The sequence below is a fragment of the Zingiber officinale genome, chromosome 10A (genome assembly GCF_018446385.1).
Source record: "Zingiber officinale cultivar Zhangliang chromosome 10A, Zo_v1.1, whole genome shotgun sequence".
In the NCBI taxonomy this organism is placed as follows: Eukaryota; Viridiplantae; Streptophyta; class Magnoliopsida; order Zingiberales; family Zingiberaceae; genus Zingiber; species Zingiber officinale.
Genome location: NC_056004.1, coordinates 79,239,730 through 79,364,828, shown reverse-complemented (window position 1 = coordinate 79,364,828; position 125,099 = coordinate 79,239,730). Strand labels below are relative to the sequence as shown.

The 125,099-nt window shown below is 39.2% G+C and overlaps 1 pseudogene; it reads right to left on the bottom strand.

Annotated features, from left to right (window-relative positions):
* Positions 1-10,580: 10,580 nt before the first annotated feature.
* LOC122026722 lies at positions 10,581-111,284 on the bottom strand (annotated as a pseudogene).
* Positions 111,285-125,099: the final 13,815 nt, after the last annotated feature.

Below are 125,099 nucleotides of genomic sequence, written 5' to 3'. Positions count from 1 at the left end.
TTTGTATGCCACGATAGTGTGGACGTATACAAAATCAAAAAAAAGATTTTATCCATTAATTTTATTATCTCGTCAACTTTACTTTATGAAGAATAAAATTAATAGTTGATCTGTCTTTGATCAAATATTTGATCAAAACTTTTTAAATTTAAAATAACATTGATTCCTCAAACAATATTATTTAAATTCACCAACACCTCAAACACCGTGAATTTTGCATGCCACGATAGTGTGGACGTATACAAAATTTAAACATTTGTAAGAGGAGGGTTTTACCCATTAATTATCTTGTCAATAAATCTTTATGATAAAATAAAATTACCTCAAACACCGTGAATTTTGTATGCCACGATAGTGTGGACGTATACAAAATCAAACATTTGTAAGAGGAGTTTTAATTTTATTATCTTGTCAACTTATTTATTTGACAAAATAATAGTTGGTTTTCTTCGGTCACACAAACAATAGCAGTGACTCCGATGGGGAGGATACTATTAGACGTGCCTAAGTGTATACCATTACTTGACACTAAGTCCATTAATAAGATTGTGCCCCTTCCGATGGGGAAGATCACACGCTCTTAATTAACTTCCTATAGTCATCCAAAATGGAAGTTTAAGCTAGTGATCTGCAAACAAGCTCATCCGATATGGAGGAAGGCACTCAGAGCCAACGCGCAAACTTGTTGCAACACTTATAAACCAGTAATGGAGACCGTGGAATTTATTTAAAAATAAATCCCTCTTCCACTTAGTTATTTAAAGTGAGGAATTTTGACTATGCTAGCCTACTTAGCATGTATACTAACAAGCACACACAACACAGCATAAAAAGCAATAAATAGAAAAATTAATTTTCAACTATTATGGATTTTATCTATTGTTGTCCTCCGTGTGTCGCCAACCCTAGCTGCTGCCATCTTTGGCCACCGCCACCGGGTCTAGTTGTCGCATCCATCTTGCTCCTTGTTCTGCTGCGCCTCTGGTCCTCAAAAGGTTCCACGCCTTGCAAGATTCGATCCGCGACATAAATAGAATTTTACATTTTTCGATCCTATATTCCTCGAAGGAATGTACATGTAAACTAGATCGAACATAAAATTTACATCCATCGATCCTATATTCCATAAAAGGAATGTACATGTAACTAGATCAAAAAATAAAATCTTAATAAAACTAAATACAGCTCCTGCTGTATTTTATAATACAATCATGCACACAGAATAAAATGCCCTTGACATGTCCAAGGGTCCAATCACACACATAATAACTATAAGCCATAATAGTTGGATCTTGCATCCACAAAGTTAGCACATCCAACTATTAACCTGCCTAAATTATGTATGACATGTGCATAATTAAACTAATACCAAATACACAGAGGCAAAACCCTAGCTCTGATACCAATTGTTGGTTGCTACTCGGAAAACCTAATGGTTCCACTGTACAAAAATTTTGTACAAAGATCTGAACCTTTTCCTAGCTACCATGTGTTCTTTTAAATTAAACTTGGATCGCCCGCGAAACTTAACACGTTTGATCCAAAGTTTAATTTATTTGTTCTTTTAGGTTTAGACTTGGATCTCCTGCGGAACTTAACACTTTCGATCCAAATCACCTAGGTTATTAATTCTATTAAATATTAATTTCCAAAATTGGCTTCCAGTACTGACGTGGCGAGGCACATGACCTTCTTGGATATGGGAGCAACCACAACCGACTAGACAAAGTCTTTTAAGGAAAGCTAATATTTAATTTCCTTAAATAACTTTAGGTCAACCAAAAAAAACAATCAAATCACAAGGAAAAAGAAAAACAAAAGAACACAACATCGAAAATAAATTCGAAATACTAGAATCGCATGCCTCTTGTATTTGGTATTTTTACAAAGAAATAAAACTAGCATGATGCGGAAAAACATTACTAGTTATACCTTTCTTTTGAAGACAAAGACCTCTTGATCTTCTACCATATTCCTCTTCTAACCTCGGACGTTGTGTAGGCAACGATCTTCCGAGATGAGAACCACCTTTCCACCTTCCTTCTTTCTTGTAGATTTCGGCCACAATAAATTTCTTCAAGGATGAAGAATTTCGGCCACCACCAATGCTCCAAGGGATGCTAGAGACGAGGTTTGCTTTCTCTTCTTCTTCTCCTTCCTTGATCCGGCCACAAACAAGAGCTCCACCAAGAAGATAGGTTTCGGCCAACAAGAGGAGAGGAGAGAAATAGGGCCGGCCACCAAAACCAAGGAAGAGAGGGAGGAAAAGAATAGAGATTGTTCACCCTTGAAGGCTCCTCTACCTCCTCTTTTATAATCCTTGGTCTTGGCAAATTAGGAAATTTAATAAAAACTTCTTTAATTCTTTTGCCATGAAAAGGAAAAATTTATTTAATTAAAAATAATTTTTCTTCTCATTACTATAATGGCCGGTCACACCAAATCTCCAAGCAAATAAAAATTTTAAACACAAATTAAAACTTCCTTATTTGCTTCCGGAAATTTTATAAAAAATTTCTCCAATAATTTTTATCCCTTCATGATTGGTTAAAAGGAAATTTTATAAATTAAATCTTTCTTTAAACATGTGGATAATTTCCGGAAAGTTATCTCTAAAAATTAAAATCTCCTTTCAATCTACAAATAAGGAAAGATATCAAATCTTTTCTTAATCTTTTGTAGAAACTAATAAAAGAGAATTATTAATTTTTTAAACTTTCTTTTAAATCTTGAACATGGTTAAAAGGAAAGTTTTTACCAAAATTAAAATCAACCTTTTAATCTACAAATAAGGAAAGAGATTTAGCTCTTCTCTTAATCTTTTGTAGAATCTTATAAAAGGAAAGATTTAAATTTTTAAACTCTCTTTTAAATCATGTTATCCACATAAGAAAAATTTTAAAAAATAAAAATCCTTTTTATTTTAATTTGGGCCGGCCACACCAAGCTTGAACCCAAGCTAGGGCCGGCCACCTTGAAGCACCCATGAACCAAACTTTGGCCGGCCCTAGCTTGGTCTCCAAGCTAGCTTGGCCGGCCCCTATGGGATGGATAAGAAGGTGGGTATAGGTGGGAATAGTACTCTATAATTAAGAGGCTACGATAGGGACCGAGAGGAGGAATTGGTTTTGGTCTCCCGATAAAATTAAGCATCCAGTGTTCGCCCCGAACACACAACTTAATTTTATCAATAATAATTCAATCCACTAGAGAACTATTATTGAACTACCGTACCAATCCCAAATTACATTTTGGGCTCCTTCTTATTATGAGTGTGCTAGTCTCCCTGTGTTTAAGATAATAAATGTCCACTAATTAAGTAAGTTACAGACAACTCACTTAATTAATATCTAGCTCCAAGAGTAGTACCACTCAACTTCATCGTCATGTCGGACTAAGTCCACCTGCAGGGTTTAACATGACAATCCTTATGAGCTCCTCTTGGGGACATTCTCAACCTAGATCACTAGGACACAATTTCCTTCTATAATCAACAACACACACTATAAGTGATATCATTTCCCAACTTATCGGGCTTATTGATTTATCGAACTAAATCTCACCCATTGATAAATTAAAGAAATAAATATCAAATATATGTGCTTGTTATTATATTAGGATTAAGAGCACACACTTCCATAATAACTGAGGTCTTTGTTCCTTCATAAAGTCAGTATAAAAGGAACGACCTCAAATGGTCCTACTCAATACACTCTAAGTGTACTAGTGTAATTATATAGTTAAGATAAACTAACACCTAATTACACTACGACCTTCCAATGGTTTGTTCCTTTCCATCTTGGTTGTGAGCTACTGTTTATAATTTATAAGGAACCGATAACATGATCTTCTGTGTGTGACACCACACACCATGTTATCTACAATATAAATTAATTGAGCAACTACATTTATCGTAAATGTAGACATTTGACCAATGTGATTCTTATTTCTAGATAAATGTTTATACCAAAAGCTAGGCTTTTAGTATACATCCTAACATCAAGGACATAAGCTAGCATCTCATCTTTCAAAATAATTCTCAAATTTTGAATCCAGTCTAAGAAATTTGGCCCACTCAGTTTGTTTGAGTCCAAAATTGAATACAAATTAATTGAAGTCATAATTAAATGATTAACCTAGAAATACAAAAATAAAAATGTATAAGAGACATGATTTTATGTAAATAATTTACATGTAATAAAATTAAACACCACTTATTTATCAAATTTAAATACCCTTATTTTGAATTTAGGAGATTGTAGGTTTTTCTCCAAGTGGGTTGATATCCACCATAGATAAGAATAACCTTGACTTTGGCCAACAAGTCATTTTTAGTAATAGCGGTAGGTAACATGTTTACCAATTGCATATCACTTATATGCAACTATCACATTATGCTAGCAATTAATTGATTTTCGTATAAACATCAACTTGTTAACACATTAACTAGTATACATCAAATGCATATCACCTAACTTCACCTCTATCCACATTGATTATGGCTTTGGCACAACAAATCAACGCTTCAAGTTTAAAACTGACCCGTTAATAATGAGATTACATCTCTATGGTTTGAACATATTTAATTTCAAGTTGAGCTTGATTTTGATCAACAATTCAAACAAGAACTTAACCTCTGATTCTTACCATATTAAAGGAAGGTGTAGGTTTTAATATTGAGTAAAGATATAGGTCTCATCTACATCATGCAAAATTTTATCTACATGACATTATACGCATGACTTAATTGATGACATTACACATCACATGCATATCATAGTATGACACATCACACACATGCCACAATCTAATCACATCACATGTATGACGAAAATATAATTATATAACATACAAATGACATTAGATGCATATCTAATTTTATAGTTATCATTATTTTATTTGTATATAAAAATATATGTATGGATTTGATTTCATAAATCATGATCCATAAAGATTTTATAAAATATCCTTGAAAGATTTTATTTCACAAATCAAAATATTTTAATTATAAATTATAAAATATTTGTAAAAGATTTGATTTCACAAAACTAAATCTTTTAAATTCAGATTTGGAAACAAATTTTCAAAATTAATCACATATTTTCTTTAGAGAAATAATTCCTAATTAAGCAATTCTAAATTAGGAAACAAATTCCCTAATCACTATTTTAGGAAATAAATTTTCTAAATATAATTTTTGAACAAATTCCCTAATTATAATTTCCTAAAAAATTAGGAAATAATTAAAATTACCTCAATTAAATTGGAATTACCAAAATTAGAAATTTTCAATTTTTGTTTCTGAAATAATAGTAGAGTTGATAAGCTAATTGATACAGGATATCTGGATTGATTGGTTGATCGATTCAAAAGCTCTCTGTTTGAAAAATCTCAGCCTGAATCGATCGGCCGACCGATCTAGGACATCTGGATCGATCGATCTAGGGCATCTGGATCGATTGCTCGATCGATCCAGAAGCGAACAGAGACGGAGAAATATTTCTCCGCCACTGGATCGATTGGCCGATCGATTCAGCCACCTTTAATCAATTGGCCAATCGATCCAGCTCGATTTTGTTCATAAAAATTCTCTTTGAATAAATTGGTGGATCGATTCAAGGTAGGAAATTTGATGCGATTTTAGATGAATCGATCAACTGATCGATCAGGACAATCCCAATCGATCGTTTGATCGATTGAAAATGGTTCTATTATGTTTTCTAATTTCGGACCAAAAAATAATTTTTCCAATCCATATTTCCCTAATCATCCAAAAACATATAAAACTATAAATAAAAATATTCATAAACTATTTTACGATCATATCGAAGCATGATCAGACTCTAATACCACTGGTGGTATATGCCCTATGCGGTGTGTGCTAAAATATATTTCGTAAACATGCATAGTGAAAGACTAAACGTAAATAAATCTAATTTATTACAACATACATACTACACGCATGCAGGATACAATCACATAGGAAAAGACCATGAAACAAAATTCAAAGGAATAATAATTACTCTAGGTTATACCTTACGGATGATCTGTAACGAGAAGGGCATCAACCGTAGCGATATTGTCGAACCTCGCCTCTATTTGTATCTATGCTGAACTCCTCAAGACAACTCCATGAGTACAAGTCTCACCTTTGGAAGGTAGTAGCCACGAGCGAATGAGAGGGATCAAGAGGAAAAAGAGGAAGCACATAAGGAAGAGAGTTCTTCCTTGTGGTGGCTCACGGCAACAAGGAGAGGCTTCTCCTTGTTGGCATCGGGAGAGAGAGAAGGGGAGAGGGGAGAGGGGAAAAATTGGGTTAAGGGTTTCCAAAACCCTTACAAGACAATTAATGACCTCATGTATATAATTTTCTCTCAACCATGTCAATATATAGCTCTCATTAATGAGTTGGATTAGAAAGCCCAAATCCAAACCATTATCCCTTAACAAATAATTAGCCCATTAAACCCTTGTTTGGTTCACAGCTAAACCAAGTCGGGTCATGACTAATTTAAATTTGGTCTAACTCTTCCATAAGTGATGTGGCCTATACGCACTTCCAATTTGACAAATATTTTCATATTTATCTTATATATGGTCGAACCAAATGTTTATCTCTCGATCTAAGAATTATATTCTTTAACTTGTTTTACTTCTTTTAGACACTCATAATGTGTGTAACCCAATAGGTTCCTATGACCATTCATAATTAACTACTTAATTATGAAACGATCATGAGTGAAACCTAGTAGTTGATCATGATCTCCAATTAAATAGAAAATCATAGTTGATTTAAGAATTAATTCTGAACCCTTGAACAGCTAAAGTGAGTCGTGTCTCGTTCCTTTCACTCGTCTTATATCTACTTGGTTCAGGACATGGTCTATGTGTCTTCCCCCACTAGACTGATTATGTCACATCTAGCTCAATTAATACTTCCTCGTTCTACGGATTCAAATTACTCGTACATGTGTACTAAAGTCTCATACTCTTAACATGTGATTTTTTGACCAAAGACTTTGAGTAATAATTCTAACAAGTGGTCATAGGGTATACCTCTCCTCTCAAGGAGTGATGAATCCTCTATGGGCTATCCAAACATCTTTGAGCACTTTGACTTATATCCAATCATCCCAGGTTCACATCTCAATAAGATGCTTACTTAAGATGTCAGAGTATAAGTCTCTATGACCAAGATGACTTGTATACCTCAAGTCAAAGAAAACTTACACATGAGCTGTAGTAAGAGCTTCACAGACATATCAATATATATGTAGATAACCATATGAAGTCTTACAGTGAGTCACTCCAATGAACTAGTTACCATAACTAGCATCCACATTTAACTTTCAACATCCCAATGTCTCTAGCTAGTGAGAAAATAGCTGCTTGGTGAACCAAAAAGTATAACCCATGCTAGTCTTATAGAATTGATGATGTCCGAATGCATCATTTCAATGATTAGGGAAATTCCAATACGTTCATAATTGCACATGTAGAGAAAATCACTTATGATCCAATCACAAATTCTCTCATACTATAAATTATATTGTGGGCATTTAGTAAATGTGTTTAAGACAATCAAATATATAATATGTAGTCAAATAGTGAATCTATATTTATCAAATAAATAATAAAAACCATAAGGCGATTGCCTTAGAACATCTCTCAAATTCTAACTCTCCCAGTTGGCCTAAAGCCAATTGCCACGGTGTCCTAAACTGTAAGCGCGGACATGACTCAAACATGATTTGTGGTAGAGCCTTTGTCAAAGGATCCGCTAGGTTCCTTTCAGTGGAAATTTTCTCGAGTTATATTCCTTTCCTACTAATGATCTCTCTGTTCAGATGATAGCGGCGACACACGTGTTTTGATCGCTGATGAGACCTAGGTTCATTTGCTTGTGCAATGGCTCCAGTGTTGTCACAGTAAATAGGTAATGCTCCAACAATGGATGGAACCACTCCAAGTTCAGTAATGAACTTCTTGATCCAAACTGCTTCCTTTGCTGCTTCTAAAGCTGCAATGTATTCCGCCTCACAGGTAGAATCTATAACAATGTCTTTCTTGGAACTTTTCTGACTAACTGTACCTCCATTTAATATGAATATGAATTCAGACTAGGACTTGGAGTCATCCTTGTCCTATTTAGGGAAAAAAGAATTGAACTATAAATTGCAAGAAAAAACAAACAAATAAATAAAACTATGAATTTATAGAAACCAAATTTGCAAGAAGTATCTCATAAAAGCTAATGAGACTATAATGAATGATTACTTACAAGTTAGGTGGAAATATATTTTCAAGCTTAATTAAAAGGATTATTTAGATGATCAACGGTACACTTTTTGTGGCTTGGAGATGAAGCACTTATTCTTTGGGTGCCCTCCTATTGCGGAATTATGGAGGGGATTAGAGACTAGCTCCATATGCTGCCCGAGATCTCCACCTATTGATGGACGTTGAGTCTTTGAAAGACATTAAGTTCACTATCTTGCAATGTCATCTATCATTCATTTTGTATAGAAGGATCGAAATAAAAGTTTCTTTGATGAGGGACAATTAGATATTGAAAGGATCTTCAGGTGTGTGCAATTTCATGTATACCGGTGCCTAGGTGTTTTCTCTAATTTGATACTTCATCAAACATAAGGAACTCTTAAAGACTTATTTTTGTACTTTGATTGGTGATATAAAATTTTACTTATCCAAAAAATTAGAAAATTTACCTCTTCTATAACATACAAGAAGAAGTTCACAAGATCTCCAAGAACCACAGGAAAATGAGCCCAAAGCTCTTCTCTCTGAAATGTTTAACAATATATTTTTCATGAATAGATAAACAACAATAAAATTTAAAGGAAAATGTTCAAAATGAAAATACAAAAAATAAGAATATTGTTATTACCTGATTGGCAAACACCAATAGGACAATTGTTGTCAGCACCCATGGCAACAGCCATGCATTAAGTGATTCAAATTTAAAGTTCAATTCATCAATATCTAAATGTAATCTAAAATCTCTATAGGAGTTCAGATGTATTTAAAAAGAAATTAAGCAAACAAACATCTATTATAAAACCAAATAATGTTATTTAAACATAATTAAGTAATTAAAACAATTAATCAAACTATATTAATGGCGGACACCAAAAGGAAAAGGGTCAAATTGCAATTTATTTTTATTGTAAGTCAATATTTTTGTAAAGGAGCATGGTATAAAAATATTATGCCTTCATGAGTTTTTATATCATAAATTATTAAAGAATCAACTAGCTTAACAAATTAATATTACAATTGCTCCATAAAAACTAAATTTTACTAACTTACTGGAACAAGAGAGCTCCAAACTAGTATATTATCCTATCTGGAATCTGAGTCAGACAGATTGCCGGGTGAGGTGAATGGAATGTTAATCGAATCATGACATCCCGGAGGGGGGTATGCTGAAATTGCTTCTATATTGACCAAGTCGTCAGAAGTCCTATAGTCAACGCTACCTGTAGCCAGCAACTGGGTCAACCCGGTTCCGGGTATCTCGATGCTCGAAGTAGATCCAACAAATATATAAGTAACAGACTAAGTCATAAAATAATGGAATGCTTATAGAATATGAAAGGAAAACGTTCCCCAACCCAAGAGGCGCCCTCGGATGGGACGCTGCTCGAGTTGTCGCGACCCGAAAGAGCAGGTGCATGGGAGTCGAATGAAGAGCTAGATCTGTTGACGCAGAGCCAGACGCGGTGACACAAAATTGGATGCGATCTCGGTGCGCAGGCTGGGCTATGACATCGGCACGCAAGCCGGGATATAACTTCGGCATGCAGGCCGAGATATGACTTTGGAACATAGGTTGGGATACAATATCGATGCACAGGCCGGGATACAAAACGACACGAAGGCCGGAACATAAAACATCACACAGGTCAAATAGTAGCAATGGCACGAGGTCTGGACACGACAAATCAAATCATAACACAATAGCAATGAGGGCTCGGAGGCCCGATCCACAGTAAAGGCTCTTAGCACTAAGGAAGTGGACAACCATGGAAGTTGAAAGGCCCAACCGGTGCCGAAAGCATACGACTTTGGCAGATCCATACCGGCATTGGAGGTTATACACTAGATCGTTGATGAAAGTCGCTAACAAGGTTGGCTCAGCGTGGAAAATGTCTGTTGAATGCGGACATGCCAAGGGAGTAGGAGACGACATGTGTGGCAACAACCTTACCTACAGTGAGGATTGAAAGAGGGTCATGGCAGTGACCGGAATGCTGCTGCGGTGGGGAAAAAAGGAGAGCTGTTGCACAAGCTGACCATGGCTCCTCATGGCCGGCGTCGAAGGCTTGGCCCGAAGTGACAGGGCTGCTGGTGTAATGAGAAGAGGAATGCATCCCTGGCGGAGGAGTGTGTTCCTGGTGCTGCGACGTTGCGTGAAGAGAAGATGGAGCGAGAGAGATAGATAGGGTATCAGTGGTTTGCCAGCGATAAGGGAGAAGGCGGTGGCAGTGAGTGTGAGGAGAGGCGTCCCCTTTCTCTTCCTAGTGGTGACGGCGGAAAAACAAGCCGAACCTCTCCCCCTATGGCGGCGATGTCTTGAAAAACACAGAGGAGAGAAATAGAGCGAGAGATAGAGGAGAAAAAGGGAGGAGTGTCGTGCCGACAATGAGGGAGGAGGCGGCGAACAGTTGCTCATAAACCCACAAAACCCTCAACCTATGAAGAGACCAAAACACCCTCCATTTCTCTCTAATTCTTTCTCCACCCTTAACCCATATCCACATCAGTATAAATTTATGAGTAAAAAACAAACTCATACTAAAAATAACTTATTCCATTACTATCCAACCTACAACCTACAGGAACAAAATAGAGCAACAATAGAGTACAAAAAATAAGAATGATAAAGAAAGCTTGATTCAAAAGTATTTGCATGTATAGACCAGAATTACATAATTATAGGGGTGTATCCACGAATGGTGAAAATGTCAAGCAAGGCAACAAGTGTTATAAGAGTAAAGTGTTGAGGAAAACCTGGGCAGTGTCCTGGCTGCCACAATTTGTGATAGTGAAGGAATGAACAACCCAGTCTAATTAAAAAGCTTGCTCGAACTTCCGAAGAGGAAGGCCGCTTCATCGATTTAGATGACCTGTATACCAGCAGCCTCTAAATCCTCAACCTTTTTCTTGATACCAAGCGCAATTTGGTAGAATGTCTCAAGTCTTGATGGCATATATAAGGGCATTAATTAGATACATAAGATGAATTGCATGCCTATCTCTAGTTTATAGTGAAACTGGCTCACCTGGGTTGGTCATTCCTTACAAAGGACCAGTTGAGAATTGTGACAGGACTGTTAACATACCCTTCATTCGGCGAGAAGTCATGCTTGGAGCTGTTTTAGACCAGAATACAGTACTTGTCACATTGGGTCGGGTAAACATCACTGATACAGGTGGTAGAAAAAGGATAACGACAAGATCACGGGATAATTAAAGTCATGATGATGTGACGGTCAATGACAAAAAGACTAGGCGATCAAAGCAATAGGAGAGAACGGTTGAGTTTTGTGTTTAATTCAAAATATTTTTCTTGATTTTAGTTGTTATGGTAATGCATATATGAATGCTTTAGTCCCACATTGCTAAGCTAAGAAAGTTGGAAGACCTTATATATGGATCCCTTCCATCCTTGCTTAGCAAAGTTAAGGGGACCTACGCGCATGCGCGGGCCGAGTCCAAATTAGGTGGTTTCGGGGGGTTCGAGCCGGAAATCCATATATCGGATGCACGCGATCATCGTGCGCAGGGGGGGTGCAAATCCCCAGCTCGTGGGCCTCACTCTTGCAGGCGGCCTGGTTTGTTTTTGTCAGTCTATCCCGTGTAAGCAGTGCACCTCAGTTCCTCATTCAGAATCACTCGAACATTCTGCTCTTCTCCTTCTTCCCTCTCTCCGCCCGGAAGATACCAATTTCTGAATTTTACTCTGTACTCTCGTACAACAACAATTTTAGAGAATTTATTGCCAGCATCAATAGGCATGATGAATGATAGGGTAACGGGTTCTGATGAGGCTAGCGCCAGACCCGAGAGATTTTTCGGGCAAAACTTCAGACGTTGCCAACAACGGATGAAATTTTGGCTTACTACGCTAGGGCTATTCTCCGTTATAGAAACATATCCTCCTTCACCTGATGAAGAGGAACCTGCCTATAGTGCTATCTTATAGAGGTTTAAGCAAAGGGATTATCTCTGCCATGGGAGGGTCCTGTCTGTCCTCTCAGACGCACTATTTGATGTATACTGCTTAACGGCTTCGGCTAAAGAGCTATGGAAATCTTTGGATAAATAGAAAAATATACTGTGGCAAAATTCCTAAACTTCAAAATGGTTGAAGGCAAATCTGTGGTTGAGCAGACACATGAATTCCAAGTTCAAATTCATGGTCTTGCTGAAGGAAATATGCCATTACCCAAAAAATTTCAAGTCTTGTCTATCATCGAAAAATTGCCTCCGAGTTGGGAAGATTTTGGCATGACTCTTAAACATACGAGAGGTAAAATCTCTCTAGAAGATTTGATGATTGCCATAAATATCGAAGAAGAACATCGGAAGCAACATAAAGATGATGATAAAAGAATGCCTATGGATTTTATTCCAAAGGTAAACGTAGTATCTCATCTGATAAGAAAAAAATTCAAAAATCAGAAAATGAAGAACAAGATGAAACCCAAACCAAAGGTTCAAAAGAAAAATAGAACTAAGTCGTGTTGGGCATGTGGACAAGTTGGACATTATGCCAAATTCTGCCCTAAGCAAAAGGACAAGAAGAAAAACCAGAGCAATATATCCAACACCAAGGCACAAGCAAATGTTGTGACTAATGTTGTGACTGCTAGTGATGGCACCAGCGATAGGTTTGTTACCTTCAAACCCGAATTAAACCTGATCTATCAACCCAATGAATGGTTAGTTGATACAGGTACTAATGCGCACTGTTGTGTTGATCGCTCTACCTTCCTTACTTATCAGGTAATTGATGGCACTTCCGTGACCATGGGGAACCATTCTGCAGCCAGGGTATTTGGGATAGGACAAGTTGACCTGAGGTTCACCTCTGGAAAAGTCCTGTCACTGCATGAGGTGCATCATGTTCCAGCGGTCCATCGAAATTTGATTAGCGTGTCAAAGTTAGTCCGCGCTAGTTATGAGTTGAACTTTAAATGTAATAAAGTTGTAATATTACATTTAGGAATATTTATTGGAAAAGGTTACCTTAATGAAGGTTTATTTAAACTCAATGTAGAAAATGCTACTTTAAATAAATCTACTGATATTGGTTGTTCATATAACATTGAGTCTTATGACATATGGCATGACAGATTAGGACATGTCAATTTTAATACCGTAAAAAGGATGATGAATCTAGACATGATTCCTAAGCATGCTATAAATGATAAGAAAAATGTGAAATTTGTGTGCAATATAAACAACCCCATAAACCCTTCAAATCAATTAATAGAAATTCTGATATTTTAGAATTGATTCATACTAACTGTTGTGAGTTTAACGGTGTAATAACGAGAGACCATAAATGGTATTTCATTACCTTCACTGATGATCAATCTCGTTATTGTTATGTTTATTTGCTGAAAATAAAGGATGAAGCTTTAGATAAATTATGATTTTTAAATCTGAAGCTGAGAATCAAACAAATAAATCTATTAAGAGGTTAAGGTATGATAGGGGTGGAGAGTTTACCTCGAACCTATTTCAAAAATTTTGTCAAGATGCAGGTATAATTCACGAGGTAACTGCTCCATATAGTCCTCAATCCAATGGTATAACAGAACGAAAAAATTGAACCCTTGAAGATATGATTAATTCCATGTTAGGCAGTTCTGGGTTACCCAACTTCATGTGGGGGGAGGCTCTATACACTGCCTACCATGTGTTAAATAGAGTCCCCATGAGGTCAAGGGATAAAAGCCCATATGAGCTTTGGAAAGGCCGGAGAACAAGTTTGAAATACCTTAAAGTGTGGGGGTTCCTTGCAAAGGTACTAGTACCTGAACACAGAAGGAAAAAACTTAGTCCAAAGACCGTAGATGGTATCTTCTTGGGTTATGCTCAAAATAGTATTGCATATAGGTTTCTGATTATTGAATTTGAAATTTCTAGAATAGATGCAAATACTATTTTAGAACTTCGTGATGCTACATTTTTTTAGGATATATTTCCTATGAAGACGAGAACACCTCAGTCTATATATGGTATTCCTACTAGAGATAAGAATGTTGCTGTAGAGGTCCTATTATCCATAGTAGGTACACCTTCCTCAAGTCACTCTAGACTAGATGAATCTATTGAGTATACAGAACCGAGAAGGAGCAAGAGGCAACGTGTGTCTACAGATTTAGGACATGATTTTATCACCTATAATATAGAGGGTGACCCTGTGACATATAGAGATGCTATGGCTTCTCCTGAAGCCAAGCACTGGAAAGAGGCCATTAAAAGTTATCTCTAATGACACTTGGGAGTTGGTAGATTTACTTCCTTGGTGTACCACTATAGGATGTAAATGGGTGTTTAAGATAAAACTAAAACCTGATGAGTCAGTAGATAAATTCAAAGCCCGCCTAGTTGCTAAGGGATTCAAACAGGAAGAAGGGATTAACTATTTTGACACTTATTCTCCTATTACCAGAATTACTACAATCCGAGTGTTAATAGCATTGGTATCTATATATCATCTTGAGGTCCATCAAATGGATGTCAAAACGGCATTCCTTAATGGAGATCTTGAAGAAGAGATATATATGGATCAACCTGAGGGACATGTAGTCTCTGGAAATGAGAATAAAGTCTATAGGTTAGTCAAATCTCTTTATGGTTTGAAGCAAGCCCCAAAGCAGTGGCACGAAAAATTTGATAGAGCTATGCTATCGTTTGGCTTTGAAATGAATGACTCCGATAAATGTGTGTATGCTAAAATAAAAGGTGATAATTGTATTATCTTATGTTTATATGTAGATAATATTCGACTTTTTGGTTCTAACCTTTCTATTATTAATGAGACTAAGACCCTCTTAAGTGGTAAGTTTGATATGAAGGATATGGGTTGTGCTGACATGATTTTAGGGCTGAAGTTGACTAGTTCAACTGATGGAATAGCAATTTCTCAGTCACTCTATGTTGAGAGAGTATTAGAGAAATATGGCTATAGCCAAGTTAAATCTGTCGTCAAACCCTATGATCCTTCAAAAACTCTCCACAAGAATAAGAGTGGTGTGTCAGTGTCTCAATTAAGATACTCACAAATCATAGGTAGTCTAATGTATTTAGCAAATTGTTCTTGACCTGATATTTCTTTTGCTATAACGAAATTGAGCAGGTTTACCAGCTATCCGGACAGAACGCATTGGGATGCATTAGACAGAGTACTCAGATACCTAAAAGGCACTATATGCTTGGGCTTGTGGTATGGGAGATTCCCTACAGTCCTGGAGGGATATAGTGATGCTAGTTGGATAGCTGACACTGCTGAGTGTAAAGGCGTTACTGGTTATGTCTTTACACTTGGAGGCGGTGTAGTTGCTTGGAGATCTATTAAACAAACGATTATAACCCGTTCTACATCTGAGGTAGAATTGTGTGCTTTGGATACCACAGTAACTGAAGCTGATTGGCTTAAGGGCCTTCTTTCTAAAATTCCCTTGATGATGAAGCTAATACCTTCTATTTCAGTACACTGTGATAATCAAACAATAATAGCTCATATTAGAAGCTCCAAGTATAACCAGAAATAGAAGAGACATATAGGAATAAGATTAAAGTCTATTCGTGAGCTAGTGTCTCTTGGAGTGGTGTCATTAGACCTTGTAAGTTCAAAGGACAATATTGCTGATCCACTCACTAAAGGACTTGATTCTGAGAAAATCAAGAGATCCAGTAAGGGAATGAGACTGAGGCCTATCCTGGTTTCACCTATAGCGACAACCTAACCTATCTGATTGGAGATCCCAAGAAGTAGGTTCAATGTGGTATAAACAAGTTATAAGGGTGAATCGTAAGCATCAAATTGATTGAGATGTAATCTCATAGTCTCTTCCCTGGATAGATGCTTGACTGCTAGTAAGGATGAGCTTAGGAGCTCTTAATGAGTTCAAGGTCTTAATGACAGGATGCTCGCAGTACATCCTTAGAAAACTCACCTATGTAAGTGTAACTGTGTGGCCACAGTATGGGGGGTCTAGGCAACTCTCCTTAGCACGTATGAAATAAGATTTGGTGGCATGACCGTAATGCACCAACCCAGAAGGATTCAACCGTCACCCGTGATGAGTTGTTACCAATTGATTTTCACATATAAAAGGTTTAAGTTCAAGACTGAGTTCACTTCAAACCTATGTGAATAAGATTGGTGTACTTAGGTGAAAATTCAAACCGGAAGGTATTTTCACTAAAAGCTCATTGCAACCAAGCCTCAGGAGAAGTCTCTGTTTTTCGACCAAAATAATTCGAATTAGTGGGGGATTGTTGAGTTTTGTGTTTAATTCAAAGTATTTTCTTGGTTTTAGTTGTTATGGTAATGCATATGTGAATGCATTTAGTCCCACATTGCTAAGCTAAGAAGGTTGGAAGACCTTATATATAGATCCCTTCCATCCTTGCTTAGCAAAGTTAAGGGGACCTACACACATGCACGGGCCGAGCCCAAATCAGGTGGTTTTGGGGGGTTCGAGCCGGAAATCCATAAACCGGGCGTGACACACGCGATCATCGCGCGCAGGGGGGGTGCAAATCCCCAGCTCGTGGGCCTCACGCTTGCAGGCGACCTGGTTTGTTTTTGCCAGTCTTTGGTTTGGTTTGGTTCTGTCCCGGAACCGATGCACCTGGCGAGGTTTGGTTCTATCCCGCGCGTGAGTAAGCGACGCACTTTGGTTCACTGGCGAAGCAGTATCCCGCGGAATTGACGCTTTTGCTCACTGGCGAAGCAGTGCTTACTGCTTCGAAGTGAATAAATACTGCACCTCTGTTCCTCATTCAGAATCACTCAAAAATTCTGCTTTTCTCCTTCTTCCCTCTCTCTGTGTGTCTTAAGGCTTGGTTCCGTGACCTGAGGTTGAGTCCGAGTGCGCCGTTCGTCTTGGAGTGCACCTTCGGACGGTGCGAGTGGTTGTCGGATCTTGGGAGGATTTTGCCGGAGAGCCTCTGTACCATTGGCGGCAATAAATTCTCTAAAGATAGTCGGCACGCCGACGCTTCAACCGGAAGATACCAATTTTTGAATTTTACTCTTTTATTTACCTATTTATTGCATGCTTGCTACGAGAGTACTAAACAAGAACATCCTCCATTTAGCTGCTTAGTCGCTCAGAACCAAGGTGGGTAACACCAAGGTGAACAAGTTAAAGCCTGCCTGGGATAAGACTGGTTGACCCAACAACCCTTAAAGGGCAGCTCGGGATAAGACTGCTCGAATCGACTGACCTTCAAGCTGATTGAACATAGGGAGGGAAGTGCTTATAGCTTCCACTCTCAGAATAAATAGCTAGTGCCCAACTAAGCCTCAGTATGACCAGTAAATGAGGCCAACTGGAATGTTTGACCAGTTAATGAGGGGTAATTTCCATGAGTTTCTTGGATCTCATTATGAGTGCGCAGTCAAATAGAGCTCAGCCAGACTTAAGGCGTATAAAGCACTCAGTTCCACAAAAACTCTTTATGAACTCGACTTCATGGAAAGTATATATGCATGTCCGAATGGATAAGGGGTGGTTGGGCCTGAGATAACTTAACCTTATAAAGTCGTCTATGTACGCCCGACCGGGTAAAGGGTGGCTAGGCCTATGAGGCTCCGCTTCAGGTCAGATCCTAAATGGATTGCCAGTACACAGAATATATCATGTGGTCCCTTGAATACATTTCCAGCACATGTAAAGCCTTGTATTATTTATTGTGTATTATTTGCCTAACAGAATGTTGATGTTGTACCAAACATAGTTAAGCAACTTAAGTACTAGAGCAGATATAATACCAACCTTACAAACCGACTAGGATATATTTGACAAGATCGACTAGCTGTATAGGTCAGTCGAAATATGTTCGGCTAGCATCATCATCAGACATTCAGAAACTAATAAGGTGCCCCAATAAGATGGCCGACCTTATGAATCGGTTGGAAGATACTAAAGTCGACCGACCTTATAGGCCGACCGAGATATATTTAACTGACAAGCAGTCGACAATATATTTACGGCCTACCAGAATATATCGGGGAATATTACTTTGGGATCCATCATGGATGTTATCATGTCTCTCATCAACAGACTAACTATGATAGCATATTCCTTTAACCACTTCATTAAATGCTTAAGTTATACATGACAAAAGAGGTATACAATTGTAACACCCGAAAATTCTCAAAATAATTATTAGAAATATCCTAGTATTTTTCTGTAATTTTAGGATATTTTTATGGAATTTTTAGAGTAGCGGAAGTAGCAAAAATAAATAGAAAACGAAAATAGCCTACGCGGGAATTGAACCCGAGACCTATTGGGTCCTACGACTTATAGCGGACTCTAGTAACCAAGTGAACCCAGCAGGGTCGTGCTGAAGGGAAAGGGAATCAATTAAATTTATATTAGAGTTGGGCAAAATAACCCAATTAATATAAATAGGGAATTAATAAGTGAGGAGTTATGAGATTTATTCGTGACTTTCTCCTCCTCACCCTAACCTCACGCCGCCTCCTCCCTTCTCCTCTCCTTCTCTCGGTGCCAACCACAAGAACAAGCAAGGGTTCTATCCCAAGGGTTCCAAGGGCAAATTCTGGCGACGACTTCGACACGTGGACGCTCCCCTCCGCGAGAGGAACGCATAGACGCAAGGAGATCGTCGAAAGGATCTTCCCCACCGGAAATCTAGCGATTAGAATCGTAAGAAACTTCAAGCAGGAGGTAAGAAACCCCTCACCTGTAGTATAAGTAGCTTCCGTGTGAATTCCATGATTTAGTTAGTAGTATATAGCTTTTCGGCACAAAGGATGAGAATTAGCGCATACCAAGTGTTCGATTAAATTACTAGCACAGCTAAAATGCAAATTAGGCATTCCATTAGCTTGGACAAATGCACTAGAAGCATTTACACAGCCTATTTAGTCTTGCTTCAGCTTTTACAGGACCAGATGTCCGGCTCCCACATTCGCCTCTAGGTTTAGATAACCTAGTTCTGGGTTTAGACAACCTAGTAAAAGCAAGAAAAGAATTTATTAGCTTATGTTCAGTATTTTACTTTCTCAGTAGCACTGTACTGGATTAGATATCCATTGGGTTGGGCTTCCACAGTCGTCCCTAGGTTCAGCTAACCTAGTAACCCTGCTAAATTCAGGAGTTGCAAACCCGGGTCTAGTTAGGGATGCGCGCACAGCAAAGTACAGTTGTCGGGCCCAAACAACAGCATGATTATGTATTTTCACCTATTATATGTATATAGTTTTTAAACTCCCACAGAATAGCTAGGTGAAATCAGTACAGTTCTAGCATTTGATAGAATTAGCTCAGTTCATGCTTCAGTTCAGTTCACTCTTATGATTATGTATGATAGTTCTATGTTCAGTTTTATTACACCTGTTTTAGATGATAGTATGCCATGATCAGTTAGCTTTCTATGTGTTGTATGCCATGCCATGCTTAGCACATTCAGTATGTATTTTCAAATAGCATGTTTTAAAATCATAAATAGCATCGTATGCATGTTTTAGTGAGGTAGATGGTTTCTTACTAAGCAAAAGCTTACAGATACTTTTTCCTTATACTGCAGATAAAGGTAAAGGAAAGATGGACTAGCGGAGGCTGGAGGGCAATGCTATGAAGATGTGTGTGGGCAGGAACTTGGAAAGAAGATCTTAGGAAACTCTAGCAAATTGTTTAAACATTAGAACTTTTCAGTGTTCTAGTATTTTGCACTTCAGTATGTTAATTGCCATGAATTAGTTAACCATGCACTTTATTATGCTTAGAACACTTCTTTTATGATATTAGAATGTTATTTGTTAGTAGTAGAGTGATTCCTAGTCGTTTTAGAACTTGTAATAGGATTGAGGCACGAAACAGTGCTGAAATCAGAGCTTAACTGCAAAATCAGAAACCCCAATCGATCGATGGATCGATTGGGGGGGTCCCAATCGATCAGCTGATCGATTGGGCAAATTGCTCCGCGAACAGTAGGTTTCTGGATCAATCAGCCAATCGATCCAGCAATTTCTGTCGCGAACAGAGAGCTCTGGGATCGATCACTGGATCGATTGACCAGCCTGGATCGATCAGCCGATCGATCCAAATTATTGCCCGAGCACAGTAGCGTGCTGGATCGATCCCTGGATCGATCCGACGTTCCAATCGATCAATAGATCGATTGGGAGGTCTAATATCAGCAGGAAAATGTCTAAGTTCAGTTCCTTGGCCATGGGGGAAGTAAAACATGTTATGAATAGTTAGTTTACATCCCTTAGTAGGTATAGAACCAAGAAATGTTAGCAGCTTAGAAAATTTTCAATTAGTACAGCTTCCGCATTTAGATTTAGTGATGGTCAGGGAATAGTTAGCACAGATTAATGTGAAGATCGGCCTTACAGCCTAGTCAGTAGAAGGCGGGTCGTTACAGAGTGGTATCAGAGCAGTTTCCATACTTCCTTCACACACATCAGCATTGAACCTGCAGCTTCCAAGTAAGAATAGCTCTCACTTTGTTATGTTTATTGCTTTCATGTTCGTAGATAACTAAAGCATGCTTGTTTAAGATAGTAGTTAACATGATAACAATAGTTACTCCCTTATGATTGTGTTAGTCATGTATATCCTCCATGTCTTTAGAAATGGCACGAGGACGCCCAGCTAGAAGGGCATCAGCTACTGAGCCCCAGCATGAGGCAGGCAGTTCAGTGCCTCCCCCAGACCTGACAGCATTAGTGGCCCAGTTACAGCAGCAGCTAGTTGAACAGCAACAGGAGATAGCCACCCTAAAAGCTAGTCAGCAGAATACCCCCACAGTCACTCCAGAACCAAACTTAGCAACACCAGTAGTCTTAGAGGTTCCACCAGTCCAGCCTACAGCACCAGTAGCCCCAGCAGCAGAGGTAAAAAGAGAAGTCTATCTGATCCAGTGGCAAAGAGTCAAGCCAGAGAGTTTCTCAGGCACCAGTGAACCATGGGATGCTCAGGCCTGGTTCAAAACACTGAGGAGTACGATGGAGCTTCTGGACTGGCCAGAACATGAGAAGGTGAAGTGCGCCTCCTTCTGCTTGACAGGAGATGCACGCATGTGGTGGGAGAGAATCAGAGCGAAGCGCCCAGTAAACCAGATGACATGGGCAGACTTCGAGAAGGAGTTCTTTGAAGAATTCTTTCACATGCGGGTCACAAACCGCCACTACGACGAATTCACTGAGTTTCGTCAGGGCAACCTATCAGTTGAGGAAGCCGTGAAGAAATTCAACAGGTTGGCTCGTTTATGCCCTGAACTAGTCAGCACAAAGAAAGAAAGAGTCCGGTTGATGCTCAAGATGCTGAGGCCGGAAATAGCAATGAACGTGGCTGGCGGCGTTCATAGGCCACAAACCACTGAAGAACTAGTCAGCAGTGCTCTGACCACTGAGCACTACCAGAACAGTATCAAGCAGCAGAAGCAAGTTTTCTCAGAATCCAAAGGTCAAGGAGGCTCAGGTACCCAGAAGCAGCAGGGTCACAGCTCCCACGACTCTAACTGGAAAGGGAACTCCAGCAACAAGCGCAAACCAGGGAGTTACCCAAAAGGAGGACTAGCCAGCAAGCAGCCCAATTATCCAAAGTGTGCTACTTGTGGGAAATTCCACCCTGGAGTTTATCGTAAAGGCACACGAGGATGCTTTGAATGCGGACAAGAAGGGCATATGGCTAAGCAGTGCCCAAACAAGACCAGTCTTCCTCAGCCACAGCCGATTCAGTACGGAGGCCAGCCAGCTCAGTTACATCATATGCAGGCTGCTTTAGATGGTCCATACATCAGCCAGGGTAGATTAGAAGCCCCTCCAGCTACGACCAATGGGAGGATCTACTCACTCACCAGAGAGGACGTAGCAAATGCCTCGACAGTTGTTACAGGTCAGATTCGTATTTTACAGCAAAGTACAACTGTCTTATTCGATACTGGGGCAACCCATTCATATATATCCAGGGCATTTGCCGAGAAGTTAGCAGTACCTCCAGAGGTACTCAGCAGTCAGTTTCTAACAATGCTACCTTCAGGAGAAATTATGGCATCCACGCACTGGCTCAGGGCAGTGCCAGTCATTATAGCAGACAGAGAACTCTTTTGTGATCTGATAGTGCTAAATATGACTGACTACGATGTCATCTTCGGGATGGATTTCTTGATCAAATACGGTGCCTCCATCGAGTGCCGTAAGCAGAAAGTCACATTCCAACCCGAAGCAGAGGCACAGTTCGAGTTCATCGGAGAACCCAAGAGAAAGGCCAAGAAGTTTCTCTCAGCTATGAAGGCACAGAGGTTAATGGATTCAGGATGTACGGGATTTTTAGCACATATAGTCAATACCAGTCAGGACAAGGACCAACAGCTAGCAGAGGTCCGAGTCGTATGTGACTACCCAGCTGTTTTCCCTGAAGAGTTACCAGGCTTAGCACCAGACAGGGAGATCGAATTTGAGATAGAGCTCATTCCCGGTACAAATCCTATCTCCAAAGCGCCTTACCGCATGGCTCCAGCAGAACTGAAGGAACTTCATGAACAACTACAGGAGCTGCTTGACAAAGGCTTCATACGTCCTAGTCACTCACCATGGGGAGCGTCTGTATTGTTCGTGAAGAAGAAGGATGGGAGCATGCGCCTGTGTATAGACTACCGAGCGCTGAACCAAGTCACCATCAAGAACAGGTATCCTCTTCCCAGAATTAATGACCTGTTCAATCAGCTAAAGGGAGCAGCAGTGTTCTCTAAGATAGACCTCAGATCAGGTTATCATCAGGTGAAGGTCAAAGAAGGGGATATACCTAAGACAGCCTTCAGGACTAGATACGGACATTACGAGTTCGTAGTCATGCCCTTCGGCGTGACAAATGCTCCAGCTACCTTCATGGACCTCATGAACAGGGTATTCAGAGAATACTTAGATAAGTTCGTTAACGTGTTCATTGATGACATTCTTATCTATTCAGGAACTCAGGAAGAACACGCAGAGCACCTGAGAATAGTACTGCGGACCCTTCAGCAGAACCAGTTGTACGCCAAGTTCACAAAATGTGAATTTTGGTTAGACCAGGTAGCCTTCCTGGGTCACATCATCTCAAGGGATGGTATCATGGTAGACCCCAGTAAAATAGAAGCTGTGAGTAACTGGAAGAGACCCAAGAATGCCAGTGAGATCAGAAGCTTTCTGGGATTAGCAGGCTATTACAGAAAATTCGTAGAGGACTTCTCCAGGATAGCCTCCCCACTAACAGCTCTTACCAGGAAGAACAGAAAATTTCAGTGGACCGAGGACTGCGAGAACAGTTTTAGCGAGCTAAAGAGAAGATTGACCAGCGCACCTATTCTGACTCTACCAGAAAATACAGACAGCTTCGATATATATAGTGATGCCTCTAAGTTGGGACTAGGAGCAGTGTTGATGCAAAGTGGCAAGGTGATCGCCTATGCCTCCAGACAACTCAAGGAATATGAGAAGAATTACCCTACTCATGACCTTGAGCTTGCAGCGGTGGTGTTCGCTCTCAAAATTTGGAGACATTACTTGTATGGAGCTCAGTGCAGAGTGTATACAGATCATCAGAGTCTGAAGTATTTCTTCACTCAGAAGGATCTGAATATGCGACAGCGCAGATGGCTAGAGCTGGTCAAGGACTACGATATAGACATCCTCTACCACCCAGGAAAAGTAAATAGGGTAGCAGGAAGTCCAGTACTGCCCTATCATCTCTAGCAGCCATGTCACCGCCCCTACAGAAAGAGCACAGATTTCGGTCTCGAACTCATAGTCGGACAGCTCTCTACTATGACCTTAGAGTCGACCTTGCTTGGTGACATCCAGACAGCTCAGGAACAGGATCCTGAAATTCAGAAAATCAAGCAAGGATTAGCAGGAACATAAAGCGGAGAGTTCAGAGTGTCAGCTAGCGGGGTGCTGTATTTTGGCGATAGATTATGTGTTCCAGATCAGGAGGAACTCAGAAGGAAGATTTCAGATGAGGCTCACAAGACTCCCTATGCGATGCATCCAGGCTCCACCAAAATGTACTAGGACTTGAACAAACGTTTTTGGTGGCCTGGGATAAAGAGAGACATCGCTCGATATGTCAGCACCTGCCTCACCTGTCAGAGGGTCAAGGCAGAACATCAGAGACCAGGGGGAGTTTTGCAGCCCATTCAGATCCCAGAATGGAAGTGGGAAGACATTTCTATGGATTTCATAGTGGGACTACCCCGGACTACGAACGGTTTTGATACCATCTGGGTAGTAGTTGACAGGTTAACTAAATCAGCCCACTTCTTAGCTATCAGAATATCCTACTCCATGGAATAGCTAGCTCAGTTGTATCTCAAGGAGATCGTTAGACTACATGGAGTCCCACGAACCATTATTTCAGACAGAGATAGCAGATTCACATCACACTTCTAGGAGTGTGTACAGTCAGCTTTGGGCACGAAGTTAAAGTTTAGTACAACTTTCCATCCTCAGACAGATGGACAGACGGAGTGGGTAAATCAGATACTCGAAGATATGCTCCGAGCATGTGCCCTAGACTTCAAAGGAAGTTGGTGCAAATATCCTAGTTTAGCAGAATTTGCATACAACAACAGCTATCAGGCCACCATCGGCATGGCACCTTACGAGGCTCTCTACGGGCGGAGGTGTAGATCTCCAATCTGCTGGTATGAGAGTGGTGAACAGAAAGAACTAGAACTCCAGACAGATCTAGTGGCAGATACCACAGCAGCTATACAGCAGATCCGCCAGAGCCAGAAAAGCTATGCTGATACACGGCGCAGACCTTTAGAGTTCTCAGTTGGGGATTCAGTATTCCTCAGAGTAGCTCCCATGAAGGGAGTAATGCGTTTTGGAAAGAAGGGCAAGCTAAGTCCCAGATATGTGGGACCATACCTTATCAGCAAAAGAGTGGGCAAGGTAGCATATGAGCTAGAGCTACCTCAGGAAATGTCAGCTGTCCACAATGTATTTCATGTCTCTATGCTGAAGAGGCATACCCCAGATGCCACCCAGGTGATTGAGCCCCAGTCGGTACAGATCCGCGAAGACCTCAGCTATGATAGTCGGCCTATTCAGATAATAGACCGAACAGTTAAGAAATTACGGAACAAGGAGGTACCATTAGTAAAAGTCATTTGGCAAAGTCACACAGCAGAAGAGGCAACATGGGAGACAGAAGCCAGCATGAGACAGAAGTACCCATAGTTATTCTAAGTTCGAGGATGAACTTTTTATAAGGTATGGGGGATTGTAATGCCCGAAAATTCTCAAAATAATTATTAGAAATATCCTAGTATTTTTCTGGAATTTTAGGATATTTTTATGAAATTTTTAGAGTAGCAGAAGTAGCAAAAATAAATAGAAAATGAAAATAGCCTACGCGGAAATTGAACCCGAGACCTATTGGGTCCTACGACTTATAGCGGACTCTAGTAACCAAGTGAACCCAGCAGGGCCGTGCTGAAGGGAAAGGGAATCAATTAAATTTATATTATAGTTGGGCAAAATTACCCAATTAATATAAATAGGGAATTAATAAGTGAGGAGTTATGAGATTTATTCGTGACTTTCTCCTCCTCACCCTAACCTCACGCCGCCTCCTCCCTTCTCCTCTCCTTCTCTCGGCGCCAACCACAAGAACAAGCAAGGGTTCTGTCCCAGGGGTTCCAAGGGCAAATTCCGGCGACGACTTCGACACGTGGGCGCTCCCCTCCGCGAGAGGAACGCATAGACGCAAGGAGATCGTCGAAAGGATCTTCCCCACCGGAAATCTAGCGATTAGAATCGTAAGAAACTTCAAGCAGGAGGTAAGAAACCCCTCACCTGCAGTATAAGTAGCTTCCGTGTGAATTCCATGATTTAGTTAGTAGTATATAGCTTTTCGGCACAAAGGATGCGAATTAGCACATATCAAGTGTTCGATTAAATTACTAGCACAGCTAAAATGCAAATTAGGCATTCCATTAGCTTGGACAAATGCACTAGAAGCATTTACACAACCTATTTAGTCTTGCTTGAGCTTTTACAGTAACAGATGTCCCACGGGTGGGCTCCCACAGTCACCTCTAGGTTTAGATAACCTAGTTCTGGGTTTAGACAACCTAGTAAAAGCAAGACAAGAATTTATTAGCTTACGTTCAATATTTTACTTTCTCAATAGCACTGTACTGGATTAGATATCCATTGGGTTGGGCTTCCACAGTCGTCCCTAGGTTCAGCTAACCTAGTAACCCTGCTAAATTCGGGAGTTGCAAACCCGGGTCTAGTTAGGGATGCGCGCACAGCAAAGTACAGTTGCCGGGCCCAAACAACAGCATGATTATGTATTTTCACCTATTATATGTATATAGTTTTTAAACTCCCACAGAATAGCTAGGTGAAATCAGTACAGTTCTAGCATTTGATAGAATTAGCTCAGTTCATGCTTCAGTTCAGTTCACTCTTATGATTATGTATGATAGTTCTATGTTCAGTTTTATTACACCTATTTTAGATGATAGTATGCCATGATCAGTTAGCTTTCTATGTGTTGTATGTCATGCCATGCTTAGCACATTCAGTATGTATTTTCAAATAGCATGTTTTAAAATCATAAATAGCATCGTATGCATGTTTTAGTGAGGTAGATGGTTTCTTACTAAGCGAAAGCTTACAGATACTTTTTCCTTATACTGCAGATAAAGGTAAAGGAAAGATGAACTAGCGGAGGCTAGAGGACAATGCTACGAAGATGTGTGTGGGCAGGAACTTGGAAAGAAGATCTTAGGAAACTCTAGCAAGTTGTTTAAACATTAGAACTTTTCAGTGTTCTAGTATTTTGCACTTCAGTATGTTAATTACCATGAATTAGTTAACAATGCACTTTATTATGCTTAGAACACTTCTTTTATGATGTTAGAATGTTATTTGTTAGTGGTAGAGTGATTCCTAGTCGTTTTAGAACTTGTAATAGGATTGAGGTACGAAATAGTGCTGAAATCAGAGCTTAACTGCAAAATCAGAAACCCCAATCGATCGGTGGATCGATTGGGGGGTCCCAATCGATCAGCTGATCGATTGGGCAAATTGCTCCGCGAACAGTAGGTTTCTGGATCGATCAACCGATCGATCCAGCAATTTCTGTCGCGAATAGAGATCTCTGGGATCGATCACTGGATCGATTGACCAGCCTGGATCGATCAGCCGATCGATCCAAATTATTGCCCAAGCACAGTAGTGTGCTGGATCGATCCCTGGATCGATCCGACATTCCAATCGATCAATGGATCGATTGGGAGGTCTAATATCAGCGGGAAAATGTCTAAGTTCAATTCCTTGGCCATGGGGGAAGTAAAACATGTTATGAATAGTTAGTTTACATCCCTTAGTAGGTATAGAACCAAGAAATGTTAGCAGCTTAGAAAATTTTCAATTAGTACAGCTTCCGCATTTAGATTTAGTGATGGTCAGGGAATAGTTAGCACAGATTAATGTGACGATCGACCTTACAGCCTAGTCAGTAGAAGGCGGGTCGTTACAACAATGGGTAAGCGGAAGATTCCTCGAACCATTATTGTATACTACCCAGGTTGTACTTTTTCCATTACCTAACAAACTCTGACGCATGGGGACAACCTCATGATTACGAAGATTACGAGAGGTGGTATATAAAAGGAGGATCCTCTCCTTTGTCAAGGTATGAAAACATTTTTGCATCTGAAACCTAAGCTCTCACATATCTTCTACAGTTCTTCATTTTCACTAGAGGAGGATTGGACTGACTTGAGTGTCGGAGGGTCTTGCTAGGGATCCCTTCCTTTTCTTTGGTCACTAACGTCTGGTTGTATCGTCTAAGTGTGCGTAGGATTTAAGGAAGACATTCCTTGGAGGTTAAGAAGTCTTTTCTCTGTCAACAATCAAGCCATCGTCACCAGTGCAACCTTTCTACAGTTCTCAGACAGGATCAAATTTAGCATCATCTATGGAAATCTTAGCCTGAATTTGAGACTTGGAGATGGAAGAGACTAAATAGCTCACTACTGTTACCTTAACACAAGAAAATCTAGAGATACTCATCAATACTCGAACACAGATGTCACGCCCCAGAGGAGTCCGTGCCCTGCAAACAAATAGCATCTCCCCTGTTACTGTGACAATATGAATCATGAATACAACCACAAGGCTACTCAGAAGCTATATCATCAGCCCTCACGGCTAGAACATACACAACCATGTAGTTATATACACATCCCACTCGGCAGGAACAAAATGATCACAACCACGCAGTTATATAATAAACAGCTCACATGACTGTACTAAAAACACAGTGAAAAATGGAAGGAAATCCCATACAATCTAAAAAGATACAATGTGTGTCGAAAAGGTTTAAACATAACCGATTACCAAAATGGTAACGTAGCCACAAGGCTAAACACCAATACAGTGCCAATACCATAAAGAAAATGTGTAAGAAAATAAGGGTGAAGTAAAGACCATCTTCTGATGTGACGAGGGATCGACAGATGAGATACACTAAGCGACTCCATAATCACTACCTGTACATGAGGAAAAAATAATACTTAAATGTGGTGGTGAGTGCGGGTCACTCAGCGGGTAATAGAAAAGATAGTACATGATCTATATAAAACATAGAGATCAAAGTATAGAGTCTCATCAAGGAAATAAGAACATGATCATAAACTGACATAATGAATGCATCTAAACATTACTGGCATAATGAATACGCATACTCAATCTGGATCTAACACATCATATCATGATCACCCATGACATAATAAACATACATACTTAATCTGGAATCGACAGATACAGTATAATGATCAGTAAACTCATCGGGGATCTGCAACTTATCTGTTCGTAACACCTGAGCAATATAACTTATAGCATATATATGTATAATAAATGACATGTATGACAACTACATGCAACAATCAAAATTCAAATAGTACAACATATCACAATCACATTTAGCAATAATCTACTAGACATGTATGCAGATATATCTCCATAGATGCACCATGCATCATATGTAAAAATGTACGTGCATGCTCCATGGTCACCCCTGTTGGGACCTTGACATCCGCTAGAGGGGGGAGGGGGGGGGGGGGGGGGGTGAATAGCATCTTACCCAAATCAATCACTTCCTATAATATTAGTGCATAGCGGAAACACAAAAATAAATCTAACAAATGGAATGCTAAACCTAGAGGTAATAACCTAGACAATCAAACCTTTAACACGTTTATGTAACGTGGTTCGGAGATCACTTACTCCTACTCCACGGCTGTCCATAAGGTGGACAATCCCGATCCATCGGTGAATGACTCCCCGGAAAACCTTCGGCTAGCTCAAACTCCTAGTCAGTGGAGAAACCTCGCCATAAACACTTGAATACAAGCACACCAATCACACGAGAGCTTGGGAGACTCTAATCGGTTTTAACCAAGTCTATTTTGTCAACCTTGCCCAAGAAGCCCGAGCTCAAGTAAATAAAGCTCGAGAGGAAAACACTAAGCTATTTTCCCGCTACCAGTCGACTAGTGTATGCACCAGTCGACTGGTCACTTAAGTGAAGCCGACCGTTATCCAACGGTCGGCTACTAGTCGACTGCTACAGTGTCGCTATAGTACTACTACAATACATGCTAAAATCAAAGGATTTTGCCCGGAGTACAATCACTTAGCACTCATCCTCACCCGACCAACACAGACCTAGCCTTCTAGCCTCCTCCATCTGTTGGTTAGTCCTAGGAAGATCGTACCGGTTCCACTGTACAAAAATTTTGTACAAGTGTCGAACCTTTCCTAAATAACCTATTGTGTTCTTTAGAAGTTAAATTAGGAATCGCAAATGGAACTTAACATTATTGATTCCAAATTTAACTTATCTGTTCTTAATGGTTTAGACTTGGATAGCAAGCGGAACTTAACACTATTGATCCAAATCCACCTACATTATAAATTCAATTAAATATTAATTTCCAAAATTGGCTTTCAGGTTAAACATGCCAAGGCACAAGACCTTCTTGGATATGGGAGCAACCACCACTTCCTAGACAAAGCCTTTTAAGGAAAGCTAATATTTAATTTCCTTATATAACTCTAGGTTTAACCAAAAAGAACAATCGAATAACAAATTTGAAAAACAAAGAAAAACACAAACACGAATTACTAATTCGAAAAACTAGATCTAATGCCTCTTGTGTTTGGAATTCATACAAAGAAAAATAACTACCATGATGCGGAAAACAATTGCTAATTATACCTTTTCTTTGCAAGATAATAACCTCGAGATCTTCTGCCGTATTCCTCGCCTCGCTTTGGACGTCATGTGGGCGACGATCCTCCAAGATGAACACCACCCAAAGCCTTCTTCCTCCTCCTCTAGAATTCGGCCACCACCACCACCAAGGAGCAAAAGAGAGCAAAGGGAAAAGAGAGGGAGAGAGGGGCCGGCCACCAAGAGGAACTCCACCAAGAGAATAAGAATTGTGTCTCATGAGGCCTCCTCACCCCTTCTTTTATATTACTTTCCCATGGCAAATAAGCGAATAATTTTTACAAAAATTAAAATCTTCCTCTAGTTTTCTTTTTCCCTTTTTATTTTTCCTTTTCTTTCCTCTTGATTGAATCAATCACCAAATCAATGACTGGCTTGATTTAATCTTGGCCGACCCCTTTCTTGGGCACCAAGAAAGGGTGGTCGGCCACTTATAGGAAGGAATAATAATTTTCTTAAAAATTTTACAAGAAAAAAATCCTCTTATAAAATTTTACAAGCTCTCTTTCCTAAAGTGGATGTTAAAAAGGAAAATTTTAAAAATTAAAACCATGTTTTAAAATTTAAAACTTCTCTTCAAAAATTTCCTTTTTTTTAACATGAATAGAAAATTTAATTTTTAAAACTTCTCTTCCTTTTTTCTAAAACCATGAGGATGGTTAAAAAAGGAAAGTTTTAAAACTTTTAAAACTCTCTATTAAACCATGTGGCCTAATTCAAAAAAGGAAAGTTTTTAAAATTAAAATCTCTCTTTTAAAACTTATAGTTTTCTACAAACAGAAGATTTTAAAAATTCAAAACATCCCTCCTATTTAATTTATTATAGCCAGCCCCTACTTCCTTGGTCACAAAGCAAGAGGGTTGGCCCTCTTAAGGAGATGGTGGCCGACCATTGCTTGGTTACCAAGCAATGGGCCGGCCTCCTTTCTTGGACACCAAGAAGGGCTTTTAATGAGTGGTTTATAAGGCACTAATGAGCCTACGACAGGGACCTAGAGAAGAAATTGGTTTTGGCCTTCCGATGAGCTTGAGTATCCCGTGTTCGCCCCGAACACACAACTCAAGTTCATCAACAATAACTCATTCCACTAGAGAGTTATTGTTGAACTACCGCACCTATCCCAAATTACATTTATGGGCTCCTTCTTTTCATGAGTGTGTTAGTCTCCCTGTGTTTAAGATAACGAATGCCCACTAATTAAGTAAGTTACTGACAACTCACTTAATTAATATCTAGCTCCAAGAGTAGTACCACTCAACTTCATTGGCATGTCGGACTAAGTCCACCTGCTAGCTTTAACATGGAAATCCTTATGAGCTCCTCTTGGGGACATTCTCAACCTAGATAGCTAGGACACAGTTTTCTTTTATAATCAACAACACATACTATAAGTAATATCATTTCCCAACTTATTGGGCCTATTGATTTATCAAGCTAAATCTCACCCTTTGATAAGTTAAAGAAATAGATACTAAATATATATGCTTGTTATTATATTAGGATTAAGAGTACACACTTCCATAATAACTAAGATCTAGTTCTTTTATTAAGTCAGTATAAAAAGAATTCACCTAAAATGGTCTTACTCAATACACTTAGAGTGTACTAGTGTAATTTATTAGTCAAGATAAACTAATACTTAATTACACTACGACTATACCAATGGTTTGTTTCTTTCCATCTTGGTCGTGAGCAACTGTTTATAATTTATAAAGAGTTGATAACATGATCTTCTATGTGTGACACCACACACTATGTTATCTACTTTATAAATTAATTGAACAACTATATTCAACAAATAAATATAGACATTTGACCAATGTATTCTTTTATTTCAAAAATAAATGTTTACAAAAGCTAGGCTTTTAGTATACACTCTAACAATCTCCCACTTATACTAAAAGACTAAGATGCCATATATGCTGTCATACATCTGATTCCCATCCCTTCCACATGCCGATCAAAAACTTTCGCCGGAAGGGCCTTAGTGAAAGGATCTACTAGGTTATCTGCTGATGCAATCTTGCCGATGACAACTTCTCCTCGCTTGACGATGTCTCATATCAGGTGGTACTTGCGCTCTATATGTTTACTTGCCTTATGGGCTCGTGGTTCCTTTGAGTTTGCAACTGCACCGCTATTATCACAATAAATTGTGATGATTTTAGGCAAATCAGGAATCACATCTAAGTCCATTAGGAAGTTCCTGAGCCATACAACTTCTTTGGATGCTTCAGAGGCTGCCACATACTCAGCTTCCATGGTTGAGTCTGAAACGCATTTCTGCTTAACACTCCTCCATGCAATGGCTCCACCTCCTAAAGTAAACACATAGCCTAATGTAGACTTATTGTTGTCCCTATCTGATTGGAAATCTGAATCCGTGTAACCCACAGGGAGCAAATCGTCTGCTTGGTAAACTAGCATATAATCTCTAGTCCTTCTCAGGTACTTCAATATATGCTTTGCAGTAGTCCAATGTCCTTATCCAGGGTTACTCTGATATCTGCTAACCATGCCCACGGCAAAACAGATATCAGGTCTCGTGCATAGCATTGCATACATAAGGGTTCCTACAGCCGAAGCATAAGGAACTACCTTCATATCCTCTATCTCCTTTGATGTCTTCGGAGACATCTCTTTAGATAAGGCTACTCCATACCTAAAATGTAAGAAACCTTTCTTGGAGTTCTGCATGCTAAAATGAGCAAGGATTGTATCTATATATGAAGCTTGAGATAGGCACAACATTCTTTTCTTGCGATCCCTTATAACTTTGATCCCAAGAATGTGTACACATTCTCCTAAGTCCTTCATATTAAATTGTTTGGACAACCATACCCTTATGCCCGATAATACCTTGACATTGTTGCCAATTAACAAAATATCATCTACGTATAGTATAAGAAATAACACCACGTTTCCGTTACACTTCTTGTATACACAAGACTCATCCGGACACTGAATAAATCCATATGACTGGATCACTTCATTAAACTAGATGTTCCAAGATCTTGAAGCTTGCTTCAGTCCATAATGGATCGATTCAGCTTGCATACTAGATGCTCTTTGCCCTTTTCAATGAACCCCTCTGGTTGCTTCATATGGATGTTTTCTTCAAGACTTCCATTAAGGAAAATTGTCTTGACATCCATTTGCCAAATCTCATAATCCATATGAGCAGCAATAGATAAGAGTATTCGGATAGACTTTAGCATAGCTATCGGTGAAAAAGTTTCCTCATAATTGATTCCCTCTTTCTGAGTATACCCTTTTTCAACAAGCCTTGCTTTGAAGGTTTCTACCTTCCCGTCTGTCCCTCTTTTCCTTTTGTAGATCCATTTGCATCCAACAGCTTTTACACCATCTGGTGATTTTACAAACTCCCAGATCTTATTAGAATACATAGATTCTATTTCAGAATTCATTGTCTTTTGTCAAGATACTGCATCTATATCTTGGAGTGCTTCGTCATATGTTCGGGGATCAGGTTCATGTTTACCCGGGATCAAGTCCGAAGACTCTCCCAAAAACATGAATCTCTCAGGTTGCCTTACAATCCTCCCACTACGACGAGGCACTGTCTCTGGTTGTGTATCATGTGTGACACGTGTTGCAGTCTCTTGTGGTACTTCATCTTGTACTATTGGATAAAGTTGACGTGTTCTCTCTCATTTCTTCTAGAACACTTTTCCTTTTGGGCTTGTGGTCCATTATATAGTATTCTTCTAAAAACTGGGCATTGGTGCTAACAATGGCCTTCTGGTCTTTAGGACTATAAAATAAACCACCTTTCGTTCCTCTAGGATAACCCATAAACACGTGAACTTCTGTACGAGATTCTAACTTATCAGCATCAGCTTTCAACACATGTGTTGGACTACCCCAAATCCAAATATGTCTTAGACTGGGCTTTCACCCATTCCACAATTCTGTGGGAGTAGAAGGTACTGATTTAGAAGGTACTAAGTTCAGAATGTGCGCTGCTGTTTCCAGAGCGTATCCCCAAAATGAATTTGGTAATTCTGAATAACTCATCATCGATCTAACCATCTCCATAAGAGTCATATTCCTTCGTTCTGCCACACCATTCTGTTGGGGTGTACGAGGTGCAGACAACTGGGATTCAATCCCGGCCTCTAATATGTAATTCCTAAACTCTCCCAAGAGGTATTCGCCACCACGATCAGACCGTAATGTTTTGATACTTTTACCAAGATGTTTCTTCACATCAGCCTTGTACTCTTTGAACTTTGCAGCACATCAAGTAAATGTATCCGTATCTCGAATAATCGTCTATAAAAGAGACAAAGTATTCAAAACCACCTCTTGCCTGGATAGATATAGGACCACACAAATCAGAATGAACCAGTTTTAACACATCTTTGGCTCTATACCCCTTGGCCTTAAAAGGTCTCTTGGTCATCTTACCTTCCAAGCAAGATTCACAGGTTGGAAAATTTTCCAACTCTAATGTACCCAAGAGTCCATCGGCTATAAGCCTTTGAATCCTACTTAAGTTAATATGACCAAGCCTTAAATGCCAAAGATATGTTTGGTTCATCTCCGAAGGTTCTTTTCTCTTATTAGAGTTAGAAGATGTGTTATTAATTTATATTTGTTTCTTTATGGGAGAAATTGGATTTAATGTATATAAATTGTCAACCAATGCACCAGAATAGATAATAACTCTATTTCTCTTTATAACTACATTGTTACTGAAAGAAATAGAATATCCATCCAAATACAGTTTAGAAACTGAAATTAAATTCTTTCTAAAACTGGGTACATAAAGATAATTTCTTAAAACTAAATTTCTATTCCTAAAAGGTAAGTAGACGTCTCCCACTGCAACAGCCGTCACCTTAGTAGTATTTCCCATGTATATGGTTATCTCTCCTTTAAATAGTCGTCGGGTTTCCCAGAACCCCTACAAAGAATTGCAGACATGATCAGTGGCTCCTGTATCTACACACCAGGTGTTGTTAGATAACACCGCTAAACATATTTCAACTACTAGAGCATGAGATATACATTTATTGTTCTGATTTCTACGAGGACAGTCCGCCTTCCAATGTCTTGACTGCTTGCAAATGAAGCACTTGCCCTTCGGCTTCTTCATTCCAGCTTTTTGTCCTATACCTTGAGGTTTATTCATCATCTTTGCTGAAAAGACCTATTTCTTCTTCTTCTTACCTTTCAACTTGGAAGTAGAACCATTTTCAGCATAGTGAATCTGAGAGCTGTGACGAAATATTCCTTCTGCTACCTGTAGTTCTGTCAGAAGTTTCGCTAAGGTATACTCGCTTTTATTCATGTTATAGTTCAGGCGGAACTGCTCAAAACTTCTGGGTAGCGTTTGGAGAATTATATCGACCTGGGTTTCCCTATCGATATCACCTCCAAGGACTTGTATTTCATTCAGATAAGCCATCATTTTGAGGATATGATCCCTTACGGGTATTCCCTCTGATATGGTGGTTGTCATTAACTTTCTCATTGCCTCTTGCCTAGCAGTACGACTCTGGTGCCCAAAGAGTTCTTTGAGATTGTTAATTATACCATAAGTTGTTGGTAAGTCCTGATGCTGATGTTGTAATACATTTGACATTGAAACCAAAATATAACACTGTGCCATCTCATCTGCCTTTACCTATTTCTTATGATACTCAATCTCCTCTAGGGTAGAGTCACCATTAGGTGTATCTGGGCATACCTCTAACAGTACAAACTTATAGCTTTCAGCAGTTAAGATAATATCTAAGTTTCTTTTCTAATCTATATAGTTGGAACCAGTAAGTCTATTCTCTTTCAGAATAATGGCTAGTGGGTTGAAAGTCATCCTAAGAATCAAAAAAATAAATTTTGGTCAAGACTCTAAATTTAAAATAATATTGATTCCTCAAACAATACTATTTTAAATTAACCAACACCTCAAATCATCGTGAATTTTGCATGCCACGATAGTGTGGACGTATACAAAATCAAACATTTGTAAGAGGAGGTTTTACCCATTAATTTTATTCTTGTCAACCTAACTTTATGACAAATAAAATTAATAGTTGGTTTTTCTTCGGTTACACAAATAATAGCAGTGACTCTTAGACGTACCTAAGTGTATACCATTACTTGACACTTAGTCCATTAATAAGATTGTGCCCCTTCCGATGGAGAAGATCACACGCTCTTAATTAATTTCCTATAATCATCCAAAATGGAAGTTTGATCTAGTGATCCACAAACAAACTCATCCGATATGGAGGAAGGCACTCAGAGCCAACGCGCAAGTTTATTTGCATCACTTACAAACCAGTAATGGAGACCATCGAATTTATTAAAATTCCTCTCCCACTTAGTTATTTAAAAATGAGGATTTTAACCTATGCTAGCATATCATACAAACATACATCATAGTAAATAAAAGTAATAAATTTAGAAATTAATTTTTCAACTATTATGACCTTTTCTATCACTGTCTTCAGTATGCTCCAACCCTAGCTGCTGCCATCTTTAGCCACCGCCATCATGTCGAGTTGTCGCATCTATCTTGCTTCTTATTCCGCTGCACCTTTGGTCCTCCAATAGCACCACACCTCGCAAAGATATGATCCGCGACAAATATAGAATTTTACATATATCGATCCTATATTCCATAAAGGAATGTACATATATTCTAGATCAAACAAAAAAGTAAAATTCTAAAAATAATACAGCTCCTGCTGTATTTAATACATACAATCATGCACACACAAAATAATGCCCTTGACATGTTCAAGGATCCAATCGCATACAATATCTAAATGTCATAATAGTTGGAGCCTGCAACCACAAAGTTAGCACATCCTACTATTATCCTGCCTAAATTATGTATGACATGTGCATAATTAATTTGAAAACCAAAACACACAGAGGCAAACCCTAGCTTTGATACCAATTGTTGGTTAGTCCTAGGAAGATCATACCGGTTCCACTATACAAATATTTTGTACAAGTGTCGAACCTTTCGTAAATAACCTATTATGTTCTTTAGAAGTTAAATTAGGAATCGCAAATGGAACTTAACATTATTGATTCTAAATTTAACTTATCTGTTCTTAATGGTTTAGACATGGATCGTAAGGAGAACTTAACACTATTGATCCAAATCCACCTACGTTATAAATTCAATTAAATATTAATTTCCAAAATTGGCTTCCAGGTTAAACATGGCGAGACACAAGGCCTTCTTGGATATGGGAGCAACCACCACTTCCTAGACAAAGCCTTTTAAGGAAAGTTAATATTTAATTTCCATATATAACTTTAGGTTTAACCAAAAAGAACAATCGAATAACAAATTCGAAAAATAAAGAAAAACACAAACATGAATTACTAATTCGAAAAACTAGATCTAATGCCTCTTGTGTTTGGAATTCATACAAAGAAAAATAACTAGCATGATGCGGAAAAAAATTGCTAATTATACATTTTCTTTGCAAGCTAATGACCTCGAGATCTTCTGCCGTATTCCTCGCCTCGCCTTGGACATCATTGTTGGTGCAGGAAGCATCCGACGATCGAACCTTAGTTTTGATAATGGCAAAGGATTCAAAGTTAAGTTAGTGTGTGATCTAACAGTGCTGAATAAGTGTTTCAGGAAAGTCCTAGCTGCGGTTAGGCAAAGGGAAAATCCTAAGGGGTGGCAACCTTAGGTCCTAGGGGGCGGTAACCCTAGGTGAGGGAAAACCCTAAGGGGTGGTAACCTTAGGTCCTAGGGGGCGGTAACCCTAGGTGGCGGAAAACCCTAAGGGGCGGCAACCTTAGGTCCTAGGGGGTGGTAACCCTAGGTGGAGAAAAACCCTAGGGGGCGGTAACCCTAGGTCCTAGGGGGTGGTAACCCTAGGCGGAAAGTCCAGTCGGTCTGGAGGACCGGACTGGCATCAGGTAATCTCTCCTGAGGGGAGTAGGTGAGGACGCGTTCCCCGTAGAGGGAACAGTAGGCGTCGGGTCGACCTAGGGTTTTCGGTAGGAAATCCGAAGTCAGACCCGGACAGTCCGAAGACTGTCGTTTATTCTTTACTATGTTTTATCAGATTCTAATGCTGTCTTGCAGGATATTTTGCTCGGACTAACCTTTGTTTGCAGGTGAGGAACCTGCTGGAAAAAGGTGGTCCGGGCGCCTGGGATGGATCTGGGCGCCCGGAACAGGTCCGGGCGCCCGGGACCAAGTTTTATCCCCTGCACGACTTCGCCACGTGGAGCATCCTGGTTGGTTGGCCACGTCACACTCCAGGCGCCCGGAAGGGATCCAGGCGCCCAGAATGTCATATAAAAAGAGGGTCGGGGGTGCAGCCAAAGAACAACAAGACATTCTAAGCTTTCTTCTGTGAAGTGCTGCCATCTAGACGACCTTAAAGTTCTACGACTCGACGCCGACGACCCGAAGCTCAGACTCTTCGATCTTTCGTTGTCGGTATTAGTTTTAGCTTTACATAATTACAATTTCTACTGTATTCCAGTTGTAATATTTTACGAGCTTATTGTTGTTGCCCACGGAAAACGATCAAGGATCGCGGGCCTTCGAGTAGGAGTCGTCCCAGGCTCCGAACGAAGTAAACTCCCTGTGTCGTTCTGTGCTTGCTTTACTTTTTCCGCTGCGTTACTTAATCTTACGATTCCGATATTTCGGAAAAAGAAATAGCCACGAGCGCTATTCCCCCCCCCCCCCCCCCTCTAGCGCTTTCGATCCATCAATTGGTATCAGAGCGGGGCCATTTTGAATCGGTGCAACCACCATTCAAAATAATTTTTCGTGGTATTTTTTTTTCGGAGTCGATTAGAATTTAGCCTCATAGCTATATTCTAATTCTTTTTCCCTCGAATCGGTTGTTCTCGGAATTGGTGCAACACCACCCGAGTACGTGATTTATTTTTCTTCCTTCCACACTACTAAGCCAGGACCAAGTCCTGGGACATTTTGATGGTTATTTTTTGTTTTAGGTAAAACAGAAATGGCCCTTCAAGAAGGCTATAGTACTGCCCGCCCTCCGCTATTCACCGGAGACGACTTCGGGTACTAGAAAGGTCGGATGGAGGCATATCTCCAGACTCACTTTGAAGTCTGGATGAGTGTCAAAACCGGATTCAAACTGCCAACTGACACCACCAGCAAACCACTACCGTACGAGGACTGGGATGCATCCTTAATCAAGAAAGTGGAAGCTAATGCCAAGGCAACCTGCACCCTCCAGTGTGGCCTATCAAAAGAAGAACTCAACCGCGTCGGCCCCTTTAACAGCGCCAAAGAATTGTGGGAGAAGCTAATTGAACTTCACGAAGGGACATCCGACACCAAAGTAAGTAAAAGAGACTTAATTTTTAATAAATTATTTAACATCAAATTGCAGGAAGGTGAAACAGCTGCACAACGCCATGCCCGGATTCAAGATCTGCTCAATGGTCTTCATGCGATTGGACAGAAGGTAGACAACCGGGACATAATAAGGTATTCTCTAAACTCCTTTCCAAGGAACACCTTGTGGGCATCCATGGTAGATGCCTACAAGGTCTCCAAGGACTTGTCTACCATTAAATTAGATGAATTGTTTGCAGAATTCGAACTTCACGAACAGACTAATGCACACCCGACCGAGAAAGGGTTGGCTTTGGTTGCAGGAATAGGGAGATCGCGCGAATCAAGAATCAAGCGGAGAACCGAACCTGAATCAGAAGAAGAACCTGAGTCAGAAGACGACGATGAACTTACAACCGAGATAGTCAACTTAGTTAAGAAGCTCTGCAAAAAGAAGGGCTTCAACAAAAAGGATCTCAGAAAGGCCATCCAGTCTAAAGAAGCCCAACCAAGCTCGAAGGTTAAATTCGAAGTGACCTGCTATGGGTGCAATCAGAAGGGTCACATCAAGGCAAATTGCCCGAACCAGAAGGATTAAAGAAACCCAAAAGAAAGAAGGCATTGAAGGCAACATGGGACGAGTCTTCCTCCGAGGAATCTGACGACGAAGAACAAGAACAGACGAACTTTCTTGCCTTGACAGCCCGGGACTTCACCGACGGATCCGGAAGTGAGGACGAATCGGAAGCCGAGTCCGAGAGAAGCCACGGATCCGCATCCGTTTCCGAAGGGCCGAACCCCTCTGTAAGTAAAAGTCGTTTATACAGTTTAATTAATTATTTAATGCATAAAGTAGCTAAGTCCAAGATTCGAATCAAAGCGCTTCTGAAGGAAGTAACACTCCTTAAAGAAACGCCAAACAACGAATCCTTAACTGATCAAGTTCAGACTGGAACCTCAACTCAAGTTCAAAAACTTGAGGAAGAGAATTCCAATCTGAAAAGTCAGGTAAAGGATTTAAAAACTACCCTAGAATGATTTTCCTTAGGATCCAAGAATCTTGACTTGATTCTTGGAACACAAAGGGCAATCTACAATCGAACTGGACTAGGATATAAAAAGAAATATAAATCTTACCTATCCTTAATAAACAAACCAAATGGAAAAGTGGTCCAAGCATGGGTTGCCAAATCCAACCTGATCAATCAAGTTGGACTTGGACATTATTGGGTTCCTAAGGATCAAATACATTACCTCAATAAACCTTATCGAGGCTATGATCCAGGGGGAGCTAAAACAATAAAAACTCGAAATTAATCTAAAAACTCAAATTTAAAAATTCAAAATTAATCTAAAAACTCAAATTTAAAAGTTCAAAATTAATCTAAAAAATCAAATTTAAAAAACTCGAAATTAATCTAAAACTCAAATTTAAAAACTCGAAATTAATCTAAAACACAAATTTAAAAAACACGAAATTAATCTAAAACTTAAATTTAAAATTAATCCAAAACTCAAATTTAAAAATTCGAAAATAATCTAAAACTTAAAGATTAAAAAAAATTCGAAATTAATTCAAAACTCAAGTTCGGAATTAAAAATTCAAAATTCAAAATTAATTCAAAACTCAAAATTCATAATTAAAATTTAAAATTCAAAAATCAAATAGAAGGAGGGTCCAGAATAGCTGGCAACTCTGAAATCTATTTACCCGACAGGGTAACAGAACTTAATCTACCCGAAATGGGTAAACAAGAGTAGATCACCCGGATAGGTAAATAGGGATAGATTAAAAAGGGTTAAAGTTTAACTTGAAGCACAGTACTGGTGAAATTTTTAGATGATAGTACGTTGGGAAAACTTGGGCATCGCATGTCTAGGAAGATATGGCTTCGACCTGGTGCATTTGGCCAAGTGGAACTAACCGAAGCTACCCTTAAATGGATCCTAACTAGTTAGACCAAGGTTTAGTATTAAGCTCAATGGGTAGGACTATTTGGGAAACCTCGAAGGCATGGTTACTTTAATGAGCTCCTTGTGACTCACCATAGCCCAGAAGTTTATCCAAAGAACGCTTACTTGTTGAATCCAAAGCTAAACCCGAATCTAACATAAAGTTAAATAAAACCCGATAAATTGAATTAATTCATCTCACAAAAAAATAGGATCCCCTGATTGAAAACATACATCGGGTGAGATGACTAAGCAAAATTAAAATTTAAAAATTCCTCCAAAATTACTTAAACTAAATTTCAAATCAAATTAACTTAAACAAATTCAAATTGAATTATTTTAAAATAATTCTCAATTAAACATGTTTAAAATCAAGTTTACTTAAGCATCTTTAAGTTAATTAAAACATTAAAAAAAAATTTATAAAATATACAAAGGTCAAAAACTGGGGGTGAGCGCCCCCGGTATTCAGACCCCGGGCGCCCGCAGCAAACCCGGGCGCCCCGCCTCACACGACCCCGGGCGCCCGGAACAGGTCCGGGCGCTCGGACTCCCTTATATATAGGGGGCAGGAGGCGCACCCTACCCTTGCACCCAAGTCTTCCTTAAGCTTCTTCTTAGCTTCCCTGCGAAGACTTTCAAAATTATATTTTTCCGCGGTTGATACGAAGTCGTAACTCAACCGAGGTCGTCAGTTCTAAAATTTCTAACAATGGCTCCTCGGTAAAATTTCTATCCCCTCCTAAACTTTATTTCTCATAATTTTTTTCCTTTTCTTAGTATAATATTAGTTTCAAATTTAGGAAGCGTACTAAATCTGGTGCTGGACCCTCTACACCTAGCATTAACCCTAGGTTTCCCACCGACGAGCTTAGGATTAAGTTTATGTCAACCAATTACATGGCCATTAGAACCAAATGTATAGATAGATCGTTCTTTCTACGCTCTTGTATTCCAGTCTCCGAGGCCATAAACCACTATAGGTTGCGAAACCTTGTTGAGTGCACCAGCCCAGTAAATATAAGTTTATGTGTCGAATTTTACAACAACCTAGTGAAAGTAGACGACTACTCCTATACCACTAGGGCAGCTGGCACGGATATCACATTATCTCCCACTACCATTCGTGAGTTTCTAGGGTTACGAGAGTCACCCTGTACCTTTTTATGCTATCCTCCTAGGGAGCTACCTTTTGGAGATCCCTACTCACATATTACCCTTGATACGATCTATTCGTATTTCTTTGAGGACCAGCGTGATCCCACTGAGACTCAGTTTAGGTCACTTAACCTTAGAATTCTGGACTATGCCCTTTATAGGGTTCTAGTGCTTTGTATTCTACCGCTGACCACTCACGACATTGCGGTGATGCGTCCATTTCACTCCTTTCTTCTCTATGCCCTATGTCATAGGTTAGACATAGACATCAGCCTACACATCTTTTCCACTATTATTTACGCAGCTGGATACGTGACCAGCAGACGAGTACATATGCCTTACTGTTACATTTTGACAGCTTACATGTCCTCATTGCACATTGATGTCACCGGAGGTGACATCCGCCACATGACCGAGTTTGACATCATAGGAGCTAGGAACTTTTTCCTAGCGAATATCCATATAGACGATGAGGGTACCATGTCCTGGCGTAGGGGGGCACAGCATCAGCAGGCGGAGGAGGCAGAGCAAGATGAGTTCATGTTGGCACTATTTCCTGAGGAGGCTGCTCCTGCCCCACCACCACCTCGAGCACCACACCCAGCTCCCCGCACTCTAGCTGATCGAGTTTCCGAACTAGAGAGGGCTATATCGAGTCTCCAGCATGAGAGCTCCGAGTTTCATCAGTCCATGCGGCGAGAGGTCTCCGATCTTAGACGAGAGGTCCGACAGGAGGTCTCCGACTTACGACGAGACGTACGACAGGAGCTCTCCGACCTGCGCCGAGATCTACGAGAGGACGATCGGGCTCATCACACTGAGCTTCTGACACTACTCCGGTCGCTGGGTTCCGAACCACCTCCCTCATCATCTCAGTAGCTCCTACTGTAGCTCTATTATCACTCTAGTACAGCTTGTAGCAGCTCTATTATGACTATTTTATCTATGTCGACTTTTTAATCTAATAGACTGTTTTACTTCAGGCTTGATTGACTATACCTTAATCTAATAGATTAGTCTTTTAGTCACATTTTTTAACTTCTAGGCAAAACTGATTTTCCAAAATCCCTACTTTACTAGACTTTCGAAAGTTGGATTTAGCCTAGGATTTCCCCCTAGAAATCATGTTCCCCCAGGACTCAGCCAAAGCATCTCACAAACACCTAGGTTTACCTTGATTGTGTTTGTAAAACATAGAACGGTGTGAGATGCATAGGGTACAGCCTGGACTCGAGAATGCTTATTTCTGTGCATCAATATGAGTCTGGGCGTTAAATATGTGATTAACAGTAATCAAATCAAGTCTTCCAGCCTTAGTCAAATCTAACTGGATCAATTGACTTGACTTGACTAACCAAGTGAACACTGTTGCCCTCTAGGCAATCAGCAAGTAGCTAAACGGTTAGACAGTGGGTGAAGGAAATAATAAGTTTAAGCATGTCTGTACTTAAGGGATCTGACACCTAATCAAAACAAATCTTTACTCATGCTTGGACTTTAGGGCTCTGATACCTTACTAAAACATAATGACAAGCTATTAAGAAATAAGGTTATCGCTTCTCCCTTGCCTTAAGTATTTTTGAAATACATTTCAAAAACATGCCTTAAGCAGCTTTCTCAAAAACTTTCTCCAAATTTAAAACTTTCAAGTGTTCTCTACTTTAAAACTTTAAATTTTTTTTAAGTATTATTTTTTCAAGTATTACTTTTAAGTTAAAAATTTCTAAAGCAGTATTATTTAAAACTTTGAAAATTTTTTTCCTTGGAAATTTTCTTTAAACCTGAATATTTTCTTTCAAGAAAATTTTTGAAGTTGAAAACTTTGTTTGAAAATCTCGGAATTTGAAAATTTTGTTTGAAAATTTTTGAAGTTGAAAATCTTGTTAGAAAATTTCTAAATTTGAAAATTTTGTTTGAAAAATTTCTGAAGTTGAAAACTTTGTTTGAAAATATCTGAATTTGAAAATTTTGTTTGAAAATTTTTGAAGTTGAAAATCTTGTTAGAAAATTTCTAAATTTGAAAATTTTGTTTGAAAAATTTCTGAAGTTGAAAACTTTGTTTGAAAATCTTTGAATTTGAAAATTTTGTTTGAAAATTTTTGAAGTTGAAAATCTTGTTAGAAAATTTCTAAATTTGAAAATTTTGTTTGAAAAATCTCTGAAGTTGAAAATTTTGTTTGAAAATTTCTAAAGTTGAAAATTTTGTTTGAAAATTTCTGAAGTTGAAAATTTTGTTTGAAACTTTTTGAAGTTGAAAATTGTGTTTGAAAATTTCTGTAGTTGAAAATTTTGTTAGCAAATTTCTAAAGTTGAAAATTTTGAAAAATATTGCTATGTTACCTCGCTCCTTGCCTAAGTTAAAAGGTTTTCTGCTAAATTCTGTCTTGAAAAATTAAGTTTTTCAAAACTATCTCATTTTTGATATATGGCAAAGGGGGAGAATAGAGAAATTCAAAGAAAGAAATAAAATAGAAATTCAAATTCAAAGAAAATATTTCAAAGGGAGCTTGTATTAAGGGGGAGCTATGTTTATGCTTATTTTGCTATCACGCCTATCTTGTATCTTGTGCTTATATATAACTGCATATTTTTTACTTAACATTGAATTTCAGTTGCCATTATCAAAAAGGGGGAGATTGTTGGTGCAGGAAGCATCCGACGATCGAACCTTAGTTTTGCTAATGGCAAAGGATTCAAAGTTAAGTTAGTGTGTGATCTAACAGTGCTGAATAAGTGTTTCAGGAAAGTCCTAGCTGCGGTTAGGCAAAGGGAAAATCCTAAGGGGTGGTAACCTTAGGTCCTAGGGGGCGGTAACCCTAGGTGAGGGAAAACCCTAAGGGGTGGTAACCTTAGGTCCTAGGGGGCGGTAACCCTAGGTGGCGGAAAACACTAAGGGGCGGCAACCTTAGGTCCTAGGGGGTGTTAACCCTAGGTGGAGAAAAACCCTAGGGGGCGGTAACCCTAGGTCCTAGGGGGTGGTAACCCTAGGCGGAAAGTCCAGTCGGTCTGGAGGACGCGTTCCCCGTAGAGGGAACAGTAGGCGTCGGGTCGACCTAGGGTTTCCGGTAGGAAATCCGAAGTCAGACCCGGACAGTCCGAAGACTGTCTTTTATTCTTTACTATGTTTTATCATATTCTAACGCTGTCTTGCAGGGTATTTTGCTCGGACTAACCTTTGTTTGCAGGTGAGGAACCTGCTGGAAAAAGGTGGTCCGGGCGCCCGGGACCAAGTTTTATCCCCTGCACGACTTCGCCACGTGGAGCATCCTGGTTGGTTGGCCACGTCACACTCCAGGCGCCCGGAATGTCATATAAAAAGAGGGTCGGGGGTGCAGCCAAAGAACAACAAGACATTCTAAGCTTTCTTCTGTGAAGTGCTGCCATCTAGACGACCTTGAAGTGCTACGACTCGACGCCGACGACCCGAAGCTCAGAATCTTTGATCTTTCGTTGTCGGTATTAGTTTTAGCTTTACATAATTGCAATTTCTACTGTATTCCAGTTGTAATATTTTACAAGCTTATAGTTGTTGCCCACGGAAAGCGATCAAGGATCGCGGGCCTTCGAGTAGGAGTCGTCCCAGGCTCTGAACGAAGTAAACTCCCTGTGTCGTTCTGTGCTTGCTTTACTTTTTCCGCTGCGTTACTTAATCTTACGATTCCGATATTTTGGAAAAAGAAATAGCCACGAGCGCTATTCACCCCCCCCCCCCCTCTAGCACTTTCGATCCATCAATCATGTGGGCGACGATCCTCCAAGATGAACACCACCCAAAGCTTTCTTCCTCCTCCTCTAGAATTCGGCCACCACCACCACCAAGGATCAAAAGAGAGCAAAGGGAAAAGAGAGGGAGAGAGGGCCCGACCACCAAGAGGAACTCCATCAAGAAAATAAGAATTGTGTCTCATGAGGCCTCCTTACCTCTTCCTTTATATTACTTGCCCAAGGCAAATAAGGGAAGAATTTTTACAAAAATTAAAATCTTCCTCTAGTTTTTCCTTTTCCCTTTTTATTTTTCCTTTTCTTTCCTCTTGATTGAATCAATCACCAAATCAATGATTGGCTTGATTTAATCTTGGTCGGCCCCTTGCTTGGGCACCAAGCAAGGGTGGCCGGCCACTTATAGGAAGGAATAATAATTTTTTTAAAAATTTTACAAGAAGAAATCCTCTTATAAAATTTTACAAGCTCTCTTTCCTAAAGTGAATGTTAGAAAGGAAAATTTTAAAAATTAAAATCATGTTTTAAAATTTAAAACGTCTCTTCAAAAATTTCCTTTTTTTTAACATGAATAGAAAATTTTAATTTTTAAAACTTCTCTTCCTTTTTTCTAAAACCATGAGGATGGTTAAAAAATGAAAGTTTTAAAACTTTTAAAACTCTCTATTAAACCATATGACCTAATTCAAATAAGGAAAGTTTTTAAAATTAAAATCTATCCTTTAAAACTTATAGTTTTCTACAAAGAAAAGATTTTAAAAATTCAAATCACCCCTCCTATTTGAATTTATTATGGCCGACCCCTACTTGCTTGGTCACCAAGCAAGAGGGCCAGCCCTCTTAAGGAGATGGTGGTCTGCCATTGCTTGATCACCAAGCAATGGGTCGACCTCCTTTCTTGGACACCAAGAAGGACTTTTAATGAGTGGTTTATAAGGCACTAATGAGGCTATGACAGGGACCTAGAGGAGAAATTGGTTTTGGCCTTCCGATGAGCTTGAGTATCCCGTGTTCGCCCCAAACACACAACTCAAGTTCATCAACAATAACTCATTCCACTAGAGAGTTATTGTTGCACTACCGCACCAATCCCAAATTATATTTATGGGCTCCTTCTTATCATGAGTGTGTTAGTCTCCCTGTGTTTAAGATAACGAATGCCCATTAATTAAGTTACTGACAACTCACTTAATTAATATCTAGCTTCAAGAGTAGTACCACTCAACTTCATTGTCATGTCGGACTAAGTCCACCTGCAGGGTTTAACATGACAATCCTTATGAGCTCCTCTTGGGGACATTCTCAACCTAGATAACTAGGACACAGTTTCCTTCTATAATCAACAACACATACTATAAGTAATATCATTTCCCAACTTATCGGGCCTATGATTTATCAAGCTAAATCTCATCCTTTGATAAGTTAAAGAAATAGATACTAAATATATATGCTTATTATTATATTAGAATTAAGAGTACACACTTCCATAATAACTAAGGTCTAGTTCTTTTATTAAGTCAGTATAAAAAGAACTCACCTAAAATGGTCTTACTCAATACACTTAGAGTGTACTAGTGTAATTTATTAGTCAAGATAAATTAATACTTAATTACACTACAACTATACCAATGGTTTATTTCTTTCCATCTTGGTCGTGAGCAACTGTTTATAATTTATAAAGAGCTGATAACATGATCTTCTGTGTGTGACACCACACACCATGTTATCTACTTTATAAATTAATTGAACAACTATATTCGACAAATAAATATAGACATTTGACCAATATGATTCTTTTATTTCAAAAATAAATGTTTACAAAAGCTAGGCTTTTAGTATACACTCTAACACCATCAGCCTCGCGTCCCTTGGATGTCTCTCCATTCTTCCCGCCTTACCTTCTGGAGCATCCTTCGGCCTTTTCCTTGTTGTCAGGTCTTCCTTTGCCAAGAGGCTCCTCAGCTCCGGGACTTCAACCATTGCCAAGTCACACTTGAACTTATGTTGCCAAGACTACATGCTTGGACTTACACCGCCAAGACTCATCCTTGGACTTTCCTCCTATGCTAAGATCACCCTTGGACTTTCCTTGTTGTACCTGTATCCTACATACTCACATTGCATATCAAATACAAAAATAAACCTAACTGAAACCTTTGCCCAAATATCAAAACCTAGGGTATCCAAATTGCTCCAACAATCTCCCTCATTTTGATGTTTGGCAACCCGTTTAAGTTAGGGAAACAATATAGAAATACATATGCAAATAAATATGTAAATCAGCTCATGCATAAATAATTCAACTAAATCCCTAGGCACCCCCTTGACTTAAGTGATGTGCGCAAATATTATGATCAGTTATGCATATTTTAGCGCACATTCACTTGCTTTATTCATACATATTCTTTGCATAATCGGCTCCTTTAGTGCATACTCATCATAAATATTCTTTTGTTCAGAGATATGCTCTTTGTGTGTTTTCTTGTTGACAGGATGCTAATTGGAGCGAAAATGGAGCTAAAACGCACACATGAGCTTGGGTCGTGCAACCTTGCACGGCCGTGTGGTCGAATAGAAGGGAGACAGTGCACGGTCATGCAACTCTTGCATGGCCGTGCATCCACAACCGAAGGAGAACCATGCTTGGCCATGCAAACCTGTACGGCTGTGCCAAATGGCACGGTCGTGCCAAACATTCCAGTGGCGAGGAAGGTCACGGCCGTGTGAATCCACACGGTCGTGTGACCTCGACAGAGATGAAGAAGGCCACGGCCGTGTGACCCCACACGGCCGTGTGACTCAACTTGAGAGGAAGCCATGTGAGGCCGTGTGGATTCCACACGGCCGTGTGATGAAGAACGCGGGTCGTGCCACGACAAAACAGAGTTGTGCTGAATTCTGGGCAGATTGCAGACCGATCGTAATTCGGCCATAACTTTGTGCTCTGTTAGAGTTTCGGGCTGTTCTTTATACTGAAATGTAGCTGACTTCAAGATCTACAACTTTTCTTCAGATACAACAGAGAGAAAGAATTGTTTACCCATGATAAATGGCACGGCCGTGCCTCCCAACCGCGGGTTCAACTGGACCTCCGCCCAGACTGCAGACCAAAATTTAAACCGCAATAACTTTCGGCTCGGTTGGACCCAGGGCTCGTTCCAAGTATCAAATTGAAGATAATTTCAAGGGATACAATTTTGGTTCAGGGTGAATCCGGAGAAAACCTGGTTTAATAGGTGAAAAACCTGGTTTACCGGACACTTGTAATCCTAGTTTTCCTGGGCAACGTGGAGGAGGTATAAAAGGGTCAAGAACCCTATTCTTTAATTATCTTTGGTTCGGGGACTTCGTCCCTATCCTTGGGAAAGGGTTTTCTCCTTCGGGGGAAACCCTAGAGCTTCATCCACCGCCGTCCCTTGATGTTCTGTCCATCTCCAGAGCAAGGAGGCATCCCCAAGACATCAGAAATCTCGGCAAGCATCGCTTCTTCCCTTCCTTCTCATATCAAGGGTTGTAAGTATGTTCTTCTTTATGTTTTGGGATTGTTCTTCCCCCACAATAGAGTAGACATCCTCTTCTAGGATTAGGAAGTATTTGTAATATGATGGAGATGTAGAACTATGTAGATTTTCTTTGTTTCTATTCGATGACCTATTGATGCCTTGTTTCTGCTTGATGAGTTGCGTGTGTGCCATGTTTACGTTTCTATGCTTTGATTGCTTGATGTGGAGGATTGTTGATCCTGTAAAAGGGATACCTTAGAGAGTATTGACCAAGGTACCCTAGTGACAGGGGTAACCCTTTCCGGACGTTTAAGACCTTCCCTTAAAAGGAGAAACAATCCCTTAGGAACTGTTGCTCTCGTAAAGAGAGTGCTCTAGATCGTATACCCGAGGGGCCCTAGTGACATGGGTAACCTATTCACGGACATCTAGGACATTCTCATGAAGGAAGAGGCAATTCCTCCATAAGGAGGTAGGTAACCCTTATCATTATTGTTATTTACTAGATGTGTATCCCAGTGATCTACCGAGGCCCCTCGTGACAGGGGGGGTTAACTGTTACAGGATTTCATAGGGATTGTCTCTATTCGATACTTAGGGATATTGACCAATCTAACTTTCTACAAGAGCATGGATATAGAGGGCAGAAACTAAGCAATCTATATAGTATCTCCTAGTATTACAATGAAATCGAAATCCTAGAATTCATCTCCCGAAGCTCATTCCATCCAAGATCAGTTCTTTCTCTTTCTCTCATCCTTCTCTTTCCCTTTTCAATCACCCTCGTTAGTTTGCAAACATCAAAGCTAGCTTTCGACCGTCTAGATAACTTACCTTGTGACATCTCTAGTGCTTAATCAACAGTCCTTGTAGATTCGATATTTTTATTACTGACGACGAAACCGTACACTTGTGATTGTGTAACATTAAGCTCCCCCTTGGTTTATGATTTCTCGCAAAGATAAACTTCTCCCTCTTTGCTAATAAATGAGCAATCACTTCCCCTTCAACTAAGATCTCCCTTAAGCTAGGATTTCTTGCAAAGGTGTATAGGTTTCCCACTTAAACCTAAACTTTTCCCCCTTTGTCATACATCAAAAAGAGCTCCAACAATCTCCCAATTATTAGACTCTATGACCTCTAATGACCATAAATATCATGTATTAATGTCTCATAAGATTACATACATGTTTATTATCCTTTTGGTCACTTTCTAATGCAGAAAAACACTTCCAGCCTGGTATCAGTCGACTGCACTAGGTACCAGTCGACTGCCCCCTTCGGCTTCAACTCACAGAACCCTCTGTGTTCGAAATACACTGTTACCAATAGACTAGTATAAGTACCAGTCGACTACCGTCATCAAAATGAGCTTACAGAGGTATTCTGTGCTCAAAAACACTGTTTCCAGTCGACTGGTACCCTATTTTTGAAAAAATTAGCCTTTTCTGACCAAATTCAGAAATGCACCAGAAATTCCACAAACCTTCAAAAATTCCCAAATTTTGTGGAGATGTCTATTTTAACCTTTTCTACTTGGGAAAAATATATATAAAAATATATTTATTAAATATCCCAAGATTTACATAAAATTCAAAACTATCTAAATGGTTCAATTGAACTTTGACCTAAAGTCTTAGTTTTGGCTTCCTCTTAATGTATCTCCCCATACTAAACCATAATACATCCCTAGCATTGGTTTATATGACATCTATACATCTAAAACTAATTTTCATGCAATATGAACTCAATTCATATTTCCTTGCATGAAACTCAACTCAATTGTGTCAATTTCTTGAATTTGAGACTCAAGTCTGTATTCAAATCACTTTTGCACATATTGGTTCATTTGAGATTCATTTACCATATGTCCCAAAGACTCTTTAAGCTCCCCCTAGAGCTCTTACTCTTAGCCACCTCTCTAGGTGACTCATCCACTATGGCTATGCCACTTCGGTGCACTTCGGGTGACACTTGGCCTACAAAACTCACCTTCTTAACCTTAGACACCTTGTTTTAGGTTAATTTCTTCTTGTCATTGACCTTAGACACCTCATCTTTGATAGATCATTTGGAGTGATAGAGGGGGGTGAATATCGCGCTTTTAAAACTATTCTTTTCTTTCAAATCAAAGTCTTGCAGCGGAAATAAAAAGGAGACAAAGTATTTTACTTCGTTCGGAGTCTAGCTCGACTCCTACTCGAAGGCCCGCAGTCCTTGACTGCACCGATGGGCAAAGCACTAAAATCCTTCTTTCCAAAATCCTCGGAAAGAAGTGAATCGTAGAGTTACAAGAATGTTAAGATAGTAACACACCTACTATCTTATGTAAATTAAGTGCAATATAAAATAAGTATACCGACAATAAGATTTGAAAGATGAAGCTTGGTCGGCACGAATGAAGTTGCTTGCTGAAATCGTAGGCGTGAGCAGCTTGCAGAAGAGCACCAGAATTGATTAGAAAGTTGTATCCTACCTCTGAGTTCGAGCCTTAATTTATAAGAGTACTGGAGGTTCGGTCGACCGATCCCTTTTTTCGGTCGACCGAACCAGCTCCATTCCTTCCTCGCTGAAGACTGCAGCTGGCTCGATCTGTTGCAGTAAATGCTCATGAATGGTTCGGTCGACCGAACAGTCTATTTCCCTGTTCGTCGAAATCTGCCGAGATCCTCATTAATGCTGCAATTAATTTTGATTGGATCGGTCGACCGGTCATCCGGTTCGGTCGACCGATCAGCCTTTTTCCCTTTTCTGCTGACCGATGTTTGTTAACTTGGTCTGTGCTGAGTCACCAGGGATCGGTCGACCGATCTTACTGTTCGGTCGACCGATCAAGCTTTGATCGGACTTTGACTTTGATCTGGTCTGAGCTGTTTGCTTTCTGATGTTGTCTGTTATGCTTTGTTCGGTCAACTGATCCGCTGGTTCGGTCGACCGATCCAGTCTGACCTGCAGTGCAGTGTTAGAACAAAAACTTCCTGCAACATAGATGTTAGCACACAACATAATAATGAATGAATAATAAAAGAACAGTAAAACGGTTCTTGATCTCAACTTGGAAACCTTCCCGATTTCTTCAGTTGGATCAGCGACTTAGGGTTGTTCCCTTCTGGAACTCGACCTCACTGTCGCTCCTCCAGTTGTTAACCTCAACCTACCCGCCAAACTTAGATCCTCCAGATCTAGTTTGGACTTTTCACTTAGCTCTGATCGGCTCGCCAGGACTTTTCCCTTGATCTTAGGTCCTCCAGACCTCTCGATCATACTGCCAAGCTTCAGGTCCTCTCGACCTCCTTGGACTTGCACCTGGGTTCCACGATCTGTTAAGATTTCTCCTGCCTAGCCTCCAACTAGGTCTTTCTTGGTTGAGTAAACATCCTGCATACTCAATCAACTTGTTAGATCATAACAAGACTTAACTTGAACCTTTGACAACATCAAAACTCAGGTTTGATTCTGGTGCAACTTGCACCAACAATCCTTGCCATAATTATATGTCACCCTAGCATATTCCTTTTTATTGGCCTTGGATGATTTTTCCTTGTCCTTGGTCACTCCTCCCTTACCAATGTCATGTGTCACCTTAGCACTTGACCTCCTTTTGGTCTGGGAGGGACCCAATTTGACATTTTTGGATCTTTGGCCACCCAAATATATGTCAAGTCCTTTAGGTCCAATAATGAACCTCTCTAGGATTTTCTCGATTTCCTCAAGCTTTGCCTTCAAGGCTTGATTTCTAACTCTAGGGTTCTAACCCTAGAGTCAACATGCCTATCATGGACATTCCTAGACCTACCCTTCCTAGGCATGTGTCTCCCCTTTTTGGGATTAATGTCTAGGTTTTCAACCACCTTATTCTCCTTAGCCAAGATAGGTTGTTTGCTTTTAGGTCAATCATTTGAAAATGAATTCCTAGGATCATCACCTACATTAACCCTATTTCTATCATTATATCTAAAACCATAAATATGCATGGACAAATAATTCTTATTATTTCTAACATGCATGGAGGAATTTGAATTTGAACTTGAATACAAGTTAGGATTTACCTCCCTTACCCTTGAAGCTCTCTTCTTCTCCCACTTCTTTAAGTGCGCCAATTTCTTGAGCTCTCCTTTTCTTGGGAACTTTGTGTGGTAGTGACCCCACTCACCACATGTGAAGCATCGAATATGCTTCTTCTCCTTCTTCTTCCTACAACTCACATTAGTTTCTAAATTAACATTAGTGAGTTTAGGGTTTACCTCCTTTACCTTCTTGAGCCAAGCACACCTACTCTTGTAGTGCCCCAACTTACCACACTCAAAGCATTTAATGTGATTCTTTGTGCTCTTCTTGGTAGTTGACGTGGAGGGTTGAGTGTTACAAACCGCAAGTGCACGGATTCGTCGTCAGTAATATATAAGATTGTCGAACCACAGAGACGGTTGATTAAGCACTAGAAATGTCGTAAAGTAAGTTATCTAGACCGTAGAAAGTTGGCTTTGGCGCTTGCAAACTAACGAGTGTGATTAAAGAGAGAGAAAGAAGGTTGAGATGAAGAGAGAGGAGAGAGAGAATTGATCTTGGAGGGAATGATTTTTGGGAGATGGATTCTAGGATTTCGGTTTCTTTATAATACTAGGAGATACTGCATAGATTACTTAGTTTCTACCCTCTATGTCCATGGTCTTGCAGGAAGTTAGATTGGTCAGTATCCCTAAGTATCGAATAGAGATGATCCCTATGAAATCCTGTAATGGTTAACCCCTATCACGAGAGCGCCTCGGTAGACCACAGGAATACATGTCTAGTAAATAACAATAAGAATAAAGGAAGATGGTACGATTTCCTACTTTCTTATGGAGGAATTGCCTCTCCTTTCGAGAGAATGTCCTAGACGTCCGTGAATAGGTTACCCTTGTCACTAGGGGCCCTCGGGTGTACGATCTAGAGGACTCTTTCTACGAGAGCAGCAATTCCTAAGGGATTGTTTCTCTTTTTAAGGGAACGTCTTAGACGTTCGGAAAGGGTTACCCCTGTCACTAGGGCACCTTGGTCAATACGCTCTAGGGCATCCCCTTTGCATAATTAACAATCCTCCATATCAATCAATAAAGCATGTAAAGAAATATAAATATCTCACACACATAATTCATCATGAATAAGAAATCAACAAGTCATTGAATAGAAATATGGCGAATCTACATAGTTCTACATTTCCATTGCATTACAAATACTCTTTATTCCTAGAAGAGACTATCTACTCCATTGTGAGGGAAGAACAACACCAAAACAAAAAGTAAAACATACTTACAACCCTTGATGTGAGAAGGAAGGTAAGAAGCGATGCTTGCCGAGGTTTCTGATGTGTTGGGGATGCCTCCTTGCTCTGGAGATGGACGGAACATCAAGGGATGGCAGCAGATGAAGCTCTAGGGTTTCCCCTGAAGGAGAAAACCCTTTCCCAAGGAGAGGGACGAAGTCCCGAACCAAAGATCCCCCCAAAAGTAGGTTTCTTTAGCCTTTTATAATCTAGGGCACGACCGCCGAATGACCCGCGCCACGGTCGTGTGAGTTGACACGGCCGTGTACATCTTCTGCACTGATTGAGTGGCATGACCGTACGAGTTGACACGACCGTATACATCTTCTGCACTGGTTGAGTGGCATGGTCATGCGAGTTGATACGGTCGTGTATATCTTCTTCACTGGTTAAGTGTTATGCTTTCGCAAGTGTACGGATTCGTCGTCAGTAATGGTCTTTGAATAAGCACTAGCAATCGTTCACCTAGGGTTAGCTAGACTACCAATGGTCTTTGAATAAGCTAAGGAAAAAGAAAGGTTGAGAGAGAGAGTCGGGAGGCGCAAGGTCGAAATATTCACTTGGTGATGAGGAGTTCTAGGGGGTCAGTTTCGTCGTGGTAGTATTAACGTGTCTCGTTTTATCCTACTCTCGCTATCCTTGTTCATGCTATTGCCGAAAGTTAAAGCAGATATTCTTAAGTGCCAGAATAGGGTAATGCTCTAAGAAGTCCTGTCACGGTTTACCCCTGTCACTAGGGCACCTCGGCAAATCTTGAGGGCACGACTCTAATTGGCAGATTAAGAATAGTGAGTAAAGCTAAGCCTGGTCTCTCGCTCCCTTGGGGAGAATTTGCCTTTCCTCTCAAGGAACTATCCTAGATGTCCGTGAACGGGTTACCCCCGTCACTAGGGCCCCTCGGGTATACGATCTAGAGGTAATCCTCTACGAAGCTAACAAGTTCTTCACAATCAAAAGCAAGCAATTGAAACAAAGCACAAAAGTTCATCCAACAAGTATAGACACAATACGAGTTTTACATCAATCCGTACCACGACTACTCCCTAAACCCAGAACAAGGGATCTACTCCATGAATGCTAGAGAAATATCCGGAAACATAGTATAGACAAACATATAATTCTCAGCAAGTAAGAGGGAACAGTAAGCATGCTCTCGCTCCTCAAAAAAATCCAGAGCTGGCTTAATGACCGGACGAATCCTAGACTCCCAAGCCGTTTTGGCAGGTTATAATCGAGCATGATCATGCACCTCAGAAAAATCTAGAGACGATATAATGAATGGGCAAATCCTAGACTCCCGGGCCTTTTGGCGTGGTTATAAGTGAGCATGCCATCACGCCTCAGAAAAATCTAGAGCTGGCTTAATGATCGAGTGAATCCTAGAGTTTCAAGCCGTTCAACAAGGTTATAAGAGAGCATGCCCTCGCGCCTCATAAAAATCCAAAGCTGACTTAATGGCCAGGTGAATCCTAGATTTCTGAGTCGTTTGACCAGGTTATAAGCGAGCATGCTCTTGTGCCTTAGAAAAATCCATAGTTGGCTTAATGACTGGGTGAATCCCAGACTCTTGAGCCATTTGGCTGGGTAATAATCGAGCATGCTCTTGTGCCTCAGAAAAATCTAGGGACAGTTTAAGGACCGGGCGAATCCCAGACTTCTAAGTTGTTTAACCGAGTTATAAGAAAGCATGCTCTCGCGTCTGTGAAAAATCTAGAGTCTGCTTAAAGATCAAGCAAGTTCCAGACCCCTGAACCATTCAGTCAGGTTATAAGCGAGCATACTCTCGTGTTTGTAAATAATAGCTCCTGACTTAAAGACCGAGCAGGTTTGAAACCCCTGAGGCATTTGGTCGGGTTATAATCGAGTGTATGCTCTGAATGGATGTCAGGTATAATGATTTCATTACATTCTCTGACTTGATTACTATACTTGGCATGATTCAAACGTTCGATATACTGATCAGTTCAGAGATGTGCTAGAAAAAACTACCTTGTAGGTCAGATCATAAATGCATCCACAAAAGGGTAATGGTCTGGCCTAATTTCTTTCGCGTGATGTTACAATACACAGCCAAGATATCTCTTTTAAGTTTTGATAAGGAAATATACTTTCTTATCCTGATTATGTCACCCAATAACATTATCTCGGTCGGTTGGTGATTCAATCTGACAATTAATCATGGAAGATTATCATTGCATGAAGAACCTTGCTTGGCTCATTATGTGGATTAATATACAATGCACGAAGAACAAATATGGGAGTTTATTTTATAAGATGCATTCATGGTTCTGAAGATATGGGTTATGAAGATATGCATGAGAGACAGGTGTTATCTAACCTTACTCAATACCTATCTTATCATATCTTAAATGTACATTTTAGCACATCTCAATGATTAAATTTATCTCTTTTCAATGATTATATACATACACGATTACACACTAGAGTATTTAACATAAAGGATATCAATCAAATTTGCTCAAGAGTTCTTCTTAGAGCTCATTGAGAAGTCGATGATGATCTACAAACTGCCTAGGAGGTTCATTCGATAGATAACTGCCCTCCTGTAGTTGTCGGACCACTCCTTTAGTAGCATGGTTGAGCATTCTGGTAATTTGTTTAGCTAATTTTCTTTTAAATTTGAGCGAATCAAGATGAGCTCTTCTTCCAGCCTCAAGGTGTTCAACTTTTCCTGCTTTGTAGGTGGCTAGGCTGGTATTTGCAACCTCTAGTTTAGCTTGTAGTAAGTCTATTTGGTCTTGTTGCGTAGCCAATATTCCCTATTGCTCTAGGATAATAAATTCTTTGAAGCCAGCAACTGGATCGAGTCCTCTGCTTTGTAGTTGGCCAGTTCAGTCTTGGCATAGTTTAGTTCAACCCCCAGTTGGGTCCTCGTAGAGCTTAGTTCAACCTGTAGAGATCCTATCTAGGTCTCTCACGTGACCAATTCCCTTTGTTGCTCTAGTAGCAATAAGTTCTTAGTAGCTAACTCTTGGGCTAGTTTCAGAGATCTGGATGCATGCGAGAGGGTCAATTCTTCTAGTAGAATAGTTTTGATCTAAGTTGAAAAGAGACTTGTCTTTCAATGCACTCTCCACTCGAAGCCTGGACTCGTTAGATTGCAAGAGGAGTTCCAATTTTTTCTTATCCCTCTGATGAGAGTTCACTAGTTGTTGAGACTCTTTCAATTTTTGTCCCACTTCCAATAGGAGATCGGCTTGAATGCCAACTTCTTTTTGTAGAGTGATTACTTTAGTATTAGGAAGGGAGGCGGTTGTTTCCAGTTCTTTTACTCGTTATTTTAGAGCCTAGTTAGCTCACTCCAAGTCCACGACCATCTGACCTAAGTTTAGCTCTGAAGCGTAGGACTATGGAAAATAACAATGAGGTTATGATTTATGAAGGAAATTTACAAGAAGAACTTAGTGGTGGACTTACCCCAGTAGCATGTTGAGTGTGCTTATCGACCCATTCCAATATGATGGCCCCATCCGGTGGCTTGTGTGATTGTACCTAAGATTTTGCTAGTGAATCCTTTAACTTCACTAGTCCGAACGAGGAAGAAGCAGTAAGCTCTAATCCTTATTGAGGAGATAACGCAAAAGACTATTTGAAGCGGCATTAGGAACTAGTTTAAGAAGTCGACCTAAAAGGAAGAGCGAGGGAGATCCCAGGGGAAGGTGATTGAGCTGGTGGAAGTTCTAATATTTGCCCAACCGGGTCAGGGCCTCGTTCGGGTATTGGCCACTCGGGTATATGACTAGCCGGTCGTGTGTTGGAAGTTCGTTTGGAATAGGCGGTGAGTAAAGAAATGCCCAAGGCTGATGATAGAGCTGGTCGAGGGGGTGCTAGGGTTGGCGCCGATTTGAGCGGTTGGATGGCAGGGGTGATCACATGAGACGAATATATAAGAAAGCCGAGCCTCATTATAGCGAGTTTAAAATGAGAGCGACTATGATTTTGAGATCCAGGATCTATAGCTCAAGTGAGAGAGGCCTTGCTGGTACCAAGGGGAGTCTGTTCAGGGATTGTAGTGTTCTCAGATATCTCTGGACTTGAAGTCTCTGATCGAGGCCTTTTGCACCTAAATACGAGCAGAACATCCGAGCCTGAGGAGCTAGAAGATGAATGAGGGGAAGGTTCTACTGGGGGAAGTAGACCCACGGAGGTGAAGGCTTGCCCAAGTTGACGTTCCTTCAGTAAGTTTTCACCAATCCGGTTCAAAACCTCTTTTGGTCATCGAGTGTTTTTAAAGAGAAAAGCTGGAGTAATGGCCTCCGCTATAGAAATAAGTGAGTGAAGAGAAGTTTTTATAGAAATTAACTAATAGATAAGGAGTAATTAAGGGAGGATAAGAATTTCTTCTTACCGAAGGTGGCACTCAGTCATAGGTCAATAGGATTGAGGCAAAAAACATACAGTGAGCTTTATATGGTCAACCCGGGCAAGTTAAACTTTACACCTTTTAGTTGATCTAGGGCTCAATAAAGGGTCAGGTCCACATGAATATTACCTAACTCAGGAATAGGAGGAAGGTTTGGTTGCCAAGTTGTAGGATAATGCAAGAAGTTTCGAAGGTGAATGAAGAAATATTTTTCCCTCCACTCATCTTGGGTTGGAACCCTATTGAATAGAATCGCTCTAGGGCGAGCTTGGAAACTAAACAAATCATCTACTATTTATCGAGGAAAAAAGTAATAGTGGAATATACGAGGGGAGAAAGGAACATTGAACAAACCAAAAAAAACAACGACACCACTTAGGATATGAAGATAGTGAAGAATAAACTGTTGGAGTCGAATGCCAAAGTATTTGTTGTCGCAGCGGGGCCTGCAAGAGGGGAGGTATGAATTGCTTGCAAATTAAAAGTACACTCCTCAAGACTTTCAACTCAAAAATGCAACAGTAATAAAGTAAACTAACAGAAATAAAGAAAAAAACTCAGCAATTTACTTGGTTAAAACCAAGAAGGTTGTTAATCCAAGGCATTAGAAAAAGCTCTGAAAGATCTCCTTCTCTGAAGGCGGAGAAGCCTTTTACACACTAGAAGCTCAGAACTATTGCTAAAAATAAATACAGAGTTGAATGCTTGATTGATTAAAGATTTTGGACCAAGGCTATATTTATAGCCTTGGTCGGGGCGGCCCAAAGGGTTTCAGGCACCCTGGGGGGATAAAAATTTATCTCCAACGAATAGATCGTGGTTTGACCGCGATTTCAATAAGAAGGCATTCCAGGCATTCGGAATGGTTCCGGGCGCCCGGAATGGATCCGGGCCCCCGGACTGTAAAGTCAACCAAGTTGACTTTTCGGTCCGGGCCCTCTGCTCTGTTTTGGCTCAACTCGGTCCGGGTCTCTTCCGCTCCGGCTCCGCATGCTTGGGTGATCTCCACTATCCGGAATAGGGCTCACTCGAACCCAACTCCCAGCCTTCTCCTCAAGGTAGCTTCCATCCCGACTTTACGTCCCTCGAACGTCACGCACGTTCTTCTCGCCCACCGGTGTACTCTTCCGCAGCTCTCTCATCCTTTGAATGCACCGAGTTCGTCGGCTCCCTTTTTGTGCCGTCCTTCTCGCTAGCTGCGTCTTCCGCTTGACTTCCATCGCTCCTAAGTTCCTGCACACTTAGACACGGGGATCAAATAACAAGCAGGACCTAATTAACTTGGTTGATCACATCAAAATACCCACGGGGTCCAACAATCTCCCCCTTTTTGATGTGCATCAACCCAAGTTCAAGTTAAGGTAAAACAGACAAGTAGTAATTTTGAAGAGATTACTAAACTAACATTTTAAAGAATAAATTTGCAAGTAAAAACAAATTGCAACATAAAATTTAGCTTCTGAAACCAATTTTTGAAGAAAATATCATTTTCCAAAAATTCTAACTCCCCCTTAACTTGTGTCTATCTCTCCCCCTTTGATCACGACAAAAATGGGGTCTAAAACATGTTCAAAATTCTAAGTATTTCTAAGTCTTTTGCAAACATATTCCGAAAGATTTCTTAAAAAGAAATTCTAACTTAAGCAATTTTTTTTTAAAAGTATTTCCAAATAGAAACTTTCTAAAGCATTAACTAATTCTGATTTTAATGCTTTATCAGAAAGTTTATTAAACATTTTTATTCCAATATTTTGACTTCCAGGTAGTGGCGAGGTATTAGGCTTCTTGGTTATTGGAGCAATAACCACTTTCTTAGACAAAGCCTCAAAAAGAAATCTTAATGTTTAATTTTCTCGCTGAAAGCTCTTAAGTTAAAAAAAAATTAAACTAGCAAAGATTTTAGAATCCAGTATACATTCCTTCCTACTAGAATTTTTAAGAACTTAGGGGGTACATAACTTTTGGGAACTTTTCTAAGTTGACCCTGGTATTTTCTAATATACCAATTCAATTTTTCATAAATTTTAATTTTTTATTTTGGAAATTTATTTAAGCATGCATGATTATTTTTCAATTTCAATTTTTAATTTCTCATTTTCTAATTTTAAATTATCATACATTTCAAGTGGGCATGCTTTTGCTAATTTTAATTTTAATTCAACATTTTCTTTTTCTAATTTTTCTAGATCTTTCGTAAGCACTTTGATAAATTGAAAAGACTGAGTAGGGGTGATATCACGTACCTTACTTACCTCTCTTGGTGATGCTCCCCCTTCGTCGCAGCTTTCTTCTTCTTCTGAGGATCCTCCCCCTTCATCTATTCTCATCTCTGAGCTTGAGTCGTCTTCAAAGAGATGGTTGGCCATCAGCGCTACTCCTGAGAAAGCTTCGACTTCTGATTCGGAGGATGAAGAAGCATCCCAAGTGGCCTTCAGACTCTTGCGTTTAGTAGATGTCGGTCTCTGAGACTTGTCCTTTTTCTTTAATTTGGGGCAGTCACCCTTGATGTGTCATTCCTCGTTACAATTGTAGCATCGAACCGTCCTTTTACTGCATTGATGCTTTTTTGACTGCGATATAAATTTGTTAGTTTTAATAAATTTATTTAATTTTCTTACCAAAAGAACTGCTTTAGTTTCATCGATCGATGCTTCAGAATCGAGATCGTCCTTTTCGGCTTGTAGGGCAACATTGAGGTTTGTCTTCTCCATTTGTTTAGGCTCTGCAATTCGAGACTTGTGAAGTTCAAATGTAGAGAATAAATTTTCTAAACTACTTACCTCAAGGTCCTTAGAGATATAGTAAGTATCTACTAAGGACGCCCACTCTGGAGTTCTTGGGAAGGCGTTTAGTGCATACCGGATGGAATCTCGGTTTGTTACTGATTCGCCAAGATTTGTCAGTTGCGTTATCAGCTCCTTGATTCTCGCTTGGAGTTGCACCACCTTCTCGCCGTTGTTCATCTGGAGATTCGTCAGCTGAGTCCGGAGGATGTCCCGCTTTGCTAGCTTCACTTCCGATGAGCCTTCGTGGAGCTCCAAGAATTTATCCCAGAGGTCTTTGGCGGAGTCGTAGCTTCCGATCCGACTTACCTCTTTGGGCGGTAGAACGCTGAGCAGGTGGAATTCTGCCTTTTCGTTGGCCATGAAATCGGTCTATTCCTTCCTCATCCAGTTGTATTCTTCTTTATCTTTTGGCGTTGTATATCCATATTTCATTATTAAAAGGATATCAAATTCGGTCTTAAAAAATACCTCTATTTTTCGCTTCCATGTGCGAAGTCTCCATCGAACTTCGGGGATGAATGTTTGCTCCCGCCATCGTCTTGATCTTGTACTCCAGTCAGCGGTTAGTCCTTCTAAGGCTATCGGGCTCTGATACCACTTGTTGTCGCAGCGGGACCGGCAAGAGGGGAGGTATGAATTGCCTGCAAATTAAAAGTACCCTCCTCAAGACCTTTAACTTAAAAATGCAACAGTAATAAAGTAAACTAATAGAAATAAAGAAAAAGACTTATCAATTTACTTGGTTATAACCAAGAAGGTTATTAATACAAGGCAGTAGAAAAGGATTTGAAAGATCTCCTTCTCTGAAGGCGGAGAAGCCTTTTACACACTAGAAGCTCAGAACTATTGCTAGAAATGAATACAGAATTGAATGTTTGATTGATTAAATCTTCTGGACCAAGGTTATATTTATAGTCTTGGTTGGGGTGCCCCGAAGGGTTTTGGGCACCCTAGGAAGATAAAACTTTATCCCCAACGAATATATCGTGGTTTGACCGCGATTTCGATAAGAAGGCATTCTGGGCTCCCGGAATGGTTCCGGGCGCCCAAATTGTAAAGTCAACCAAGTTTACTTTTCGGTCTGGGCCCTTATCTCCGTTTTTGCTCACCTCGGTCCGGGTCTCTTCCGCTCCAGCTCCGCTTGCTTGGGTGATCTCCGCTATCCGGAATAGGACTCACCCGAACCCAACTCCCAGCCTTCTCTTTGGGCAGGCTTCCATCCTAACTTTATGTCTCTCGAACATCGTGCACGTTCTTCTCGCCCACCAATGTACTCTTCCGCAGCTCTCTCATCCTTTGGACACACCGAGCCCGTCGGCTCCCTTCCCGTGTCGTCCTTCTCGCTAGCTGCGTCTTCCGCTCGACTTCTTGTGCTCCTATGTTTCTGCACACTTAGACACAGGGATCAAATAAAAAGTAGGACCTAACTAACTTGGTTGATCACATCAAAATACCCACGGGGTCCAATAGTATTGGCTAACCTCAACAAAGAAATGATAAAGAGGGAAATGAAATCAGGCTATGACCTATTCTCTAAAGACGATGATACTCTTCGTCGAGGAAAGGTGAGGGCAGTCTTGGCCGGTGGGAATCACTACGTATGAAGGAAATCTGTAGTTGATGGTAAGATCATAGGCATCCGTGACAGAGAAATTGGAGGAGCATTGGGTGTACCACGTGTTAGTTTCCGCCATGGCAAGGAAAAGGATGAGAAAAAGGAGAAGTACAAAAGCAGTGGTGATAGAGAAGAAGTAAGAACCCTAGGGTTTTTCAGGAAATTCTTATATGGAGTTGTTAAAATCACCTATTAATTTGAGCCATTGAAAATGGCAAAAAGGCAAGGTACATTTTGAATTGTTAGATGATGAAGACAAAATGAAGGGTATAGGAAAAGGTGTATACTCATGATGATGAATACACATGTGGCACCAATCAGAAACCTATTACTGTAACTAATCTGATAGACATTCGTCTCAAAGCATTGGTGCTTTTATCAAGGCTAGCTTGGTTTTTGGTGCAATCTTTGTAAGGCTAACCATCAGCTCGTGCGAACTTTTAAGGCTCGTTCGGGATAATATGTCAAGACAATTCAAGACTTCAAATAAGGTTAATATCGACCAGATTTCCTTCAAACCGGATGGCCATGAAAAGTGGGAAAAGTCTTATATATTATGATCCATTCGGCCTTAAAGGTGCGTGAGTTTTACTTCAAAAGGGGTTTAAGAAGGACTAATCCGAGGGATTAGTCTTCCCCGTATTATATTCTTGTCTCATTCTGTCAGAGTTCTTGCTCAGCCGAACTCACATTTTGTCCAGGTTTAGGCTTGGTCGGAGTTATATTCTGACTTGTCCAAGTTTTCGCTCGGTCAAACTTACATTATCCTTAGTATATACGTAAATTCTGGTGCAACCAAATTTCATAGTAAAGGCATCTAATGAAAAGTCAAGTTATACTTTATTTAAAAACACACGTCTAACTCATCATTTACAAACAACAAAGGAAGCACAAGATAAATTACAAGAGTTTCGGAAACAGGTCAGACGGAGAGCTATTAGTTACCTTGTTGAGATCTAAAAAGCTGGTGGGAGGATCAGAGGTTAGGAGTCCACCTTCTTTTAATTGATCTATTGCCCCCTTTGCCCTAAGAAGAAGTGCTCTGCTAATAGAGAAGGTAATGAGTGCATTGAATTCACGTGTCTCAAAAAGATCTTTTTTCCTAGCCTCAAACCAAGCGTCTTCCCTAGCCCGGTAAGTTGCCAACTCCACCTGGGTGGCCATTAATCTATTCCGAGTAGTCATTAAATCTAAGCGCAAGGAATCTCACTCGACCTTTTGAGTTGTTAGCTCTGACTCTTTAGCAGCTAGCTGTTAGAGTTTATACTAAAAGTCTACCTTTTGTATAAACATTTAAGAATCACATTGGTCAAATGTCTATATTTATATGCTAAGTGTAGTTGTTCAATTAATTTATATTGTAGAAAACATAGTGTATGGTGTCACACATAGAAGATAATGTTATCAATTCCTTATAAATTATAAACAGTAGCTCACGACTGAGATGGAAAGGAGCAAACCATTGGAATAGTCGTAGTGTAATTAGGTATTAGTTTATCTTGACTGATAAATTACACTAGTACACTATGAGTGTATTGAGTAGGACCATTTAAGGAAATTTCTTTTTATACTTACTTAATAAAAGAACAAGGCCTTAGTTATTATGGAAGTGTGTGCTCTTAATCCTAATATAATAACAAGTACATATATTTAGTATTCATTTCTTTGACTTATCAAAGGGTGAGATTTAGCTCGATAAATCAATAGGCCCGATAAGTTGGGAAATGATATTACTTATAGTGTGTGTTGTTGATTATAGAAGGAAACTGTGTCCTAGAAATTTGGGTTAATAATGTCCCCAAGAGGAGCTCATAAGGATTGTCATGTTAAACCCTGCAGGTGGACTTAGTCCGACATGACAATAAGGTTGAGTGGTACTACTCTTGGACTAAGACATTAAATAAAATGAGTTGTCAGTAACTCTATTAATTAGTGGGCATCCGACATCTTAAACACAGGGAGACTAACACACTCATGATAAGAATGAGCCCAAAATATAATTTGGGATTGGTGCAGTAGTTCAATAATAATTCTTTAGTGGAATGAATTATTATTGATGAAATTAAGTTGGGTGTTCGAGGTGAACATGGGAAGCTTAATTTCATCGGGAGACCAAAACCAATTCCTCCTCTCGGTCCCTATCGTAGCCTCTTGTATATAGAGAATTATACCCACCACATACCCACTTCTTACCCACCTTATACCCATCCTAATGGGGCTGGTCAAGCAAGCTTGGAACACAAGCATGGGCCGACCAAAGCAATTAGGATGAGTAAGATGGTGTGACCGGCCCTAGCTTGAACACAAACTTAGTGTGGTTGGCCACATCATATTAAAAGGATTTTTTATTTGTTTAAAATCTTTCCTTATGTGGAAGCAATGATTTAAAATAAGAGTTTAAAAAATTAAATATTTTCTTTTATAGTTTTCTACAAAAGATTAATAGAAAGATTAGATATCTTTTCTTATTTGTAGATTGAAAGCAGATTTTAATTTTAGATAAAACTTTCCTTTTTGAAAATCATCCACATGTTTAAATAAGAGAGATTTTAATTTATAAAATTTCCTTTTATAACCAACCATGAAGGGAAAATTTGTTGGAGAAATTTTTATTAAAATTTTCGGAAACAAATTAGGAAGTTTTAATACTTGTGTTGTTAAAACTTTCCTTGTTTGGAGCTTTAAGGTGGCCGACCATATGATTTAAGAAAAGGAATTTGATTTTAATTAATTAAATTTTCCTTTTCATGGCAAAGAAATTAAAGAATGTTTTATTTAAATTTTCCTTATTTGCCGAGACCAAGGATTATAAAAGAGATGGTAGGGGTGCCTTCATGGCTAACAACTCTATTCGATTTTCCTCTCCTCTCTTCTTCCTTGGTGTGGCCGGTCATATCCTCCTCTTCTATTCTTCTTTAGTGGCCGGTTCATCCATCTCTTGAAGCTCTTGTTGGTGGCCAGTTCTAGCTAGGAGAAGAAAGAGAGAAAGGAGGCTTTGCTCTTGCATCCCTTAGAACTTGAAGGTTGGTGGTCGGACCTCTACATCCTTGGAGGAGTTTTGGTGGCTGAAACTTGGTGAAGAAGAAAGAAGGGCTTAGGTGGTGCTCATCTCGGAAGATTGTTGCCCACACAACGTCCGAGATTAGAAGAGGAATACGGTAAAAGATCAAGAGGTTGTTTACTTGCAAAGAAAGGTATAACTAGTAATTGTTTTCCGCATCATACTAGTTTTTCTTTGTATAAATTCCAAACACAAGAGGCTAGTGATTCTAGATTTTCGGATTAGATATTTGAAGTTGTGTTTCATTTATTTTATTTTGATCTTGTGATTCGATTGTTCTTTTTGGTTAAACCTAATGTTATTTTAGGAAATTAAATATTGAATTTCGTTAAGAGGCTTTGTCGAGGCAGTTGTGGATGTTCCTATACCCAAGAAGGTCATGTGCCTCGCCATGTTTGACCTAGGATCCAATTTCCGAAATTGATATTTAATTGAATTTATAACATGGGTGGATTTGGATCAATAATGTTAAGTTCTATTTATGATCCAAGTCTAAACCATTAAGAACAGATAAGTTAAATTTGGAATCAATAATGTTAAGTTCCTTTTGTGATTCCTAATTATTTTTGAAAGAACACAATAGGTTGTTTAGGAAAGGTTCGACACTTGTACAAAATTTTTATACAGTAGACCCGGTACGATCTTCCTAGGACCAACCAACAATTGGTGTCAGAGCTAGGGTTGCCTCTGTGTGTTTGGTTTTCAATTTAATTATGCACATGTCATACATAATTTAAGTAGGATAATAATAGGATGTGCTAACTCTGTGATTGCAGGCTCCAACTATTATGACATATAGATATTATGTGTGATTGGACCCTTGGACATGTCAAGGGCATTTTATTATGTGTGCATGATTGTATTTAACTAATATAGCAAGAGCTATATTAGCCCTAGGATTTTACATTTATGTTTGATCTATACATGATGTACATTCCCTTATGGAATATAGGATCGATGTATGTAAAATTTTATTTTTTATGTCGCGGATCATATCCTTGCGAGGCGTGGTGCTATTGGAGGACCAGAGGCGCAGCGGAAAAGGATGCTCGATGGACCTAACGGCATGAACCCTAGGGCTGGCAGCACGCAAAGGACAGTAATGGAAAATGCCATAATAGTTGAAAATTTGATTTCCATATTTATTGTTTTTATTTACTGTTATGTGTGCTTGCTAGGTTAAAATTCCTCACCTTAAATAACTAAGTGGGAGAGGAATATTTTAATAAATTTCATAGTCTCCATTACTGGTTTGTAAGTGATGCGACAAACTTGCGTGTTGGCTCTGAGTGCCTCCCTCCCCATCGGATGAGTTTGTTTGCGGGACCACTAGATCAAACATCCATCTTGGATTATTATAGGAAATTAATTAGGAGCGTGTGATCTTCCCCATCGGAAAGGGTACAATCTTATTTAATGGGCTAAGTATCAAGTAATGGTATACACTTAGACACATTTAATAGTATCCTCCCCACGGAGTCACTGCTATTATTTGTGTGACCAAAGGAAAACTAACTATTAATTTGTCATAAAGATAGGCTGACAAGATAATAAAATTAAAACTCCCTCTTACAAATGTTGAGATTTTGTATACGTCCATACTATCGTGGCATACAAAATTCACGGTGTTTGAGGTAATTTTATTTGTCAAGTTGACAAGATAATAACATTAATGGGTAAAACCCATCTTACAAATATTTGGATTTGTATACGTCCACACTATCGTGGCATATAAAATTCACGGTGTTTGAGGTAATTTTATTTGTCATAAAGATAGATTGATAAGGTTATTAATGGGTAAAATCCTCCTCTTACAAATGTTTGATTTTGTATACGTCGACACTATCGTGGCATGCAAAATTCACGGTATTTGAGGTGTTGGTGAATTTAAATAATATTATTTTGAGGAATCAATATTATTTTAAATTCAAAGTTTTGACCAAATATTTGATCAGAGATAGACCAACTATTAATTTTATTTGTCATAAAGTTAGGTTGACAAGATAAAAAAATTAATGGATAAAATCTCCTTTTTAATTTTGTATACGTCCACACTATCATGGCATACAAAATTCACGAGGATTTTAAGGTGTTGGTCTTGACCAAATATTTTTGTGATTTTTAGAATTTCAAATATTTGTCAATCCCCACTATGTGAAAATCGAAAATAGACTTCGGATATTATCCGAAGTAATGGGCAGATAATTACCGAAGTAGACGCACGTGAAGTAAAAAGGTCAATTTTTTACTTCACCACACTTTCACTGAAGTCTATCACCGGTCCAAAACCGATTAAAAATTGGACCATTTTTGAAGTAAAAAAACTCTATTACTTCATCGAGACTAGTAAAATGACTGAAGTAGTTGATGTTATATTACTTCATAGGTTTCGTTGTTTGATGAAGTAAAATAGGTATACAACTTCACAAATTTTGAATTCTGGTGCAGTAAAAGTTTAATTTTACTTCTGCATAATTTGTCTTGGTTAAAGTATTTATTATTGTATTACTTTATCGTAATATAGCAGTAATAGAGTATATTTTACTACAACAACAAAATCAGTGGATGTTATATTACTTCATAGGTTTCGTTGTTTGATGAAGTAAAATAGGTATACAACTTCACAAATTTTGAATTCTGGTGCAGTAAAAGTTTAATTTTACTTCTGGATAATTTGTCTTGGTCAAAGTATTTATTATTGTATTACTTTATCGTAATATAGCAGTAATAGAGTATATTTTACTACAACAACAAAATCAATGTAGCGAAGTAATTTATACGAACTATTTCATAAATTTGATCAGTAGTGAAGTAAATAGTTTTTTTAACTACACCACTATTTAAATTTAGCGAAGTCTTGTTTGTCGTATTACTTCATCATTTATTTATAGTATCAAAGTAATTGACCATATTTTACTGCAATACAATTTTAATTGACAAAAATTTAGATTATAATATTTTACTACAACACAATATTTTTGCCACCAAAATTAAACAAATATATCACAAATATGTATCAAATATAATCCAAAAGTGTATTCATAAAAGACATGTTTAACTATAACCCAAAAACTTTTGTATCCAAAAATCTCTAAATACATGTCTAAAATTTATATCATAGCCTACACTTAGCCACCTACATAGAAATAGACGAATTTGCTCCATTCACTTCTGACTTCATCATACTGAGATTGATTGTAATCTGTTTATTTTTTGATGCTGCAAACTGAAACATTAATAGAAGTTTGAGGATCAATAAAAAATGACTTAATATTTCATAAAGAAAATATTTCATAAAGAAGAAATTCACCTTCCTCTCCAATTGTGGATCTTCATCCAAGACTATCTCTTTCATGTACTGCATCACACAATATTCACATTGAACACCACTATTTTGTTTAAGATTACCCTAATGAAATTGAAAATATCATGCAAGAAGTCACAATCCAAATAATAAAAATTATTAATTATTGTCTAAATACATGGTCACAATACATACTGTCAATTGTTTAAAACCTGGTCCTTTTAAAATACCCCTTGATGCATTGTATATCTTGACCCCACTACATTGTAAACAATAGAAAATTATTTTTACAACCTATAATGAATTGAATGCATTCCAAATCAGTATAATCTACTACTTACTTTGTCACAATAGTTTGCCAAGCATAGTCTTGGTTCCTGTTACTCAAAGAGTCCAATAAATATATCATATTCTTATCTTCATTAATTATAGTCAAGATCCAATGGTACATGTACAAATGAAAATATAACATTGACTAGCATGTAGTAGGAATATATATGGAAAACAAGTCCAAACACTTGAGAAATTGGAGGATGACAAGAAGATTCTATACCACTTGAGAAATTAGAGGAAGATATTTATAATTCTGTTATAAGGAATATTCTCAAGGAACAAAAACATTTAAGTAGGGATGTGATATGGTTAACTCAAGGGGAGATAGAGTAGCTAAGTTTTTTATGCTTGGGGACCTCTTGAGAGAGTCAAAGCAGAATGATTCTTCCATTAGCTTCAGATGCCTTGCAAATTCATGTGCATTGGCTTTGTTGAATTAACACAACACTCATATGCATAGCTTAACATATTAAAACGTAACAACTTAACAATCTGTTGACTGCTTTGGTATGTCCGTTGAAAACGAACATTAATAAAAATATACATTAATACAATCCTTAACTATAAAGACTTGTAAGCAAACCAACTATATTCCAAAGAATTACAAATGTAAACGAGCAAATAAAGTCTTTTCAATTTGTAAATACTTGGAACCATGACCTTAATAAAGAATTACTTGTAAGCAAACAAATTAATATTGCAGGTGTTAGCATACTTGGAGGTGTAAGCATATGTTGTTGTAAGATATACTTGTTGAAAACGTGTAAGCAAACAAACCTTAATATTGCAGGTGTAAGCAAACAAACATTTCCAAAACTAATTTAATACTTTGGTATTTTGCAGGTGTAAGCAAACAAACATTAATATTGCAAGCAAACTTTAAAACATGTAAGCAAACAAGCTTTAAAATGTGTAAGCAAACAAACTATAAAGACTTGTTGCAATCCTTAACACCATTACGTGCTGCAATCCTTAACTATAAAGACTTGTAAGCAAACAAATTATATTCCATAGAATTGCAAATGCAATGAACAAATAACACTACACAATCAATAAGTGCAGGAACTTGTAAATGCAAAAGAACAAACAACACTATACTTTAAGAGTTGCTACAATCCTTAATGTCTAACATCAAGCATTATCTAACATCAAGCATTATCACTCTTCTCTATAAGGATCGTCTTTAAGAAAAATCAAGGTCAAATCTAAATTTACCCCATGTAAACCAAAGAAAAGCATGTGAACAAAGCAAAGCATGTTGAAAATACTAGAGTTCATCAATAGTGCTGAGACATCTCATAAGCACCAATAATCATCTTAAACTAATGAATCAGATTCCAGTACATATTGACACTGTTAATGATTCCATAGTAGTAAAAGGTCCAACCACATTCATAGCTTTAGTTTGATATGGGAAAAACAAATTCCAAATCATTTGAATGCGATAAATCTTGAGAATGTTGAACAAAGAGTCTTGTGCTAGTGTAAGAACACATATAGCTTATTGAACCAAAGTTATGGGACTGATCTTATAATGAAAGGTTTCAAATCCCCTGGTATTAAACATACTAGCTTTTGATGATATATAAACTAAAAAGAAATAAAGAGATTGTTATTGAGATATGAACAAACATGCATTATGCCGTCACTGCTAAGCTTGGATGTCTAAATACAAAGTAAAGCAGTATTTAAATAATTTAACTTTATAGCATGATCATTATGTTTGCTTTTAACAAATCTAGCCACCAGAAATGTGCAACTTACACTGGAATCACCTTACAAGAACATTATGTCTGTTTATGATAAATTGGAATGCATGAATTTTGTATAGCAAATATCCTTTCTACATGTAAGTGCTTTACTTAGAAACAGAAGAAAAGATGATGAAACACAACTGGTTAAAATATATGAGAAATCCTATACTACAATCTTCACACAATAAGCCCAACTAATAAACACATTATGCAGATTAAATGATCGAACCCTTAGTATAATGCCTTATTGAACAATGCATGTGAATAGTATACATGTTTAAGGAAATCATTATTAGAAAAAGCACATGCCAACAGATGCATCATAAACATCACATACCTTTAGAGCACAATGTAATTAGTGTACCTATCGATCCTTTTGTATATCTTATCATCGCCCCTTCGCTAGGCTTGAACTTGCCCTTGAGAGCCTCCTCTGCCCTCTTCAGCACCCACTCGTGGATGGTGCCCCTCCACCAGGCTTGGACTTTCCCATGAGAGCCTCCTCTGCCCTCTTCAGCACTCACTCGCGGATGGCGAGTGCATCCTTGGAGAACTTGATCTTCATCTTGAGCACAGCCAAGGCGCAACTGTCATGCTTGACCTAGATCTCCATGACAAATCAAACTGGAACAGGGAGCCAACCTTGGAGGAGGACGAAGAGAAGGAAAGCTCAGCGAACTTCTTCATCGTTGGATCGGAAGACAAAATATCATCGATGGAGACTTCCTTGTTGGAGTCAACTTTTTACTCTTGCGGATATTCTTTGTGTCCTTGGGCTTGCGGAAAAAATTGTAGAAATTGCTCATGTTGCATCTTCTTCCCGTGGACAGGAAACCTCAAAGAGGATGACCTATCAAAGGGTGATCCGCCGGCGACACTACTGTAACGATCACCCTTCTTACTATTACTATTCTCTAAGGATGACCGTTACTTAACTATTAACTCTACCTAACCGGTATGATCGAAACCACGAGGAGTCTCTACTAAAAAAATTCAGCAGCATCTCCCCTATACCGGTGACCATAAACTGAGATACATACATAGTATACATCAGCCACAGGCGGCTGGAACATATATCAAAAAATCACGTAGTTAAATAAGTGTCAAACTTATCTCAACATACAATCTAAAACAAAATAATCTCCAATGATAAGAAATGTAAGCTACAATCTCAAATATTTATTAATCACTAAAATGCGGAAACTTAAAAATGTCCAAACCTCTCCCATAGTCCTGGCATCATACACCATCTGCGCCACCTTGTCGCCTTTCTTTATCTGTAGTAAGAGGAAATGCAATCTATAAGCAAAATGCTTAGTACATATATCTATCTAACTCACAAAAACTCGATATGCATGTACATATATCTATAACATGAACTAACTGAATGCTTACTGAAGAGTACTCATGTTCATCCAATAGTAAAGGAATCAAACAGGCTGAAATGCTAAACATGTAAAGCTACTCATGCTCTTCTAATAGCAAAGGACAGTAAGCTAATCTAAATAACATGCTAGCATAAAAGAAAACTAAACTTACTGATTTAAAACAAAATGAAACTTATTTCATTTGTTCTAAACTTATTCTTTTATTCCACTCGTTTAAAACTTATACTTTAATACTTTTATACTTATGTGAAACTTATTTTACTTGTTCAAAAGCTTATACTTATAATACTTCAAAATAATAATCAACTTTCTTCTTGGGCCCAGGCGTAGTACCATCTTATGTGCGTTCCCTAATAGGTTGGGATAGCGAGCCACCAATCCTAAAAGAGCAGACCTCGGTCTACCAGGGCCAAGACCTCGGAATTGGACACCTGGATTTGTTTAACGACAACCTCGGAAGTCGGGTACTAGCCTCTTAAATAAAGTAAAATACTTGTTATCTTTTATTACTTCTAATATATAATGTCTCGGCATTTTCTTTAGCACCTTGTGTGCCAAAATCCCTAAAGTCTAAACTTTGGGATCTACTTAAGGCCTTGGCCTTTTTCTTTCTTTTCTTTATCTTTCTTATACTTGTTAATACTTCTAATAAAAGAATGCTTCTTAAAAAGAAACTGAAATGTTTAAAACAATATCTAACATTGAAGTACTAAACTGCACAACCAAGAGATCTAAACTGCACTAAAACTAAATCTGCATACAAGCTTAATCAAATCAGCTCTAAGATTGGAGTTAGCAAGTAAAGTACAAACTGCATGCTAAAAGAAACCGAGGCTGTTCCTGTTCGGAACTCATGGAAAATCCAAGGTTAAAATACTAAACTTAAAGCTAATCAGGTTCATGGAATTAACAAGGACAACTAATCTACAAAATACACTATGTATGGCTGTTCGTGCCCAGTTTTAGTAAGGACAACTAAGCTACAGAATACACTATGTGTGCTGTTCGTGCACATCGCATAGCACAGAAAACTATAACTAAAATTAGCTAACTTGTGTAAAGAAAACTAAATTAGCTAACCTGCTGAATTTGTAACAAAAGGAATCATTCTTGCTGAATTGAACCTTAAGAAATCAAACTTGCTGAATTGAAACTTTAAGTAATCAAACTTGCTGAATTGAACCTTAAGGAATCAAACTTGCTGCTTTTTAAATTTCAATATGATTAACTTTAAACCAGTAATTAAAAGCCTAACTATATGCTAAATCCATTAAAACCCCTTCTCCTCTTCCTATAAAAACTCACGACATGATTCGGAAACAAGAAGTAACAAGAGGAAACAAGGTCTGAAGCAACCATTCACAAGCTAAATAGACAACCCTATTCCCTTTTTTGAGGCACACAGCAACAAGAACAAAATAGATAATCTGTACAGTATGATCTGAAAATAGAGAAAGCAAGGAAACTCATGCAAAGCTTCGGGAACAAGGAGAGGATCAAGGATTAAACCTCGGAGCTATCCTACTGCAGGTGAGTAGCAACTTACCGAGGTGTTCTTGGACTTACAACCAAAGGAGAAGGCTTTAGCGTTTCGGGTGAGCTCCAAATCTCGGTCTCTTCTTGTGCTCACGGCTCGTCCTCGACGCAAGGGATTTGTGATAGTGAAGAAAATCCCATGGAGAACCTTGGCCGGCAGTCGGAATCGTGCCCTAGTTGCTTGCTGCGTTTCCGCCCGAGAGAAGCTGCCGCGGACACAAGAGGAAGAAGGGAAGGTTTAGGGCACGGGGAATATTAAGCCCTAAGTTACGTTCTCTTCTTATAACCTTAATATTCTGTTAACTATCTTAAATAAATTTGCTATCCATTTCTAAACAGAACCGCTCGCGTGAACACTTGGTCAGTCGTGCATTGCTTAAGGCTTGGCTCGTGGGTTCAAATCTCGGCTGCAACCCTTTTCTTCCTATTATTTCCTGTTATTAACTTCTACTACTTAAATACATTTCATGCTTCTTTTAATCAGCAATGTTCGCTGGAACACTTGGTCAGCCGGAGGTCACGGGTTCGAATCTCGGCTTGGGCATTTTTTTGTCGAAACTTCTTTCGTTTAGTAAAATATCAAACGACCTCCAAAAATTACATAAAAATACTCTAAAAATTTCTAAAAATCTCTAGAATTTTTCTAAAGTATTTATAAATATTTTTAATCACTATTAGAACTCGTAATGAGGAAATTTTGGGTCGTTACAACTACAGAGATGAAGAACCCTAATGGTGTACAGAGAGGCAATGAAAGACGAGGATGGGAGAGGGAAGAAACCTAGAGTGTAGAGAGGAACGGAAGTGAAGATGTCTCAAAGCAAAAGTTGTGCATCGGGGAAAAATGAGAAGGCTAACCGTTGGGTAAAATGTGAAGGCTTGAATCGGGGAAAAAATGCCAAGGATTGCGTCGGGAGGATGTTGTGAAGTGCTTTCGGCGAAAAACAAATAAAACAAAGTAAAGGATGACTTAGGGTTTTAGCAGAGAATAGGTGGAAAAATAATAAATCCGTTCAACATAGGAAAAATTTTAACCAATTTAAAGTTATTACTTCATCATTTAGACATATCAATTTTATTTAATAACTTACTACTTCATTAAATATATATTACGAAGTAAAATGTCAGATAGAATTAGAAGTGAGGTTCGTATTTTTTAACCTACGAAGTCTAAAATCATATTTACTGTATCAAATTTATTAGCGAAGTTGATTATCGTATATTACTTCGTTATTACTAATTACTGAAGTAAATAATGGCGAAGTCTATTACAGATTTTTACATAGTGCCCCTAGCTGTTATACTATAGAATAGACTTTGTAGTCTCAATTATGATTGGAAACAAAACTTGGACTTTAAGGTGGACTATCCTCTCATAAATGAGAACAATAAAAGTGTATTTAATTCATTAGTTGTTGAAACATGTTTAGTGGTATTATCTATCGGTACCTGGTGTGTAGATATGGGAGCCACTGATCATATCTGCGATTCATTGCAGGGGTTCCAGGAAACATGACAACTATATGAAAGGGAAAATACCGTCTACATGGGCACTACTGCAAACATAACAGTTGTTGTAGTGGGAGATGTTTATCCTCTAATAGGAATAAAACATAGATTTTTGTGAAATTGTCTTTACGTACTAAGTTTAGAAAGATTTTAATTTCGGTTTCTAAATTATTAAAGAATAGATATTCTGTCTATTTTGGTAACAAAGTTGTTATCAAGAAAATAGGAAAGTTATCTATTCTAGTACGTTGATTGGCAATTTAAAATCCAATAACTCCCACGATGCAACAAATGAAAATTAATAACACATCTTCTAACTCTAAGAGAAAGCAACCTTCGGAAATGAACCAATCATATCTTTGGCATCTAAGGCTAGGTCATATTAACTTGAGTAGGATTCAAAGGATAATAGTCAATGAACTTTTGGGTTCATTGGTGGTGGAAAACTTTCCAACCTGCGAGTCTTACTTGGAAAGGAAAATGACCAAGAAGCCTTTTAAGTCTAAGGTGTAAGGAGCCAAAGATGTGTTGGAATTGGTTCATTCTAATTTGTGTAGATCTATGACTATCCAGGTAAGAGGTGGTTTCAAATATTTCATCTTTTTTATAGACGACTATTCGAGATACGGGTACATTTACTTGATATATCACAAGTCTAAGTATTTTGATAAGTTCAAAGAGTACAAGATTGATGTGGAGAAACATCAAGGTAAAAGTATCAAGACACTACGGTTAGATCGTAGTGGTGAGTACCTCTTAGGAGAGTTTAGGAGTCACTTATCAGAAGTCAGGATTTAATCCCAACTAACTACACCTGGTACACCCCAATAGAATGGTGTAGTAGAAGGTATAAGACTCTTATGGAAATAGTTAGATTAATGATGAGTTTTTCAAAATTACCAAATTCGTTTTAAGAATATACACTGGAAACGGAAGTGAGCATAGTACCTTCTAAGTCAAAACTCTCTACTCCCATAGATTTGTAAAATGGGCATAAGCTTAGTCTAAAGCATATTCAGATTTGGGGTATTCCAGCACATGTGCTGAAAGGAGATACTGATAAGTTGGACAGGAGTTCACTTGTTTGTGGGTTATCCTAGAAAAGCGAAAGGAGGTTTATAGTCCTAAAAATCAGAAGGACATTGATAGCACCAATGCCCGATTTTTAGAAGAGGACTATGTAATGAACCACAAGCTCATAAGTAAATTTGTTCTTAAATAAAAAAGGACACGTCTAATTTAGTACCAACAGTACAAGATGAAGTACCACAAGAAATTGCAACACATGTCACAAATAATGCACAGTTACAGACAGTGCCTAATCATAGTGGGAGGGTTGTTAGGCAACCTGAAAGATTCATGTTTTGGGAGAGTCTTTGGACTTGATCCCTAGTGAACATGAACCTGATCCTTGGACATATGATGAAGCGTTCCAAGATAAGGATGCAAGCATCTTAGCAAAGAGCAATGAATACAGAATTAGAATATATGTATTCTAATAAAGTCTGGGAGCTTGTAGAACCACCAAATGGTGTAAAAGTCATTGGGTGTAAATAGGTCTACAATAGGAAAAGAGGGATAGACGTGAAGGTGGAAACTTTCAAAGCAAGGCTTGTTGAAAAAGGAAACTTTTTCACTGGTAGCCATGCTTAAGTCTATCAGGATTCTTTTATCTATTGTTGCTCATATGGATTATGAAATTTGGCAAGTGGATGTCAAGACAGCTTTCCTTAATAGAAGTCTTGAAGAAAGCATCCATATAAAGCAACCAAAGGGGTTCATTGCAAAGGGCAAAGAGCATTTAATATGTAAGCTCAATCGGTCTATTTATGGACTGAAGCAAAGTTTCAAGGTCTTGGAACATCCGGTTTAATGAAGTAATCCAAACCTATGGATTTATTCAGTATCCGGATGAGTTTTGTGTATACAAGAAGTGTGATGAAAACATAGTGGTATTTCTTGTACTATACGTAGATGACATTTTTGGTAGTTGAAAACAATATCAAAGTGTTGTCGGAAGTAAGGGTATGGTTGTCCAAACAATTTAATATGAAAGACTTGGGAGAATGCACATATTCTTGGGATCAAAGTAATAAGGGATCGCAAGAAAAGAATATTATGATTATCCCAAGCTTCATATATCGATACGATCCTAGCTCGTTTTAGCATGCAAGACTCCAAGAAATGTTTTCTACCTTCTACACATGGAGTAACTTTATCTAAAGAGATGTCTCCGAATACATCAAAGGAGATAGAGGACATGAAGGCAGTTCCTTATGCTTCGGCTGTCGGAAGCCTAATGTATGCAATGTTGTGTACGAGACTGTATATCTATTTTGCCATAGGCATGGTTAGCTGATATCAAAGTAACCCTGGACAAGGACATTGGACTGCTGTAATGCATATATTGAAGTACCTGAGAGGGACTAAAGATTATATGCTAGCTTACAAAGTAGATGTTTTGCTCCCTATGGGTTACATGGATTTTGATTTCAAATCAGAAAGGGGCAATAGTAAGTCGACCTTGGGATTTTGTGTTTACTTTAGGAGGTGAAGTCATAACTATGGAGGAGTGTTAAGCATAGGTGTTTTTCAGACTTCACCATAGAAGCTGAGTATGTGACAACCTCAGAAGCAGCCATAGAAGTTGAATGGCTTAGTAACCTCATGATGGACTTAGATGTGATTCCTGGTTTGCCCAAAATTATTTGGTGCAGTAGCAAACTCGAAGGAACCACGAGCCTATAAGGCAAGTAAACACAATAGAGCGCAAGTACCACCTAATACGAGACATCGTATAATGGGAAGAAGTTGTTGCCGCCTAGATTGCATCAGATGATAACCTGAGAGATCCTTTCACTAAGGTCCTTAAGGCAAGAGCTTTTAATGGGCATGTTGAAGGATTGGGAATCAGATGTATGGCAGGATATATGGAAGCATAGTCTATTAGTATAAGTGGGAGATTGTTAGAGTGTATACTAAAAGTCTAGCTTTTTGTATAAATATTTAATAATCACATTGGTCAAATGCCTACATTTATATACTAAGTGTAGTTGTTTAATTAATTTATATTGTAGATAACATAATGTGTGGTGTCACACATAGAAGATAATGTTATCAATTCCTTATAAATTATAAACAGTAGCTCATGACTGAGATGGAAAGGAACAAACCATTGAAATAGTCGTAGTGTAATTAGGTATTAGTTTATCTTGACTGATAAATTACACTAATACACTCTGAGTGTATTGAGTAGGACCATTTAAGGAAAGTTCTTTTTATACTCACTTAATAAAAGAACAAGACCCTAGTTATTATGGAAGTGTGTGCTCTTAATCCTAATATAATAACAAGCACATATATTTAGTATTTCTTTCTTTAACTTATCAAAGGGTGAGATTTAGCTCGATAAATCAATAGGCCCGATAAGTTGGGAAATGATATTACTTATAGTGTATGTTGTTGATTATAGAAGGAAACTGTGTCCTAGAAATCTAGGTTGATAATGTCCCCAAGAGGAGCTCATAAGGATTGTCATGTTAAACCCTACAGGTGGACTTAGTCCAACATGACAATAAGGTTGAGTGGTACTACTCTTGGACTAAGACATTAATTAAAATGAGTTGTCAGTAACTCAATGAATTAGTGGACATCCGACATCTTAAATACAGGGAGACTAACACACTCATAATAAGAAGGAGCCCGAAATGTAATTTGGGATTGGTGCGATAGTTCAATAATAATTCTTTAGTGGAATGAATTATTATTGATGAAATTAAGTTGGGTGTTCGGGGCGAACACGGGAAGCTTAATTTCATCGGGAGATCAAAACCAATTCCTCCTCTCGCTCCTTATAGCCTCTTGTATATAGAGAATTATACCCACCACATACCCACTTTATACCCACCTTATACCCATCCTAATGGGCCCGACCAAGCAAGCTTGGGCCGGCTAAAGCAATTAGGATGAGTAAGATGGTGTGACCGACCCTAGCTTAAACCCAAGCTTGGTGTGGCCGGCCACATCATATTAAAAGGATTTTTTATTTGTTTAAAATCTTTCCTTATGTGGAAGCAATGATTTAAAAGAAGAGTTTAAAAAATTAAATATTTCCTTTTATAGTTTTCTACAAAAGATTAAGAGAAAGATTAGATATCTTTCCTTATTTGTAGATTGAAAGGAGATTTTAATTTTAGATAAAACTTTCCTTTTTGGAAATCATCCACATGTTTTAATAAGAGAGATTTTAATTTATAAAATTTCCTTTTATAACCAACCATGAAGGGAAAAATTGTTAGAGAAATTTTTATTAAAATTTTCGGAAACGAATTAGGAAGTTTTAATTCTTATGTTGTTAAAACTTTCCTTGTTTGGGGCTTTAAGGTGGCCGACCATATGATTTAAGAAAAGAAATTTGATTTTAATTAATTTAATTTTCCTTTCATGGCAAAGAAATTAAAGAAGGTTTTATTTAAATTTTCCTTATTTGCCGAGACCAAGGATTATAAAGGAGACGGTAGGAGTGCCTTCATGGCTAACAACTCTATTCTATTTTCCTCTCCTCTCTTCTTCCTTGGTGTGGCCGGTCATATCCTCCTCTTCTATTCTTCTTTAGTGGCCGGTTCATCCATCTCTTGAAGCTCTTGTTGGTGGCCGGTTCTAGCTAGGAGAAGAAGGAGAGAAAGGAGGCTTTGCTCTTGCATCCCTTAGAACTTGAAGGTTGGTGGCCGGACCTCTACATCCTTGGAGGAGCTTTGGTGGTCGAAACTTGGTGAAGAAGAAAGAAGGGCTTGGGTGGTTCTCATCTCAGAAGATCGTTGTCCACACAATGTCCGAGATTAGAAGAGGAATACGGTAGAAGATCAAGAGGTTGTTTACTCGCAAAGAAAGGTATAACTAGTAATTGTTTTCCGCATCATACTAATTTTTCTTTGTATGAATTCCAAACACAAGAGGCTAGTGATTCTAGATTTTCGGATTAGATATTTGAAGTTGTGTTTCTTTTATTTTATTTTGATCTTTTGATTCGATTGTTCTTTTTGGTTAAACCTAATGTTATTTTAGGAAATTAAATATTGAATTTCGTTAAGAGACTTTGTCGAGGCAGTGGTGGATGTTCCCATACCCAAGAAGGTCATATGCCTCACCATGTTTGACCTGGGAGCCAATTTCCTAAATTGATATTTAATTGAATTTATAACATGGGTGGATTTGGATCAATAATGTTAAGTTCCGTTTATGATCCAAGTCTAAACTATTAAGAACAGATAAGTTAAATTTGGAATCAATAATGTTAAGTTCCGTTTGCGATTTCTAATTTAATTTCTAAAGAGCACAATAGGTTGTTTAGGAAAGGTTCGACACTTGTACAAAATTTTTATACAGTGGAGCCGGTACGATCTTCCTAGGACCAACCAACACTAGCTCAGTACTGTGTGCAATTTGTAATTCTTGTAGTTAAATGGACAATTGTGAAATCTTCGCAATTTGCTCGTCTAGCTTCGTCTTCATTTTTGCCCGAAGACTTGTTTCCGATTGAAGTTGATCTTCAGAGGCATCTAGGGTGGTCTTCAATTTAGTTTCCTTCTCAAGCTCTACTTTTGCCAGCTTCTGGGCCTCTTGAAGCTGAGTATCTAATTCTCGTATCCGTTCGGGGGGGATGTATGGAAGTGGCAACAGGTAGCTGTTTCTTTAGCAACTCATTTTCTTGAGCTAGGTCATGCAGTTGCTAGGCCACACCCATGTTGATCACCCAACGCTGAAAGATAGAAACCCTTGTGACCAATTGATATGGGTAAAAAAGCCAAAATACATTACCTTGGTTTGCTCGTAGGAGAATTCGTCCGCTAAGGCCATAGGCACGAGCTCCCCAAGATGATTTCTTGCATCTGCCCAGGCCTCTGTTAGACAACCCTCTAGAAATAGGGGGAGGGTAGATGAATAGGGTGTTGTTGATACAACGATGTCCCTGGTAGATGGCAGAGCAAAAATCATCGATGTAGTGGTATCGATCTTTGCACGAAAAGACATAAAAAAGGATGATTCGGGGAAGTCACCCATTGAGAAAGGGCCTTCGGTATTGGACTGGTTATTGGGATTGGTGCCAACCTCCCTACTACTCTCTAGAGGTGGACGCTACTTAACTACTGACTCTACTTAACCGGTATGATCGAAACCACGAGGAGTCCTTATCGAAAAATTTTGGCAGAGTCTCCCCTGTACCGGTGACCATAAACTGAGATACAAACATAGTATACATCAGCCACAGGTGGATGGAACATATAACAAACTCCCACGCAATTAAATAAGTGTCAAACACCAAAATAACTACTTATTAAACAAAACTCATCTTAGCATGCAATCTAAAACAAGGATGAACTCAAATGACATGGAGTGTAAAATACAATCTCAAATGACATGAACTATAAAGTACAATCTCAAATGTTTACAGTCCACTAAAACACGGAAAACTTAATAACGTCCCAAGTCTCTTCCATAGTCCTGGCATCACACACCATCCGCGCCACCTTGTCGCCTTCCTTTGCTAAATCTTTTCCTTTCCTTTATCTGCAGTAAGAGGAAATTGCAATCTATAAGCAAAATGCTTAGTAAGCGCTATCTAACTCACAAAAATCTCGATATGCATGTACATATATCTATAACATAAACTAACTGAATGCTTACTGAAGACTACTCATGTTCATCCAATAGTAAAGGAATCAAATAGGCTGAAATGCTAAACATGTAAAGCTACTCATGCTCTTCTAATAGCAAAGAACAGTAAGCTAATCTAAATAACATGCTAGCATAAAAGAAAACTAAACTTGCTGATTTAAAACAAAATGAAACTTATTTCATTTGTTCTAAACTTATTCTTTTATTCCACTTGTTTAAAACTTATACTTTAATACTTTTATACTTATGTTAAACTTATTTTACTTGTTCAAAAGCTTATACTTATAATACTTCAAAATAGTAATCAACTTCTCTTGGGCCCAGGCGTAGTACCATCTTATGCGCGTTCCCTAATAGGTTGGGGTAGCGAGCCACTAATCCTAAAAGAGCAGACCTTAGTCTACCAGGGCTAAGACCTTGGAATTGGACACCTGGATTTGTTTAACGACAACTTTGGAAGTCGAGTACTAGCCTCTTCAAAGTAAAATATCTTATTATCTTAATTACTTCTTCTTTAAATGCCTTGGCATTTTAATAAGCACCTTGTGTGCCAAAATCCCTAAAGTCATGACTTTGGGATCTACTTAAGGCCTTGGCCTTTTTCTTTCTTTTCTTTATCTTTCTTATACTTGTTAATACTTCTAAAAGAATGCTTCTTTAAAAAGAAACTGAAATGTTTAAGCAAATTCTAACTTTGAAATGCTTAAACCAAAAATCTGCCTACTATGCTAATAAAATTCTGCATATTAAGATTAACAAAAATCTGTTCTAAGATTGGAGTTCTGCATGCAACACTTATCAAAATCTGCAAGCAATACTTATGAAAGTCTGCATATCATACAAGCTTAAACTAAATCTAAAACTTGTTGGATTTAAAACCTATACTGCATGCTTCAAATTAAAAGAACTCAACTAGTTGACTCTAAACATATGTGAAGCTTGCTGGAATAAACGGTATCAAGGAAACATATCTAAACCTCACGTTAGAACTCAAATATGTATTCTAGAATGAGTGTGACAAGAAAACATATCTAAACCTCATGCTAGAATAAAGAACCTCAAATCTGTATACTTGAATGAAAGTAGCATATCTAAACCTCAGATCTGTTTACTTAAATGAAAGTAGCATATCTAAACCTCAAATCTGTATACTTGAATGAATGTAGTAAAGAAGCATATCTAGACCTCATGCTCAGATTCAACAAAAAGAAATTCTGAAACTGAACTATACTACTCGACCAATGGGTCAAAACTGCTATGCTAAACAATTCAAGATCTGAAATGCTAGACAACTCAAAAAAAACTACAATGCTAGAATAAATCAAAATATAAAATGCTAACCAATCAAAAACTGAAATTCTATCTACCAGGCTTGAAGAAATCCAAATCACATGCTTAATCTATACCATTTACTTCCTTCCTTTGTGATTCATGGCAAGGAAAACAAAATTCCAGATATCATAAGAACGCCAAAGCTTCATTGTTTTAAGCCTTAAACACCAACGATCACTGCTAAACAATGGAAAAAGGGAACACAAACTCACAGCTACCTCAAGCATGCTACTGCCGAACTAAAAAGAAAAGAACAAATCTCAGAATTACACTTAAATCCCTACTGTCTTCATCTTTACAATGTATCGTGCAGTTCATATAAGTTTACATACTTTCCTTATTGTTTACAACTTTAAAATCAGTTCTATCTCTTCCCTAGAACATCTTCAAGGAAAAACATCCCCATTGATCATGTTCTATCAAAGAATTGAGTTGACTGCGCTTCCTCAAATCAAAAACATCAAACAACTTTCTTTGAACAGATAACCTTTAACACACTTCTAAATATATGGCACTCACAACAGACCTTTGAATTCGTAGCTACAATTTACACATGCTTAACTAATAGTAGATGGGAACTACTCATGCTCACAAACAGCGACACAAAGAGGGACTGCTCATGCTCGCAACAGCAAAGGAAAATTAACCAGCAAAGGAAAATTATCACTTGAAAACCAAAATTCGAATATGTTCTTCATGCTTAAACTGAACTAATCCTTCTCTTCTTTCTTTAGGGTTTACGGCAGCAAGCAAAACAAAGAATCTTCACGGCAAAACTCGAAAAACAAGGAAACACCAAAGCAAATTTGGAACTACTCTTACCACAGGTGAGTAGCAACTTACCATGATTCTTGGATTCAAACCGAAGGAGAAGAAGACTTCTAGGGTTCGGAGAAGTGAAGATCTCGGCCACTTCCTCACCTCTATGTGCTCTCCTCGACAAGGTGATCTCAACGATGTAAATGGCTCTCGGAAAACCCCTCAACCGACCACCAGAGTAGCCCTAGCTCCTGCTGCGTATTTCTCCCGAGAAGAGAAACGTCGTCGGGAGAGAAAAGAAGAGGAATTAGGTTTTAGGTCACGGGAAAATTAAGCCCTAAGTTCTCTTCTTATAACCTTAATATTTTGTTAACTATCTTAAATAAATTTGCTACCCTTTTCTAAACAGAACCGTCCACGTGAACACTTGGTCAGTCGCGTGTTGCTTAAGGCTTGGCTCGTGGGTTCAAATCTCGGCTGCAACTCTTTTCTTCCTATTATTTCCTGTTATTAACTTCTACTACTTAAATACATTTCATGCTTCTTTTAATCGGCAATGTCTGCTTGGGCTCCTGGTCAACTGAGACAACGAAAGGCTTTGCTTAGCCGGAGGTCTCCGGTTCGAACCTCGGCTAAATTTCTTTATTTTTTTGCAACTTCTTTCGTTTAGTAAAAATACCAAACGACCTCCAAAAATTACATAAAAATACTTTAAAAATCTCTAGAATATTTCTAAAGTATTTCTATATATTTTTAACCACTATTAGAACTCCAAATGAGGAAATTTGGGTCGTTATAATTGGACTATCAGGGCAATGAACAAACAAAGTTCGTCCAGAGGATTATGCCTCTTGCTAGCCGAGTTCTTCTTGGATTGATGTTAGAGGCAAAGAGGATATCTCCAAGAAGGAAACTCGCTTCTTAGGGGAAGGGGCAAGGATCAATCTGTGCCCTTTGCATTTTCTCTTGGGGGAGGCATTTTTCTCTAAAGGGATATCTTCAAGTATTGGTGGTGCATCAGAAGGTAGCTTACCAGAAGTAGTAGCTGCACTGGATTCAGTTGCTTGGTTTTTAGAAGCCCCACTGAAAGGGGCAGCCATGGGTAGACCGCGTTCAGCCAATAATTCTTGCTCCTTAGTGCAGAGTTCTTCTTGGGTTAGGTTGATTTCTTCATTGATCATGGATTTCAAGATGGCATCCACTGCACGAGATAAAAAACATCTCAGTTAGCAATAAAGCAAAGGTCAAATTACTAAAACTTACCAAAGAAACATGATACCTTCTTTTGGATGGGGCTCAAACCAAATAGCCACAGGTGAATTTTAAAATGTAGGTTGCTCAGTCTAGTGAAGTAGGAAACAAAGAGTGGATCCTGCTTAAATTTTTCAAGGTCGAGGAGAGGAGGAAAAGAAGATTGCCACTCTATGGACCAAGTAGCAAGTTCGAGTATCTCTAGGAAGAAAAAGTAAGATTTTCTGCCTTTGTTCAATGATGGCATATCCGAAAAAGAAGACCATCTTAGATGAGACTAGAAAAGGAAAACTCCCAGCTTTGACTTCTTGGGGTAAGAAAATATGTAAATATTGCGAGGAGTAGGAGGTATGTTAAATAAGCGAAACAGCATGAACATTCCACACATATGAAAGAATAAATTTGAGATAAACTATTGTAAAGGGATATGGAAGTATCAGCTCACTTTTGACACAAATAGGTGAATAAGAAAGCGCAAATCAACTATTAACTAGTCTGAAAAGAAGGTAAGGAGATTAAGAGGAGGACGATGAGGGCGATCTTCTCGAGAGGGTAGAATAATACACTACAACAAAAACCTTCATAGACATCGGTTTTCCACCGGTGTCTATTTCATTTTCGATCGATGTCTATGAAGTCGATGTTAAAAGTCTGTCATTTTAGACATCGGGTTAAAACCGGTGTAGTATCACTTAACGACACCGATCTTCGAATCGGTTATTAACCGGTGTAGTATCACTTAACGACACCGTTTCATCAACGGTGTAAAACCGATGTAATATTGTATGTTAATAACACCAGTTTTGGCAGCGGTAAATGACCGATGTAATATTAGTTAATAACACCGGTTTTGCAGCGGTGGAAAACCGATGTAATATGTATATTTTTTAACAGCACAAATTTGATTTCCGAAACAATGAAAAACCGACAATAACAAAAAAAAATACACAAATATTCACAAATTATACAAATATTCTTCATTCAATAATATTCATAAAATACACAAATATTCACAAATTATATAAATAATCTTCTTACAACAAAATTCATAAAATACCCAAACATTCTTTTTACATCAAAAGCTAGCTAATAGATATCAAAATCAAGGTAGAACATTCTTTTAACACATCAAGGTAGAACCGCACTTCAAATGTAATCTAGCATGCATTCAGCCCACTCGAACCGCACTTCATCAATTTCAACTCTGGAGTACTTGAGATTTGTAAACTGTAAAAACACATAAATCCACCATATGTTAAATAACTAAAACAAATGTGTACATGTATCAAATAAAATAGAATACTGAGTTTTTAAAGGCTGCTGTGGAAGATAACGAATATAACATAGAATCTAAAACTTTTATATATGACACTTAGTATATGCTGCTTAGAATATAACATAGATAATTTGCTCCTTCTAATTCAAGTGTACAGATTGATAAGAACCGACAGCATCATACAACGACTTACTAGGCATGATAATGGTTGAACAAAGAAATATGACTACACAACAAATCCAGTGAAGGAAGCATAGAAGAACAAAGCTACCTCTGATGAAGAGATATACTATTTATTGTACTACCTCTGATGCCATCTTGGTATCCTGAATATCCTGCACTAAACCCCCTATTTTCTGTGATTTCTGCTATCAACCACAGCAACAAGGAATGCGGCAAGAAGGCAGCTGCCTCCTTAGTTCAGCACCCAAAACAGCAAGTTAGAGCTTCCTTTTGGGTCCATTCAATCCTCTAGTAAGTAAAAACAGGAGTTTCAGGGAATAATGAAGTTAAGATGTAATGTACAAGATTAAACTGAAAAGAAATACTTCTTAACCATAACGCCAAATTAATGAAATAGGGAAATGGTTTTTCAACGTTAGGCAACCATATACATCACAGCAAGACCATAATAGATGATGCCATTAATTTGAATGTTTAAGACAAATCATTCTGATTTACCTTATTTCTTTGAGACATCCATTTTGACCAAAACACACAACATTCATCATTGTGGTTTTTCAACGATTATCCCAATAGCTATCCAAATTGGTGTCCAAGGGCACATCAAACAGTACCTTGTATTCTTAGACATAATATCAATTCATCCTAGAACTATTCTGATATTTCTCCAAACGGGAAGAAAGAAATCAGGAAAAGAACTTCTCACTTAACTAGCAAACAAGACAGATTAGCTATTTAGTTGGGCATATTACATTGAGAAAGTGTAAGGCCCAAGCACAAGTGTGTCTACATCCTCCTATTGAAAAAAATTCCACCACACAAGAAAAATCATTAATGGCGGAGGAGCACTCATTTTTCCAATTTGTTTTTAACATTGCTATTTAAGGATAGCAATAGCAATTTTTTACCCAGAAATTGAGAAATTGCTTGTCTTGTCATTAATATGTGATATACGATAAAGGATGTTAAATATCCTGCAACAAATAGACTTATCATTTACAAGGCAAAACATGAATGAGTTAACTATATAGATGTTTTTTTAAAAAAAAAAATGAATGCCCATAACAAATTAAATAAGGATTAACATACATCATCAGCTTGGAAGTGGAGACATCTGAATATTTTCTTGAAGTTCTCCCTCTGATCCTGGCTGAGAATCTTGAGGACCTCTTCTAAATCTCCCAAGTGAAGTTGCTTCAAAAATACCTAATCATAATTTAACATGATCATGATCAAAGAAACAAGAGAGACAGAGCAGGATTGACTGTCTAACTTCATACATGTCAACTATGTGTACTGAGCATGCCAGCATGACACCAGAATGATAAGTAACCTTCAATGTTATCATCATCATCAAGCCTTATTTGTCCTAATTATTGGGGTCAGCTTAGCTGATCTTTCATTGAGCTACGTAAAAGGTTATATCACTAGTAAATTCAAATCAATTAAATCATTGTTACATTCATAATGTTTTCTTTAATCTCATTCCAGTCCTTGCAACTTACTCTCTAATCAAGAAGAAGAGTAAGGTGCCCCCACGGGTTGACGCAATTGGTTCATGCAATGGTGTTGTTGCCAACAGGCTTGAGGTCAATTCCTAATGGGTGTGAAATGCCCCACTAATTACCTCAACCCCTCCTTGCATGTGTCGTGATTTACCTCTTTTCCAAATAGTGGAGGGTCACCCTGTTGGGGTTGCCAAGGTGACGGTTTCACATTTTGCTGCCAAATAAGAAGTGTAAGGTGCTTGTTACCACCAGTTGACATCAAGTGCCATCAAGTGCTGGTTATAAGAAGAGAAAGAACACATCCTCTTAAGTTTCTCAAGGAGTGTAACCAGATCAAAGCAAAACTATACACACCAACCATATTATCAGGACATCCTAGTGAAATATCCCAGAATGGTCTAGGTACAATGGAACATGTGAATGTTGAGTAAAGGATATACAAACACGAGGATAAACACATCATTAGTAATTCATGACCCTCAAAGCTATGGCTATAAGTTGGTTGCCCTCTTTCCTTTGTATGTCCAAATACCATCAAATATCAGACATGAAATGTGTTAAATTAAATTGTACTATTCTTGATCCTGAACAAATATCAGATTTTCATTTTTCATTATGACTATACAAAAATGATATAAGAAACAACTATGTTGCTCTGGGTGCTAAATAATTTAACAAAGAAAAATATTTATCAAAATACACAGCTAAATTCATTGCCTAAGTACCTTGGAAAATACAAATGTTATATTGTGCCTATGACTATGGTGCTGGAACACAATCACGGCATTGCTAAGTAGCTTGATTCATTGTTCTTGATCATGTATATCTTTGAACATATATGATTCACATTACACAAGTCAGATCATTATAAATACAGCCCGAAACAAGTGTGCATTCTCTGCCAACCAACTTAAAGCACAAAAGAGAAAATCCATATGAATACTGTAAACAATACAAGGATAGCCTTGTATATAACCCACCAACCTATTGGACCATGGATCATCAAGACCTTGTCCAGTTTCCAATCACTACAGAAGCAGCAACTCATGACACTACTGTTGGTTGCTACTCGGAAAACCTATAGGTTCCACTGTACAAAAATTTTGTACAAAGGTCTGAACCTTTTCCTAGCTACCATGTGTTCTTTTAAATTAAATTTTGGATCGCCTGCGGAACTTAACACGTTTGATCCAAAACTTAATCTATTTGTTCTTTTAGGTTTTGACTTGGATCTCCTGCGGAACTTAACACGTTCGACCCAAGTCTCCTTAAGTTATTAATTCTATTAAATATTAATTTCCATAAAAGGTTCCCAGTACTGACGTGGCGAGGCACATGGCCTTCTTGGATATGGGAGCAACCACCACCGACTAGACAAAACCTTTAATGGAAAGCTAATATTTAATTTTCTAAAATAACTTTAGGTTAACCAAAGAGAACAATCAAATCACAAGGAAAAGAAAAAAAACAAAAGAACACAACTTCGAAAAAACATATTCGAAATTCTAGAACGTAAGCCTCTTGTATTTGGTATTATTTCCATAAATAACTAGCATGATGCGGAAATAGAAATTACTAGTTATACCTTGTAGAAAAACCTCATGATCTTCTACCGTATTCCTCTTCTAACCTCGGACGTTGTGTGGGCAACGATCAACCGAGATGAGAAATCACCAACCACCTTCTTCTCCTCCAAGCAAGGTTCGGCCACAAAAGAAAAGCTTCACCAAGGAGAAAAACCAAAATACTAACCAAGCTCCAAGAGATACTAGCTTTCTCTCCTTCTTCTTCTTCTTATCCAAGTAGTATCCGGCCACCACAAGAGCTCCAAGGAAGGGAGAGAGGCGCCACCACAAGAGGAAGAGAGGGAGAGGATGGCCAGCCACACCAAGAAGAGAGGAGAGGAATAATAGATGTTGTGTCTCTTGAAGGCACCCTCACCCTTCTTTTATATTCTTGGCCTAGGCAAATTAGGAAATTTAATTACAATAAAATTTCCTTAATTTTCCTTGACATGAATTAATTGAGAAAAATAAAAAAATTTCCCAATTAACCACATCATTGGAAAACAAAGAGGACAAGTTTTAATCAACAATTAAAACTTCCTAATTTGTTTCCGGAAATTTTAAAAATAAAATTTCTCTTTAAAATCTCTTCATGGTTGATAAAAGGAAATTTCTATAATTTTAATTTTATCAACATGTGAATAATTTTTAAAGAAAAAATAAAACATCTCTCCAATCTACAAATAAGGAAAGAGATCTAATCTCTTTCTTTAATCTTTTGTAGATCTTTTACAAGAGAGATATTTTAATTTTAATTCTCTTTAAAATATATCTTCCACATAATAATAAAAATTAAAATTAAATTTCTTTTTAATTTTATTTGGCCGGCCCTACTAGCTTGGGTTCAAGCTAGGGCCGACCACCCAATTTTATACCTAGGCCGGCCCTAGCTTGTTCCCAAGCTAGCTTGGCCGGCCCCCATTGGGTGGGTATAGAAGGTGGGTATAGGTGAGTATAGAACTCTATAAATAAGAGGCTACGATAGGGACCGAGAGGAGGAATTGGTTTTGGTCTCCCGATAAAATTAAGCATCCCGTGTTCGCCCCGAACACACAACTTAATTTTATCAATGATAATTCATTCCACTAGAGAACTATCATTGAACTACCGCACCAATCCCAAATTATATTTTTGGGCTCCTTCTTATTATGAGTGTGTTAGTCTCCCTGTGTTTAAGATATCGAATGTCCACTAATTAAGTGAGTTACTGACAACTCATTTAATTAATGTCTAAGTCCAAGAGTAGTACCACTCAACCTTATCGTCATGTCGGACTAAGTCCACCTGCAGGGTTTAACATGACAATCCTTATGAGCTCCTCTTGGGGACATTATCAACCTAGTATCTCTAGGACACAGCTTCCTTCTATAATCAACAACACACACTATAAGTGATATCATTTCCCAATTTATCGGGCTTATTGATTCATCGAACTAAATCTCACCCATTGATAAATTAAAGAAATAAATATCAAATATATGTGCTTGTTATTATATTAGGATTAAGAGCACACACTTCCATAATAACCGAGGTCTTTGTTCCTTTATAAAGTCAGTATAAAAGAAACGACCTCAAATGGTCCTACTCAATACACTTTGAGTGTACTAGTGTAATTATATAGTCAAGATAAACTAATACCTAATTACACTACGACCTTCTAATGGTTTGTTCATTTTCATTCTGGTCGTGAGCTACTGTTTATAATTTATAAGGTACTGATAACATCATCTTCTGCATGTGACACCACATACTATGTTATCTACAATATAAATTAAATGAACAACTACAAACAAATGTAGATAATTTGACCAAATGTGATTCTTTATTCATAATGAATGTTTACAAAGCTTAGGCTTTCAGTATACACTCCAACAATCTCCCACTTATACTAATGACTAAGCTGCCATATCTTCTACCATACATCTGATTCCCATTCCCTCCACATGCCGATCGAAAGCTTTCGCCGGAAGGGCCTTAGTGAAAGGATCTGCCAGGTTATCCGCTGATGCAATCTTGGCGATGACAACTTCTCCTCGCTTCACGATATCTCGTATCAGGTGGTACTTGCGCTCTATATGTTTACTTGCCTTATGAGCTCGTGGTTCCTTCGAGTTTGCAACTGCACCACTATTATCACAATAAATTGTGATGATTTTGGGCAAACCAGGAATCACATCTAAGTCCATTAGAAAGTTCCTGAGCCATACTGCTTCCTCAGAGGCTGCTACATACTCAGCTTCCATGGTTGAGTCCGATACGCATTTCTGCTTAACACTCCTCCATGAAATGGCTCCACCTCCTAAAGTAAACACATAGCCTGATGTAGACTTACTGTTATCCCTATCTGATTGGAAATCTGAATCCGTGTAACCCACAGGGAGCAAATCGTCTGCTTGGTAAACTAGCATATAATCTCTAGTCCTTCTCAGGTACTTTAATATATGCTTTACCACAGTCCAATGTCCTTGTCCAGGGTTACTCTGATATCTGCCCCCCCTGCCCACGGCAAAACCGATATCAGGTCTCGTACATAGCATTGCATACATTAGGCTTCCTACAACCGAAGCATAAGGAACTGCTTTCATGTCCTCTATCTCTTTTGATGTCTTTGGAGACATCTCTTTAGATAAAGCTACTCCATGTCTAAAAGGTAAGAAACCTTTCTTGGAATCCTGCATGCTAAAACGAGCAAGGATTGTATCTATATATGAAGTTTGGGATAGACACAACATTCTTTTCTTACGATCCCTTATAACTTTGATCCCAAGAATGTGTGCACATTCTCCTAAGTCCTTCATATCAAATTGTTTGGACAACCATACCCTTACGTCTGATAATACCTTGACATTGTTGCCAATTAACAAAATATCATCTACGTATAGTACAAGAAATACCACCACGTTTCCGTTACACTTCTTATATACACAAGACTCATCCGGACTTTGAATAAATCCATATGACTGGATTACTTCATTAAACCGGATGTTCCAAGACCTTGAAGCTTGCTTCAGTCCATAAATGCACCGATTGAGCTTGCACACTAGATGCTCTTTGCCTTTTTCAATGAACCCTTCTGGTTGCTTCATATGGATGTTCTCTTCAAGACTTCCATTAAGGAAAGCTGTCTTGACATCCATTTGCCAAATCTCATAATCCATATGAGCAGCAATGGATAAGAGTATCCGGATAGACTTAAGCATGGCTACCGTGAAAAGGTCTCCTCATAATCGATTCTCTTTTTTGAGCCTTTTGCAACAAGCCTAGCTTTGAAGGTTTCTACCTTCCCGTCGTCCTCTTTTCCTTTTGTAGATCCACTTGCATCCAATGCCTTTTACACCATCAGGTGGTTCTACAAGCTCCCTGACCTTATTAGAGTACATAGACTCTATTTCGAATTCATCGCCTTTTGCCAAGATGTCGCATCGTATCTTGGAGTGCTTCATCATATGACTGGGGATCAGGTTCATGTTTACCCGGATCAAGTCCAAGACTCTCCCAAAACATGAATCTCTCAGGTCGCTCACAACCTCCCACTACGACGAGGCACCGTCTCGTGGTTGTGTATCATGTGTGACACGTGTTGCGCCTCTTGTGGTACTTCATCTTGTATTGTAAGGTAGACGTGTCCTCTCTAAGTTATTCTAAAACAATTTTACTACCGGGCTTGTGATCCATTATATAGTCTTCTTCTAAAAACGGGCATTGGTGCTAACAATGACCTTCGGTCTTTAGGACTATAAAATAAACCTCCTTTCGCCTTTGGGATATCCCACAAACACGCCGAACTTCAGCAGATTCTAACTTATCAAGATCTCGGTTTCAAAGACATGTGGACTACCCCAAACCGAATATGTCTTACTGGGTTTTCGCCATTCCACAATTCTATGGGAGTAGAAGAAACTGATTTAGAAGGTACTAAGTTCAAAACGTATACTGCTTTTCCAGAGCATATCCCCAAACGAATTTGGTAATTCTGAATAACTCATCATTGATCTAACCATCTCCATAAGAGTCATATTCCTTCGCTCGCTACACCATTCTGTTGGGGTGTTCCAGGTGCAGACAATTGGGATTGAATCTCGGCCTCGATAAGTAATTCCTAAACTCTCCTAAGAGGTATTCGCCACCACGATCGGATCGTAGTGTCTTGATACTTTTACCTAATCGTTTTTCCACATCAGCCTTGTATTCTTTAAACTTATCAAAGCACTCGGTGGCGCATTAGGTAAATATATCCATATCTTGAATAATCATCTATAAAAGAGACAAAATATTCAAAACCTCCTCTTGCCTGGACAGACATAGGACCACACAAATCAGAGTGAACCAATTCTAACACTTCTTTGGCTCTATACCCCTTGGCCTTGAACGGCCTCTTGGTCATTTTACCTTCTAAGCAAGATTCACAAGTTGGAAAATTTTCCAACTCTAATGAACTTAAAAGTCCATCGGCTATATCTGAATCCTACTTAAGTTAATATGACCAAGCCTTAGATGCCAAAGATATGCTTGGTTCATTTCTGAAGGTTCTTTTCTCTTATTAGAATTAGAAGATGAATTATAAATTTCCATGTTTTGCTTTGTGGAAGAATTTGGATTTAAAATATACAAATTATCAACTAATGCACCAGAACAGATAATCACTTTATTTCTTTTAATAACTACATCATTATCGAAAGAAACCGAATATCCATCTAAAAATAGTTTAGAAACTGAAATTAAATTCTTTCTAAAGCGTACATAAAGACAATTTCTTAAACCAAATTTCTATTTCTACTAAAAGATAAGTAGACGCCTCCCACTGCAATGCCACCTTAGTAGCATTGCCCATGTAGACAGAATCTCCCTTCAGATAGTCGGTTTCTCGAACCCCGCAAGGAATTGCAGACATGATCATTGGCTCCGTCACACACCAGGTCTTGGTAGATAACACCGCTAAACATGTTTCAACAACTAGAGCATGAGATATACCTTTGTTTTGGTTCCTACGAGGATAGTTCGCCTTCCAATGTCCTGCCTGCTTGCAGATGAAGCATTTGCCCTTCGACTTCTTCACTCAGATTTAAATCCTGTACTCGATATTTATTCACTTTCACTTGTTTCTTCTTCTTCTTTCCTCTCGGTTTAGAAGTAGAACCATTTTCAGCAAAGTGAATTTGAGAATTGTGACGAAATAATCCTTCTGCTGCTTGAAGTTCTGTCAGTAGTTCCCCTAATGAATAAATCCTTTTATTCATATTATAGTTCAGGCGGAACTGCTCAAAACTTCTAGGTAGCGTTTGGAGAATCATATCGATCTGGGTTTCCCCATCAATTTCTCCTCCAAGGATCTGTATCTCGTTCAGATAAGCCATCATCTTTAGGATATGATCCCTTACAGGAGTACCCTCTTGCATGGTGGCAGTCATTATCTTTCTCATGGCTTCTTGCCTAGAAGCCCTATCCTGATGACCAAAGAGTTCCTTGAGATTGTTCATAATATCATAAGCTGTTGGTAAATCTTTATGCTGATGTTGCAATACATTTGACATTGAAGCCAAAATGTAACACCGCGCCATCTCATCTGCCTTTACCCATCTCTTATGATATTCAATCTCCTCTTGGGTAGATTCACCAGTGGGTGCATCAGGACAAGGTTCAGTCAGTACAAATTTATAGCTTTCAGCAGTCAGAACAATATCCAGGTTTCTTTTCTAATCTATGTAATTTGGTCTAGTAAGTCTATTTTGTTGAAGTATGATGGACAGTGGGTTGAAAGTCATCCTAAGAATCACAAATAACTTTTGGTCAGAACTCTAAATTTAGAATAATATTGATTCCTCAAACAATACTATTTTAAATTAACCAACACCTCATAACACCATGAATTTTGTATGCCACGTTAGTGTGGACGTATACAATTTCAACATTTGTAAAAGAAGGGTTTTAACCCATTAATTTTATTATCTTGTCAACCTAACTTTTTGACAAATAAAATTAATAGTTGGTATTATTTGGTCACACAAATAATAGCAGTGACTCCGTTGGGGAGGATACTATTAGATGTGTCTAAGTGTACACCATTACTTGACACTAAGTCCATTAATAAGATTATGCCCCTTCCGTTGGGGAAGATCACACGCTCTTAATTAACTTCCTATAGTCATCCAAAAATGGAAGTCTGTTCTAGTGATCCGCAAACAAGCTCATCCGTTATGGAGGAAGGCACTCAGAGCCAACGCGCAAGCTTGTTTGCATCACTTACAAACCAGTAATGGAGACCATGGGATTTACTTAAAAATCCCTCTCCCACTTAGTTATTTATAAATGAGGAATTTTAACTATGCTAGCCTACTAAACTTGTAAACTAACATACACACACAGCACAATATAAAAGCAATAAATAGAAAATCTAATTTTCAACTATTATGGCTTTTATCTTTAATTGTCTTCCGTGTGTTGTCATCCGAAGCTGCTGCCATATTTGGCCACCGCCACCGGGTCTAACTGTCGCATCCATCTTGCTCCTATGCGCCTCTGGTCCTTAGAAGGTTCCACGCTTTGCAAGATTCGATCCGCGACATAAATAGAATTTTACATTTTGATCCTATATTCCATAAAAGGAATGTACATGTATCTAGATCAAAAATAAAATCCTAATAAAACTAAATACAGCTCCTGCTGTATTTTAATACAATCATGCACACACATATAAATGCCCTTGACATGTCCAAGGGTCCAATCACACACATAATAACTAAAAGCCATAATAGTTGGATCCTGCATCCATAGAGTTAGCACATCCTACTATTAACCTGCCTAAATTATGTATGACATGTGCATAATTAAACTAAATACCAAATACACAGAGGCAAAATCCTAGCTCTGATACCAATTGTTGGTTGCTACTCGGAAAACCTATAGGTTCCACTGTACAAAAATTTTGTACAAAGGTCTGAACCTTTTCCTAGCTACCATGTGTTCTTTTAAATTAAATTTTGGATCGCCTGCGGAACTTAACACGTTTGATCCAAAACTTAATCTATTTGTTCTTTTAGGTTTTGACTTGGATCTCCTGCGGAACTTAACACGTTCGACCCAAGTCTCCTTAAGTTATTAATTCCATTAAATATTAATTTCCATAAAAGGTTCCCAGTACTGACGTGGCGAGGCACATGGCCTTCTTGGATATGGGAGCAACCACCACCGACTAGACAAAACCTTTAATAGAAAGCTAATATTTAATTTCTTAAAATAACTTTAGGTTAACCAAAGAGAACAATCAAATCACAAGGAAAAGAAAAAAAATAAAAGAACACAACTTCGAAAAAATATATTCGAAATTCTAGAACGTAAGCCTCTTGTATTTGGTATTATTTCCATAAATAACTAGCATGATGCGGAAATAGAAATTACTAGTTATACCTTGTAGAAAAACCTCTTGATCTTCTACCGTATTCCTCTTCTAACCTCGGACGTTGTGTGGGCAACGATCAACCGAGATGAGAAATCACTAACCACCTTCTTCTCCTCCAAGCAAGGTTCGGCCACAAAAGAAAAGCTTCACCAAGGAGAAAAACCAAAATACTAACCAAGCTCCAAGAGATACTAGCTTTCTCTCCTCCTTCTTCTTCTTCTCCAAGTAGTATCCGGCCACCACAAGAGCTCCAAGGAAGGGAGAGAGGTTCGGCCACCACAAGAGGAAGAGAGGGAGAGGATGGCCAGCCACACCAAGGAACAAGAGAGGGAGAGGAATAATAGATGTTGTGTCTCTTGAAGGCACCCTCACCCCTTCTTTTATATTCCTTGGCCTAGGCAAATTAGGAAATTTAATTACAATAAAATTTCCTTAATTTTCCTTGACATGAATTAATTGAGAAAAATAAAACAAAATTTCCCAATTAACTTGAGATGGCCGGCCACATCATTGGAAACAAAAGAGGACAAGTTTTAATCAACAATTAAAACTTCCTAATTTGTTTCCGGAAATTTTAAAAAATAAAATTTCTCTTTAAAATCTCTTCATGGTTGATAAAAGGAAATTTCTATAATTTTAATTTTATCAACATGTGAATAATTTTTAAAGAAAAAATAAAACATCTCTCCAATCTACAAATAAGGAAAGAGATCTAATCTCTTTCTTTAATCTTTTGTAGATCTTTTACAAGAGAGATATTTTAATTTTAATTCTCTTTAAAATATATCTTCCACATAATAATAAAAATTAAAATTAAATTTCTTTTTAATTTTATTTGGCCGGCCCTACTAGCTTGGGTTCAAGCTAGGGCCGGCCACCCAATTTTATACCTAGGCCGGCCCTAGCTTGGTTCCCAAGCTAGCTTGGCCGGCCCCCATTGGGTGGGTATAGAAGGTGGGTATAGGTGGGTATAGAACTCTATAAATAAGAGGCTACGATAGGGACCGAGAGGAGGAATTGGTTTTGGTCTCCCGATAAAATTAAGCATCCCGTGTTCACCCTGAACACACAACTTAATTTTATCAATGATAATTCATTCCACTAGAGAACTATCATTGAACTACCGCACCAATCCCAAATTACATTTTTGGGCTTCTTCTTATTATGAGTGTGTTAGTCTCCCTGTGTTTAAGATATCGAATGTCCACTAATTAAGTGAGTTACTGACAACTCATTTAATTAATGTCTAAGTCCAAGAGTAGTACCACTCAACCTCATCGTCATGTCGGACTAAGTCCACCTGCAGGGTTTAACATGACAATCCTTATGAGCTCCTCTTGGGGACATTATCAACCTAGTATCTCTAGGACACAGTTTCCTTCTATAATCAACAACACACACTATAAGTGATATCATTTCCCAATTTATCGGGCTTATTGATTCATCGAACTAAATCTCACCCATTGATAAATTAAAGAAATAAATATCAAATATATGTGCTTGTTATTATATTAGGAGTAAGAGCACACACTTCCATAATAACCGAGGTCTTTGTTCCTTTATAAAGTCAGTATAAAAGAAACGACCTCAAATGGTCCTACTCAATACACTCTGAGTGTACTAGTGTAATTATATAGTCAAGATAAACTAATACCTAATTACACTACGACCTTCTAATGGTTTGTTCCTTTCCATTCTGGTCGTGAGCTACTGTTTATAATTTATAAGGTACTGATAACATCATCTTCTGTATGTGACACCACATACTATGTTATCTACAATATAAATTAAATGAACAACTACAAACAAATGTAGATAATTAGACCAAATGTGATTCTTTATTCATAATGAATGTTTACAAAGCTTAGGCTTTCAGTATACACTCCAACAACTGCATGCAATGTCAAAATGGAATATATTATAACAAGAGAGAAGAGGAAGCATACCGAATCCCAAAATTGAAGAACAAATCACAAAACCCAAAAGGGAAAAATCCATTAGATATAAGATTTCCATAATAATAATGCATGCTCCAGAAATCATTAGATGCCTTGGAGAAGAAAAACAAGATGCAGCCTGCAAATGTTCAACCACATGTAAGTGTAAACAGGCATTAACATTAGTTAAGACAAAGCTCAGGAAGAGAGGGATCATTGATCAGTAACAAGAAAGACATCCAGCATAGAACCATTATATTGGCATTCATCGTTCAGCCACAGATCCTCCAAGTAACTTAGGATATCTTTACTATACTTGACTCTGCCATAATCAATAATGCATGTAGTATAAAAGCAATTAAACAGTATAAAGACACGGTAGTCATATCATTGATCTTAGCATGTCCGATTCAGAATAACATAGATCTATAATATCTACAATCCTTTTTTGTTAAATTATGATCGATTGTTCTTGTCCACTTAACCAGTTACAATACCCTGGTTAATCTTAATTTTAGTGCCGCTTTGAAAATAAAAAGATAAGAATAATTATGTACAGTGATCCCCCTATAAGGCAGTGGTTAATAATCAAATATAATCAATTGAAGTTTCAAAAAATGGTTTAAACTTTTCAAGTATGGGTTGAATTGGTGAAACCAACCAGTAACAAAGTCTAACCTAATACAAGTTAGAGCATATAACTTGTAGGCACAATATACCAGTTAATTTAAACATTTAATTTGTTTTGTAGGGTCATTGTGTGGTCTAGAATGGTATACTACTTAAACTTGAGTGAAGTTTCTTAACAATCAGTTATTAAAAAGCCATGGTTGGATCAGTATTTGATTTTTTCTAGCATCAAAATGAGACTATGAAGCTTTTATTCTTACTTGCTTCATCTAAGATACATTAACAAAAGTAATAGCCTTATAAGTGTCAATGAACCATAATTATCTATTAGCTAATTTTGTAAGTGCATTATAGATGCTAGTATAACTAAAACAAAATATTTTCCAATCTCAACTTCTAGACAATGAAGCTTTAATTGCAGTTAAAGCTTGTGGAGAACATTGTTTTGTCCAATTCTAATAACGATGATGCTGAAGTTCCTTTTTTATTTGCAGTACAGTAAGAAATACTTCATATTCTGGCCCTGCTTTGACCACACAATGGCTTTCAGTTTTTTATACTTTAAAGTCAATGACAATGCAAAGAAGCTTCAAGGCATAAAGAATGAAAGATAAGACATGCAAAAATCTTGTGAATCCAGATCCCAGATCAGCATGAACATTCAATTGTTAGATAATCATTCAAACAGTTTCTCCTAAGGCAGTTGTATAGTTATGAAGAAGTTCCATTAGCAATTAACCTTTCTTCAGCAATGTTATCGGCAAAGAATATGAAAATAATTCCAAAGAAGATTGTACTCAAGTATGCCCAGCTTGGAAACTGAAACTTAACAATACTATCAGAAGCTGAACCCTGCAGCCAATCAATTAAAAATACACATTAACAGATCAAACCAAACACAACTTTTGGTTTAATTTGGTGGAAATATCACACAAAAAGAACAAGATTGTTTTATCTAAAGGCATACATGTAATTTCTTCAATTACACTTACTAATATTGTGTCCCACATGGCAAGAGGAAAAAGAAAGCATGTTGCAGAAGCAACACTCATTGTGTGAAGTCTCCTTTTAAGCTGATTCTACAATAAAAATTAATAATGGATTAGCTATAATGAAATTCTCCGACTTCTACTTCGTACTTAAAATCAATGAAGCATTTAAATTCTACTTGAGAGAATAGAAGAAAAGTTTTCTAATAAAAATGATAAATGGTTTTTCATATCTGGTCTCTTTGGTGCAGGAAGTACTACAGAGTGGAAAAGGTTTATACAATATAGCAAACAAGTTATCTAAGAACTTGCAAAATGGAAAACCTCAACCAACAAATATTGATCACTTGACCCAAAACTCTGATCATTGTAATATCCAACATAAAATAGCATTAAAAACACATTAACAGATAGATGATCAAGCAGCATAGATTCAGTGTTTCATATCTGGCCCCTTTGCTGAAGGAATTCAAATGTACGCATGGGGTACTGAACTAAAGATACTACGGAGTGGAAAAGGTTTATACAATCTAGCAAAAAAGTTGTCTACGAACTTGCAAATGGAAAACACCAAAAATATTGATCACTCGACAGAAAACTATGATAATCGTGATAACCAACATCAAAAAATCACATTTATTATATTCAACACCTTGTACTTGGCAACCTCCTCGCTAACTTCCTTAAGATTGCCCTTTGTGAATATCAATCCCACATTCCCCTGAATCAGTCAAGGATTATTACTAAATAGCTAAATGATCGATTCATGGAGGAACTAAAGATGAGGAAATGGGAAATGGCGAAGAGTGCGTACGACGAGAAGGGGGAGGAGGTTGAGGAAGTCCTTGTTGCCGGTCTTCTCGGTGTGGATGCGGATGCAGCGGCGGATGAGGGTGTTCTTGCCCATGAGGATGACGGAGTCGCCGCGGAGGCCCCTGCGGATGCTTTGGAGCTGGTTGGACCCAACATTGTCGGCGGCGGCGATTAGGACCTTCCCGTACTCGTCCAGAAGCGAGCACAGCTTCTTGTCGTAGCGGACCTTCTTCTCCGCTTTCGAGAGCTTCACCACCATCTCGATCTAGTTCCGGGTGACGCAATGGGAGACGGAGAAAGGACAGAGATGGAGGGACAAAGAGTCCGAGCCGCCCTTTGCGCTGCGATTCACCCCGGAGCGCAATTAGCAGCAAGAGAGATTAGCAGGACGCGATTAGCAGCAAGAGAAATGGGGCGGCCATCCTTTTGCCGGTCATAGTGAAGGGAAGGAGGAGCGAGCGACCTCGGATGGGGATCTGAGAGAGGAGATCCCCATCTCTCATATCAGCGGCGAGCTCCTCGTGGATGCGTGTGGCTTCCCGGTGGGAGCGGCCGGGAAGTGAGTGCGAGAAGTGGAAGGACTGCCCCCATCCCCACTCGTAGATGTCTGTGACGAGGTTGTAGAAGGTGTCGACGAAGGCAGGGACGTTATCGTCGTCGGGCGCGGCGGCAATGCCCTCCTTGGAGCGGAGAAAGAAGGACAAGTACTGCTTGTACTTGTCCTGCACCTTATCCTGCATGATCAATCTCATCTTAAGGTTCACTGCCCGCTTGCCTTTCACTTCCGCCGAGCCCATCACCCACACGAATCAGTAGACCGCGATAGCATTGACGACGACCGCCGTCCACATCGCCGTCAAGAGATCCATTGCTCGTCTTTCAAATGGTATCTCCTAAAAGGAGGATGCAGAGGATTAGGGTTTCGATTTATTGTGGGTGAGGAGAAGCCCAAAAGAAAGGGCGCTACGAAAGTCCGCTAAAATTTTGGTTCATAGACACCGGTTTTAAAAACCGCGGTTAAAATCGATGTCTATTAATGAAAAAAAGGCGCTCATAGACATCGGCTAAAAAAACCGATGTCTATGAGCGAAAATCTGCACTCATAGACACCGATTTTGGAAAAACCGGTGTAAAATACCCAAAGAGATCGATTTTTGCTTAAAACCGTTGTTCCACTGATGTCTATGAGGATTTTTGTTATAGTGATATTATAACTCTCAGGAATCTCATACCTAGATTGGATATATGCCCTATCAAAATCATCAAAAGTTGAATGAGTGAAGGTATACCAAGGGGCGAAGGATTCTTGAACCATACTAACAATGGATAAGGGATGAACAACTTACTTGAGCACTTAGTGTTTGAGAAAGAAGACGGATGAAGAAAGGATGAGTCACCAGAGAAAAAAGGTCGAGAAAGACGAAGGGCGAAGTGATGCGAACGAACGTCGCTTAGGGTTTTATAAAGGGTAATTTAATTGCAACAGTGTGATCATAATGGCTTGCGCGTGGAGAGCCGTTGATTTACAAAGGAGGATGTGTCATACGAAGAGGCATGTATCAGAAGCTGTTATGAAAAATAAAAAAGAGAGTCACGTGACATCAACCCATAATTGGGCATTTATGATGGAGGTGACAACCAAATTATTCTACTGACAAGGCGCCTCTCCGCATATCCTTAGTATCACATTTTGAACCATGTGCCTTTGACAAGTCGTTTCTTGAAAAGTTAATAATAAACTGAGGTGTATAGAACGAGTGGGGCGTTTCCCAGGCGAATAAGAGATGAGCAAGCATGAAACTAAACTTGGGTCCAGTCAGTCGACTACATCTCCTTCGACTAGAATTAAAGGGTAAGCTAGTGATACGGGTGGTAAAAAAAGGACCCAAGAAGCTAAAGTCATGATGATGTGACGGTCAACGTCAAGATGACGGGACGATCAAAGTAGTAGGAGAGAACATCCTCCATTTAACAGCCTTAGTCACTCAGAGCCAAGGCGGGTAACACCAAGGTGAACAAGTTAAAGCCCGCCCGGGATAAGACCTGTTGACTCGATCAACCCTTAAAGGGCTGCTCGGGATAAGACTAATCGGCTCAACCAACCTTCAAGCCAAGTGAGCATAGGGAGGGAAGTGCTTATAGCTTCCATTCTCAGAATAAAACAGCTAGTGGCCAACTAAGTCTAAGTACGGCAAGCTAATGGGGTGGGATGAAATGTTTGACCAGTTAATGAGGAGTAATTTCCATGAGTTTCTTGGATCTCATTATGAGTGCACGGTCAAATAGAGCCTGGCCGGACTTAAGGTGTATAAAGCACTCAGTTCCAAAAAACTCTTTATGAACTCGACTTTATGGAAATTATATATGCATGTCTGACCGGATAAGGGGTAGTCGGGCGTAAGATACCTCATAAAGTTGTCTATGTAAGCCCGATCGGGTAAAGGGCAGCTTGGCCTATGAGGCTCCGCTTCAAATTAGATCCTAAATGGATTGCCAGTACACAGAATATAACATGTGATCCCTTGAATACATTTCCAGCACATATAAAGCCTTGTATTATTTATTGTTTATTATTTTCCTAATAGAATGTTGATCCTGTACCAAATATAGTTAAGCAGCCTAAGTACCAAAGCAGATATAATGCCGGCCTTACAAACCAGCGAGGATATATTTAACAAGATAGACCAGCCATATAGGCCGGTCAGAATATGTTAGGCTAGCATCAGAGGACTTTGTCAGGGATCTTTTTCCGGGTCTTTGGTCACTAACGTCTGGTTGTATCGTCTAAGTATGCGTAGGATTTAAGGAAGGCATTCCTTGGAGGTCAAATAGTCTTCTCTCCGTCAAAAGAGATATACAAATAGGTAAGCGGAAGATTCCTCAGACTATTATTGCATATTACCCAGGCTGTACTTTTTCCATTACCTAACAAACTCTAACGCATGGGGACATCTCATGATCACGAAAGTTATGAGAGATGGTATATAATGGGGAATCTTCTCCATTGGCAAGGTACGAACACATTTTTGCATCGGAAACCTAAGCTATCACACATCTTCTACTATTCTTCATTTTCACCATGGATTATTGAACTGACTTGAGCATCGAGGACTTTGTTAGGGATCTTTTACTTAGTCTTTGGTCACTAACGTCTGGTAGTATCGTTTAAGTATGAGTAGGATTTAAGGAAGGCATTCCTTGGAGGTCAAAATGTCTTCTCTCTGTCAATAATTAAGCCATCGTCACCAGCGCACCTTCTCTACGGCTCTCATACAGGATCAATCACCATAAATGATGGGAGGTTTAACACAGCGTGAACCATAAGATTGCACCCAGCCATTAATCGTGAATGCAAAGCCAGACGATTGTTGCCCAAAATATATATTGAACAATGTCATTTCTCTAAGTGGAAAATAAAACAAAATTAAAATCAGAATGATATGGGCTCCAAGCTAATTAAGATATATGCATTCTCAGACATTCCTAATTTGAATCTAGATAATATGTGTCTCGTTCCAATGCTCACCTCAGGCTCTCCATGGACCAAAACATCAATATTGAGTTCTTCTTTGATATAGCCTTCACGTACGTATTCTTTTTTCAGAAATCATCCTGCAGATATATATATCAGGGTGTTTAATACAAAAAATGAAAATCCAAAGAAAAAGTTAAATAGAAGAGTAAATTTGTTAGAAAGCACCCACTTGTTTGCCTTGTAATCTCGTTGCATGCACTCTTCGAAAGATCCATTGTTTGAGGCAATGAACCAATTGTAGTAGTGGGAAGAAAGAATTGGAAGGTTGAGCTTTTTCTGCTGAGCATCTAGCCTGGAACTAACATTAGTGGGTCGGCGATGATTAGATCCCTTCGAGGCAGCAGCCTTCCCAAACCATCATTGAATTTGTTAGACATTATTGGAAACCATAAATCAACTACCATTTAAGATACTTTCGTCTCTATGAACTTCTTCATTGGTCACACGAGGGCGTACCGGTAGGCATCTAATTAAACCAAAAACATGAAAGGGATGTATATGGCATGATGTTGTGTCATTTGATTCCAAATATCATAAGCTTTTGCTATCATTATGAAACCTGGAAACATGAATCACTTTGTAGTGAGAACTACCTCATCCTTCTCACCAGCCAACACTTTAGCCAATGCATCTACTTCATCAACTTTTGAAGCCACAAAAGCAAGCCCTTGATCTCACTATCCAGTTTAATTTGTCTCGTTGACAAGGTCGACAGCCATGTGCATGAAGTTGAGACAACAAGCTTATCTACCGACAACATAAATAAAATCAGCTGCATTTTCAAGAAAAACAAGAATTGGAATGAAAGAAAAGACATTACACTAATACGGCCTTTTCCAGCAATGGCCTCGAGACCCGCAAATGTGCTGAGAGAGTATGCAAATTCATTTGCCCGAATGTTCCTTCCATCTATAGCTACGGCAACAAGATATTTGCCCACGGGTAAGCTACTAGATTACAAGGTGGAACAAACAATCATAAAGATGTACTTTTTATTATTTATATAGATATCAATTACAAGTGATAGACTCCACTAGATTACACACTTAAAAAGATATATTGTCATCAAAAAAACATAAAGATGGAAGACTTTGTGATCTCAAATCCTTCTTTGGGAAAGTGGCTTGCCCAGAAAAAATGATATATTTCACAATGCAAGTATATCTCATTTGCTGACCTGGAAAATATAGAAAAATTTGACATGCTAGGACCAAACGAGTAGATACCTCTATAATCTTAATGTTAAATTAGCACTAGCGCAGTGAGAGCTATTAATTGACCCGGGGAAATATAGAAAGCTAGCACTACAACAAAAATGTCTTTTCACAGCGTGCAAAATCACCTTCCGCGGCACGAATTGCACGCTACATAGTTTAAAGCGGTTGAAAGTCATTAGTATTGACGTCGTGCACTGCACGCCGCGGAAATAACTATCGACAGCATACTATGTAAGCCGCGAAAGTAACTATCGACGGTGTACATTGCACACCGTGAAAACCAACTATCCACAACAAGCAATGCACGCTGCAAAAATTATCAAAAACAATTATCCACAGCATGCAATGCACACTGCGAAAACTATCAAAAACAACTATCCACAGCAAGCAACGCACGCTGCGAAAACTATCAAACACAACTATCCACAGCAAGCAATGCACGCTGTGAAAACTAATAAAAACAACTATCCACAGCATGCAATGCACGATGTTGAAACAAGTATCTGTTGGAGCAATCCCAATGGTCCGTGGGACCATGTGTTTTGGTGTTTGGGCAAAGGGTTTAAGTTAGGTTCACCCTTGTATTTGATATGTGTATTTGAGTTGTGCAGGTTTGCAGGATACACATGTGACCCAGGTTGATGGCTTCGGGTCCGGTGAAGGATGGAGCATCCAAGGGACCGTGGACAAGGCAGCGAGGACAAGGGCCGATGGAAGCGACTTCGAGGCATACGCGAAGGATGGCATTGGGGACGAGCCGCGGGCTTGAATGCATCCGATGGACGAGAGCTAAAGGAAGTAGGCTTGAAGGCAAGAGGTCAAAGCTGCAAATGAAGCGTCAAATGAGTCATAAGGGTGAGGGTACGAGTGCATGAGAGATTGTACTCGGAGTAAAATCCTAGTTTTAAGGTTTACTGTAGCAGTACTGTAGCGCTACTGTAGCAGTACTGTAGCAGTCGACTGCATGTTTTAGCAGTCGACTGGTGCAGGCGACTGGCAGCGAACAGAATGTCTCTGTTCGTATGGAATCGAGCCGTTGGGATGTAACGGTCGAATTTCCACAGAGGGCAGTCGACTGCATGTTTTAGCAGTCGACTGGTAGGCGGGGTTTTCCAACCCGTGGCCTATAAAACCAAAGCTTGGTAGCTTGGTTTGAGTTGACGAAATAGAGGTGGTTAATCTCTATTAGTAGTCTACCTGTGCCCTAGCGTCAAAGGAGCTCTTGTGAGGGTTGTGGTGAGGTTTCTCCACCCACAAGGAGGTTTGAGCTAGCCGGAAGTTTTCCGGGAAGTAATCCACCGAACGATCGGGATCGTCCACCTTACGGACAGCCGTGGAGTAGGAGCCCTAATCTCCGAACCACGTTAAACAACGTGTTAGCTTGGTTTGCATTTCTTATTCTTGTCTTAAGCTTTCTTTGTATTCATATTTGTAGTTAGTATTAGATTTCCGCTGCGCATACTAACAATAGTGTAGAAAGCGAGTATCCGGGGGTGCCGTCTATCCAACCCCCCTTCAAGCCGGCCGTCCGATCCCCAACAGTATCCACAGCGTGCAATGCACACCGCGAAAACATTCATCAACAGCATGCGTAGCACGCTGTTGAAAAATGTTATAGCTCCATAATTCTCAAACAATCTTGAATTCCAATTTAACAAATACTGCAACAAAATAAACCCAAACCCAAAATGTGAAATTAAAAAATAAAACTAAACAGAAATAAATGGCTAAAGACAAAACAAAATAAAAGTCACTAGTTTGTATCATCCAAACAAAAAGATTCAATACAAAAACAAGATACATAATCTCTCACAAACTAGCTAAAAACTTTCAATCCACAATTCAGTAGAATCTATATCAATCACATAAGACTATAAATTTAGATAATCATGCGACTGTACTTCCTATTGCATCATCGAGAAACTGTATTTCCTCATTTGGTCGAATTAGATCCATCTTCTCCACCAAAATCTTGTCAACCCAAACTTTCCAACAAGATCCATCAAGAACAATATGATGCACTTTTGTGTTTGGATCTGTGGACACAATTCGACCTTCTACAACAAATAATCCATCAACACACCAATGAAGCAAATTGCATTTAGTATTAGCATGGATATCTCCATAACTCACATTCTTCAAATTTGACTGTAAAAAAATAATACAAGTTATTAATTCTATCATGCCAATCTTTGTAATAATTTTGTGGTTTAAACTATGTTTACCTGAGCAGTAGCTAAATGTTTATTAACATTATGAAAATCACCATTTTTTGCAGCATCATTGATATCACAATTGCTACCAACTTCATTCCCAATACCACTACCAATGCCACCACTGCCAACCTAATTTTATAAATAAATTGTGTCAAACAATGTCAACATATAAGTGTAGATTCCAAATTAACTTATTTTATGTATGTTGTTTAATTATTAACCTGTTCTTGTTGATTCTGTTGCCTTATACTTTGTAAAAACATAGACTTCATTTCTTGCATTTCTTGTTGAAGGTTATGTACCATAGTTTGAAGTTGTTTAACAATTTGATTTTGTTGCACAGAAGCTCCAACTTTTGATGGTGTAACTCCAAAGCCCAATCCACGCACTCTACCGCTTGTTTCCTTGCCAAACACAATGCTTATTGCATCATCAGTAATGTTAGTAGTCTTTTGAGATTCTGGTGGACATTCATGTTTTCTTTCTGCAAATAAAAAAGTTAATTTTTAAGAAAATAACAAATTTAAGTTACCCAATTTTTTTATGAGCTTCTTCAAATAAAAAAGATATAATTTTATTACCATTTTCTCTCCAATTGATTGAGTACTAGGTTCCCCATTTTTTTTCTTGTGACCTTCAATCCAAACTTGTGATCTTGTAATTTGTGTATCTAGTAGTCTTGTTTTTTTCCTTAGGTATAGAAATATTAGAAAAAAATAGTTAGAAACAATATTCAATAATTAATTTAGAAGTATAAAAAATAATATTTACCATAATGTGAGCCAAAGGAGCATAACCTCTCCGGCTCATCGTGTGAATGTGATCTACTTTTCCTAATATTTACCTTACAAATCAAGACATTAATTAAAAATTACACTAGAATAAAGGAAAAAAAAAGGGGTGCAGTATAAACATATTTATTCAGTCATATCCTTCATGAAGTCACATGACATAAAATAATTTTAGCCAATATTAATTGGTCTGACAAACGACACCACAAAACTATAGTGTGCAAAGTTTTGGAATTGAATAAAAGCTGGACTTTTCATTGACAAACAACACCACAAACTGAAGCTTCTGATTAATCCATAATGGAAGGACATCTATCAACCCTAGATGTCTGATCTTGTCCGGAAGCTGAGTCAGACGGACAGCCGGGTGAGGTGGATGGAATGTTGACGTAGTCGTGACGTCCCGGAGGGGGGGTGTGTTGAGATGGCTTCTGTGTTGACCAAGTCTTCAGAAGTCCTCTGGTCAACGCTACCTGCAACCAGTGACCGGGTTGACCCGGCCCCCGGTACCCCGATGCTCGAGGCAGATCCAACGAATATATGAGTATCATAAAAATCCATAAAAAAATGAAATGTGCATAGAATATGAACAGAAAACGTACCCTGGCCAGGGGGGCGCCCTCGGATGGGACGCGGCTCGAGTTGTCGCGACCCGGAAGAGTAGCTAACTCTGATCAGGCTATAGAGCTGGATCTGACGACGCGAAGCTGGACGCGACACGGAACCGGGAGACGACATGCAGACCGAGATAAGACACCGGCACGCAGGCCGGGAGGTACTAAAGGCACGCAGGACGGGACACGAAATCGGCACGCAGGCCGGGACACGAGATTAGCACGTAGACCGGGATAAGACACCGGTACGCAGACCAGGATAAGGCACCGGTACGCAGACCGGGATAAGGTACCGGCACGCAGGCCGGGACAAGGCACCGGTACGCAGACCGGGATAAGACACCTGTACGCAGACCGAGATAAACTATTGGCACGCTGGCCGGGATACAACATCAGTACACAGACAATAATACAACATAAGCACACGAGTGGAAATACAACCACCTCCCGAAGGACGAAATACGACGATGGCTCGACTAGTGCCGAAAGCGTACGACGACGTGGATCGGATACCGGATCGACATCAAAATTGTACGGCAGTGTGGATCGGAGCATGACAACCGCTGTGCCGTCAACGAAGCCATGGATCAGCCGACGGCTGCTGCTAGGGTGCATTGGGAAATGGAGGAGGGCGACGACCCAAGCCAACTGTGGGTGCTCGAAGCCGGTGGTCGCCATGTGAAGACGAGGAAGAGGGCAGTGGCTGCTGGCGTCAACAGTAGTGCTCACAATGGCGTCGGTGCTGAAAGAGGCAGTGGTCTGCCCGACGATGGCGTAGCGAGGAGGAAACGAAGAAGGGCAGTGGTCTGCCCGGCGGTGGTGCTGGCTGAGAGAAGAGAGGAGGCGGAGGAGAGGAACGGCTGTGAACTATCTGATGATGGCGTCGCGAGGAGAAGCTGGAGAGGAGCCATGGCCGGTCTGGCGGCGGCAACGTCGCAGGGAGGAGAAGGGTGGTAGACGGTCTCGACGGCGAGGAGTTGAGCACGAGGGGGAGAAGGGGAGGAGAAGAAGTGACGGGCGGTAGCCGTCGTCGGCGCCGGCGAGGAACCTGGCAGGAGAAAAGGCCCCTTCCCTTGGCTTCTATGGCGGCGGCCTCCCCTGCCCGAATGAACCCCCCCCCCCCCTTGCTACAGTACCTCCCTTTACCTCATAATGCCCTAAGCAGCCAAAAGACCAAAATGCCCTCCCTTTCTCCCATAATTTCATCTCTACCCTAAACCATATCCACGTCACAAGCCTCCCCTTCAAGTCTAGTCGAAGGAGGTGCAAGTCCGACTGACTAGACACACCCCAAAATAGGATGGCTACCGAACGCGGAATCAGATCACTGGTGCTCGCCTTATCACATCGAACAAGTAGCTGTGGCAATGTTGGGCAGGAAATCGAGCGATATTGAGCGGGCGATCGGGCGATGCTAAGTAGAGTGATCGAGCGACAATCAATATCAGGTAACCGAAAAGTGTCTTCCGAGTGATCGAGAATGCAAGGAAGTGCGACGAGTGGGGGGGGCAAGTACCAGATAGTACAAGACACGAACGATAAGTGCCGAGCAGAGCGACGGATGAGGCGCAAGCGATAAATAAGACAAATGTCAACCAGGCGAAAGGGCAACTGCCGAGAGGGACGAAAGACGATGGGCGAGCGATGTCAAGCGTGCGACTGAAAAAATGTCGTCTGAGTAAATTATGACCAGGCAATAGAGAGAAAATATGAACTAGAAAAACCGTGCGAGCGACCGAGAAAGTGTTGATCAAGCGACCATAAAGCGCGATTGGGCGATAAAGAGAAACTGATCGATGAGCAGAGCCGTAAGTGCAACCGAGAAATAACTGATCGAGCGACGATAAATCACGATCGGACACTCAAAAGTTAGAGGACCGAGGCAAAGCTGAGCAAGTAGACGGACGGATAAATAGAACCGAATGCGTGCTCGAGAAAGTGCCGACCGAGCGATAGTAAATTGCCACCGGGCAATCAAAAAATAGGCGACTGAGATAATGCCGAGCGACCGACGATAAATCGTGATCGGACAATAGAGACTGATCAACAAGCGAAGCTGTATGCGCGACCGGGGAGGTGTCGACTGAGCAATAGTAAATCGCGACCTAACAATAAAGAGCATGACCGCATGAGTGCCGATCGAGTGACAATAAATCACGACCTGTCAACAAAAAGTGATGGACGATCAAAGATCGTGACCGGACGGTGGCCGACCGAGCGACAATAAATCACGACCTGTCAACAAAGAGTTATGGCCGAGCAAAGCTCGTGACCAAACGAGGGCCGACTGAGCGACAGTAAATCGTGACCTGTCAACAAAGAGCGTGATTGAGTGAGTGCCAAACGAGCAACCTCGGTGAACGAAACGCGAACTGAGAATGTCCGGCCGGGCGGCAAGTGAATCAAGCATAATGAGTACCGGGCAGAGCGACAAGTGAATCCAGTATGATGTGTTTCGGGCAGAGCGGCAAGTAAGCGGTGAGTGCCGACCGAGCTACAGCAGTGAGCGAAACGCGAACGATGAGTGCCGAGCAAAGCGTCGAGTGCGTATGATGGGTGCCGACCGAGCAACAGCGGTGAGCAAAACGCGAATGCTAAGCGCCGGCCGAGAGGTCGTTGGGCGTGAGAGCAAGCTCACTTATAACTCGCACTGGGGCGAGAGTCTGGGGCAGCCGACCGAGCAGCTCAGTCGTTGGGCGTGAGAGCAGAGCTCACTTATAACTCGCACTGGGGCGAGAGTCTGGGACAGCCGACCGAGCAGCTTGGTCGTTGGACGTTAGAGCAGAGCTCACTTATAACTCGCACTAGGACGAGAGTCTGGGACAGCCGACCGAGCAGCTCGCTCGTTGGGCGTGAGAGCAAAGCTCACTTATAACTCGCACTGGGGCGAGAGTCTGGGACAACCAACCGAGCAGCTCGGTCGTTGGGTGTGAGAGCAGAGCTCATTTATAACTCGCACTGGGGCGAGAGTCTGAGACAGCCGACTGAGCAGCTCGGTCGTTGGGTGTGAGCGGAGTGATGAGTGTCGACCGAGAGGTCATCGGGCGTGAGAGCAGAGCTCACTTATAACTCGCACTGGGGCGAGAGTCTGGGACCCGACCGAGAGGTGCTCTGGAGGCGTAAGCAGTACTCATCTTAAAACTCGTGACCGAGAGCGATCTGGGACCCACTCGAGAGGTGATCTAAAGGCCTGACCAAGAAGCAATCTGGAGGTCTGACTAGTTTTTGATATGGAGACCTGACCAAGAAACAATCTGGAAGCATGACAAAGAAGCCTTTGGAGGCCGGGCTAAGAATTGATCTGAGGATCTGACCAGGAAACAATCCAAAGGCCTGACCAAGAATTAATCTAGAAGCCCGACCGGGAATCGGTCTGGAAGCCTGATCGGTAATTGGTCCAGGAGCCCGACCGGGGATTGGTCTGACTCCCCGACCGAGAGATCGCTAGCAATACTCTACTCTGGTCCGAGACACATGGCAATAGCTCGACCCCGAACGGGGGAGGTTACGTCTTGAAGCTCATAGAAGCAAAGCCGATAGCAACATGACGAGATAAAGCTTTTATCATACCTGATCGCGAAGTGACGTCAACTGGCTGGCTCGGCTCAACTCCCAAATGTCCATACAATCAATGAGATAAATAGTGTCGATCCCTTGACTCCCAAATATCCGCGGAGTCAGGGAGAGAATAATCTGAGCCTTGACTGTCGTCGAAGGAAGTGAAGTCCATAGCCATATGAGGGAGTAGAGTCCGTAATAATAGAAGGAAGCAGAGAATCGCGAGTGTAAGGAGTAGAGCCTGTAGACATAAGAGGTTGCAAAACAAGTGGAGGATGCAGAGCATATAATAATAATAAAATGAATCGCCTATAGTAGTAGATAATGTTGAGCCCCTGATGAAGGGTGCAGAGACTGTAGCAGTAAGAGGATGCAGAGCCTCATGGTGAAGGGTGCAGAGCCTGTAGCACACATGATCGAGGAACTGGGCCCCTGGTCCCTGATCGGAGAGTAAGGTCCCTAACCTGTAATCAAAGAGCGAGGCCCCTAGATCTTGATCGGGAAGTGGTACTGCAAGTCTATGATCGGGGAGCTATGTCCCAAGTGTATGAGTGGGGAGCTGTGCCCCTAGAGTATGAGCGGGGAGCTGTGTCCCAAGTGTATTAGCGGGGAGCTGGGCCCCTAGTGTCCGATCAGAAATTGAAGGCTCTAGTCTTTGATCAAGGAACTAGGCTCTTACTCTTTTATCAGGGAAATATAGCAGTTCCTATAATCGTAAAAAGAGAGCAGAGCTTGTAATCGTACCTGATCGGGGAGTCGTGCCAACCGGCTAAGGGTTTGTCTCGGTCCCTTAACTCCCTAATACCCGTGGAGTCAGGGAAAAAACATAACGGGAAAACTAACCTGTTAGCCGACTGAAGCTCCACTCGATCCCTCGACTCCCGAATACCGGTGGAGTGAGGATAGAAAATAATAGGTGCATCGAGATCCTCCGGGATTGTGATAATAGCATAGAATCTCCCGACGTCGTCCATCTTCACATTCCAGAACAGGTGAAGGATGTTCCCACAGACGGCGCCAAATTGATCCTGTCCGGAAGCTGAGTCAGACGGACCGCCGGGTGAGGTGGATGGAATGTTTACGAAGTCGTGGCGTCCCGGATGGGGGTGTGCTCAGATGGCTTCTGTGTTGACCAAGTCTTCAGAAGTCCTCTGGTCAACGCTACCTGCAACCAGTGACCGGGTTGACCCGACCCCCGGTACCCCGATGCTCGAGGCAGATCCAACGAATATATGAGTATCAGACTAAGCCATAAACAAATGAAATGTGCATAGAATATGAACAGAAAACGTACCCTGGCCTAGGGGGCGCCCTCGGATGGGACGCGGCTCAAGTTGTCGCGACTCGGAAGAGTAGCTAACTCTGATAAGGCTGTAGAGCTGGATCTGACGACGCGGAGCTGCACGCGGCATGGAACTGGGAGACGACATGCAGACCGAGATAAGATACCGGCAGGCAGGCCGGGAGGTACTAACGACACGCAGGCCGGGACATGAAATCAGCACGCAGGCCGAGACACGAGATTGGCACGCAGACCGGGATAAGACACTGGTACGCAAACTGGGATAAGGCACCGGTACGCAGACCGGGATAAGGCATCGACACGCAGGCCGGGACAAGGCACTGGTACGCAGACCGGGATAAGACACCGGTACGCAGACCGGGATAAACTATCGGCACGCTGGCCTGGATACAACATCAGTACACATACAAGAATACAACATAAGCACACGAGTGGAAATACAACCACCTCTCGAAGGATGAAATACGACGATGGCTCGAAGGCTCGACCAGTGCCGAAAGCGTACAGCGGCGTGGATCGGATACCGGATCGACGTCAAAATTGTACGACAGTGTGGATCGGAGCATGACAACCGCTGTGCCGTCAACGAAGCCATGGATCAGCCGACGACTGCTGCTAGGGTGCACTGGGAAATGGAGGAGGGTGACGACCCGAGCCAACTGTGGGTGCTCGAAGTCGGTGGTCGCCATGTGAAGACGAGGAAGAGGGCAGTGGCTGCTGGCGTCAACAGTAGTGCTCACAATGGCGTCGGTGCGGAAAGAGGCAATGGTTTGCCCGACGACGGCGTAGCGAGGAGGAAACGAAGAAGGGCAGTGGTCTGCCCGGCGATGGTGTTGGCTGAGAGAAGAGAGGAGGCGGAGGAGAGGAACGGCTGTGAACTATCTGATGATGGCGTCTCGAGGAGAAGTTGGAGAGGAGCCATGGCCGGTCCGGCGGCGGCAACGTCGCGGGGAGGAGAAGGGTGGTAGACGGTCTCGACGGCGAGGAGTTGAGCACGAGGGGGAGAAAGGGAGGAGAAGAAGTGACGGCCGGTAGCCGTCGTCGGTGCCGGCGAGGAACCTAGCAGGAGAAAAGGCCCCTTCCCTTGGCTTCTATGGTGGCGGCCTCCCCTGCCCGAACGAACCCCCAACCTTTGCTACAGTACCTCCCTTTACCTTATAAAGCCCTAAGCAACCAAAAGACCAAAATACCCTCCCTTTCTCCCATAATTTCATCTCTACCCTAAACCATATCCACGTCAATGCCAATGCTTAAATTGAAGTCAGGTTCTCTTCGGTTGAAAGATTCTAGAAACAAATTCCAATCACTGTCTTCTTTTTTTTCCCACAACACTTTAAAGAGGATCTGATAATTGATAATTCCTGGAATAGGTAAGTTACATTTAGATGGTTTCTCTAAGTCGTTTGCTCAAAACAGCATGCCAAAATTGCATGTATCAATTCTGCAAACGCCAGATTCCATCCAGTATCAAAATGAATTTCAGCTTCAGATTACCGCTTTTCATTAGTTCTGTTGTGTAGCATCTATCTTTGCATGAAAAGTTCTGTTGTTTTTTAAGAATCTAAGGATCTAATTAAAAGTATTGAAAATAGGTGATAATTTCTTAAACAGATCACTAAAGTATTGAAGACAGCAACTAAATGACTAGCTGATCGAGTTACTCTGGCTTATACATCTCCTTCAAAAAAACTATTTAAAGTGAATAAATACTTGAAAGGTAGGTAATAGTGTCTTCTTCACAAACAAGTCCCATTGATTTTGCTCCATAAATTCAGGCTTCAAAAGATTGAGATCAAGTGAAGCCACTCGACCTGTATTAACTTCTCGTACAAGTATTTGCAATTTAGATTTTCTGTCACGCCACAATTTAGCTAACTTTTGAAATATTACTTTCCTTTCCCAATCTTCAACTTTATAACTCAGTTGTACATTAATAAACATGAAAATATATATACATTTTGTTATAGAAATGGAAATGAAAAATGTAGTGTCTGAAGATATTACCTGAAGACAACTCCACATCCTATCCTTTACTTCTTCACCTATTTCATTCCATCCATTCAATGTATATGGAACAAATTCCTTTATCATGCACCCTAGAAAAGAATCATACTTTACCGAATTATCTCCAATCGGTTGTCCTAACTCATTACGCTCCAGCTCTTTGCACTTGTCTTGGTCACTAACCATTTTCAGTTTGGACGCACCCCTTCCCTTTTTCTTATGAGTTTTGTCATCATTAATTTGTTCTTCACCATGCAAATCATGTGATGCTATAGTTTCCTGTAAAATAACAAAAATATATATTGAAACGTACAAGTGTAGTTTATTTACTAAAACTAAGATTTTTGAAAGAGTAAAATATCATCTGAATTTCATTTGGATCGAGATGCTAAGCTATGCTTTTTTTCTCTTTTTGCCCATCTTTTTGAATGATATGTAATGAATTGATCAAACATATAATATGGCATAATGAATATAAACAAACAAAGTAATTATGTAGAAAAATATATTGCAACAGTAATATAGAGTTATATAACTTGAGAAGAACATTTATCAATTGAAATAAATAACTATAAAATCTACATCTCAAAATTTCAGTCATGTCTCAGTCACATCAATTCCCTCACACTCATTCCTTACATATGGTTCTTTCTCGGTAATGTTAATTTCAAGTTGGGACATGTCAAGAGGTGCTGATGATGTATAGGCATCTGCTTCAAGCACATTCATGTTATGAATACCCCGAGGTGGTGCTTTTAGCAACACATACCAATTTGATTCATCATTGTCCCCAGAATAGAATACTTGCTTGGCTTGTGATGCTTATTTGAAAGGATCATTTTCAAAAGTTTTTAGTCCTTGGTGTAAGTTATCCAGTGTAAAGTCATCCTCCATTTTGATAACATTTCCATGATTGACCCAATCACACCTAAAAATAGGTACTTTGAAAGAATAGTAGTCTAGTAAAATAATGTCCTGTATAACTCCATAGTATGATAGTCTTTCTACTGTGAATAATTATTAGAATTAGATTGACAAATAGTATCGGCTTCAATCAAAACTCCACTATCTTGTGTCGACCTTCCAACATCAATTGTGTGGAACCGATGTCCATTTATAATATAACCCATATAAGATGTAACATGCTTTTTGGACCATATGCTAGCCAATGAATTCGGCCTGAAGAGTTAAAAGGAACATGTTTTGATAACCATTCAGCAAATGTTTCTATATGTTGCTATTATAACAATGTTTCATTACTTAAGAAACGACTATCTGTTTGTTTAAGCTCCTCGATTTGCATCCTATTGAAAATCATTGAATGTAGATATTAGAATATACAAGATATGTAATACATCAAGACTAATATAGTATGCAATTAATTACACTCACTGCAAGTAAGGTTCAACTTTTGCAGTATTAAACAACACGTATTGATGTGCGATTTGCAGCATGTCATCTTCTAAAATCTTTTCTTTTCCTTAAGAAATTGGACGACCCTCCACTAATCCATTTTCCAAATCATCATTCCGATTTGAATGGACACCAATATTAAAAGCCTTTTTAATATAAGCGCTACAAAATATCATTCGTTCTTCTGCGAGGTAACACTCAGCTATGCAACCTTCTGGCCTTGCTCGATTCTTCACATACCCTTTTAGTGTTTTCATAAATCTAAATCATAAAAAAAAATTACATGAAAGAACCATTGATAGCAAAACTAAATTATTATTTATTACCTTTCAAATGTATCCATCCAACGGAATTAGACTGGCCTACACAAGCGAGCTTCTCTTGCTAAATGAATTGTCAAATGAACTGAGATGGTAAAGAAGGCAGGTGGAAAATATCTTTCCAACATGCATAAAGTTTCAGCAATATTCTTCTCTAGTGCTTCTAAACGATTCTTGTCTAACACTCTTTGACATAATTCATTGAAAAATGAACCAAGCAGAAATATAGCATTACGTGGACCTTTCGGTAGAAGATTTCTCAATGCTATTGATAGAAATTGTTACATTAGAACATGACAATCATGAGATTTCAGCCCATTAAGCTTAGGCTCATCTAAAGAAATACAGTTACCAATATTTGAGCTATACCCATCGGGTAACTTTATTTTCTTCAACTTAGAGCAAAATACATCCATTTCTTTTTTAGACAACATGTACGGTACAGCAGGCAAGTGATATTTATTTCCTCTTTTTTTTTTAGGATGTAATTCTTTTCTAATGTTTAAGTGTATCAAATCTTTGTGAGCATTCACATGATCTTTGGATTTTTTCTTTAGATTTAATAATGTGCCTATGATATTCTCGCAAACGTTCTTTTCAACATGCATCACATCTAAGTTATGACGTAACAGGAGCCCCTACAAGTAACCATCAACATGTTTCATAATGTTAGTTATGGAAATTTAAAACAATTTGTGGATAAAAACTAATGAATAGAGTGCAAAATAACTTACACTCCAATATGGCAAATTGAAAAAGATTGACTTTTTCTTCCACTGTTGAACTGATTTTTGCATTTCTTTTGAACTATCTTATTTCTTCCTCTTTTTTCCCGAAGTATTGACATTCACATCCTTTTTCTTTTTACCTCAATCATTTTCAATATCTATCATTGCATTGAGAATTTCTAACTCATTCAAAGGTCTAGGTTTCCCTTTTTCTTTCTGTTTTTTCATTAAACCACTTCTTTTTCTGACGAAATGGGTGATTAGGAGATAGAAATCTTCTGTGGCCCATATATGCAAACTTTCTGCTATACTTAAGCCACATAGAACATACGTCTTCCCCACATATTGGGCAATCAAGTTTCCCTTTTGTGGCACATCAAGCTAGGTTTCCATAAGCTGGAAAATCATTGACTGTCCACATCAAAATAGCATTTGGATTGAACATTGACTTGCTGAATGCATCATACGTCTCTACACCTGTCTCCCACAACTCCTTTAAATCCTTGATAAGGGGTTTCAAGTATACATCTATATCATTTCCCGGTTGCTTTGGACCTGGAATTAGTAATGTCAACATAAGATTTCTTTTCATCATGCACATCAATGGAGGAAGGTTATAATTTACCAAAATAACGGGCAAACAACTATATCTAGAACTAAGGTTGCCAAAAGGGTTGAATCCATCGATTGCAAGGCCAAGGCGCAGATTTCTAGGATTTGATGCAAAATCTTGCCATTTATGATTTATTGTATCCGAAACTATTGAATCAACTAGATGACTCATCATGTGATCTTGACTTTTGTGGTTGGTGTGCCAAATCAACTCTTCAGCTTTTCTTTTGATTTAAACATCCTTTTAAATCTTGGTATCATCGAAAAATACCATAGCACCTTTTTAGGAACCCCTTTAAAAATTTTGGTGGTGACTTTGTCCACCTTCCATCTTGATGAACCACACTTTGGACATGTATCCAGATTTTTAAGCTCCTTTCGAAATAGACAACAATCATTTGGGAAAACATGAATCTTCTCATATCCTAAATCAAATGGTTTTAACAATTTTCTCATCGAGTAAATAGTTTCTGGAAGTGTGTTTTTTTTTGGAAGCATGCAACCTAAGATCTTAAGGAGCTCATTGAAATTATTGTTTGTGTGACCATTAGTAGACTTGTAATTGTATAATGTGACGACTGTTGATAACTTTGTGTAAGCTGTGCAACCAGGGAAGAGGGGAGTTTCTGCATTTCTAATAAACTAGTAAAGTCGTTATCTTTTGCCTCAGACATAGTGTATCCAACCTCTTCTTTTAGCACAAAGACATCCTTATATAAGTGATATGCCTCTCTACTTTCATCATCTTTCTAAAATTCTCCTGAACTACCTTCATCTTGATATTGTCGGTTATAAGTATCTCCATGGAAGACCCAAATAGTGTAAGAAGGATCAAACCCCTTAATAATTAAGTGATCGTACACTTGGTCAAATTTCATATACTTTTTGTTTTTACAATGCTTGCAAGGGCATAAGATTACTTCACGTGTTTTGGCATAGTTCTTAGCTTGTGCAAGAAATTTTTGTACACCTTTTTCATACTAAGGTACAAACCTTGAAGGCAAATGTATCCATTCCTTATCCATTTCGTAAATGACCCAAACCCTAACATACAAATATTTCATGTTTAATACAAAATAAGATTTATATATTTATTTAATATACATAAAAGAAAATGAAAGTCAAACGAAAACAAAATGGGGAGAGTGCAAATTGCAATATTGAAGGTGAAATAGTGCATATTAAGTGGGTCATTCTCCAAGGTAAGACATATACCAACTAAGTGGGTCATTCGCCAAGGTAAAACTTTGTTAGTTTGCAATGCAGATCAACTACAATTGTTATTTATTTGATAATGGAAAATATAGAAAGGATTCGCATAGGATTTTTATTTATTTAAAAATATACTAAAATTTGTAAACAACTATTGTGGGAGATCTTTGGAGAGAAAAGAATTATCTTATTGTTTATTAATGCAATAGAAATTATTAAGATATTGTCATTCCTAGTGTTAGACTATGATATAAGAACTACAGTTGGATACATGACATGTAGTTTCAACAACAATAAAGAAGTGAGAGGATATTTAAATTGAATGAACAAGAATTTTGGCAATTAAGAGATTTAAATCTATACAACATTGTGAAACACTAAAACGACAACTTCCATGAAACTAGAGATTTCATTCTATTCCACTATCAACTATTTGGAGAAAACAAATAGTAGTTTCAGCCTAATGATAGCATAGATTGGCTTAAATAACAGTACTTCAACAAACATCCATCTTCATTCTATTCTAAAATAGATGCACAGAAGCTTTATGTTCATGTTGCTTCAACAAAAGAGTACAAGAAGGTAATGTTATTTATCTTCTACAACTAAAGCCAATGAAAGCCAATGCAACTAAATCAATTAGAGCCTCATTACTAAGATGGAGAATGCCAGGAAGAGGAAGGAAAGTAAATACAAGAAAGAGTTGAAGATGTTCAACATAAACAAGAAAAACAAAAAGAAAATTCAACCTGAGAAACGGAAGGATCGATGAAGATGTTCAATTCAGTGGAGAGCTTCGAACGAAAGGGCTTCGGATGAGAGGGCTTCGCCGGAGAGCTCTTCGTCTAAGAGAAGATGGGTGGAGATGTTCGGCAGAGAGGAGTTTAGGGTTGCGATAGAGAGATTTTGGCGGAGAGAGTTCGCGTTAGGAGGAGGGCTTCAGCTAAGGAGGAGGGCTTCAGCTAGGGCTTCGGTTGAGGAGGAGGGCTTTGATTGAGGAGGAGGGCTTCGGCTAGGGCTTCGGTTGAGGAGGAGGGCTTCAGCTCTAGGGCTTCGGTTGAGAGGGCTTTGTCAGAGAGATTTAGCCGGAGAGGGCTTCAACGGAGAGAAGATGGGCGAAGATGTTGGCGGAGAGGAGCTGCGGCAGGGAGGCTCCGACGACAGGAGTTACGCGTGAGGAGGTGGTCGCGATTTTAGGTTTTCTGGGCAGTTTTGGCATGAGGATTTGTTTCGAGCGTGAGGAGATGTTTCGCGGGCAGATGAGGATGCGCAAAAAATATTCGCGGGAGTTTGTTTCAGCGAGAAATTTTTGGTTAAATATTTAGAAAATTTTGAAGATTATCAACGACCCAATTGCATGCTGCTAATATTTTATAATATTTATTCACAACATACATTTTTGTACACTGTTATTTATATATATAATAATTATTAACGGTGCGCTCCGTGCGCTGTTAATATTAAATTTTAACAACGCACTTTGCACGCCATAGAAAAGTTTATTAACATCATACTTTTTCTGCATGTTGTCATTTATAATATTTATTCACAACATACTTTTTTGTACGCCGTTATTTATATATAATAATTATTAACAGCACGCTTCGTGCGCTGTTAATATTAAGTATTAACAGCACACTTTACAGCCGTAGAAAAGTGTATTAACAGCATACTTTTTCTTCCCGCTGTCATTTTTATAAATATTATATTATCTGCAGCACACATAATTAGGCATGCCATAAAAAATATTATTAATGGCATTCTTTAATTGCATGTCGTTGATAATGCGCTACGGAAAGTCACTTTTGTTGTAGTGTAGTAAGCAAATTGAATTTCCCCACAATCACCAAGATATCTCATTTCCAACACCTGCTTACTCAAAACAGAATGCAAAGAAATTTGTAGTACACAAGCAAAACAATGACACAGTAAACACATTTGATGCATGAAAGTGTGAATCTGACACCTCAGATCTTTCTATCACTCCATTTTAATGATAAGATGCATGGCAAGAAAAGCTAGTTGATTCACTCAAAATCTACAAGAGTCACTTCACGGCTAGCAATTCCA